This window comes from Balearica regulorum, chromosome 2 (assembly GCF_011004875.1).
Source record: "Balearica regulorum gibbericeps isolate bBalReg1 chromosome 2, bBalReg1.pri, whole genome shotgun sequence".
NCBI lineage: Eukaryota > Metazoa > Chordata > Aves > Gruiformes > Gruidae > Balearica > Balearica regulorum.
The window spans coordinates 90,550,185-90,684,475 of record NC_046185.1 but is presented as its reverse complement, the minus strand read 5'-3'; the positions used below and the strand labels follow the sequence as shown (position 1 = coordinate 90,684,475).

General features: G+C 41.1%; 1 protein-coding gene across 8 annotated transcripts; it reads right to left on the bottom strand.

Annotated features, from left to right (window-relative positions):
* Nucleotides 1-20,375: 20,375 nt before the first annotated feature.
* Nucleotides 20,376-131,968, bottom strand: LOC104641002 (cadherin-6). 8 transcript variants are annotated; one of them, XM_075744862.1, is made up of 14 exons: nt 131,371-131,968; nt 86,003-86,221; nt 84,020-84,123; nt 78,284-78,640; nt 53,119-53,413; nt 51,460-51,579; nt 49,245-49,412; nt 47,512-47,699; nt 45,797-46,050; nt 36,792-36,928; nt 32,078-32,199; nt 31,166-31,283; nt 30,827-31,078; nt 20,376-27,221 (listed from the first exon to the last, which is right to left on the bottom strand). In XM_075744862.1, the coding sequence occupies exons 4-14, from the start codon at nt 78,509-78,511 to the stop codon at nt 26,731-26,733; spliced, it is 2,373 nt and encodes a 790-aa protein (XP_075600977.1). In that variant the 5' UTR covers nt 78,512-78,640; nt 84,020-84,123; nt 86,003-86,221; nt 131,371-131,968; the 3' UTR covers nt 20,376-26,730. The 8 variants fall into 8 exon arrangements, with proteins under 8 accessions (XP_075600977.1, XP_075600980.1, XP_075600974.1 ...); XM_075744865.1 differs by having other exon boundaries at nt 84,020-84,084; XM_075744867.1 differs by lacking the exon at nt 86,003-86,221 and adding an exon at nt 28,871-28,984 and having other exon boundaries at nt 27,080-27,221; nt 131,371-131,633.
* Nucleotides 131,969-134,291: the final 2,323 nt, after the last annotated feature.

The window sequence follows — 134,291 nt, the reverse complement described above, 5'->3', positions numbered from 1 at the left end:
CTCCCCTGCCCTCAAGTCTTTTGTATTTCCAATTCTTTTGTAGAATTGCCCATCTGCTTCTAGCAGTAAGTTGAACTGGTGCATTGGTAGGGGGCTAAGGGTAATTGTGTACACTGTTATTTTATTTTTCCCTCTTAACTGTGACCAGAATCATGTGTTTAACAAGTAGAACATGCAGTGACTTCATTTTCAGGTGTATGGTTGCTTCGCAAATTTCTCTCATCGTATCTGATATCACTAGTATACCCCAGTGGAATTGTTCGCTCATGGTTTAACGTTACTTTCATTCTTCCTATACATCATTTCACTTTTCAGTTGTAAGAAGACTGTGAGCTTATTCATAAACACTTGCATAAAAATAGATTGAGTTTATCAGATATGTTGTTTGGGGGAAGGAAACCAGAACTGTTTTCTTTTCTTTGACCCAGAAATTGCTTGAAAACAAACGAAAATGATTTCTGCATTCCATTACTACAGTTAATGAATTTTAGGTCTTCCTCGATAAAAAGTAGATGATAACCATTTTTTCACAAGTGGGCTATTTTCCCTTTTTTCACTGTATAAGCATGGGCTAGGAAGATTGCCTGAAGAAATTTTGTTTTCCTTGTCTTGAGGGCAGAAAACAAAATAAAAGATAAAGAAATTCACGTTTCCTTTGTCTGTGTCAAAACTGCAGTGTCTTTCTGTGTATGTACTGTCTAAAAACAGGGGCTGTCAATGTTTCTGCTAATTCAAGGAGATGCATAGAATGTGTAATATGAGCACAGTCCTTTATAACACGCACTAAGTAGAGAAAGTTGTTTAAGTTGCATTAAATTTGGGGGAAAATTATTACTAAGTTGATGTTACTCAGTGGAACAGCTGTAGTATATAACTAGGCAACTTTGGCTGCTATTTTTGGAAATGTGAACATACCTCTGGCTTACTGATAATGTAAAGTCCTTTTTGGATCGCTCCAGGGCCTGATGTGTTCTGATCCAGAGGTTCTCATGCAAGATTTATTGATTTTATTTGGGTATAAGTCAATGAACGAAGAAAAGACTGAGATCTGTGTGGATCCAGCAGATCCTGTGAAAACACATTATTTTTTTATTTTTTATTTTCAAAAATGTGCATATGTACAGAGCATTGAATAGAATCGTAGCTCATTTGATTAGGAATTTTAAGTGAATTTACATAAAATTCATCAGCGTTATTTGCAGAGCCTAAGTTTGCTTTGTAAGATTTCAGTTTCTGTAAGATTATTTAACAGCGATACTAAGAGAACCTTGGTCTCTAAGACTGTTGTAAACACTATTGCTAATAAAAATTTCCAGAAAAGACTTCAGGCATAGTTGTTACTTGCTAAAACAATTTGGAAAGATCAAGAGGCAAATCCTGATCATCTGTCTCCCTACTTCAAAGACTCTGATTATACAGGCTACATGTTTAAATGAAGTAAGCGGTTCACTTGTATAAAGTTTGTTTGGTGCAAGTTTGTAAAGCCCTAAAAGAGCTGAGGGAGTTGATCATCTATATTGTGTCATTGTGCGTTGTCTTTGGTGGGGATGATGATGTGGTAGAGATTTGTGACTCACACATCCCACCCTGCTTCTCCCCTCTCCCTCCCTGCCCCTGGTTATATATTTGTCATTGAGCATTTGAAATAGTTTTGCCTAAATGGGGAATAATAACCAGAAAGTGGTTCCTGTTTTGTTCCTTGAAGTGTAGTGAAAACTTGCAGTTGGAAAGCGCTCTGCTGTCTTCTCTTGCCTGCAAGCCTTAATGTTTAGCTCTTGAAATGACTGACATCTTACTGCAAATAGGCTCAGAAAGGCAATGTGACATGTCCCATCATTGCTTGCTGCTAATTATTCTTGGCCAGTAAGCCATGGTGTCCGGCAACAGGCGTTCTGAATTCTGCTGTCTGTTCCTTCATTCATAGTTAAGCAAATACGGTGAATGACTTGGAAAGCAGCTGCAAAATAAACTGGTGGCTGCATAATGAACTTGCATTTACTTATTGCACTAGTGAAAAAAAATGCCATAGCACTATGGTAGGTGGAGCAGGGAATTGGATCTCTCGTCTGCCATGGATGCACCTAACAACTATCTTCTCGCCTGGATGTTTTGTTTCCATGCCTGTTTTCTCAGGTACCCTCAAATTTCACAGATTCTTTCTGGAGTCCTAAGATTAAACAGGTTACATGCTCCAGTCACTCAGCTTTCCCCATGCATCAGGAGCAGGTTTACCTCAGAGTCCCTTTTCTTCACCTGTTTGCTACAGATAACGAAGGAAGCATCAAATCACACTCAAACCCTCACTAACTAGGTATATTTCCCTTTGTCAAAATCCTCACTGCATTCCTTAAAAGGATTCCCAAATCTTTCATGAATAAGGGTCTAAATGATATACCTGTGACTTACAATGCAGTCATACCTGAGTGCCTCGAGCATGTGATTCTGTTGCTCTTCACAGCGCCTGTGACAGGAATAAGGGGTATTAATCTCCTACTGAGACCTGAAAACAAGGACAAAATTGTCACTTCGGCCACAGGAGACCTGTGGTAGGGCAGTGATGCCTCATCCAGTGGATGCCCTAGTCTGTGGATTAAGTATCGTTTCTTGGAAAGCCTGGCACATGTCTCTTCCCATGCCTGAGAGTGTCTTTGAGGGAGGAAAAAAGAGAACTTGGCCATGCAGACTGGGCACTGGCACCCTCATCCCTTTTTCCTGTGGAGTCTTGGGAAACAATGAGAAGGTCTCTGAAATTAGGGATGCTGCTACAAGAAGCCAGAGCCCAAGTGTGTTGCTTGTACATGTTTTTAGAAAAAGTAAGTAAATAAATAAAACCTTCCCCTTACAGCAGACATTTCAAAAGTAATCCATTAGCAAAGGACAGACTCTTGAGCTGACAAATAATGAACTTTTACCGGTGGCAGAAGCAGCTCATACATCAGTCATCCAGAACTGATGCAGCAGCGATGGGTAAGTGTTTGTCACCGGAGGTAGCTTGTTACTTTACTGAAAGATGGGGATGGTGGTCATGGCACCCCATGGGACCCCACTGATGCAAGCTGAGCCAACTTTTCTGGAAAAAAAAAAGAACTACTTCCCTGCAGATTTCCTCCTGTCATTACTTCAGCCATTTACTGTGTCAGAACAGTTCTGACATGGTGACCAGTTTTTTGCTGCCAACTAGAATTACAATTCAAACGTTGCAGCTCTGTTTCCAGAGGGATACTTGAACTGGCAAACAAAAAGCAGCCATCTCCCAATCCAGCAACGCTTGAAAATGCTAATGGTTTTCATTATCAAATTATAAATTTGTTTTTTTTTTTAAAAAAAAAAAAGAAAAATCCAATTAAAATTCTCTAAGACAACAATTTTTAATGACCTCATTGGACAAGTCATCTGAAATTGCTGCTCTTACCTTCTGTTCTTGTGATGATAAACTTTGTCAAATACATGAGAATCTTTTAGTTTTGTCATCATTACGAAAAAATAAGAATCATACCATCCAAAGGAAAAAATAAGAAAACACTTGGTATAATGTTTGATGTTTAAAATTTGTCATTCAATACTGTTGTCTCCTTCCTTCTTCCAAAACCCAAGGTAAATATTTAAAATAAGTTTTCCACCTGTCAGAATGTGTCACATTTTACAACCAAAAGGCTCCGTAGGTGTCTGTACACTAAGGATCAAAAGCAATCTATGCGTTACTGCTGACTGGTTTTTGAATCGGGGCTTGACCAGACGTCCAAAATGGTGGGACACTGCCAACCTTATAAGCCCTCAAAACTTTCAGAGAACTCAATAGCTATACCCAGCAATTGGTTTTCAAGACTTCACGTTCCTTTTGCTCCTGTTGCTATCAATTTATTTTTTTGCATTTTTCAATGTTTTCATTCTTTATTTGGTTTTTAATGTGATCCATAGCACAACTGTCTCCTATTTCAAACTTCCCTGATCCTTCCTTTTGGTTAGCAGATACAGCATTGATTCCTTGCCCACTGTGAGAAAAGAAAATAAATGACCTTGCAAGTCATACCTCAACATTGATATCAGAAATCAAGCGCCAACAGCAAGAACATAAGCCTCACTGCGCACCCATGCAAATAAAATACTGAATCTTTCCAGTATTTGGGGGTGGGTGGGGGGGATTCTGTCGAACATTTTAGGAGAGATTGTGAAGTTTTCAGCCATGTAGTGATGTATTTTTTGCAGCTTATGTTGTGAATTTATGCAATTGGATTAAGTTTGGCATCTATTTCAGCTGGCAGCTTATAAATGGACACTTATACATGGAAGTGAGGAGAGGTAAGAAAAAAGCAGAACTGTTACCTAAAACAGTAGAAAAAGGCCTATTTCAACACTGACTGCTGAGAAGCAGATTGATTTGGATAGAAAAATATGTTAACCACTTTCAAATATGTACTGAAAAAGACGGAATTTCATTGTAACGTAAATACAATTCTGTGCCATGTGTTTGAGCTAATGATGGCTTTAAAAAAATCCATTAAGAGCTGAGTTTTATGCAAAGCTGGAGTGTTAATCTTAAAGATAAGGTATAGCAAATCAATACTTTTTATTAGAAGTGAGGCAATAAAGGTTTAATATCTTAAGATACAGAGGTGGGAAATAATCCAGCAAAGCTGTAATGCGTATCTGGAGTTTAATTCAGAATATATTTGAATAAATGCATTTGGGGCAAATGCAGATATATATGCATATGTTTATTTATTTATGAAACATCTGAAGTTTTCACTCATTGCAACATGATACTTTTTTACCAAGGGAGAAAAAAAAAAAAGTCTCCTCTGTGTTCATTGTTTGTTTAACAGGTATTTAAATATTGTTTGTATTGTAGTAGTATCCAGAGATCTTCAGTAGCACTGGGGCTTTTCATGCCTGCCACTGTATGAACACAAAATGACAGGCAGTCCTTGACCCAGAAAGAAATAGAAAGAAAGCAACGACTTAGTCACCAAACAGGTCAAGGGTAGAAATAAGAACAAAACCTGAGTCTGTCAAGTCCCAGCTGAGATTCGTCCTCTCTTCATACTGCATAGCTACTTATTTATAGCATTTAGCTTTAGATATAGCAGCTGTTTTATTTCTGCATTAATGTGGGCATTTTAAATTTCATGCAGAGCAGCCTAGAATGCGGTTTTATGTAATCTCTTTCATACTGAAAGCTTATAAATGTAATTTAGAAAAGTGAAAGAAAATTCAAGTGGCTGGTGCTGCATGGTAGGAGTCTTTCTCCGCAGCCAGCGCGTTCACGTTTGCCCGCCTTTGCTGTCGAGCTCCTGCTGTGGCAGCTTGGGCTCGTAGCTCCGAGGTCCACCGCTCAGCACGTCGTGACGGTGCGTGTGACAAATGTCACTTGGGTAGTAACAAGCAGTGTCGTCGTGCTGCGGCAGAGCTGGCGTTGGCTCCGTTGTGCACACACAGGTCAAGGCAGGTCCCTGTTCTGCATTCACAGCCAGGCATTACGGCTGTTGTGGGGTTTTTTTATTGTATCCCCACCAAACCCATTAAAGGTTAGTATGGCTCTAAGCACATGTATTATACATCCAGCATGGTTACCAAACAAGACAAGCATATGAACAGCTGCGCTCTGGTTTGTGCAAAGTACTTGATTTTTGCAACGCCTAACCAATTTCATCATCTCCTTGAAAAGAAATTGTCTGAGAACTGTTTGCCTTCCAGTAATGGCCACAGACAGGTAGACAGGACCGTGGGTTAACATCTTTAGAAGAGAAGAGCATCACCTCTTTTTAGTCGTGTGCTGCCATGTGCACGTGCTCCCGCAGGAGGATTAACGGTCGCCAGCCCCCGTGGCAGGAACGGGAGGTGGAGGTGGGGGAGGACCCCTCGACGCACGCTCGAGCAGAGTCCCCGGGCTGGCAGCATCGGGCACCGGTGCTGGGGCAGGCTCGTGGGGGTGCACCCGCTGCGTCCTCAGCCGGTAAGAAGGCAGGCGGAGGAAGAAGCATGGGGTTCAGGCCAGCTTTGACTGGCCGAAATTGGTGAGACGGGAGTGAGAGCTGAAGGCAGAAGCAGGACCTCGATCTTCACAAGGTGTGGTTGATCTCTGACCGAAGTAGTGCTTCCCGCGAGGAGGAAGACTGGGGGTCCGGAGGACAGCACACATGCAGAAGAGCTCAGGTTGATCAGCTGTTGCTTCCGTACTGTCTGCTAATGGCTTATCCCTCAGCTTCCCTATTTTTGGGGGGATTTTTGTGCGGTCCCACGTGTGCACGCATTGTACAGACATACGTACGCATACATGCCTATGGAGTTAAACAGACAAGAACATGTGTGTGTGTGTCTATAAAGAAGTTTAGGAGTGTGCAAGGGTGGGAGCGAAGGAGGCCCAGAGAGACAGCTGCATGACTCCTTCGCCTCCTAGGCAGATCTGTCATTTCTGGCTACAGGATTGGTTTGTTTATTCCGTTTAATGATACTGACCTTTGTGTTGAATAGGTTGGCCTGTTGCAAAGCTAGGATTTGTGGCCTTTTGGGACTTTAGTTGTTTGGAAGACTGAGGATATTTTTTACTACATTGGGTCCAAGGAGAATGACTTTTGATGACCCAGCTGCCCTCATAACTCATTTGCCCTTTACCTTTTGACAGACAAAGTGACTTTAGATTTAGTCATATGTTAGAGACTTTAAGCCTGAAGAACATTCTGGTAATAAATGATGTTTTATGGCAATGAGAAATTGAAAGTGGTTTTGAAAATTCCTATTTTTATTATGTATTGCATGTACTTCCTTTGGGGAAATGAATTTGTACTGTGAGTTTTAGAAAGGACTTACCTTGAAAAGTAGAAAAAAATAATAATTTGGATACATCTGAGGGTGTACTGCCTTAAACTGTATTGTCTTCCGCAAAAGATCTTACACCAATGTCACTTTATGTGTCTCTGAAAGAGCAAATAGTTTCTCTCTTAAAATCTAAGAAATTGTCCCCAAATCTTATTTGATTTTTGGGACCCCCAATCTGATTCCACAATCTGTTTTAGGTCAGGATTGGCGCAGAAGGGTTCACACCTGAGATGTTTTGCAGCACATCAACAAATAGCCCTGTTTGGTTTTTAGTCCCTAGACTTGTAGTGGTGTCGATCCTGCAGTGCTTACGCCTAAGATTAATTTTAAGCACGTGACTGTTGAGTTGAGCATGTCAGCTAGGATTGGGAACTCGCGTTGTTTTGACTTGCACGTCATCAGTGGCAACAAGCTTTGCAAGCTCTGCTTGTACGTACAGCCCTCCGCTGGCCGCGGTGGGAGTGCAACGGTGGTCACCGGCCAGAGTGGCCCCGCGGTTCGGTTAACTGTCCCGTAAATACATGAGCCCAAAATCCCGTCCTGTTTGCTTTGCCTCAGCTCTATTGGTTCTGCTGGGTGGAAAGCAGGGAAGGGGGGGGGGGGGAAGTGGTACTTTTTATGGTAAGTTAAGCAGCACTCTTTCTGAGTTCACACAGGAAAGGAATCTGCTGAGTAAGAAAGTGCTAATTTCACATCGTTGTTTTTCGCAGTAGAGCTACACTGTAAGTACCAAGCCCGAGAGGAATGAGAGCATCGTCAAATTAATGAAAAATAGGTTATGATGATAAATTATTCAAGTGGATATAATTACTTTGGATTCAGAAGACACTGAAACTTAAGGGCCAGATCCTTTTCTAGTATAAAAAGATTCAGCTTCATCACTTTCAGGGAAACAGTGGGAACATATATCATTCAGTTGAGAATCTGACTGTGATTGGCAGCATAAGCAATCATTTAAAACTCGGTGGCATATATCTCATCTACTTTGGGTGACAGCCATAAGGTGAATGTTTTAAATTCTGACACGGCATAGCCTTTCTTTTGAGATCTGTGGTGTGATTTTAAAGGAGATGAGATAAAAGCCGTGCCTCTCCAAAGGCACCTTTTCTCTGATGTTAAAGGAAACAATGTAAAAATATGCCCACTAAATAAATCATCAGGGACTTTCAGAATAGATCACATCCTTCTGTCTTAAAACTTGTAATACAACTCAAGATGTTCACCTTAACTCAGTTTCTTTTGTTCAGCAATTTTTCCGTACAAGGAGGCGTATGTAGAGAAGCCAAGTCTGGAGGAGACATCCCATCAGAAGAGGTTCCAGTGAACAGAGATAAGAAGTTCCTCTTTTGGCTTCCAGCTCAGCACTTTCAGAAGTTTAATCCTCATTGATCCCTCTCACATTTCCAAGGAGGGGATAGTGGAGGAAAGACTGAGGGCTGTTGTTATGTGAACATAACTGGCTCTGCAGAATAGCCTCTGTTTTTTGGGGTACCTTAGCCAACATAGTGGAGGAAGTATGCTGATTTGGTTTCTGCTGCTCTAGGATCAATTTTCGCTAACATTTGTCTCCAGCTTGCACGCACGTAAGCACACAGAGCGGTGGAGGGAAGTGTAGAATGGTACAACAGGCTTTTAATGACCACGTCTGAAGTTAGAGCTTGCAGCAAGTTGCATCTATAGAAAAAGAAAATACCCCAAACTCAAGAACTCCTGGCAAGTTGATTTAGTGTACTAAAGCCTAAGGTTGAAACGCATCCTACCAAATAGCTACGGCCCCTAGGCCCCTGCTGTGATAAGCGGAAAGAAAAAGCAACAGCTCCAGAGACTAGTTCATGGCTTAGGCCAGATGCATCTCCTACGCTTGTCTGAGAACTGAAGGGTGACAGCTCTTTTATATTTCTGATTAATCCAATGCCCATGGTTAGATGAGTTGAATCTAGGCTTTAAATGTTTGTGGCATGTAGCTGTAATAAGACACAAGTGCTCGAATTGAGCCAGCATGGCATAGCCTCCGTAACACTTCACAGAGCCATTGCTGAGAGGAGGACGCTTCTTTATCCCCAGATGACTCCTTCAACTGTCCCCTTATGTGCAGATGTGAGGAGGAGTGATGGTTTCTCCAAAGTGAGAGTATTTCCAAATGTCAAGAAGCTTTATTTTTTAATGTGTTAAACCATATAATATCCCCAGATAATATACCTCATAAATGAAATGAGACTAATTAGTAGGAAAGTAATGAGAGAGCACTTACAGAGGTTACATCCCAAGGTCCGGTCACCGCTATGGAAAGCGTGGGAGAGGGGTAAAAACTGCAGTCTGCTTTGTTCCTCTAGCACTGGCATGCATAGTTGTTAATTAACCCCAGCAAGGGCAATTTTAGAATGGCAGAATGAGGAGAAAAATGTTAAGGGAGCATGAACTTTGTCTTTCCTATCTCTCCCCTTTGCCATCAGTGTCCCTGGGCTGGCATGAGCTCCTTACTGCTACACCGGCCTGCCCTTGCATCCATAGCAGTGCGGTGGCTCCATCCAGCTTTCCCTGCGTTACAGCCACACACGTTCAAGTCCTTTTTCCAGGAAAAGCTTGAGGGCTACTGGGACACCACACAGAAGTCCTTTTGGCATAGGTCATCAAGGTTATGTAGGTGCTCAACTCCTTTGTAACTGAGAGTCAATTGCCCATCTGCAAAAGCAGAAAATAGCACTTCTGGACCTTATTAAAAGCGTAAGTCTATTATGGGTTTTTGAGCACTTGCATACAAAGGTATGGAGAGTTGTGTGAGGGCTTAAAAGAGACCATTGGATTAGAATACCGTCTGTGATAGCAGAAGTGGAAGCTGTTGTACTGACTGCACAGTAGAGGATCCAAATGGCAAATTTACGTTCTGGGTTACTTAAGCTTGAATAGAAGTATAAGGTCTCATTCTAAACTCATCTGAGTTGATAGGGTCCTTCCCTTGACTTTAATAAGCATCTGTATTGAGCTGAAAGTTGAACCTTGAAATGAAACCTTGGCATGCGAATAACTGAGAATTTAAAAGCATGGATTTACAGTTTGTCATAATATCAAGGAGATACTGCTGATGAAACAACATCTATGCTGTGTACTAAATCATAATGTACATAGTGAAACACAGATGTCTCTTGAAAGAAAAGACCTATTGAAAACCAGCCCCATGTTGAACAAGGGTCATCCATTTGCACAGCTTTTAACAGTCGCCACTAACACCTGAACAGCTACGGGCTCTCTTGGAACATGCCAATCCAAAATGCTTGAGGCAAATGCAACTGAAGGAACGTACAGTCAAATCAGTGCTCACTGCAAAAGAAGCATCTGTGTCTGTATACTGATTGAAGGAGCTGGATGGAAAGGGAAAAAAATGATGAGCTGAGGATATGCGGTAACTGAAGTATAACTAATGAGAAGTCAAATAAGGAAAAAAAAAAAGAAAAGAATAGCACTGATGTCAGCTGTCACAAAAGAAAAAAAAATGAACAAGCAGGTATAATGAGAAAATAGGTATGTTGCAAGTAACAGAATTTGAACACTGTGCCAATCTGAAGATGATTAGACCATTGTGGAGAAAAATCATAGACAGGGTGCCAGGGAAGACTTTCTTCTTTGTTTCCTCTCAAAACTTCAATTTTAAAGATCTGCTCTCTTTATCATTTTATTCTTGGTCCAGTGTTCTTAAATATGTGCATTAATTGGACCTAGCTACCTTTGAATTTTTCACTAGCCTAATTACTCTTAGATTTTTGCTCATGTTTAGCCTAAACTTTTCCTTCCTTTGCTTATGGCCATTACTTCTTTTTCTGTTTTCTTCTGAGACTTGGTGTAATTTCCTTCCTTCATTTACATTGTTACCTTGAAGATATTTACAGGCTATGTTCATTTTCCTCCTGAGGTTTATCTTTTCCCCGGTGTTGCTCTTTACAGTTCCTTTCTTTTTTCTTCTCTTTCCCTAATTTGTATGCTCCCCATCTCTGTTTATCACCAGTCCAGCTAAGCATTTTAACTAATTTTACATGTGATCTTTTTCTCATGTTTAAGACTAATAGTTAAGTAGCAGAACTGACCTTAAAATGCTGAGAGGGACATTTCCACAACAATATTGCATAATATTCTCTCTTTTATCACACTGTTTCATGCTTTTAACGTCCATCAGCAGCAAACTTCTGTATTCCTAAGCCAGCTATGCCAGTTAAGGAAAAAAAAAAACAAAAACAAACCAAAGAAAAAAGAAGTGTTCATTTTTTTCAAGTAGGACTTTATATTCCCATTGCTCTAATTTCTCACTGGTGCATATCTTCTTTGCAAGCTGCCCAGACTTGCATAGGTTCTGCATAACTTGTGGTACGTATGTGACTCTGGGCCATGCATTTGAACAAGCAGGCAGAGTCTGTGCTCCGCAATTAAAAGGCAAGAGTGGCGTTCAGGGCGCATGTCCTGTTTTGGATGCTTTTCCATTTAAGAAAGACCAGGCCAAGTTTATAGTGACATTTAAGCACATTGACCTGCATTGTAGATATCTAACGGTATTTTCACAAGTGACTAGGCAGACTGAGATCCTAATCTTTAATTTCTTGATTTTACCGGTTTACACATGAATTCCTTTGGAGATCTGCCGCCTGTTCTTGGTAAGTTTGCTGGAGTGGGAACTGCTATTTTCTCCGCGCAGTGCTGAGAAGAGCAGAGCCCTGCCCTTACCAGTTCCTCAGCAGTAACAACCTGAAAATGCCTAATGGCAGCAAAACAGAACCCGAGTGATGCCAAGAGGCCATGCAGTGGGATTTAATATGAAGTAGAAGGAGCCAAGCAAAAAGACACCATGCAATCAGTTCATCTGATGATGAGAGAGTGAAGAACTGATGATCAGAAACATTGTGCTTAGTAATTCAAGATGAGGCATCGTCTGTCTGTTCTTTGCAAACAGGCTGATTAAAAATATCCCCAAATAAAGAAATAGGTTGGATGTATAAAAAGTGGAAGAACGTAGTTTTCCTTGCAATCTCTGGCCTCATATTTGTTCATAAAGACTATCTAACAGAGGCACAGCTGCAATCTGAGAATGTGCCTGCGCTGGCAATGTGGTGCTGCGGAATGGGAATCTCAAGTCTGTCAGAAGAATCGTAGAGTGGTTTGGGTGGGAAGGGACCTCAAAGATCATCTAGTTCCAACCCCCTGCCATGGGCAGGGACACCCTCCACTAGACCAGGTTGCCCAAAGCCCCATCCAGCCTGGCCTTGAACACTTCCAGGGATGGGGCATCCACAACCTCTCTGGGCAACCTGTTACAGTGCCTCACCACCCTCACAGGAAAGAATTTCTTCCTTATATCATCTAAATCTACCCTGCTTCAGCTTAAGGCCATTACCCCTTGTCCTATCACTCCATGCCCTTGTAACCAGTCCCTCTCCAGCTTTCCTGTAGGCCCCTTCAGGTACTGGAAGGCCGGTAAGGCCTCCCCGGAGCCTTCTCTTCTCCAGGCTGAACAACCCCAACTCTCTCAGCCTGTCTTCATAGGAGAGGTGCTTCTCTCCTCCTATGAAGAAATGGTATAGCAACCCACTAGCTCGAGAAGCTACAGCTCCTTTGTGAACCGGAGGGTTTGGTTTCAATGTTGTGAGAAACCTGAGGCAATCTCACACAATACAAGTGAGAAAACGACAGCCCTCTGATGATGCAGCCAGTTTTCCTGATCAGCGTGATTGTATGAGAGCACTGTACTTAGTTATATCGATCTGTCTCTGAGAGCTCTTTCTGCCACATAAATCTCATCGAAAATCTTTAAAGATCTTGCCCCAGAAGGCCACTATGTTTTCTTTCTCAGTAAAAAGAAGCAGAGCCAGGAATTCATTTCTCAAAGTTTTAACTAGAACGGTCCATTTATGAGGCAGGTCTGAATGCATCTCAGTTTTACATTTTGAAACATTTAAAAACAGTGCTGCACTTTAAGATTAACCTTCATATCTAAGCAGTACTACAAAGAGCTGTATCTATCTCCTTTCCCTTTCTTTCTTAGTTCAAGAGGCTTGAATAAAGAAAATCACCTTTCTTTTAGATGGGGGAATTTGAAGGAGCATTGTGCTTATTGTAGCTCAAGCCTTAAGTACAATAGGCACCACATTATAAAGATACTATTTGTGCAACTCTAGTTAAAAAGACTTGATAGTGGTTCCCCAATGAAATTTTTCTTTTAGAGTAACTAAAATAATTTAAAAAATAAATACATATTTTAAATTAAGAATCAAGTCTTTCAACGCAGCCAGAGCTAAGAAAGCTCAAAATACAAATTCATATTAATTCTCCATAGAATTATCAGCAAGTCTGAGTCACAAAGTGTGTCTTTATGCTGGCAGACTCATTTCTTTTAGCATATATAGAGGTAAATGCAAGAAAACACAAGAAGTTTGACCTTTTTTTTCCCCTGACAAAAATACTTTTTTGAATAAAGTGATTATTGAGTCTGAATTATCTGTAACACAGAAAGAACCTCTCTGTGTGTTTTAGGCTTTTCAGGTACAGAATAGCTTGTATGATGGGGCTATAAATGTTTCGGTAACACTAAATGTTTGGTAACATTATTATTTTTTCCTCTGTAATGGCCTGGTAAACTATTCCTTGGCTTGCTCTGTCACCCTGCACAGATGCAGTGGTCTGTCCACACACTATAATAGGAGACTGGGGACTTCATTTCCTTCTCCTCTTCTTTTTTTTTTTTTTTTTTTCTTCTCAACAAACTAACTGCAGGACCTTTCACAACGAATATATGCCAAAGTGTCATTTATTCATGTAAACTATGCAGCTCAGTGCAACTTAAATATGATTACTGTGCAGCAGAACAAAGCTAACTTCATAAAACCAGGACATGGCAAGCAACATCTGATTAGACTATCATCCTCCTACAGGTGCAGAAACCCTGGCAACAAAGGAGGGCATTGCATTAATCCAGGACCTAGTAGGAAATTAAACAGACCATCATTTTGTCGTTTACTGCAGAGGGATACACCAGTACATTTGTACGGAGCCAATTTCAAAGAAGTGAGTGCTGTAGCCATCCCTTCAAATGGAGCGAGTTTGTGAATATGGCATTAACTGTGCTAATGAACCCTGGCCTAGAGTACATTCACGTGTTTGTGAGTTCTCTCTGAAGCTTTGTCTAAGTATTCTTATTCTGACTTTATGGTAAATGACTTGAAGTTGCTACTGCAAATGGATGAGAAATCTAATGCAGAGTTTTTGAGGACTGGAACCGACAGTCCCTAACAGTACATGTAATAATTTTGTCACGAGTATAAACTCTCATACCTGCAGCGTATCAGCATGTCTTCACAAGTGTGGAAGTGTTTTTTCAAATAACAGTTCAGACTGATTAGAGTTTGAATCCTTGTCCCAGACATGAAGATAATAAGGTACCAATCTTGCCCAGATTTACGCATATTTTTCATTTTGTGCACCAGGACTAGTGCTTTTAGTATCAGTGAATTGGCAGACTGAATAATCATAAATACCAGAAAAGTCAAAGTCAGTTTCTGAGCCTCCATCAGGTTCTGGAAACCAACTTCATTTTTTTTGGAGCAGTCTTTGGATTCCCGAGTTCCCCTTGATTGGTTCTTCTGTGCCTGCAATATTAATGGTTCAGGCTTATGGGAGAGATGTAAATTACTCTTTATGACAGTCCAAGCTATATTTCTGTTAGGAACAACATTTCTCCAGCTGACCCTCAACACTCCTTTACACTTCCTGCAGCATCAAACCCTTCTGCCCTTGGGTGAGACAGACACAGACAGACTCTTGTCTGCCTTCTCCGCAGCTGGTACTAAGGGGATGGAGCGGTAGGAAGAGACTAGCTGGCCACTGTTTCCATAGGAAAAAGGGTTTCCCAAAGGTACTTTCTGGGCCTTCCTTTCAGTGTTGGTGGAATGATATTTGTGTTTCCCCTTCCTGTACTCAACACCCCTCACACCAAATAAAAAAATGTGCCTTATTTGCTAAGAAGCCTAGAAAGTGTTCTGGTGGCCTCTAACTCACTGCTGCCCCGAAGAGACTGGGCAGTGGTAAGGCAGTCCAAGTGGAAAGTGTTTCCCCATGAGTAATCAGAATGTCTTCTGGAATCTGCGTTTTCTCACTTTCTCACAATACTAGTCCCAGCGATGTGTGCTGGCAGTACTGCACATACAGAAAAGGTCTTTTGGACTTTACCAACGATTAAAGGTACCTAGTGAGTGCCCAGAGCTATGTGCATCAGTGACGTGCGAATGGTCCATTTACACTTGTAGGGACGAACCAGAGGGTGGGCAGGGTTTCAAAAGGCAAGATGGAGTGAGATGATAAGACTGAGTAATCATTAGCATAACAGCTTTATATGTGTATAGTTCATTAGCATAAAAGCTCTATATGTGTATAGTTAGTATATAGCATAAATGTTTATGAATGTATGGAGGCTATCCAGAGGATAGGAGAAAGGAGATGCAAGAACAAGGGCTGGATGAGATAAAAGTTTGCAGTTCAGCTTTGGTGCAGTTGGCCTAGGGGCTGGGTGTGCAGGGGGGGTGGCCAGAGCTGGCACAAAGCAAGCGCTGCCTGCAGCAGGGACGTGACCTTCCAGCCCAGACGGGTTGAGAGAGAGAAGGGAGACAGCTGACGGGATTTGATGGTGTCTCAGCTGACATTCAGTGAGGGGTGTTTTTTTTGGTTTTGCAAGGTAATTTTTAATGGGCAATAAAATGAAATGCCACAGTCTTGGCACAGTGTTTTATATATTAAGATCCTCTTGGCAGAGGTCTTTGTTCGCATGTGGTTCTTTTATTTCACAGTCCTCAGGAGCGACATCTATCATCTGAGTCCCTTTGTCCTCTGCTGCACTACATGCTGGTCATCAAACAGTTAACCTGTACTGTCTTTCAGGAGTCCCATTTCACTCCTGCCAGAATCAATGATAAAATTCTGACTGTGCAAGCGAGCAAGCCCATGGGCCAGATGGATATTTGGTATCAAAACCTTTGAATGGCTCTTTCTGCAATAAAGAGCTATATGAAGTATTTGCTCTGAAGACAAGTACCAATCTCTTGTCTCTAGGGCATTTGTAATCGATATTATATTACAGGTTGATTAAATACCAAGATATTAGAACGGTGAATCTCAAAGCATAGTTTTGACTTTGTTACTCAAAAACAACTGTAAAAATTGTTTAGAGAAATGTTGACAATAGCAGAAAACAACAAAATCAAAATAGCATCATAGGTACTATTTCTGAATGTTCAAATTTGGCAAGATGGAAACATTCATCACTGGACTGGTACCTGGCAGATGCTGAGGTAGGCAGAATATTATAACCTTGTGGGTTAAATATTTTGCCTGTTGTGCTGGTTTTGGCTGGGATAGAGTTAATTTTCTTCATAGCAGCTAGTATGAGACTATGTTTTGGATTTATGATGAAAACAGTGTTGATAATACAGAGATGTTTTAGTTACTGCTGAGCAGTGCTTACACAGAGCCAAGGCCTTCTCTGCTTCTCACCCCACCCCACCAGCGAGGAGGCTGGGGGTGCACAAGGAGTTGGGAGGGGACACAGCCAGGACAGCTGACCCCAACTGACCAACGGGATATTCGATACCACATGACGTCATGCTCAGCATATAAAGCTGGGGGAAGAAGAAGGAAGGGCAACATGTTCAGAGTGGTGGCGTTTGTCTTCCCAAGTGACCGCTACGCGTGATGGAGCCCTGCTGTCCTGGGGATGGCTGAACACCTGCCTGCCCATGGGAAGTGGTGAATGAATTCCTTGTCTTGCTTTGCTTGTGCGCGCGGCTTTTGCTTTACCTGTTGAACTGCCTTTATCTCAGCCCATGTGTTTTCTCACTTTTATTCTTCTGATTCTCTCCCCCATCCTGACGTGGGGGGGAGTGAGAGAGCGGCTGCGGGGGGCTCAGCTGCCGGCTGGGATTAAACCCACGACACCTGTTTATCCTGTGCTCTGTGTAAGTAGATAGTAGAACAACTAGTAGAATAACTACAACGCATAGCTTCCTAGAGTAGTATCGAGCATGTGCACAAAAGGTGGGTGCCTCTCAAAAAGCTGGTGGCACCCACAGGAAACCAAATGGAAAGGCTGGAATCTGTTGTCTTCACAGGTGTGTAATAGGGGGTGTGTGTAAGCAGACTTGTAGGAATGCCGTGTCAGAGGCTGAGCCAGGTGGACCCCCACTTTCTCCTTCTGTCCCTACACTGTGTACCTCACTCTTTCACTTACAGAGCTCTTTCGTTCAGTTCTCTTTTCAATGTCTTGTTACTAAAGTTTAGGTTTGATCTTTGGGGGCATTTTTGGTTTTATTTTATTTTATTAAAGGAGGTTTGAGAGTTTGTTTGTTCTAATAAGCTGGAACTGTAATTGAGAAATGGGTTCAGCTTGCTTCCAATTAAGATAATTGATGTGAAATACCCAATTGCATCCTGAGAGAGAGAGGGAAATAAGTTCCCCAGCTGAGTTGTAGAAGAGAGCAGCTTTGTCTAACAATATAAGTAGAAGCAGATGTTTAGAAAAACATGTAAAAGCAATCAGGAGGGGATTTATTCATTTGTTTATTAATTAAGATGCATCCATGAACAGACAGCCAGCAAAGTTCCAAGTTAATCAAAGCAAAGTTCCAGCAGGGGGTACAAGGAAAGCTGTATACGGGTGATTCTTGGTTTTTTGGTGTGGTGGTGGGGGTTTTTTTTGGTGTATATGTGTTTTTGGGTTTGGGGTTTTTTGTTGTTTGTTTGTTTGTTTTCTTTTTATTAAGGCAGAAACCACCCCAAACCTTTTGGAAGATTCAGGTCAGCATGTTCCCTAGCATACAGTCTTCCTGACTCTGTTTCTAGTAAGTTTTTTCTCTTTTGCTTAAATAAAGATAACACGGTCCTATCAGGCTATGAGTCTCTCCACAGCTAGTAAAAATATACATGGTTTTGTGCATTCTGTTGTTTGCTGAGGTTAAAAAATGCATAATGATTACCAGACTGATCCTGAAATAGTGAGTGGCTGAGGACTTCTGACACTGCTCATGTTTGCTTTCTAATTTGTGGGGAATAAGGAAAGTGGAATCAGCTTTTCTGATTGGAGGGACAGAGATGCTTGAGGATCTGATGTGGGGGCAGACAGCTACTGAGAACCTGTTAGTTGGGGCAGTCAGTTTGGAGAAAAGAAAATGTAGAGGGTGGGTATTTGCTAGATAGCCAGCTGTGCTAAAACCAGGGAAAGATGTACTAGTGCTGATAAGAAAGAGAAAAGGCTTCAAAGGCTTTGGATAAGAACAGGTACTTTTTTTTTTTTAATGTCTGTACATTATCCAACAAACTTGGATTTCATTTATAGCATTAAAAGTAACATTGAGATTAAAATTGGAAGGACCAACACTGAATTCACTTGGCTGGTCATGTAAGTGATTGTTCCTGCAATTTTTATGCAAGTATTAAAGCATCAGTGAAGTGTATTGCTCTTTTCTTTGGTTTCCTTGTTTGAACTGTCCTTGAAATTTAACAAGGACTGGTTAAACTTTTTTAAAGTAAGAGACTGTAGGTTTTAATTGCTTGTCTGGCTAACTTGTCTCTGTGATGACTTTGGTAGTTTAAATGAAAGATGAATATTGGGTGGTTTGTGTGTGGCTTGTTGGGGGAGAGTTATTTTTACATAGATAAACCTGGTAAATTAATGTCTTAGAATGGAATATGTTTTCTGGCTGAAATACTAGCCTGTAGTTGACTTTCTTTGTGACTGAGATGCTCTTTGATACAGTAAATCAAATAAGAAGATAAGAAATATGGCAGATTCCTCTTTCATGTAAATAAGAGGTAAGGTCCTTCTGTTCTGCTTCTGGCACCCAGATCCTCAGTACCTGTGGAGAGTTGCAGAGCCTGGCCCAGCTCTCAGCAGGCGGACAGCCAGGATTCCTGCTGCTGCTGTCTTCGTTTAGAAGATGAAAAGCTCAAGCTGATGTTTTGCGCAGTCTTGTAGGGCTGCTCTGACGCAAACAGTAACGGAGCTGAGAGATGGGGTAACTGCCGCCTCTCTCTGCTTGCACCTGCAAGTGTGTGTCCTCACCGGAGCGTGTGGAGGGGCAGTGGAGATGTCCTCCATGGGCCGTGCAGTGCTTAGGTTCTCTGATTTGGTGTTCAGATAATGAGATAGTAATTAAAAGTGTTCATTTTTAACTATGTAGATCTATGTAGTTATAGGCTTATGATCTACTAATGAGGTCTAAAAAAGCTGATTGCTTGGGCTATTCGTACAGAAGTTTTCCTCTGGAGATCCACCAAAGATTGCAGGTGGGTGTTTAGGCTAATTCTTCTCATCGGTTACAAAAGTTACTCCTTTCATAAACCTCATATGGCTTTCAGCGTTAAACTGGTTGCTTTTTGTGACTCATTCTAATGCCTTTGATGAAGCACTGGTTTGCTGTGACCTTTCCCACTTTTTTATTTGTCCTTGTATGTAGGAAGAAATTTAAACATGATGGAATTTCTGGAGATCTTTTATTAAGGGAGTGTTGTTCTCTTTATGTAAAAAGATATTGCAAACGACAAGTCCACAAGTAAACCTAGTGTCTAAGTCTTTTTTTTGGACCTCACTCAATGAAAGGCAAATATCTGAACAGTGCTATTATAAATTATATAATCTTTGTATGCTTCAAGGAAGGTATTCCACATGCTTTTTTTTTTTTTTTTGACAAAGCTCCTGCTGACTTCCTGGGAAACCTTAGCTAGCCAAAATTTGGCTTGTGTTCGTAGACTAATATCCTCCACATAGTAAGCATCACTAAATGATGTCTCTTGAAATTCTGTCCCTCTTTTGGGAGGCCGTACTGATCACAGAATAGCGATCCTACTGCTCTTACAGCATGTTGCAAACCAGACACTTACAAATGGCATTTGAAAAACAGTGTCAATTTACTCCTGTGTCTTAAAGTGATTGCAGAATCTTTTTGAAGGCTTATCTTTGTGATAGCGTTGTAAATACAAGCCATGAACTGAGAGAATTAGGAAGAAAAAAAACCAACCAAAGTTAGAAAAAACAATTTATTAAGTAGTATCATATAAATAACTTGTTACAAAAATCAATTTGCAAAAAGGCAAATTCACTCTGTGAAGAAATTGTTGTTCAAATTGGTTCTCATTAAATCCTTAAATTTAATTTCCCCCTGCCCCCCACCCCCAAAAGAGAAGCCAGTACAGTGAACAGGAAATATAAGGGAAAGAGTGCACACTTGCCATCTGACCATCACAAATTGCCCATCCACTCTGCAGAAGAGATAATCATTCCAGCATGGGTCCCTCTGCAAGACAGGGAAGCTTCTAGGTGTAAATCTCCTGGGTGACAAAAATCTTATGGCCCGCAAACGTCCCTCTGTGCTGAGCAGTGACCGGATCCATCTGATGCTGAGGGTCCCTTGGCACAACCAGGGGATGTCATCGTGACAGACTGCGTGGCTGGAGCATGCCAGCAAGTAAATCTTCCCAGGTGGTGGCATCAGTTTCAATTTATGCTTAGAAGTATTTTTAATTAAAAAAAAAAAAAATCAATACCGAAAAGCATTTATTTTAAGGGTTCAAAAATCACAAATCGCAGTAGGAGTTTGCCAGATTGATTTTGCTCAGTAACACAGTTAAGATGCACATAGCATTTATTATAAGGCCTTTCTTTTAAGTTTAATTTTTCAAAGCAATGAAAGTAATCACAGAATTAAAACAGTACAGTGATTCTGAAGAGTTTTATGTGTCAAAATCCAGAACAATTTTGTGTTTGTAGTGTTGTTTCTTTGTCGTGTTCACCTGAATGCTTAATAATTCTATACATTTGTCTCTCTAATAAACACTAAAGTAATAGATCATAGAAAACTAAAAGCTTATAGAAAGTGTCTCCAGGTATATTTACATAAATAGTGCAGTCTCATAGGAAAGGTCAAAAGCCCATGGGAGTGGAAAGGATTTCTCTATATGCTGGACTTATGCCTTGTTTGTCAAATCGACTTTGTGGAAAGAGAAATTCGAAGTTAGCAGCTCCTTTTTTTCTTTTTTTCTTTTTTCTTTTTTTTTCTTTTTTCTTTTTCTTTTTTTTTTTTTCTTTAAAGAAAGCAAAAGACACATGCAGGAAAAAATAGAAGAGCAGGTTCTGTAAAAACTCCTTTGAAATCCAGTAACTCTATGCATATAACATGACAGCGTTGTGGCTTTTAAGTGCCATGGGCCTGCCTTGCATATGACTGATTACCTCCCCCCCGTGCAATTCACTTTCTGTTGTTCTTCCTGAAACTCCCAGTTCTCTGACTCTTGTACTCCCTGTGACCCGAACCACGGCTTTTGGATACCTACTGCTCAATTTTATGATCTGTTCAGGAAAGTGTTTAGTGTGTGACAAATGTGGGTCTGGTCTGAAAAGTATAATATTGCAAAATGATGGGCAGGATCAAGACTGTTTTAGCTATGACAAAATAAAACTACTGAGGGGAGAGAGTGGCATTAAAACACTGCGCTGGCTGCTGTGGATTTTCCCCTCCTTCTGGAGCAATGCTGTAGATGTTAAATAGGCTGTAGATGTTAAATATGCTTTTGTTCCTCTTCTTTAAGTACAGAAACAATCTCTAAGAAAACAAGTCTTTCTGAAGACTAAATTGAAAATAGAAGACTTTGTGGCTTTAACAATTATTGGAGGAGGCCGCTGTTTCAGAGGTCTAGAGGGGTTGAAAGAAAACCCTGCCTGTCACAACTCACAACATAGTTCATACTCATTGGAAGTAGTGTAATGACTGTTAATTTGTCAGCTCTCATTTGACAAGGGAGCTTGGACTGCAGTGTTAATTGAAACACAAATAGGCAGGTGATGGCAGCATCCACTTGGGACGGTCTTCTGAAACGCTTCATGCTCCCTATAGCCAAAGGAAACGTGGAGAGGTTTAGAACAGATGGTGGCAGGAAGAGCTAACACGGTGGTGGTCGCAAAGAGCTACCTGCTCAGAATAACTGTCTGTGATTCACCCTGCAGAATGCCGTCAAGATAGATCTGCTGCAGAAGTATAACATGTTTCACTAATAATCACGACAAAGGGACTTTCTTTCCTAGAGATCTGTGTAGAAATGGCCTGAATTTAATTTGCTTGGTCTGAAAAAGAAGATATCTCTTCCTATCCATGCAAATCTCCCTCTGGCTACTGTAGGAAACCTGGAAGTGTTAAAAGAGCAGGGCCAACAGTGCACAGTCACAACATGGATAAATCTGCTTTTGGAACAAGGCCAGCTTCCAATGTTCATTATTTCCCTTCTTTTTATTCATACTGTACATGTGCAGACGTGCATTCCCAAAGCCATTTCTCCCTGCTCTACTTCTTTATGACTGTTCTGCTTTTTGTGGTGCTACAGATATTGAGTTAGTTGTTTTTTTGTGGGATTGTTTGTTTTGTGACAGAGAAATGGAAATGTTGTGCCTTGTAATGTAGCCTGACACTTCTAAAATTGGATCATTTGAAAGTTGCCTCTCCCATTCATATTTAACAGCTAGGAAATACGTGTCTATAGAATAAAGTAAGACCTGAAAACTAACAAAATAAAAAAGTGGGAAAAATATATCTTAGGACAAATTTAGAAAATATTGGTGTCGGTACAAGTGGAGTAGTGTTCTTTTACCCCATCTTTCCTAGCAATTTTTTTACCACCAATAACTGAAAAAAACAGACAACTTGTTTTTCTCATGGTCAGATGCATCTCCGTCTATGTCAGGATTGGGAATGCATCCCAGTCCTGTGGTACTGTCAGTAGAGCCCTGTGGAAATCCCAAATTCCCTTGTTCAGAGCTCGCTGCAAGTTTCTGCTTCAGCTCTCTTCCAAGCGCTTGTCTATGCAGAGAGGTGTCCTGGCACAGCTGCATTGCAGGCACGTGCTGTCGTGTCCCCCCGTACTGGTGCTGCTCTGGGATAGAATTGCTTTTAACCTGAAGTAATCATTCTTCTGGAGGGAAGTGGAAAAAAAAAATAAAAATCTGGAATAAAGTGACTGTTTTGGCATCTGGGATGATATAGCTATACAAGAAACCTTATTCCATTTCAAGTGTAGAGATGTTATTGTTCTGCAGCAGCAAGGCTGGAACAGTCTGCCATGTAAACATGCCCATTTCATGTTAACTCCACTGAATTCCTTGGTATCTTTTAATAGGTTCCCTGTTGTTAGATCAGATGCTTTTCCAAATTAAAAGTCAACTTCATTGCTCATGTCTCTACCTTCCTTAGCTAAACTTCCTAATAATATTTCTTCTCAAACAAGTGTGTAAGAAAACCAGGCTTAAAACAGCCTTGAAACCCACTTCATAGCCCATAGTCTAACACTTGTTTATCTATAAATGAGAATTCTAGCATTGTGTGAAAGCATTGTTAAATACTCGTTTCCATCATCTAGCATGCTGGCATGCAACAAAGTGCAAAGAAATACTACTGCAAAGTTTTGTATTCACTACAATATGGCACTTTCAATATTTAATATGCAGTACTGATTTTATAAATTGCACTTTGTGGTACTGCCAAGCAAGAAGAAAAGACAGAATTAAACACTTCTTGCTGTGTGAGAGATGCTAAATCTGTCTAATTTGCAGGAAAAAATACACCTTAAAACCTAGATGCATAAATAATAATTTGGATGCAAGTTTACCTTGAATTTTCTTAGAAGAATCCATTTGCTATTCAGGCACCATATTTGTGGTGACATAATATAATTTTATATATGATATATTTACACAACAGGCATGAGTAGCCACTCTCTATTATTTACTGTGTCACTCAATATACAAGATAAAACCAGCTTTCAATTAAAAGAAAAAAGAGCGGGGAAAAAAAACCCTCAAAACCAAACCTCAAATCTTGCGCTTGGACTGCTACTAACAATCACTAAATCGGACAAAATCTCTGTACAAACATAGGAAAGTAGTTACAAGGAGATGAGTGACCCTGTCTTGTTTCTCCACCCCAACGAGTGACTGAGGCAAGGTGACCTGCAGGGTGGCCCGGCCTTTTCAGGGTGCAAGGTCTGTCTTCAGTCCAGCGACGGCGACTCTCTCTTCCCTGTGAGCTGTGGTGGCTTGCAGGGCCAAACGCGTGTGCGGTTCCACAGCCGCCTCTGCCGTCCCCTCCACACACAAACGTGTTTTCTCAGGGTCTGAGGAGGGGAAGGGACAGTTCACTGGCTCCCTCTGGGCATCCAGCTGGACTCTGAGCTTGAGGAGATTTGCTGGAGGCAGCTCCATGCAGTGAAGGGTGAGACGCAGGTGGGTGTTAGGGAGCCATTTGGGGGAGCCCGCTGAGGGGTACGCTGCCTCCACTGACCATACGAGGAGAGCAGCCCCAAGTGAGGGACCTGTGGCAGGTGGTGCTGAGCATCTGCTGCTCCTCCACGGATCTGAAACCCAGATAGTCCCTCCTGTGTGCCAGAGCCAGGTTTTGGACAGGTTGCCTCCTGAATGCTCTGATTTCAAGGAAGCCATGAAGGGCTAGACTTTCAAAGGCTTTTGTCATCTTGAATTACTGAAGAGGCCCTCCGGAGAACATAATAAGGGTCTAGTCATGCCATTGCCGTTGTGATGGGCACGACAGGCTCAGCGATGGAGTCGGGTGCCTCGCTCTACTGGACTGAAGCACCGTGAGAAGCTTCCATCGGGGAGACCAGAGCTCAGCTCCCTTTGGAACTCTGGGTTCCTCTACTCTGACAAACCATCTGATCTACCATGCCAGGCATCTGAAAGCCATGAGCCACCTTGCCCTAAACCTGTAACTGTGCAAAGGTTTTCTTCCCAGTCCCAGCCAGGCACCGCAGTGTGGCCAGCTTGTCCTCTTCACTGTGAGGTGGTTCGCACCCGAAATTATGTCATCATGCTTGTAAAAGTCCAATACTCAGGAATCTTACTGCTCTCTTTATTTAGTCTCTAGGAGTGATGAATTCCAGGGATTAATTTTTAATCCCTTTTAATTTTCTGTTTATTAACTTTTTTTCCCTTCTCTCTCTATTTTTAGAGTAAATTGGAGCTGCTGTTTAGCTTTCAGACTGATTCACTTAGGATTCGGGGGAGGGGGAAAATAGATCCATGCCTGTAATTCTGGTATTAAATACTGTTTCAAAATGAAATAAATGAGATTAGTAATGTATGAGGTATATTTAAAAAAAAATAAATTCCATCTTTCCTTGGCACAGTGCCATGGGTTCTGTCCCTACTTTGGGATGCAGGGTGGCTTTTTGCTCCTGTAATGGGATGTGTCCCATGGCAGCCCCTTCAGGGTTTTTTCCAGATAGCCTCTCCTAGATGGCTTGATTTAAGGAGCAGGAACTGCATGTGTTTGACAAACCAACAGACATATTGAGTGGTGTGCAAGCTGTAAAGAAAATTGTTTTGGCCTGAGACTATGGCATCTTCCCCCACTTCTGGACAAAAATTACTTAGTTTGGCAAAGCAGATAAGCACACGCCTTGTCATTAAAATTTTACCTTTTGGTGAAGTCTTTAACAACCCTGGCTGAGTAGTTTATTTAAAAAAAAAAAAAAAAAAAAGAGTTATAGTTATAAACCCTACTTTTCAGGCCACTGGAATGACAATTGATTCTTGCTTACTTGTGCATTCAGGGCTTGAATTGGGGGAAAAAAACCAAACAACCGAACCATCCAAAAGCACGAGAAATTACTTCCTCTGGCAGAATGCCAGCATTTTCCATCTCTAAAGCATTTTCTAAATGACTTAAATAATACTTGCAACATCCTGATGAGGTAGGCGTTATTTCCGCACTTTACAGATAGCAAAACTGGCCAGTGAGTCAGTCAGGAAGCCACCCTGGGCATCCAGGCAGGGAAGGTCAGGGTAAAAAAACCACTCTTTCCTCCTTTGCAGTTGCTACTTTTGCTCTAATGGGCGGCAGTCACCTTGAGGCTACTACTCCCCTCCCGCCCATGAGAACAGGCAGAATTAGATGGACGTGAAAAGCCCGACTCCCACCTCCCCAGCGCAGCGGCCATCACTGAACTGATGAGCAGGTGGAGGCCGACCATAGCATGGTTATGATTTCCATGATCTAATGATCTAATCTGGAGTTGGGTTAGATGATTTTCCCCATATTACAAGGCAAGTCTGGGTTAGAACTGGGAAACCATCTAAGAATTAGATATTGGGGCTACTGACCACACACACATGCACGCACACACATCTCTCCAGCGATGCTAGGTCAGAAGAATATATACATAGCAGTCAATGAACTATATATATGTGTGTGTTAGTATGATTCAGTGCATTGGGGGCAATGGTGAGTTCTAGAAAAATACTTAGGTTTAAATGACATTAGGCCTTTCTACCCTCCTCATGAGTAAAATGCATGTTTGATGTTTTTTCTCAGCTTAGTCGTATAATAAACCTTCATTCCACCACCACTACTTTTGACTATAATACATAGGGTAAACTAGGGTACCTCATTACATTGGGATGTGCGATACACAATCAACAGAGCAATCGTCTGAGCTGAATAGTCTGAATACAAGTAAAAAGAGCAAGTGAGCTTAAACAGTAATATACTCCAATTTACAGTATAAGCAGAACAAGTAAAAATATTGCTCCCCATCTCATCCTTTTTTTTTTTCCCCTCCACTACTGCCGTGCCTGTAAGATTGGCTTGGTAAACTGGATGCACTAAAAAATAAGAATTTTGCCTCTTGGAAGCTCATAAAATGATACTAGAAAAAGTTTTCTGACAGCTGATCCACACAGACTGCAGTCATTAGACAATTAGAAGGGGTAAAACAGAGAACCCTTTCACACAGCTGTGGAGAAATAGAAAGAAATAGCCACTTCACATATCCCAATGCTGTTTCTGAAAATGAGGAAGGGAAACAAAAATGAACCAAAAAAAAGGCAACATATTAAGAGTCTTTGTCACTGTCCATAGTGCCATACATATCTGCCAGCTTTTTAAACCGAGGCCCCCAGTCACTGAGGTAATCGTAGTCCTGATCTCCGTCCGTAGTCACCGACTCCAAGGAGCTGAGGGACTCAGCCACGGAACCATTACCTTCGTACGCGTAGGTTGCTAACGAGTCATAGGGGGGTGCCGTTGGATCTGTATCGTTTTCCTTTAACCTTTGGTTAATGAAATCTCTGACATCCGTGTTATCTCGCGCTGTTGCAGTCCGCCGTGGCATAAAAAGTGTTTCCGGCACGATATCTCTGCGTAATTTATTATCGTCTATGGCTTCAGGATTCCTCAGTGTGCCGATATCAAACGCCTGGGTGTCTTCCTCTCCACCACCTTCATCATTATAACTGACAATGTTGTCTCTGATGTCTTCTTTGGAAATAATCAAAGGCTCTTTTTTCCGCTGCCGTCTCAGTGCTGCAAACAGCACCACTGTAACTAGAAACAAAAACAACAAGGAGAGAGACAGGGAAAGGTTAATCCCTAACTCCATTAAAACCCAGAAGAAATGCTGCGCCTCTGCTCAAATTCGGCGTTTTAAAAGATGTTTTGCAAAACTGCAAACCTGCACGTCGGGTTTTCAGACTGTGCTTGCTCTGCCTGTGAGTACCTTGGCAGATGAAATGGCGTGGATATGCACTAGAAGAAAGATGTCGAGCTTGTAAGAAGCCAAGTGGAGTGTCTTTTTGTCAGTAGGCACATTTTTACCCAGAGGCATATAGCAATTTTGTTGCCTTAAGAACAGAACTAGTTTCCTGAGAGTTGGGAAGGAAGAAACACTTGCTCTAAAATAAGTAACATCAGATGTTATCTACCTTGAACCCCTGGGACAAGATGCAACTTGTGCTATGGACAAGGCTAGGATCTACTGGGCTAAGGTAAAAGGCTAGCAGAGATGCATTTCAAGATAAGGAAATCTATCCTCTTCCAGAAAAAAGCTTGGAATATGGAGTGGATTTTCAGCCAGCACAAAGTCCAAGTTTATTAACTTCTCTGGCACGTTTTTACAATGCACATGACCTTAAAAAAGTCATGGCTTAAATCTTAGACTGATGAGATATGATAATGGTATTATTTAATCTGCCAAAGGCATGAAATTTCTCAAACAGATAATTTTATGCCTTTCATTCTAAAGTGTGTGTGTGTGTGTATATGTACATATATATTTAATTTTCTTACCAAGGCCCTGATCCAAATTTAAATATGTTTACTCAATAATCATTCCTGGTACTGTTGGAGAAGTGGGCACAGAGTGTGGGAGGAGATATGTTCAACAAGTTATTTCCTTTAGAAGCTAATTTCAGATTTCTAAGCAGGATTCTACCTTAAGGTGGTAAATGGCTGAATATTTACATATGAACAGCAGCAAGGAGCCAGGGTGTATTGCTACTATCACTGTTGCTTTCATAGTCTGAGGTCCACAGTGCCCAGTATTTCAGTGCTGCTGTGCAAACTCTGAGAAAAGACACATCTTGCTGTCTTTAGAGTTCTTTCATAGCAAAGCAAATCAGAAAATGCCTAAACTCATTGATATGAGAGGATAAGGTGGTTCAAAATTATCTTTCATTTCAGCTGTGTTTTCAAAATGGTGTGTGAGTTAAAGCACAGTAACTGTTAAAGACTTTTTTTTCGGCAGTCCCTTCCTCATTTGTCCGAGGACTAAGGGCATCCCCAAAACAAAATTGTAGAACATTGAAATGTCTTTCTTAGCTTCCTTTGACAGACAAAAAGCTGATTTTTTTATTTTTATTTTTAAATTTTGAATTTAAATTATGGGTTGCCCTACAGGATTGCTTAGGGCAAGATGTTATCTGTAGGTGTGCTCAAGCATTTTGTGGAAGAGTTTCCTACTCTTTCTCTCCATTGACTATAGAGGGATCCCGAGAAGACAGGATACAGTAGGAAACCGCTCTAATTCCTGCTGTGTCTTCCTAGATACCTTAGGAATAGTGTGAGTAAGGGAGAACATCTGTTAATATGAGTTGAAAGGAGATAAGTGAGGTGATGAAACTGAAGGAATTAGGAGAAGGGCTGGTTCAGATGATGAAAGCTTCAGGCTCTCACCCTAATGATGAGGATTTACTTACGGTGTCACGTAAAGGTCCTAATCTGAGTGCTGCTGTGCAAAAATGCAGTAAGAGTGAATCCTCTTCCTTTAGAGCATAAAGCTGTGACACTGCATGAGAGGGCTGGGGAAAGGTCTATGTGAGAGAACAGAGATAACTGGAGAAAATTTTGGAGAACTTGAAAAACACAGTGTTGATTTTGAATGGGCTTCTGGAATAGCGATCTGTAGAACGATCTGAGAAAGTGTAGGAATGATAGTTTTCACATGGAAGGGTTGCTGAAGTATCTCATTAACAAAAAAAGTTGTTACACAGAATATGCAAGGATGAGACTTCAATAATTATGTCACACCTCTTATACTTGGGTTTTCTTATTTTATGCTGAACTTGCAGCCAAAAAAACCCCATTAGAAGTTATACGCTAAAGTACATCACCTTTAGTTGCACGTCAGTGTTTAGCAGTATCTGAGGCCTCCTGATAAGCCACTAGACTTACTCAAACTGCAAATAAACCTAGCAATTTACAGGCACTTTTTGTTGCTGCTAAATTTTAAGTTGTGGTTCAGGTCTGCCCAGAGTATTGTTTTTCACTCAGTAGTGGTTGCACATACAAACCCTGCAACCAGCCTGAAAATAGAAAATTATATAGCTGAGTTAATTGAAAATCTGCTTATGGTGCATGGTGGCGTGAGCAGTAATTGACATAAAGTGCTGCTTAGCACACAGAATCAATTATTTTCGATTGACATAAAACAGGAAATCGTTTAATGTCAGATTGATATTAATGAGCACAGTTGTACTAACGAGTGCAAGACTATCTGCAGCATTTGATTTCTTTTTCTGGTAAGGAACTTGATACAAAGTAAGCGCAGTCCTTAGAGGCAAGGATACCATGTTTTGAAAAATGAATTTAATGGTGAATTAAGGGTAAGATTGTTATTGTAGGAATCATTTCTGAAAATGGGATAGTGCTTATTTGGGCAAGCCATGACTATATTGTTAAAGTCTGAGAATCGCAACACAGTCTTTGACTCATCACTGGAGAGGGAAATTTTGTTAATAGTAAAGATCAGGATGATTCTGCAGTGGTGATGAGCATGTCCGAGGAAGTACAACTATGGTAGAAAGAAGTGGAATCACTGAGGAAATATTTTCTCCCTGGCTTGACCCAACTGCTGCAAAATTGGTCTGACTCCCTTCTTTCCTGGCCAGATACTAAAAGTGACTAATAATATCTCCCTGAGAACTGCCTGTACAGTATTGTACAGTTCTCCCCAGACAAATACCCTACAGCTAGCAGCCGAGGGACCAATTGTCTCTGCTGTACAAGAGGGGTGGAACCTGAGTGAGAAGAATGTGAGAGATTTTACAAAATGTCCTTATTTTTATAAAAAAAATAAATGTTGACCACCTGTAAGTGCTGTGGCCAGAGGTCTGTACATTCTCCATACTCAGAATCCAACCTCTTCATATCACGGGTGCCTGAAAGGGGCGACTTTGCAGCTTTTGAGAAAGTGCTTTAGCAGCCACCCCATTTCAGTATCCTTTTCTGGCAGAACAGAAGCACTGAGACTTCTTACTCCTCAGTTTAGACATGGGAAGTTAATTGTTTAAAACTAAGTTATCTGGCCTCCTCCTGTGGTCAACAGAAAGAGACAGACACCTGCAGAGGGAGATCAGTATGGTCCACCTCAGATACTGATAAGGGGATGGGATGCATGTCTCTTCCATTTACAAGAGGGTGGAGCCCAGCTGTCTCCTCTTGCTTGAACATTGCTAACTTTTAGATAACTAAGATTAGATAGGATGTGTTCTATACGCCATATCTGTAGCAGCCCTCAGAGGAGGAAATACAATAATATAAATGCAGGATAAGACAAGGATGCCTTTGCTTTGCTCTTGTCCTAGCCTTGGTATAATCACTTGTGGCAATGCAAAATAACTATGAAAGGAACAAAATGCCTCTGAGCTACTTACCAAGTAATATAATGATACAGAGAAGAATGGCAATAAGAGCCCCAGTGCTAAGACCAGTGGGATGAATCAAGGCTTCTGCATTACAGGACAGCATCTTTCCTCGATGGTCACAAGCACACACTCGAATAGTCACCGTTTCAGTGCTGCTCTGGATAGGGTAGTCATTGTCTGATATTACCACTGGCAAGAAGTAGGTACTCATTTCATGCCGGTTATATCTGGTTTTTCGGGTGAAAATCCCTGCTGTGTTGTCTGGAAACACAAAGCACACATTAAATCTTCATCTGAAGACTGAAAGCAGGGATGAGATAATAAAGAAAAGTCTTGCTAGAAATTCACCTCTGTTGTCCTGTAGTGTAAAGTTTGAGCTGCTGGCTGCCTCGGGAGCTAAGGAGAATGAAAACTGATGTCCACTGTAAGAGTCATCTTTATCAACAGCACTTAATGTTTGTATCAGCTGAAACAATAAGAAAAAAATTATCTTCAAAGTCAGTGGACCTTATGCTTATTTATGTACTCTAGGATTGTAAAGCAATCTTATTGCATTAATTTTTTTCTTCTGCTTTAAGGCAGCTGATGCTGCTATGGTGAGCTTAAGAAAAGTGATCCATGTGCTGCTCTTTAGGATCACCATGCTATTGTATCCCATTCCATCAGCCAGTAACATAATGAATTTGAAAGCTGGCAGGAAAATCATGTTGAATTCAAGCGCAGACTTGGGTTGATGCCACTCCAGACACGTACAAAACCTTTGCATGTGACAAGTAATAGAGATGAAAGGTGAGACAGTCCAAGCTGACTGTGTATTTATCTACTGAAATCTCATGTCACAGGAATTGTTTGGCTGAATCTTCCAAATTATCTGCTACTTTGAACCATTTAGTAATAGGACTGGTAGAGTGAGAATTACCTGGCAGGAAATAGTTCTATAACAGACAGGACCTGTGACAGTTACGGACCTGAAACTGTTTTTAAAGGAGACAGTGGAGATGCCTGAATAAGGCAGAGAATCATAGAATGAAAATGAATCAGGGATAACTAGGTGCAGTACAGAAAACAACAGCGTAAAACATACCGTCACGTTAGCTGCAAGAATACTAAGTGTAATCAGATACTGTGCAGCCACTGTTTAGCTTAATTTTGCAAAACCGACAGTTTGATGCAATGCAAAGTGTACCTCTTGATGAGGTGTTGCAAGTAGCAAAACTCAATTAATTTGGAATGTTTTCTTAGTACAAGCAGACAACACACCTGTTCTGCCTTTGCATTTTCACAGACGAAAGTCTCGTAAAACATGGCAAACTCTGGAGCATTGTCATTTACATCCAAAACCTTAATGAACACTGGGACACGGCTGCTTTGTTTTGGGTTGTCTGAAATGATAAAATCAGAAAGGATAGAGATTTTATTTAGCCCAGTTACTGACTCAGTGCAGGGGAAGAAAAGGACAGGCTTAGGGGCTCATGGCCTTAATTCTTCTCACTCACAACGCTCCACTTACATTCTGTTGATTTCTGGGGAATGCATTATGGGGTGAATTCCACAAAATCATGCTGTGTTATCATTATTCTGATTCTGTGTAAGCTATACAGTTACGGTTGGATAGGAGTCCAGGATGTACAAATTCTTTGGGACACTCCAGGTATGATTATGAATGTAAGATACATATATAAATATAATACTGGAATTAAATTAAATCAAATCTATTTATTAACCTCACTGATACAGTATGGTAGCAACAAAGTTTCTAGAACATATTCCCTTCCCTAAGTCTGGAACTGGACGACGGGAGAGTCATGAAGACGTGATTGAGTGGGTTTTTTCCTCCCTTCCGTTATATTTGATATTCTGTCCCCTACAAATCTCATGACAAACTTCCTTAAGCTACCATGATTACCATTATGTTATATAAATAGTAACTGCGGCTGTGATCACAAATACATTCTAATCTCTCATGAATTGATTTGGCTGATATTCTAGAGTTAACACTAAAATGTATCAGCTGAAAAAAATAAGCAGTATATAGAATCTGCAGATCCCCATATGTAAACCTGTTTTTTTCCCTATAAGGACTGTATAGTGCCAAGAGAATGAATTTGACAAGGATATTCCTGAGCATAAAATACTGATGAAAATATCGTCATCTTTCTAGATAAAAATGAAAACATTTGGAAATGCACCACATTGTATAGAACATTCCTTTTCCTCTTGGGAGGAGACAGGCTTTAGTCATGAAGACATGCAAAATAAGGAAGAAAGGCAACAGGCAGCAACCTTGCCTAGGAGCCATGAGAGATGAAATAGGCAAGATTCTGAGGCAAAAAGTCACATCATAACAACCATCATCTCCTAAAAGGTACAAGACCTGCCCAGAAACCAACTTGTCATCACCGGTCAAAACAAAACCAAGAGAGATTGATCTGTGTCCTTTGTGCTCCATATCACACACAGCATGATCTAGGCCAGCTCACCCAGACATACCCACCTCAGTGCCTGGGACTATGTGGGTGTGGGAATGTGAGAGAGTGAAATCTATGAAGGAAGGAATGTGATTGAAATTAGTTTCTTTTAAAATAAACACCTTTCCCCTCCCTTTCATGAGGGCTCATACAGAGTTTTGCTATGTTAATTTCCTACGTGTGTTAATATAGTTTATTAATACATTTTAACCTATGATGCAAGTGAAAAAAATAGTGCAATAAAATATAGCAGATCTAAGACTCTGTATGCTTCTACAAGCATTCATTATGGTAGCTTGTTGAGTTAGGCTTTAATACAAGTCCTATTACGGTGTTTATCATACTTTTATAAATTCAAAAATGCCTTCTCCAACATTGGCACTGTATATTTTTATTACAGAGCTCAGTCACTTGGACAAAATATTGTGCTTTAAAGCTCCACAGTCCCATTGAAGTTAATATGATTCCATTAGGCATAAACCGCTTTCTAATATGAATCATTGGGCTAAATTCATTCAGTGTATAAAATAACAGTTTATGTATAATATAGACTAGGTTGAATTCTATGCTAAAATATATCAATACAAATGTTGAATTTTTATAATAGACAGAAATAAGAGGCACTCATTTGAAGTCGCAGGACTATTGGCAAGACTATTTTATAAGGGCATACTTTTCTAACCAATACATGCTAATATATTGGCAAATGTGTTTCTTTTCCTCTCAAGGATTATAATTGTTTTCTTTCCTGCTTTTTGAACCATGAACTACATATTTTCATTTTACTTCTAGGTGCTTAAGAGTCTCAGAATTTCAAATGAAACTGTAATAAATAGGAACTTTGCAAAAACTCTATGCTTTATGGACATGGGCCTTTTTTCTGATTTAATGGAAATGTAAGTTGAAATATACGTATACATCTTAAAGTCTTTTTTTATCATCTTTCAAATTATTTTTGCAGATTAATTGGTGCAGGTTAATTTGTTTGCATTACCCCTCAATTACTGCTGGGCTCCATCTCCAAAAAAAAGCTCCACAGACTCAATGAAGTGCTTAAATTTATTCATCTCTGTAGTGGTATGTTCTCTGTTGAGCCAGCAACCAAACTGTTAAAGTTTTGGGTTTTGGTTTTGGTTTGTTGGTTTTTTTCTGAATACAGTCTTAAAGTCCTGCCAATGCTTGATTTACCCTTAAGTGTTAAGTAAAGAACATTTTAAAATACTCTGGGAATTCTCTCCAGTAAATCATCTGTAATTCTGCAGCTGTGAATCAGTAGCCCTGTGTACTGAGTTTGATTGCCACTTTATCTTCTGACCATGGCATATGTACTGACCCAGTGTTTCACCAACTATTTGCTTGAAACATTCACAGCATGATTCTCTGGGCTGCTGAGCAACTGCAGCTCATACTGGTGAAAAAGAAGAACATTCAAAAATGGAGCTACCTAAACTTACTGACAATTTTAGATGAAGGCAAAACAAATTCCGTATTTTAATTTTTTTTTTCTACTGTAAAATGAAATCAAGAACAGTCATCACTGAAAGGTGTTTCTCTTTATGACTTTATCTTTTTTTGTATTTATTTACCTTTTTTTATATCAAAGGGAGCACCCATCAATCTGAATGCGCATCCTGCCTGTGACTTGATTCGATATTTCTTTTAGATTACTTCAGTGAAATATACCTGGAGTCCGATGTGATGCAATGCCACTGATAGCAATCAGTGATTAGCTGGAATTTAGTGGAATGGGACTTTAGCTAGCCTTGCTAGAAATTACCGGGTTTAACTAGGAGCATTAAGAGGTGCTTTCCAGTCTACTCACTTGAGACTAAAATTAGTGAGGTAGCCTGGATCAGACCAGGGCTTGTTTGAACAGTAGCTGCATTTCAGCCAAGAAAATTGCCTTTGGAAGGCATTGAGCCCAGTTATGCCAAATTTGGTCTAGGCTCAGTGAAGTACAGCCTGGGAAGTAGCTTGTTGCAGCCTGGAAGGACTCAGACTAAAGCAGAATGGTAATTAAGACAGAAGCCTTTGTCAGACACAAAAGGTTTAGTTGAGAGTGTTTGGGTCAGTAGAAGGTCTGTCCTTAGGGGAGGAGGCAAAGAATTAAATGAGTATTTCATATAGATGCTAAGTTGGTTTTCACTTATTGTACCGTTTTCTATACTGTATATTATTTCATCTCCTTTGGGATCAATACAAGTGTTCTTCCTAAATGCTATTGCTAGTCTTTTTACTTTTCAGGTGTTTATTTTTCCTCTGAGCTCCTCCTCTACCCAGGAGCTCAGTCTGTAGTGTACAACTCTTGACCCTAGATCACTCCTTCAAAACTTAACTGGATCACAAACACCTGACTAACAGGCAGCCAGAAGTCAGTGTTTGGTATGCTGAAACCACATAGCTAGCATTAAAAGGTGAAAGCTTTCAAGAGAGGGACAAAACTATTAAGAAACATCATTCCTGTAAGCTTTACCCCAGTACTCTTTTACATAACCCCATCTGCTTGCCTCAATAGCATTGTTTCACATCAGTTTTAAGTTTTAAAAAGACCTAGAGAATAAAGAAAGCTGGAGTCAAGTACTCCTTAGTTATACTCTCCTCACCATTCAGCAGCTGATTGAGCCATATACACATACACACAACATAAGAAAGTAGAACTTATATTGTCTCAGATTGTTTAAAAAATAAAATAGCCATTTAGCCTTTATGTTGCACAAAGACTTTGTGATGGTCATAGAAGTGGTGTTTATATTAGATCTATCTACCATCCTACCGTGCTTCACAATCGTAGGCACTGTGATGCTGCAAAAGTGAATAGAATTTAATTTGCTGCTACTTCACCATGTCACATGCTTATAGTTAATGTATTAAAATAAAGACGATTGTTTATTAAGGTCACCGCGGATACATGTCCTTATCTAGATCCCTGGCATTTCAGCTCCTAAAATGATTATGACTGGTATCACAAGATTACATCTTCTGAGCAATCCTAAACTAAGTGACAGACTGATTTGTAACTATGCCTCGTAATTTCAAAGGATGCTAAAGAAGTTAAAAATGGAAATCCTTAAACCAGATTAAGATCTGGGTACCTCACTCAGCTCGGCCACCTTAGTCTTACTCGAAAACATCCAGCCTGTGCTATATTCAGTCTGGATCAGACTGAATTAAGCCATGGAATGCAGTTTGGCTTTAAACCATCTTTCTTGCTGCATACCAACTTCAGAATTCAATAATCATGTTCAAAATTAAAAATGGCTATTACTGATTAGAAAACGCAGAGTTGTTACCTTTCCTCCCTGCTCAGCTAAGTTACCTCTTCATGAACTGTGTTCCTAAGTAAACATAAAACTGCAGACCACCTCTCGCAGAGTTTCCACTTCTTCATTAGTATTGAGTGGACTATCCATATAACCTGACATCTGCCCAGCCGCGCTTTCCACACGCTCAGCTAGAAGCTAAATTCATTACATCAGGGACAGCAGTGGTATTTAGCTTTGACTTACTGATCTCTGCTGCTATTACTGTAATATTGTGCCATAGCAGTGTTTCCCGGTCAAGGGTTTTTGAAGTAAATATCGAACCATTTCCTGAATTGATGTTGAATACTCTGTCCATATCAGTGTGTCGATCTACAGAATACCTGCAAATACAGAGACAGGGGTTAGGAGAATGCTTTCCTTGTAATTCCTATGTTCTTAAACCATTTTCTAAGAGTAGACATCAAACAGTGAGTAAATGGGGTTGACTTTTGTTTTCAGCACAGGCTTCAGAGTCTTTATACATTCACACAAAGAGCTAGTTCTGAGCTACTGGATAATGACGCATTGGAGGTTTGATTTAGAAGGTGGAGCATTGTCACTGAATAAATGAATTACTGCAGAATTTACATACCTCTGAGAATCATCAAAGCTTTGTTTTTAGTGAGAAATGTGAAGTCTGTGTCCTGAAAGATATGAAGTTTATTTTAAGGCTAAGTTGGCTTTCCCATTACAAACCCCTCTCTTTATGGTTTGATATCTCAACTGTTCCAAATAATTTCTGATGTAAAATTTGACAGCTGGGGTGTATGTCTCCGTTTCATTTCCCAGCATTTGAAAAGACTGTCCCCCAAAAACAAGTCATCACAGAACCGAGATTCATTATTCCACAGTACGTATCACATAAAGGTTTGCTGTAATTCATTATAGCTAACATGCTCAGCTCTGCTTGATGGTATCTAGATGTGAAAATGAACGCTAACAAGCTCTGGAGGAGCTCAGAGTCTAAATAAGGATTCAAATTTTCAGTCTGATCTTTCACTTCTGCTGCTGAACTAAATCCAACTTTAAAAGCAGAACTCTCCAGTTCACAGGAGAGGGTGCTACCACCCTGATACAAATGCTGTGACTTGGTTTTGTGTCTCATGAAGAGAAAATTCTCGCATAAATTATGGAGGTCTTGATGGAAATATGGGTCTGATATTGCTACAGCAAGAATACAGTTGCATTATTCTGCTCTTATTTCAAGCCTGAAAGCGTGCTGATGTACAGTGCAGGACCCAGCGTGCTCCCTTGGTCCCCTTGCAGGTCATGTCGATGGAGACAAGGCAGCTCCTGCCGTCCCTTGTGTCCAGGCAAGGACAAAGATACGGCTGAGCTGGTATGCAGTCAGATGAAAACTGGGCCAGGAGAATGACTGGCAGAGTTTACTGCTGCTACAGAACTGAGGGACATGCAGAGGGTGAAGAAAAATTTCCGTTCCTTGCTCTGCCCTAGGAGCAGCTGTGTGACAAGTCCCTTATTCTGCACAGATTTCCCAGTGCCTGTGCAGTGTCCCTTAACTTCTGAGAAACATCATGCGTGGAAGAAGGAGGGGATAGAAGAGTCCGGTTGAAACATGTGATTCTGACAAAGGTTTAAAATGAACTAACTTGCTAACTGCATTTTTGTTTCTTCTTTGCAAGTAAAAAGATGGGATATAATACCCACAGCAAATTAGGCTGCTTTTATTCTAAAATGGGAATTTTAGTGTAGCCTACCTTCCTAAACAAAACTATAGCAAGTACTAATTATTTTCAATATATTGTTTTTCTTTTTCCACATTAAATTCCTCTGGAAACAACCACATGAGATTCAAAGGTACTCGCACAGCTAACTTTTTTTGGTGGGATTTGCATAGCCACACTATGCTAGTTTTTCAGGAGTTGATTTAGTTTTTATTTGTTGCTGTCATTTGACTAATAGTACCGCAATTTCAGCTGCAGGCAGTCAGCTGTGGTGTCACTAACCTAGTTCCTTTATGCAGCAGCATAACGTTACCATCAGCTTGAAAAGAGTACGTGAAAAGGTATGTAATAGGCAGCGCTGACTGATGGGACAGCTCCAGCAAGCCGTGTTGTTTTGTCCAAATCTAAATAGTACATGTGAATTTGTTGACTTAGCTGAAATGTTTGATGGAAACAAGTTTATACAAACCGGTCTGACTCTCTTATATTTTGACAAAGTAAGTACTTGATATGGTAAACATTTCATTTTAACTTTCATTCATTCAGGCTTTTATATGATATTATGTTGGTATTTTGTGAATTCAATTATTTTTCAGATATTTTGTAGCTCATTTCCTTATCTTTCAGCTGAAATACTTTGGTATTTCCATTTCACAGTAAATCTAGATTCTGCATTCCTATTTGAAATGAAATATCAGGATTTGCCATAGATTAGCTGTTCCAGCCAACTGTAATACTGTGGTTCAGGCTCTTATTCAGCAAAATATTTAAGTAAGCAACTAGGTTTAGGCATGAGTTGTCCAATTGTTGGGCTCTTTTTCTTCAATTATGCTTTCACTCATGCTTCACATTATGAATGGACTTAAAATATCTTGCTGCCTTAGCACATTTTAATGCCTTGGCATTAAAATAATCGCTATCATTAATTTGTAAGATTTCCCAAATTCAATCTGTGGTACAGTATCTGGAAGAAAAAAAAAAAAAAATGTTCTGGACTTTTTCTAATGTTACCAGAGCTGTAACATTGAGGACTTTTTCAAGATATTAAGAATTTTAAAATATAAGTCCTTGTAAAACCATATGTATATTCAGTCATTTGTACAGTGGAACGTTAAACTCACAAAAAACCCCCCCCAAAAACCAAACCTGAGAACAGCTTCTCAATGAAATGTTAATTTTATTTCTTCATATTCAAAAGAAAATACATACAAGGTCAATACAGTTAAAGTATATTCGAATTATACCATTAACCCCGGTCTAGAAGGATGATTTTAATAAGCTAGACTGTCACTTCTGTTTCTCAGTTTGTATAATTCAGTCTCTTTTGATCAAGGACTGTTATTTATGTTGAGCTGGTGATGATTCTGACTTATGGATCATAACCTAGTAAGAATTAAGCAGACATCATCAAGCTCATTTTTGCATTTATTTAATGAAATTACTGGTGCGTATTTGTCAGATTTCAGGACTTCATCCCTTTCAAACCTTGAGGAATTGACAAGCCAGGAAGTTAAAAGGTATCTATGTAGATTCCAGTCTCTCCTTGCACGTAACAGGAAAAAGGGGAGGGTGAAAGAGAGAATCTAACACATGCAAATATGTTGCCAGTAAAATACACAAACAAAATTAAGCCTTACATTTGTTTGCAGATCATTTTCATCTGGGATACTTTAGTAAATCAAATCACAGCAGGGAGACAGTTCCAGTGACTGATGAACTTCATTATGCCTCTGAGGAGTTACTATAGCAAAAAAACTCAACTAGCAATTTAAAAAGATCTGATGTACAATACAGCAGTGCCAGTTGCAGCATTATTTTTTTCAGTATGCAGCGGTTCGTAATATTTCTGTTTAGATCAAGCACAAGCAGACCGCAAAACTTTTTTTTAAAGCACAGCTGGTCAATGGAGTGTTACTCAGGAGTTTATTAATGTTGCTACACATGGATGCATATTCAAATACAGCCAAACATATTTTTGTGTATTTTTGTATTTTCTTAATGTCATGTCACAGCAAAGCTTATTTATAAGGGCTGGACTGATGAAACGTAGCTCTACCTACACACAGGTCGTGCACGATTATGCACTCTTACAACCAGGGCAGATATCCACTTCAGAGTTTGCTATTGCTTCATTGTCTTCTGACGTTCAGCAGCTTGCTGTCTAATGTAACTGCAAGTCAGGAAGATTTGTGGGTCAGGAAGGGATGTGTGTGTGAATTTTTCATAATGCATTTTCATAATGATATTGTGAAGGTTTCCTTTAATGGAAGATCAAAGGGGCTTTCATCTAACAGAGTTAGGGCTCAGTTTGTTTAAAAAGAGAAATCTTTGCTCAAGTAGAGGAGAAAATGGAAGGTTTTCATTGTAATATCAAGTGTCTAAAGATTTTATTTTTAACCGTCAAGAAAAATTGACAAGCAAGTGACAAGTCATATATATACAGTCTAATTGCATCTTCCCTGAAGCTCAGAGTGAAAATTGGATTTAGCATCTCTATTGCACGATGGAAAAAAAATAAAAATCACCCTGTCAAAAAGATGCAGACTCAACCCATGCCCCTAAATTCTAGGAGATATTCAAGATATTAGCACCATAAAATTACATTTATTACAAGCTAACATCTCTCAGGCTACTGCTCTCTGCTGATTTCCTTCCCCTCTTGCTGATTTCATGTTTCTTCTTGCTGTGTTTATTTCTATTACTCTAACCTCTTCCTCATTTTTCTTTTTCTTCTCCTTTCACCTTGATTGTTTCATGCTATTAGAATCTAAAGGAGACAAGTTTTCTGCTGCACTGCATCCATTTTGACACGTCTGCTAAATTTTGCTCAATAATTATCTGATACTTCAATATGCAAAGTATACTGTATTAAAGAACTGCCCTTTGAAAGATAGGTAAGTTTTAGCACACACATTCGATTAATAGAAAAGAGTCAGTAGGCAGTACTCAACAATGAACAGCATAATCCCTATCCACTGTAAATCACTTATAATTAGGAGCTGGTGCTGGTGTGAAATGCAAATGGTTGTAGTTATCACCACAGGGAAGTAGAGGGAAGCAGGGAAGCGCTCCCCTCACTCTCCAGTGCCATTCGATACAAAAAAGTGGGTTCATATGAAGACTGGAAGGGGCCTGGGTATCACCCCAACCAATTGTGCATCTTCGTGCTAGCACACCCATGAAGACATGCTATAGAAAGGGTTTATTCTGTCCCTGTGCTTCACCAATATGTCAGCAAAACATTATGTTGCTTTTTACATTACTATGCTCTGCTAGTCCAGAATTCCATATAATTGTTGTATATCATGATAGAAATTAAAAAGAAGAGCTGGTGAAGAGGGCTTTAAACTAAAGTTGCTGGGGGAGGGGAATCTCAATCCATCCCACTCCTACCAGCTGGATGCCAGTGCCAGCAATAGATGCCCGGAGAAGGATCACAGGTCAGCAGGAGAGCACCCAAAGTGCTGCCCAAAGGAATTCCAGCCACTCCAGCCAGTCAGTCAGCGTCATCGGGGGCCCAACTGAAATGCCTCTATGCAAACGTATGTAGCATGGGGAATAAACAAGAGGAGCTGGAGATGTGTGCACGCCTGCAGGGCTGTGATCTTATTGGCATCATGGACTTGTGGTGGGATGGCTGCTATGACTGGAGTGTTGGAATGGAAGGATGCAGGCTCTTTAGGAAGGACAGGCAGGGGAGATGAGGAGGGGGTGTCACCCTCTTGGTCAATGACCAGCTGGTGTGCATGGAGCTCCACCTGGGGATGGGTGAGGAGTTGACCAAAAGCTTATGGGTCAGGATTAAAGGGAGGGCAGAAGCAAGGGACATGATAGTGGGGGTCTGCTGCAGGCCACCTGACCAGGAAGACTAAGCGGATGAGGCCCTCTCTATAGACAGATAGGAGCAGCCTCACGTTCACAGGCCCTGGTCCTCATGGGGGACTTCAATCACCCCAATATCTGTTGGAGGGAGAACACAGCAGGGCAGAAGCAATCCAGGAGGTTCCTGGAATGCGTTGATGATAACTTCCTTTTCCAAGTGATAGAGGAGCCAACGAGGAGAGGTGCCATGCTGGACCTTGTTCTCACCAACAAGGAGGGGCTGGTGGGGAATGTGAAGGTCAAGGGCAGCCTTGGCTGCAGTGACCATGAGATGATGGAGTTCAAGATCCTCAGGGCAGCGAGAAGGGTTCACAGCAAGCTCACTAGCCTGGACTTCAGGAGAGCAGACTTTGGCCTCTTCAGGGATCTGCTTGGTAGAGTACCATGGGACAGAGGCCTGGAGGGAAGGGGAGCCCAAGAATGCTGGTTAGTAGTCAAGGATGACCTCCTCCAGGCTCAGGAGCAATGCATTCCAGCAAAGAGGAAGTCAGGCAAAAATGCCAGGAGGCCTGCATAGATGAACAAGGAGCTCTTGGACAAAGCTCAAACACAAAAAGGAAGCCTACAGGGGCTGGAAGCAAGGGCAGGTAGCCTAGGAGGAATGCAGAGAACTGGGATCACATCAGGAAAGCTAAAGCCCTGATAGAATTAAATCTGGCCAGGGATGTCAAGGGCAACAAGAAAAGCTTCTATGGGTACGTCAGTGATAAAAGGAAGATTAGGGAAAATGTGGGCCCTCTTCGGGGGAAAACAGGAGACCTGGTTACCCAGGATACAGAGAAGGCTGAGGTACTCAACAACTTTTTTCCCTCATTCTTCACCAGCAAGTGCTCTAGCCAGACTGACCAAGTCGCAGAAGGCAAAGGCAGGGACTGGGAGGATGAAGAACCACCCACTGTAGCAGAAGATGAAGTTCGAGAATACCTAAAGAACGCAAAGGTGCAACTGAAGGGACCTGATGGGATGCATCTGTGGGTCCTGAGGCAACTGGCAGATGAAGTTGCTAAGCCACTATCCATCCTATTTGAGAAGTTGTGGCAGTCTGAAGTTCCCCTTAACTGGAAAAGGGGAAACATAACCCCCATTTTTAAAATGCAAAAAAAGGAAGACCCAGGGAACTGCAAGCTGGTCAGTCTTATCTCTGTGTCCAGCAAGGTCATGGAGCAGATCCTCCTGGAGACTATGCTCAGGCACATGGAAAATAAGGAGGTGATCGGTGACAGCCAACATGGCTTCACTCAGGGCAAATCATGCTCGACAAATTTGGTGGCCTTCTGTGATGGGGTTACAGCATTGGCGGATAAGGGAAGAACAACTGACATCATCTACCTGGACTCGTGTAAGGCATTTGACACTGTCCTGCATGACATCCTTGTCTCTAAATTGGAGAGACATGGATTTGATGGATGGACCACTTGGTGGATAAGGAATTGGCTGGATGGTTGCACTCAAAGAGTTATGTTCAACGGCTCAATGTGCAAGTGGAGAACAGTGACAAGTGATGTTCCTCAGGGGTCGGTACTGGGACCGGCCCTGTTCAACATCTTTGTTGGCAACATGGACAGTGGGATCGAGTGCACCCTCAGCAAGTTTGCCGATGACACCAAGCCGTGTGGTGTGGTTGACATGCTGGAGGGAAGGGATGCCATCCAGAGGGACCTTGGCAGACTTGAGAGATGGGCCCATGTGAACTGCATGAAGTTCAGCAAGGTCAAGTGCAAGGTCCAGCACATGGGTCAGGGCAATCCCAAGCACGGCTATAGGCTGGGCAGAAAATGGATTGAGAGCAGCCCTGAGGAGAAGGACTTAGGGGTATTGGTTGATGAGAAGCTCAATATGATGCAGCAAAGTGTGCTCGCAGCCCAGAAAGCCAGCCGTGTCCTGGGCTGCATCAAAAGAGGTGTGACCAGCAGGTCCAGGGAGGTGACTCTCCCCCTCTATTCTGCTCTTGTGAGACCACACCTGGAGTGCTGTGTTCAGCTCTGGGGCCTCCAACATAAGAAGGACATGGAGCTGTTAGAGTGAGTCCAGAGGAGGGCCACAAAGTTGATCAGAGGGCTGGAGCATCTCTCCTATGAGGACAGGCTGAGAGAGTTGGGGTTGTTCAGCCTGGAGAAGAGAAGGCTCGGAGGAGACCTTATAGCAACCTTCCAGTACCTGAAGGGGCCTACAGAAAAGATGGAGGGGGACTTCTTAGACTGGTTACAAGGGCATGTAGTGATAGGACAAGGGGTAATGGTTTTAAACTGTGAGAGAGTAGATTTACACTAGATATAAGGAAGAAATTCTTTGCTGTTAGTGTGGTGAGGCACTGGAACAGGTTGCCCAGAGAAGTTGCGAAGACCCCCTCCCTGGAAGTGTTCAAGGCCAGGTTGGATGGGGCTTTGGGCAACCTGGTCTAGTGGAAGGTGTTCCTGCCCATGGCAGGGAGGTTGGAACTAGATGATCTTTGAGGTCCTTTCCAACCCAAACCATTCTATGATTCTATGGAAGCAAACTTTAATTAAAATTAGTCTTGAATAAGAATTCATGTGCAGGACATTGCATGTAAACTGAAGGCAGAGAGGGTTTCTGCCAGAAAAGGTTTTAGATTTAGTTTCTTCATCTAGGAAATTAAGATTATAATATTTACTCCTCTCACAAGATGAGCCGAGAGCTTAAAACCTACTCATGCCTCATAAACATTGTAAGATATCTTGATGAAAGATAGTTGTTTACAGAAGTCCAAAGTATTGATGGATTGGTTCTTTTATTAAACCTGCATTGTTCTATTTTGATCTTAAGACTGCTATTGCATTTCCAAGGTGCCCAACCCAGAGACATGCTGAAAATTGACCTCGATTTAATATTGCTGTATTTTTCATTTCCTCCTCTTACTGCCTTGTCAGTAGCAATGAACTTTAATTAAAGTACACAACTATTTAGAAGTTCTTTTATACTCTATTCAGTATGAGTTAAGTACTCCAGTATGTTTTCAAATGTATTGAAACAATATACCTGTTAATTTACAAAAAAATGAAAGCTTAGGTTTAGCTACTCCATTAACAACCTTAACATCTCCTCCACTTCTTCTAAGACTAGTTTATTGATTCACAGCAAGTGTAATTTATGAAGTCCATGAGACCATTTCTTATTTTACACTGATACAAGTGAGATCAGAGTCTGTGTGTGCACATGAGCTGCTTTTAAGGCATTTCTGCTTGCAGTGTAGAGAAGGTAAATGTGACCTCTGTTAAGCAGGTCTGGATGGATGGGAGAAGAAAGGGCTGCTGAATTATGCCCCTGTCATATAGCCTAGAGGATGCACCACACTGCACTGGAAAATGTTAAAGGTGGAAGGAGAACACTAAGAACTTCTTAGTGTTCTTTTTCCAGTAAATTCTTCCATGGTAGATATAACCACAAACATTAGTTACTGAATAGGATAGCATGTAATTCAAGATGCGAGGGCCATGCAAACACAATCACACATACATAGATATGCTCAACTGTGAGTGATCATTTACCATCTACAATACTCCATATTTAAGCATACGTGAACAATTTCATTGTTAGAAGTGATTTGTTTTGTGTACTGACATGAAAAAAGCAAAATTAAAGCTGTAAAAAATTTACACACAAGCTGAAATAGTCTATGCTTACTTGACAGGGTTCTTGGCAGCATCTGGATCCTGAGCAGTTACTGTTCCTATTACACTGTTTATTGGAACATCTTCTTTCACTTCCATTATGTATGCTGGTCTGCTGAACACAGGGGGTTCATCTACATCCTCCACCTGAATTCTGACTGTAGCTGAGTCCTTGAATGGCCCCAGGTAGAGGAATCGAGGGTCCACGTGAGTATTGCTGGCTTCCACTTTCAGAATATACAGGTTTTTATTTTCAAAATCCAGTGCCTGGGAAGAGAAAAAAAAAATTTTGAGACGTCTGTGGGGATTGCTGTGGCTTGCAGCCAGATGAGCCAAATGAATGGGAGATGTCATGAAGAGGCTTGTGCTAACTAACAGGAGACTGAACTGGAATTAAAATGCCAGCAGAAAGGGGAAAGACAGGGCTCTATGTCACTGATGATACAGTGTAGGAAAAACCCCCACTTTTTTGGGGAATTCTATGCCTGGAATTCTAAAACATCAAGTAATCTTTCCTTCTCAACTAGTCTTAACTCTTCATGCCTTTTATTCTGTCATTTTTTGCATTTTGATGTTTTCTTGCCTATTCCTTGCCCCTAAGCACCACACACTAAATGGGGGAAGATTTTCTATGAGCTGCTTGTTTAAAGATTGGTATTCCATCACTGAAATGAAACACTGTGACATCTAGTGTCTGGACATCCAGGACCACCCATCAAGGAAGACATGATTTTATGATAGGCTATGAATATATCACACTCTATTAAAAGCAAGAAGAAGCAGCATTTAGTGACTCTTTGTTACGGTACTTAGAGAAATGTGGGGAAAGAGTAGTCACCCCTTTTTTCCATTATGTTGTAGAAGATTCACAGCTCTGTCAGCAATGGACAGAAATGCAAACAGAGTTAGACTGATATCATAATCAGCCCCTGGAAGGCATATCCTAAAAAACAAGTAATGACAGGTGTCATACTGATATCAATAAGCAAGTGCATATTTGGAAAATCTACACAATGTCTATCTAGTGGTGACTGAACTTGAACTGATGGAGGATGATATCTGTAACCTTATCAAGCTTGCCTGATAACCCACTGTAAACAATATTTCTCAAACCTTTTCTGACAGCCAATGTGCAACCTAGTAGATGATGTCTATTGTGATCCAGCAAGGCGCTGTGATTTTTTTTCTAGAGCAAAAGCATGCTGATGGATTCATTAATTATATTTTTACAAAATGTGAGTCAAAAGAAATTTGTCTATTTACTTTGATACATTATAGGTAAACAATTGAACACCTTCTGATAGTGCAGTATAGGCAAAGTGATACTGATTATTTCTGCGGTCTTAATATAGCACCTTCTAGTAAGTGAGCAAATCCTGTAAGCATCCAGGGATAAAATCACAGTTGGAGGGTGGTGCCTCCTTGAGTTATTCTGTGGATATGTTCAGACTGTAGAATTTTTATTCTCAGTCCTGTCCCATTCCCTAGATTATTTACTCTCTCAGGTTCTTCAAAGTATGTGCACTGGTTTAGTAAAGGAGGATATGAGGAAGGACCCCAATTGCTTGTATAAAAGAAACTTTATATAGGTAATGTAGAGATTCCTAATAGATAGCATTCAAATTAATAAACTACACATTGCACTAAAAATGGAAAACAAGTATGTGCTAGATAAAGTTTTGATTGATATTTCAGAGGCTGGGTTAAGATGTGTGTTAAGATGTGTACCTTTTTGACAGTTATAATTCCTTCCTGTGTGTCCTTGTCTGTGGTAATTCCAAACATGTCATATCCATCCCCCTCAGTGATGCTGTATTCAATCTCTGCATTTTCATCCACGTCAGCATCATTCGCTTTTATCCTGCCAACTGGTGAGTCAGGTGGTGTAGACTCAGGAGCTTTAAATTGGTATGTGCCTACAGCAGACAGAGAAGGAAATTTTGTCAGTCAGTCTCATGGTACTTTGGACACCATCTCTCAGCCCACTGTCCATGCTGGGCACGCCCAGATGAATTAGCGAGTTGCTGTATCTTCAGGACTTCAAGGGGCAACAGCCTTCAGCTTCTGCCTTACTTTCATGTGGATAAAAGTAACTTATTTTTCTGTTTTCTAGTATGAAGGATAGGCATTTTGTTTTCCTACACACATATATCTTTAGGAACATACGTCCCTTTCTAGACATTATCAGGATCTCTGTTGGCCATATCAAAATTGTATACGAAAAATGTCTTGAGGCCAAAAGACAAATATTAAGAACCACCAGAGGCCAACGCAGCTTAGTAAGAATAAAACCAAATCCAGTCCAAATGCCTATTAATAATGTGCTACATTGAATTCTCCTCTGAAAAAAACTCTATTCGCGGAATGTTGGCATTATGAAGCTGTATCTTTGGCTTTTATATTGAAGACACTTATGTCCAGAGATGTATAATTAACTCATTGGAGGCAGAGTGCTATATTTTCTCTTAAGTTGCTCTAATTTAAATGGAAATGCTTTGCCCACAGCTAAGAACAGACTTTGAACTTAAATGACAAGTTGCTTCCAATAACTTTCCCAGTGACTTAACCGCCAAAGCTTGCTGATTTGTCTGATAGTATCTGCAATTATTTTCTCTAACAGCTGCTCTTGACTTTGACACACACTGACACTGTGATACACACACATCACAGACAGAGCAGTTGTTAGACAAAGCAAAAAAGAAGAAAAAGAGAGAGAGAAGGAAGGAAGAAAAGAAAGAAAGAGAGAAGGAAGTAAAGAGAGGGAAAGAGAAGTGGATGAAAGCTGAATTGCTTTGAATCACTTATAGCCATGAATGGTCATTAATAGAAATTACTTTCTAAGAGATCTGGCTCACGTGATTCCCTTAAATATCACACAGATATCTATCAAATGATCTGAGACAGGGGAAGGAGAATAGGCAGAAATATCTGGTATATTTATGTACATGCTTTTGTTTCTGTATGAAAAGAATATAGGAAAAATCCATTGAGGCAAATGCTTTCTGGGTGTCAGTATTCATTTTGATAGAATTGCTCTTGGGATCATTTTATGTACTTAAATAAACATGTTTCAGAACTTAAATATGTTAGATTAGAACAGATATCTTAAAATGCAGTCAATCACAAAGTCTAATAGAAAAAATATTGATCAAGCTATATAGATTATATCAAAGCTATTTAACGGGTAGGAAAAATAATGTTTCTCTACATTAACTCACCTCTCAGACTATCTACTGCAACTAGAGTAAAAATATTAAAGATATGTTTCCCAGTTATTGCAATTAACTGTAGAATGATCCTATTGCTTGCTTGTGTGTTGTCTTTTTCTTTCTTAAAGGAATCTGATACTCAGTAAGTACACAACAGAATAAACAATATCTCAGGTGAAAAAAAAACCAAAATAAACCCTATCAATTTCCGTCCATTTTACTGTAAAGACATAGAACATAAATATTCCATACTCTGGGGGAAGCGAGGTGGATTGTCATTTACGTCAGTCAATGTGATGTTCACGGTGGTGGTTCCTGATAATCCGCCCATTTGGCCTCCCATGTCCTTAGCCTGGATGACCACTTGGTATTGCTCCCTGTTTTCACGGTCCATGTTTAGCAAAGCAGTTTTAATAATGCCTGAAAACATGAAAATTGAAGAGGGGGAATTCACAAGTAAGGTACTGACTTTGATGGAAATTCTTATTAAAAAACCCCCACAGCCTAAAGAACAAAACAATCTCTGTGTAATAAGTAAACTTTGCCCAGTACAAATATTTACTGTTATGAGATGGCACATTAAATTACAGACTTGTCATATCGTATCTCAGGCTGCTGCCTATGTGACAGACACAATATTAGTGGCATCCCCAGAAAGATGTTCTACCTATTTGTGAGCAGTGTTATTTTACATAACTATTTACCCCTTTTCAGTTCCATGCTAAAGTCTCTCACTGAACTGGAAAAAGGCTCTTTGTTCATTATAAAGTGCTCCATCTTTTTTCTCCTGTTCAGTCAATATTTTTATTTTGACAGATGTGGTTAAAGAAAAAAAAAAGAAAAAAAGCTAACTTCAGCAAGACATCATTGAAGAGGCAGTACAACAACATTAAATGGGAGAAGAGAAATTAATTAAGAAAATTGTGAGCATCCAAGCATGCCCAAGTATATATATTTCTGTTTATACATTGATTGAAATGATTTTGCCAGTCGCTTCCTTCTTCAAAGGCACAAACATCAGTTATGAGGCCAGCTCCTATTGAAATTCAATCATTCATATTTACCATGAAGCAAAATGTTTGCATTCTCACTGGGTCTCTTAAGGCTAAGAACTGACTCTTTTGTAGGCAAAAGGGGTGAAATTCAAGTACTGAAATCCATGGCAAAATTCACAGCAGCTTTGACAGAGACTTACTTCACTCTAGGAGTTTTGCAATTGATTTCCATGGCAGGAAGATCAAGCCTGTGGTTTACCTTGCTTCCCCTCTGTGCCCCATACAACCCTCTTGCTAAAAGATTATTGCTGGTGAATTCCCAGCTACACTATCCTTATTATAACTCTAGATAGAAGAGCACATAGTGTACTCTCCCAGTCAGAATGAGTGCATCAGTGCAAAAATCCTTGCTTGTATTATCTAATACCTTATGCTTGAAGGGAAGCTCCCTTTGATTTTGGCTTTTTTCAGAATTCTATACATTTTTTCACTTTAGGATTTTCTTTGAGACATCAAATGTCTCCCTCCTTTTCCTTTCCTGAGTCTCTAAGATTTATTTAAGAAACAATCCTAAAACCTGATTAATTCTCTGGGATAATCTATTCCTTTCCTGTGAGGGTGCTGAGGAGAAATGATTTCTTTAGCTTCCAGCAACCTATCACAGGGGATGTTCCCATTTAAGGAGTTTCTTGAGATCCTTTCTTTCTTGTTGGAGAAGTTTGTTATAAATCTTGAGAAGAGACGATCTATGTAGTCAGATAGTCAATGGTACAGCAGATTCAGCCAGCCAGAATTCATATGTTTTACATGCACAGGTTCTAAAGCTGTCTGTTACTTAGTCCATAAAAAATTCCAGTCACTGTGTATAATTTAAACATCTTCCAAAAACAGAACTCAGAAGTTTGGAATTCTATTTGTGATCTTCTAGTGTAGCGCCGCAGACAATTTTACCTCTTCTATCATTAGTCTTAATTAAGATTTCTTTCATAAAATTATCATTAAAGTGATATGTTGCAGATGTACAGAAATTATAATTACTTTAAACAAGTTTTGAAGAAGCAGAAGGAGAAAAAACCTCCACCTGAACAAACTCTCAGTCTTAATTTAGCCATTATGAAGATCTATGAGGATTAAGCACGTTTTTCCACACCCACCTGTTTCCTGTTTTCTTCTAAAACCCAACCTATTTGGTTTAATTTAAGCATCCACAGCAGTCTCTACCCACTTCTTGTTAAAAATGATTGAAAACTGGTTCACATCCAGTACTAATTGTATTTATTAGACTTTGCTGATAAGATTAAAGTAATGTAGGTGTCATGTTTACAGATGTATTGCCCTATTAAGTCTGTCAGATTTTGCACTGAGTAAGATGTAATCTCTTTGATGTTTTTGTCTAATATGTCCTAGCTTGGCATAGCATGTCATTTTGAATTACAGACATTGTCATAGAATGACAGATAAGGTCCCCTGACCTGTCTCAGATTCAACGGAGAAATATGGTTGTCCCTGCAGAATGCTGTAGACAACTTTAGCACTGTTCCCATACGTAGGATCATCGGCATCAGTTGCGGTGACTTGCACAACAAAGGTACCTGCAATGATTAATTAAAGAAAATAAAAATCCACAGGTTTTTTTCATGGCCAAGACAGTTTAGGATGTAGAAAAAGCATAGTTCAGGTTCAGGTCAAACTTGTGGCAAAAATTTAGAGATATTCTTATTTCGTGGAAGTTTCTCTCTTCATAAAGGACATAGATACAAACCCAAAATTATAGTTGGCTTATTCCCAGTTCATTAAAATACACAGTTATTGATTGGATATGTAGATCCTTCATCATATTTCTTATGAAGAAACCAGAAACGCACCCTTCCCCAGATATTGAAGGCATTCAGAATTTGAATCTAGTCCAAGAATATACTTTTGCAAATTTACTCCGTCTTGTAAGGTGTTTGACATAGGAATGTAAATCTGGTTTTTCATGTGTCTTCTAGAGAAAGAAATGATGTTGAATCCTAGGCAAAGTGTTACAAAACATAAAAAATGATCTTAGGTTTTGGCATTTAAAACAGATTTGTGAATAAAGTATTCACCTCACATATTAAAATGTGAATATTAGGTTCTCTCTTCACCAGATGAGGTTTCATCCATATGACAAGTCCCATGAATGATAGGAGAGAGTATGCCCCAAAGTCTTTATTTTTGTATTATTTAAGCTTTATTTTAATCTCATTCTTGATTATGATTAATTAATGCTTCTCTCCCTGGATATTAGTTCAGATTAGAAGTGTGCTTCTTGCAGTTCAACTATCCATCGATCTCTGAGAAAGAAATCAAAATGACTTCCCTAAGAATGAGACAAAGAATCAAAACCTGTCAACTTCTCTGGAAAAGATCCAATCTTAAAATCATATTTCAAGGAAGTTCTTTTCTTTTATTGATTGATTCTTACAGCTTGATACATCTCAAATCAATAGAAAGATTTCAGTGGACTTCAATGGACTTTGGACCTCTTTTCTTTTGCATGAAATGAATAACAAAGGTCACAGGAAGTTAATGGCATATCTCCAAATCAGTGATGAGTTGACTCAGGTGGCAGTGTTTGTTCCTGAAATGTGTACAACTACTTCTGAACCTGCCCTTTTTTTTTTTTTTCTTTTTTTCTTCTTTTTTTCTTCTTTTTTTTTTACCTTCCTGGACTAAACAGGGGTTGCTGAACAAATCTAAGGGTGATATGGACATGCTTAGGTGACAATGGATTATCATATTACACTGCTAATAACTGCATGTTAACAACGCATATTAAACTCTTTACAGATGTCATGTAACACAGCTTAGCTCAGCTCACTTTCACTGTGAACTAAACTAGATTAGATTGTATTAACTTGTATGTTTTTTGTGGTACAACAGCGGGAGTGGGTTTCTCTCAGCTGACACCTCTGATTCCAGCAAAATGTTGTCGCTATTGTCATGGAATTAAATTTTTTTTTTTTTTTTTTTTAAAACAGCTGAGATGCTTTTACTCCAGACTCAGTGGATGTCTGTATTCAGTGCCTGTAAACTTTGGGCCCTTCATTAACTCCATGGAAAGAAGTCAGACCAGACACTGAAATAGATTATTAGTTATCACCTACCAACATCTGACATTTCGGGAATGCTGGCATTGTAAACATCCTTTGTAAACATTGGCTCATTGTCATTGATATCATGGATCTTAATGATGAACTCAGATTCTGGTTCCACTGGTCTTCCAGTCCTTCTGTTTATAGCCTGGGCACGGAGTATGTATACAGGCTTTTCTTCCCTGTCTAGTCTCTTTGTGGCCTGGATGTCACCAGTGTTTTCATTGATAATGAAGAGATCTCCTGCTCCATCTCCAGAAAGGATGTACTTAAGTGATCCGTCTCCTTTATCCTGGTCTGAATGCAGCTGGTGGTGAAATGGGAATAAAAAAAAGAAAGCAAAATAAATAAATTGGGACACAATTCTAGATACTTTAACTGATATCATGATACATGCTTTACTATTAATAATACCCAGCCCAAAGGCTGTACACTGCTGTTGGGAAATGAGATGATAGCACAGTAGAAGCAGTGAATTGATAGAGTTGTGCCTTGATGTCGGAATTGAAATGGTCTGCAATACTGTAAGAAATTGCCTGAGGAAAACCATGAATTGAAGCTGCAGATCACCTTCCCAAGTGATCAATCAGATCTAAATGCTAGTGGCTTAGGTGGAATCCTAGGAATATGTAGGACAGTGAGATCCTACAGTGGAAAAACAGTAGATTCAGAAATTGCAGAAAGCAAAAAAATTAAAAAGTGGCCAGGCCAGCCACTTCTTGAGTTTAAATTCTGGGTGCTCAGTTCTTAAGCCCCTGGACACTATGTAATATACCACACAGTGCACAACATAATAACATACTAAATACATACACAGATAGCAGATAAATACATGCATTCACAGATGTGGCAAACTAAGAGCAGAGGCAGGCAGGCATATTAGACCATTACAACACCGGCAATGAAGAGATCAGTTGCCTTATCCAAAGGGACATGGACCAAGCTCAAACATGATGGAGGCAGAGGAAAGAAAAAAATGAGGGTAATTAGCATACAAAGCATGAGCTGCCCAAATCATCATCTTTTTTGCCCCAGAGATTTCCACATCTCTTGAAATGCTGCTTAGCACACACACAAGTATGACTGATTAAACCATACTCTCATGGCTGTTCCTTTGATAAAGGCTTTTTTTAACCCCCTGGCCTTAAAATCAAGGCTACTCAACTACAATTTATTTTGTTGTTACATTAGAGAAAATAAAAATAAAAAAAAAAAGGAACATTGAAATGGCTTCTAAAGTCAGGGCATAGGTGATGAAATTCATGGGGAAAAAAAGAATCTATTAGGTAGCTGATTCCTGGAAAATGTTGATTTCATAAAAAAAAAAAAAAAAAAACATGTCTATGAGTCAGGAGAGCTGAACTTGCTCAACCAGCTCTTTGCTTTTCTATTCCTGCATACAAGTTAGGAAAAAATTACATAGTATTTTTTTATTTATTAGTATATTTACCTACATTATTAGGTATAATAATAATAATAATATATTATTAGATATTGGTATATTACCTATATTATTAGTATATTTACCTAGTGGCAAAGTATTTAGCATCGCTGGATGGCATGCTTTGCAGAAGAGAAAGATTTGTAGATTGAAAGAATATAGAAAATCTTTGCATAGACTTTACCAATGCCTCGCTATGGCCCTAGCATGCTGGAAGGGCATCCTCCAGCATGAACATATGGTCAATATTTTGGGCTTCCTTCAACTTTCTGCCCAGATCAGTGCTACGCTGGCAGCCTACTGACAACCCACTTGGTGGCACAGTGCTCCACCTATGTATGCGCTCATGCCTATGGTCCCTATAGACAGCATGCTCCATGCAACAAGTCTACCTTTAAGGGCAAAACTCTTTGTCACCATGCATTCCAAAAGTGTCCAATAATACAAAATATCAGAACTGTAGCATGGTTAATCATTAGCAGATGTGCTGAGGCACTCGTTAATTTTTCTTCTTCAGGGAGAAAATGGGCATTCCATGTAATTTTGCATACAGCCCTTTCTCTTGATAATAAGAATACCAATAAGTAGCTTGTATGCAGCATTTTTCGTAAGCAGATTTCAAAACCCTTCACAAAAGCAGTCAATACCATTTGCTCTGAATTTTTGGATAACAAAGCACAGCAACTTGAAGTTTCCTAGAAGGCTAGTCTTGGAGCCCAGAACAGAGTTCAGGTCTCCTGAGTTCCATTCAGCTGACTGATACACTTGGCCATAGGGCCGAGAGGAATTATATAATTTACTAGATATAACTTCAGCCTCTGATGAATATCTGTTAGACCTGCTTGTTAAGAAATCAGACTAGGCGTCAGCTGCAGGAAGTAATTTCAATAGGTTATTTGAGTATAATTTTCCTCTAAGGCAGCCTGCAACAGAAAAGGCATGAAAATAATTTTGTCTTTAAAACTGTGTATTTTTTTAGGATTGTTTCACATCAAAAATTCAACTTTTGTTCGCCTTGAAAGCCTGTTCAACTTTGTCTGTAACATATTGGGACAAAAACAGCCTTCAGTAACAGACTATCATTAATTCATATGAATCGTGGAATAGTGTTGTGAGATTTGTTACAGGCTGAACTCCCAAATGAATTTTTATCATCATTTTAATTAAACCTGGTTTCAATGAACAAAGTAGCAAAAAAGGTCAAGCTAGAAAAGGTGTTGGAACCACTGGGAATCGTCTTCTATAATATTCTTTAACTAGCCCAGACGACCTAAAGAGCTAAAAAAGGAAACTTGTGTGATTTTTTTCAAGTCAATTATTTATGAAATTTCCACTCCTCTTCCACAATTAATGGAATCTGTATGAGATTGACAGTGACTTTGCATATTGAGACAAAGTATATCTCAGTGTAATGACTCATCAATATTGAGAATATCTTCATCAAAAGTTCAATCTCTAGCCCTTCAGCAAAAGCTCTAACTTTTGAAAATAAACATTCCCTTTGACAAGATCCTTTCCAACTTTAATACCTTCAGTTTTAAAACTGTCCTAAGACATGCTAGAACAAACTAAGTGCTCAGCTGGCCAGGCATTAAGTGGATTATTTCCTGTAAGAGCAAGACCTGGGGGAGGTCGTGTCCCATGTGCCAGTGTATATTACTTAGAGCTAAGGCTGGCTGAATGCTTGCTCTTCAAACCAACAGCGACCTTACAACATGTCACCATGTGTGGCCTCAAGACTGTGGTTCACAAAGACTCTCAAAAGGTATGATTACAATCTGTTCGATTTCAGTAAATTAAGACAGTTCTCCACCTGCTTGTCATCAGGGTTTCTGTGGGATAAGCCTATATCACAACACCAGCATGAACTGCTTAATAGCTGCGCCAAAAGAGTTTGCATTTTGTTCCCTTCTTTTCAGAAAAAAATTTGGTTTTATATATTAGAAAATATGAGCAGATCTCTAGAAAAGCTTCTCATAGATGACAAATTTGTAGCATTCACTTGTGATGAAAATATCTGAAAAAACAATTTATTATTTTAGATTATGTTATCTGTCCTTGACTGTTTGCTTGGTAGAAAAGTTTTATCCAGACAAAGACAATCATCTGTTTTATTTTTTCTTTAAGTGTCAGTTTATCTTAGAAGCAATATTTTGTCTGTGTGACCGATACCAAGGGGGAAATTGCTACTGTAACCAGGTTAAAAAAATAAATTGGGAATAAAATTAAAGGAGAAATAAATGGTGCAAGTTGAGGCCAAAAGAAGGGCCGGGAGGCGAGATGGATTTAAAAATACGGTTGATGGTGTTGTATATAAAACTTACCACCATTGTTAGACTATGAGGATGAAATTAATAGTAATAACCACCCTCCCTTTCCTTCTCACTTGAAGTTATTTTTCACTACCCAGATACCTTTTGGCAAAGGACGTTTGCTGTGATGAGATATGTGTATAAATTATACTGAAGATTCATTTAGCAGGACCAGTCCCAGCCAATACAAGATATTATAGTTTCACTCTGTGTGCTAACCCATGCTGCAAAAGACTGTCCTTTATCCTCTGCATAACGTTGGTGATGGGACAGATAAATGGGCCATGGCAGATAGCCGTGGCATAGAATAAAATGTCGTGGGACATCATAGTGCTCACGTCAGCTGGGCTGTATCGTATCACCACTCCTCAATACAAAGTTACTTCAGCCACTGGTTTTTATGGCTCCACTTAAAGGTAGATTTTTTTTATTATTATTTCCTGAGGAACTCAGCATTACTCAATGGCACTAATTTCAGTTGGTGACTGAACTGAGCAATCCCCCAAAGGTAAGCAAAATTATGAAGAAGTAAATCTATGCAATAAAAAGTAAATGCATCAGCAATTGCACTATATTAATATTATAGTAAATTGATTCATTCAGAATCTAATCTAGACACTTTTGTGAAATCGTCCATCAATCACTGGCTAAGGCTGAGGACAAATGACAGATTAAAGATTTTGCTATGCCCTAGGCATACTTTTACTCATTTTACTTTAATACCACTGTTAAGTGAACCATCTGGTTTGCTTTTAATGACTTACAGTCAGATAAAAACTATCCGGCCTTTGTCTTTTTTCTCCCCGAATGTCCTGGCCTGGAAACAGGGAAGGCTTCATGCCTCTGGGAAGAGGCATTTAAAATGCATGTAGGACTGCAGCATTAGCTACCAGTGTTTGACATTCTGCTTGTTGTCACATACATAATTAGTTTAAAAGGAGAGTTTTGTGGGTTTTGTGGTTTTTTTTTTTTTTTTTTTTTTTTTTAAATTGCCACAATCTGGAGTAGCCTCATTCTCCACAGCGTTGCTGGCAGAGCCCTCCGAAGGCACCAAGGGCTGTGGCAATGGGATGTCTTCAGCATGAAGAAAAGGAAAAGGCAAGTGAAAACTCTGCTCAAAGTATTTGTACCATGAGCTTTTTCTGCCCCGCCCCCCCCGCCCCAAGTGAATATATTTCCAGCATTTGTGTTCATCTCCAATATAGATAGTATTGCTTCACTTTAAAACAACACTCCAGGAGAATTTTACCAGGACTTTAAAAATTGAATTGGACCCATGCTACACACAGAGGAATTATTTCAGCAAAGGACATGGGAGGAATTTAAGGGCATCTTTCATGTGCTTTTGCAATAAGACTATAAACTGATATGGCATGAAAACTGCAGTTCCAATTGGCATTAAGTTGTACAATTCATTATTGGCTATTGCTGATATTATAAAGTCATGAACTATACTCCAAAATGCTGGCAGCACTTAAAAAAGAAGTAGTGTTAGTGTGTTTGAACCGAGCTGAGGGACTGTGGCTCCCCGGGTGCATGATGGCAGGGCCCAGCAGCCATGGCCTGTCCCACCCCGCCAGCCAGGAGCAGGGCAGCTGAGGGCACCGGGGCAGCCCCAGTCCCGGGCATTGGGCACCTCCCTGGGGACGAGGCCAGGCCGAGGCCAGGCCTGGACATAGGTCTGCTGGTGGGCCCAGCTTGGGGGCCCATGGCTGTGCAGGGAAAGGCTGTGGGGAACCGAAGACTGGCTCTGCTGTGGTGTTGTTGGGGCAGGGGCTGATGGGCCTGGGGGCTGATGTGGAGTCCCTGGCCATGGGCAGGTGAGGGAAGCCCTGGGGGCTGACATGGGGTCCTGGGCAGGTTTGGGAGCCTCAGGGGGCTGACATGGGAGTCCTGGGCCGTGAGCATGTGGGGGCAGCCATGGGGTGTCTGACAGAGACAGTCAGGGCTGGTGGTGCCTCAGGGCCTTTTTCTAACTAACCATGCTAAATTCTCCTTGATACAAAACTGTATGAAACAGCAGTACCAAAACTGTATTAATGAAAGTGAGATCCCATATATATTAATAGGTTAAGGCTAAACTCTAACTTTTTTGTGTGTTTAAAAGGAATACAGTAGAGAGAAGTGGTTTTCTAGCATGCATATTTGTAGCAAGGTTGTACTGAAATGTGCTTTTATAGCTGTGGTAATTAAATTAAAAAAAAATTGAAATTGCAGGCTGTGGATATTCTCTAGAATAACATCCCTCCTCTACCTCACTCTGTAACACTGATTTAAACAGCATAGTTAATCTAATTTATGAAGTGGCTTTAGGTTATGCAAGACAGCTGTAAATTGCAGTTTAACTCCCACTAATGTCATTTTGCTGGTTATGATACCTGGCAATTTGGTGGGTAAGATGGTTTTCCATCCACCCTGCATACCAAGTTCTGTTTCCTGTTGTGAATACAACACCCTACCTGCTGACTTTCAGAGCGGTTCCTGTACCTCAGCAAAGATCAAAGTCAATTGACCTTGGGATGTACACACTGAACCATCAACCTACAATTATCCAGAAATAAGCTGCCTGTTGCATCTTATTATTTGTTTGTATTTAGAAGAGGAACTTGCTATTCTGGGATTGTTGTAGTCACATTTTAGTCTCCCAACACATTTTTGTCTCCTAACACAATAATGAAACAGACACTAATTATTAAACTAGTAAGTAGACAGTTGGTAGGTAGCTAACAAAGAGAATCATGAGTTTACTCTTGGCACTATTCATAGCACATGATTTCTCTCCCAATTGAATAGATCCAAACAACAGAGTCCTCTCTAGTAATGAACAAAGTCAACCACATGTATTGCTTGAGGTTACACAGTGCAATGCTACAGCATTCAGAAAAACTAAAGCACTCAAAATGAAACTGCTAATACTATAACATTACACACAGTTTCTATTTCAGAATAATAACAACCTTGCACTCTTCTGTGTCTCTTCTGGTGCTCTGTACCCCTATGACATCAACCGACCTCCTCAATTAATATCATATCAACACCATTAATATCATCAAATAATAAGCACCAAAGTTTTTGCTCCATGTGGTGACTCTGTGTTAAAATGCAAATGGCATTGTTTTTGCACATTAGGTAATAAATATTTATGTATATTTTGCTGAAGTTTAAGTATAGTCTTCTTCCTAATGCACAAAAAATACCCCCAAAACACCATATATGTGTTCCATATACCTACATATACACATACTATATCATGTATCATCAGGGAAAATACCTACACAAATAATTTATTTCAAGCCATGAAAGATCCTTTTTTTCTAAAAAGCTATGCCACAAGATCCACAGTGAGATCCAGCATCACCAGAAATGACAGATTTCCTATGGATGTGTGTGCCATGTTCTTATGGTTGCAATTACGCTAACCTCTGGTTCCTTTCATGGTCCACATAACCTCTCTATCTGACTCACCCCTAAGGCAAAGCATCCTGCTGTCTCTCATATCACTTAGCCTACTGCATGGTATTTTATACTTCCTGCTCCAGCCTGTGTCCTCAAAAGCTCTTGACTGCAAAATGCTGCTACTTCTTCTGGTCCCTAAATACTGGGTGGAGAAGAGACAGCATGGGTTGTGGTTGGTGGCGGCTCATATGTGTATCTATGAAACAGCCGGCTGACCAAACAGGCAGGGCATAATGTAGGTTTATTTGCCTTATGCAGCTACGGTTCTTCCAAACTGTATATGAAATTAATGGTTTTGACACCGTTATTCCTCTATATAATTTAATTGAAAGCAGTTAATGGATTTAAAAATTATTTAGAGGTGGCCAATGGAGAGAGAGAGAAGGTAAAGTGCTGAAGCTAGTTATCTGCTTAGGTCAGATATCTGGAAAGTTATATGTCAAGACTTAGATACTTACCCTTAGGGACCACTATTTCAAAACTGAAGCTTAAATTTCTGTTAAGAATGGGAGGATAGATGCTAAAAAATAATTTGGAAGACAATGGGAGAAAGATGCTACAGTGCTTCCAACTTTTCTTGGTGTTTAGAGAAACTAGAAGAGGTGATTCCTTTCTATTCTAATATAAAGAATTTTGAAGATTATATGAACATTTATACTCTACATCCTCAAAAGGGCTGGAGAGATGGAATTTGAAGTAAGAGTCAAGCACCATCACTTTCAAATATAAAACAACAACAAAAACATTTTACAAGATTAAAAAAGAAATGCAAACAGACCCAGCCTTACCAAACCACAGCACCATAGAATCATAGAATCTTAAGGTTGGAGAAGACCTCTAAGATCATCAAGTCCAACCGTCAACCCACCACCACCATGTCTACTAAACCATGTCCTGAAGTGCCATGTCGACACGTTTTTTGAACACCTCCAGGGATGGTGACTCCACCGCTTCCCAGGGCAGCCTGTTTCAATGCCTGATCACTCTTTCGGTGAAGAATTTTTTCCTAATATCCAATCTAAACCTCCTCTGACACAACTTGAGACCATTTCCTCTTGTCCTTTCGCTAGTTACTTGGGAGAAGAGACCAACACCCACCTCACTACAACCTCCTTTTGGGTAGTTGTAGTGATAAGGTCTCCCCTCAGCCTCCTCTTCTCCAGGCTAAACAACCCCAGTTCCCCCAGGTGCTCCTCAGAAGAACTGTGCTCCAGTCCCTTTACCAACTTCGTTGCCCTTTTCTGGACATGCTCAAATCACCATGATTCCAGATGTACAGTTGTCAAACCCAGCACTTCCACACAAGGGCTGTTAGACTGCTACAACAGGTACTTGAAGTAGATTCTCACTTTTTTGTATCTATCTCCTCACTAACCCAAGATCTGCTGTCCTAAACAGCAGCCTTCATTGTTCATCACTTTCTTGAACTTACAAATGTCACAGTTTATAGAATACTTAAATTAGTTAACTATAGAAAGTGATTAGTTTACTATAGTAAGTATATTTACTATGCCATAGTTAATACAGTAAACCTGAATATGGGTCAGTTTGCCTGATTCCTGAGTGTTTCAGTTTGTTAATGCAGTTTCAACTGGCTTGCTTCCCACTATACCTAGTGAAGAAAAAGGTGCAACAGGTACACAGTTCCTATTTGAAGAAATCACCACTCTGGTAATTAGAAAGAAACTTGTTTTCCACATTAGATGTGCTGTTCTTGTGCCAGCATTGTTTTTCTGTTTTAAGAACCTCTTCCCACATACATACATTCTTCCTCATCCAACATTTATAGATAATAATCCCATATGCTCTCATTATTTTCCTTTGCTAGGCTACCAGCCTATATACAGTCTTTGCTTGCAAAATAGGCACTTCTGAGTCCTCAGCTGGAATGCTGTTTACAACCCAATCTCTCATTTTCAAGTCAAGTGGATTCCAAAAAGAGCCAGTGAAGAAAAGGCCAGATATGAAGGGCTGATGATCCTAGTCATTTTTCTGTAATGGCTGCCTCTCAATTGGCCTTCCTTCTCTGTGAATGGGCACAGGTCTTTGAACAATGATGTTAATATTTTCCTATCATCTCTATTAGAAATGAGTACAAACATTTGCCATTTTCATTGCCATATCAAACTAGCTTCTTCCTGCTGTCCCATGACTAAAACAGTTAAAAGTTTTCCTCCTTTTGCTGTTTCTAATTTATGGCCATTCATTGTGTATTGGATTTATTTTTAATAACTCCTATTTCAAGAACATTGTGTTTTTATCCTTTTTCTACTCCTTCCATTTTGAAGAGCATCATTTTCTTCCTCTGTGGTATTCTGGTCAGCAATTAAGGATAAAATTCAGTACTAAAATCAGGCATGCAAATATTAAATATGTAGCAAATTAATGAAATAGAGCACTGAAGAATTACTGAGGTTATATGAGAATTCCACATTTTGGGGTGTTGGTTTCTTTGGAGTTATTGGAAAATATACTGTGACCTATTTGCATTGTGCTTACTTTTTTTGGTTTTGTTTATAAGAGGTTGTATAGTAGAACCAGAAATACTTTAAATCCTGGCTTATTCAGCTGTGGAATCCTATTAATATAATAATACATAACAGACTATGTTTTATATAAAGTTCATATCAGCAAGCTACAGATGCAGACCTGATTGCATGGTATCAGGTATATTAGAAGAAAACCTCAGTAAAAAATAAAACCCGCATTTGTAAATGATACAGGGATCCAACACTTGGACTATTAAAATGCAAATTAAATATTTTGTTAGGATAACCACCTCAGAGTACATCAGGGAAAGGGTAAAAGAATAATGCCCCCTAAGGGCCTCTTTTAACCTAAGAACTGGTCCTTAGCTCTAACCCTGAGATTTTTGTTAAAAAAAAAAACCAACAAAAAAACAAACTATGAGCTTCAAAACAATGAAAAAAATGCTAAAATTGCACCCACTGCAAATGGGAAAAAAACCTACATGTCAGACAGAAGTGTTCAGTAACAGCAGTATCATCTGCAAAAAAGATTGTCCTGATATCAAGAACTATAGGAGGAATAAAAAAAAAACCACCAAGGAAAAATACCCACCAGGGTGATGCTTATCTTTCTGTTTCTTGAGAATATCAAAATGTCAGTGATTATTCTCATTCACTCTTAAAAGTAGGAGTGCCAGTCTATTCCCCGTAAATGAATGACACTAAGGGAAGCTAAAAAAAGAGTTTTGTGCTGCTGAACAACTTCAGGAAATGAATGGACCAAAAAGCACTAAGAACATTTCAAGATTTAGAAGCAACCAGGTACTCAAAAGGCAAACTGAGAATAAAAGATGGTGGTATCTGATTTCAAAACAAGCAAACAAGACATAGAAAAGGCACTGTAATAAGAGTAAAGGGTACTGGAAAGGAAAAATAAAATAGGGAGTAAGAAATAGAGTATGAAGAACCCTGGAATAAGAATTTGCTGTTTGACCAAGGACAAGAGGCAAAGCACACTCAATTTGGACCTTCCAGGCAGGCTGGAAGGCTCCTGTCATTCTCTTTTTGTGCGGGCTATATGTGAGGCTGCATGGCCCAAGATAGACAGGGACAACAGTTTGGCAGATGTTGTGATCCTTGGTTTATGGAATAGGCTGCCCAAACAGTAGTTGGGAACCTATTGTTCTATTTTAAAAGTATGAAGATAAGAATAAACATCCATCCTCTGGTGACTCACACCTTTATTACACACCCTTCAAAATCACAAATGGGTTTTCTAACCTGAAGTGCAAACATGCAGCCACAGCTAATCAGCTTTGCAAAAAATCAATTGGAAAGTGTCAATCCTTTCAACATTGCCTAGGGCCTATCAACTCTTTTCCCTCTTGGGTTCCCCAACTGCTGCTGCTCTTCATTGTGATTAAATGGGGACAATGCCACAAGAACTTTTGTCCTGCACTGCAATACCTCAGACTAGAAAGGTCCCTTATTCTGTTGGCCCTTCTCTCTAGGGGCAAGTCATTATCAGATTTTAATGAATATTTAGCAAAGCCACAAACTAGGTAAAGGTGTCTCCATGTTCTCCTGAGCTGTGTGCTGCTCAGCTCTTCTGTGCTAATGCAGTTTATTTGTTCCTCTTCCTATTATCTCTAAGCACAATTATAGCAGGAATTTACAAAGTTTGCCTTTACAAAGACAAACAGGTCTTTAATTTATAAGGCATAAGAGACTGTGGTGCCAAGTCTGATCTCTATACATATGGGCCCTTGAATTTCATGTTCTTTTATCAAAGTTCTTGCTTTTCTTTGAACTGCTGTATAACAGTAAGAAAGATAGCCAATCTTCCTTTTAGGCTCTAAGAAACTCAAACCAATTCTGCCTCTGAGTAATAACCCACCTCTCACTTAAAAAAAATAAAAATCCTTGTTTGTAAACTAAATTTTCCCCGGTTTTACTTAGAGCAGTTGCATTTCATTTTGTGTGAAAGATTAGAGCGCCCTGTCCAGCTAAACAGTAGTGATGGTAACCAAAGACCATTATACACACTTCTGCAATTACCCTCACAAAAAGCATGGAGATCTGGTTGCTCTCTTAAAGAAGGCCAAGGCAGTTTAAAAAAATACTGTTTTCTTTGTCATACTGACCATCATCCCTTTTTGCCAGTCTTTTTAAACTGTGTGGTAGCAACAGTACCTGGTAGACATGAGGAATGGTTTTAGTTGAGGCATCATCATTCACTTACTTACTTACTTAAAAGCATAAAGGATTTAACCACCCCCAGACTTGTCATACCCTCGCTCAGGTACTAGTAAAACTCCCTTACATGAATATCTAAGCAGAAGATTAGGAGAGAATAAAAAATATTTTCTTACCTAGTGTATACAGTTCAGTGGTCAGGAATGAGAATTCAAGCCTTTGAATCCTTGAAAGCCATAAATAGCTGTACAAGTCAGTTTGTTTTGGGAGACAGACTTTCTCATCACTGCAAATTTACCACCATAACTGAATAGTCAGTTATTGGATTCAAGTGTGAGTCTTAAATAATAAATGGGAAAATTAGTTTGAGGCATCACTGATGATTTCCTTGGTATAAAAAAAAATACAACCAAGGATTGAAGCAAATTTAAGTGCGCCTCTGACAAAACACATGATATGCAAGGGAAAGATAGGCTTGTAGCCACAAATACAGGACTGGCAGGTTTTAATATTGTCTCTGTCACAGTCTTCCTGTCTGATCTTAGACAGATCACTATTTGATGCTTCTACATTCTCCCTGCAGTAAAATGTGGGTTGTTAACAATGTCCAGTTCTGTATGTAATGATTGTAACATGATTTGAGAGTCTTGGGTGTAATTTGCTCTGTGTTAGTTTGTGGAAAGAGTGAGGATTGTTTAACTGGCGTAAAGATTAGCAAGACTGTACCTTTGCCACAGCCTGCCGCATTTAGAGGATGGGGGGGATGTCCTATTCCTAATCCGGCTGCAATGCTAGAAAATCTAATTCCTCTAAGGTGTTTTGTTATTATCCACCAGCTGAAGGTTACTGTTACCACAGTTTAGCTAACGGATGGGGTAGATGTCAGAGTTTCTACACTCTGGGGCTGGCTCTATTAGCTCAAAAAATATTTGAAGGTATCTTAAGACTGAAGACTTTGTGGTAAAGTGAAAAGAAATACATGTGCTTTCACTTCTACCGGGTGAGCTGTGGGGTTAAGGAAAATTAGGTGCCTAACTTGTAATGACTTTCAATGGGAATACAATGAGTCCCCAAAGGGATGCATACCTCCCTGGGAAATCTCTCCCCTAAACCCCCATTTTTCAATGAGAATTGTGCATACAATTCAAAAGCACCTACTTTTGTTATAGCTTTTTTTCCAATCAGAGCAAAATAGTTCCAGTATCCTGCTACCTCTGTGTATCTAAAAGATGGTTATGTGCACAGGAAAAGGTATCTACTGCATAGTTAATGTAGCTCCACTGTTTAAGCTTACTAATTAACATATAAAGTACATCCCATTTTCCTTTTTGCAAGAAAAGATACTCAGTGAGCCAAAAGTCCCAGATATATATCTCATCTTTTAAAAATTACACAGGAAAAAAAAAATCGTATGAGTTTTCTTGAGTACCCAGCCATTTTATGGCAGAATGCTTCTGTGGGTTTGTTCTAAATATTTTTCAGTTAATTTGAAGATCTCCAGCTGACTGTAATGGGACTTCTGTCCTGTAGTGCATTACTCAATCAAAAAGGGAACTCACATAGTAGTAGATGACAGCAGGTATTCTACTGAAATTACGAGAAAATATTTTTTTCAGAAACAAGTACATTCAACAAACATGCACTTCTATAATTAATAATTTGTTTTACTATATGTCCCTTAATCTCTAAATTATGTAATGTGTGTAGTTAGTGAAATCATTCTGTATTATATGCCCAGCTTTGATTGCCTTTGATTTCTCAGAGAATTTACCCAGGGACAGTTGCTTACTCTTTATCAGTGGTCAGAACTATCCATGTCATCACTGAGAAACTGCTTTCTTTGGATTCATGAACTTTCAAAAATGCTTCAAAATTATATGGTGGGCAAATATAGCACCTTAATTAAGGTATATGAACAACTATATTTCTAATTCAGTGAAAACCTCTATTCTCCTGTGGATATAGGGGAGAATACATTTTAAAGATGAACTCAGAAAAAAACAAACCAAAACAAAAAAACCCTTGACCTAATATCCAGAAATGTTTTTACTGGCATATAGTTGAATAAAACATCAGGCTTCTTCAGCAAGTAACAGCTTCTGACTACTCCCTGATGGATGCGCTTGAAAGCAAATGCTCATCCTTTGCTTACTGACAAAGGTGACCCTTTGATATTCTGAGCACTTGATGCTGACAATCAAATCCTGAAATATGTGTATGAATTTTATATGCTATATAAAAGTGTGTGTGGCAGGGAGGAAAGTGGGAGAATGGAGAAGGGAGGATATAGACAAACACTAAGCCAAATGAGAACCTACATTCAAATTTAAATGAAGACTTAACAAGAAGGAAATTAATTCATATCCACAGGTTTAGTTGAGTCTTTAATCTATTTGCATGCCTGGATCATCTAGTTCTACAGTTCAGAAGCTGGGGAAAGGAAAAAATATCTCCATGCTCTCATGTTCCCCAACTTTGTTTCTTAACAAAAGTTTGTGTCCTGTAAACAGATAATTAAGGATTTGTGTGAGGCAGCAGGTACAGTCTAAAAGGCTGCACATTTAAATCTCAACAGGACCATCTTGAGGAAGGCTGCCCAACTAGGAATGTGTTTATGGGAAACCTTAGTCAAGGCTGCCATTGAGTAGATTATTCTTTCAAGTGAGTATTCCTCAATGTACATTACTCAGGACGTGAACCACATGGCTTGAAAGCTGCAAGAGAAGGACGTAGGCCCTTTAGAAAGGCCAGGCCAGGAAGGCAATGAGGTGGATTAGCAAAAGACCAACTTAGATAGATGGAGTTTTGCTTCGGAACAGGTGACAAATCAGTCAAGAGCTTGCGGATAAGAGGACAGACCAACACAAGACATCACAGTAGGCATCTGCTACAGAATTAAAGAAGATGAAGCCTTCTTTAGACAGATGGAGGAAACCTGATGATTGCAGGCCATAGTACTCATGGGGAACTTTAATCATTCTGGTGTCTGCTGGAGGGGCAATATGTCTGTGTGCAAGCAACTCAGGTTTCTGCAAAATGCCGTAAGACAATTTCTTGACACAGATGATTGATGAGTTGACCAGAGGATGCATTATGTTGGACCCATTACTCATGAATAAAGAACTGCTCAGGGATGTGAAAGTGCAATTTTCCCATAGGCCCCAAAGATCCTTGAGGTTAGCAGAAAATCGTGGTCGAGTATAGTATTATCCACAGAAGACAAAACCAATAAATTAGGAACCTTTTAAGTAAATTGGACAAGCTCAGTTCTGAAGGACAACATTGGATGCATCCAGGGATGGTGACAGAATGTTTTCTTTCTATAATGTCTGAAAAGTCATAGTCATTGGGGAAGGTTCTTAAATTCTGAAAATAAGGAAAGTCACACCTGTTCTAAAGAAGGGCAAGAAGAAAGATCTGGGAACTAGACACTGGCCAGCTATACTTCAGTTCCAGGGAAGGTTATGAAGCAAAGCTGCTTGGAAGCTAAATCCAGGCACATGAAGAAGCTGCTTTGGAACAACCAACATGGATTTAGTAGTGGAAAATCATGCTTAACTAACCTGATTGATTGCCTTCCATGATGGCATGGATGGCACTATGGACAAGTAGAGAACAGTGGATATTGCATGACTTTAGTAAGGCCTTTGACACAGTCTCCCATAGTATTCTGACAGTGAGATATGGCCTGGATAAATGTCCAATAAGGTGGGAGGAAAATTGGCTGGATAGCCAAGCTCAAAGGTTGCGATCTGTGGTATGAAGTCTGATTACTAATGATGTTCCTCAGGGGCTGATACTGAGGGTCAATGCTGCTTCATGTCTTTACTAATGACTCAAATGATGGAATGCATCCTCAGCAGTTCTGCAAATCATAAAAAAAAAATGGAGGTTGGGTAGGTGAAATGCTCTCAATATTGAGAAAGTAGAGCTTCTATCTGGAGAGACCTCCACAGCCTGGAGAAATGGATTGATGGAAACCTGATGAAGTTCAGCACAGGCAAATGCAAAGTCCTGCATCTATGCTGGAATGATCCCTTGCAGCAGTATAGGCTGCATAGATAGCAGTTTTGCAGCGAAGGATCTGGGCATTCTGGTAGACAAAAAGTTGAACATGAATCAGCAGTGTATCCTTGCCAAAAAGAAAGCCAACCAGCTTCCTTTAGCAAAAGCATAGCCCATTGATTGAAGGCTCCTCCATTCAGAGCTTGTGAGAATACAACTGGAGTACTGCATCTAGTTTTGACCCACTTCTATTAAAGAAAGATATTAACATATTGCAGTGAGTTTACACAAGGGTCACCAAGAGGGTTAGGGGGGCTGGAGCATATGATTAATGAGGAGAGGAGAGAGAAATGGTTTTGTTTAGCTTTGAGAAGGCTTATTGTTGTTTACAACTACCTAACGTGAGGGTGTAGAGAAGGCAGAGCTAGTGAAGACAGTGATAGGATGGGAGGCAATAGACACAAGTTGCAATGAGCGAAATTCTGATTAGATATTAGGAGAAAAAGAAGCAAAAGGAGACCTGATTAAGCACTGAGAGAAGTGCCCAGAGAAGTTGTGGAATCTCCATCCTTGATGATACACAAAACTTGACTGGACACAGCCCTGAGCAACCTGCTCTAATTGGACTGGCTTTGAGCAGATAGCCTCTAGAGATTTCTTCCAACCTTAATTATTCTCTGATTCTATCTGGCAGGAGTGATATTCAGTCCCAGGCTTCAGGTAATAGTTCAAGATCCAACATTTCCTATCTAGAAATGTCTAGGGCTCATTTTGACTGGAAAGCCTGGAATTCTTTTGGTGAGAATATTTGTGCTTATGCTATCCAAATTATTTAATACCTAGCATTTGTGGAATAAAAGAATTCTTTCTGAAGCACATATAATTGGTGTGATCCAATCAGTCTAAATAATCTAAAAGGAATCTTTCATAAAATATTTTCTGTAGGTAAAATAATAGGTATTTGAATAAGGTGGGTTTATCAAGGTGAATGATGTAGATTCTGACAGGCTTTGTTACTTGGAAGTAGCGTGAGGCTAAAGCTAACACCAGTTTACCATTACCATGAATATACATGCAAGAGTGTTCATGCACAGGGCATTAACTCTTGGCCTGCAACTCCCTTGGCAGTTGTTTTTCCCTGTGTACAGGATATTCTGTGAGGAATTTTAGCAGTGAGGAAGTTTAGCAGCATTAACTCTGCTTTAAGCAACTGACCTGAAATGTGTAAAACCACAGAAAGAGCATGGAGCGGAAAGAAACTATGAATGCTCTGACACCTCTGTTTGCATGCCCTTTAAATCCTCTGCCAGTGCCCTGATCAGCCTGATTGCAAGAACTGCTAGGTAGGAGGAAGCATGTCATAGAGCCAAAGGTACAGTTATAGCGTTTGGTTCTGTCTTGTAGTGAAATCTTCTATTAATGCTAGCATGATGCTAAACACAGAAATTATACAAATGACTTGACTTAACTTGATGTTGCCTTCCAACATGAACATATAGTATGGGCAAAGCTGACAAACATGATAAAGGCAACTACACGATCATTATTTGAACCTGTGCGGGACAGTAGAACCTTCTTTGTTCCAACAGACAGCTAATGGTGAAATATCACTTGATGTTTCACAAAGAGACAAAGTAAGAAATAATGCCAGATAGTCAATATCCCTATACAGAGAGGCCATTCCAGATAAGCTCTTCTGGAGTCCTGCTCTGTATACCACGACATATGCAAGTTGGGGATAGAAGGGCTGCAGTCGTCTTTGGATGATATGACTCCAAAATAAACAACTGTGAAAAGAAAACAGTGGAAAAGATAGTTCCAGCATAAACATTTGCTGATCTGTTTTTCCTCTTCTCCTTTAATGTACATTTTTAACTCCCAGCTCACTGTTTTATTTCTTTACAACCTTTGTTGTCCTGAGTTCTTTTGTGGAATTAGAAGAAAGAAAGGATTGATATTTTTCATTTCTCCTTTCCTTCCAGAGGGCGATTCTTCCCTTTCCTTCATCCTTTCCTTCATCCGCCACCTCAGACTTTCATGATAACTACAAGCTTCACTGAATCCTGAAGTACTTGCAAGTGCACGCTGAGGCTTGTTTCACCCCGTTAATGGGGAAAGCAAGCCACAGTCTGCATTAGCGCATACGGATCAACAGTAGCTATTCACATCACAACACATTTTGAGTTTGTGTTTTGAAATGTTACACTGACTGGCCACAGCTCCCAATCTGCTGCTGCCCCACTGTGAACCTGTGTTCACCAGTGAGGGAAATGGCGGCAAAAGGGAGTCACAGACAATATGAGTTTAATTTAATAAAGAGATTTCTCTAAGCTTTATGGTTTAATATTTTGGTGAGCCAACTGTAAACAACAAATGGTGGGATAACAATGGTTCTTTGCCCTGAGCCTGAAAGAGGGATTTTTTTTTTTTTTTTTCTGTTGCTAGCCTGCAAGTTCTATATTCATGCCATTGCAGCTTTATAGTGAGGACTTTACTGTGCTATACAAACAGATAAGAAAATAGTAATCACAGCTCCAAAGACCAGTGATCTAAGTAACACAAAATAAAGCATGAACTTCACCTGCAGTCTCTCCTTGGGGAGGAAGATTAATGTGTTCAGCTATTTTAATATAGCCAGAAGTCTAAGGGCACACGATTTTAAAAGACATGCAGATTGCCGACAAAGGTAGGACAGGATGATCTGTGAAAAGATGTGGCCCAAAATGTAAGCACTGCTCTGAGCAGGTCATTAGCATACGGAAAACAAAATTGTTTAGTTCAGGGCACAAAAAATGAAGAAATAAGAATTAATACAAATATTGGCTTGAGGATCCCAGGATTTGCTTGCTTCTCTGGGTAGAATGGGAAGAAGGGGAGGAGGTTATGTACCGTTACACTGTAAGTACTATCATGTGCCATAATGTAGGAAATGTGCTATGTTTGAAACAGATGGTTGTAAGGCTCTTATATTGTGTAATATATTTGGGTACAAGGATGATGCCAAGTAGATTCACAATTATGATGATCGTCAACATTAACTATGCTATATTTCCTGCCTTTTCATTTTCTGAATAACATTCTTGCCCATCCCACCCATTTCTCATTATCTCCTTTCTTAGCCCCATATGACGGTTTAAAATCTGCAAGCTGTTTCTGGATTGTCGTCCTGGGCCTCTAACCTCTCAACTGTCCCTCATTTCAGAGCTATCATCTGTATTCCACAGAGACCGACAGTACAGAGAACTTCTATCAGTGCCAGTAAATCTTTCAAAGAGGAGTATAAGACAAGTGTGTGTATGTGTATGCAATTCAATATAGGAATGAAGGGCAGTTGGGAAAGTCAAGTGGTGGAACATAAAATATGAATGATAGATGAGGAATAAAGGAAGTGCAGATGCGCCATGGCATTTGTTCTACCTTTTAAGAGAATGACAAGTATTCAGCGTATTGAAGCGGGAGGCAGGTGACCTAATCATTTAAATGGGGGGGAGCGAGGGTCTAAGAACTCTGGGTTTTATTTTTTTTTAAAATCTCGGTTTAGAAATTTCTGACTTTTAGCTGTGCATAACGTCATTTAACCTTCCTGTATATCAGTTTCCTCGTGTGTAAAAGGCTGGTCTTAATGCTTCTTTCACCACAGAATTAAACATATCATTGCAATTAACTAATATTGGTACGCATAAAGGACCTTGCAACTTTCTTGTCAGGAGCAAGGGCAGGAGTGCCATAAATGGCCCACAAAAGCCCTATGCCCTGCTAAGAGAGAAGTTCCTCTGCAGAGAGTGGTGCAGACAGCTGGTAGTGCTCCCCGAGGACTACAACACCCTCACACAGACGACATGTTGGAGGGAGTGTAAATCTGGAAAGGTGCAAAACTTTAGTCCTCCTCCTTCTGCATGGTAAAGGGTGTGGAGGTCCTCTGAAAGGCACAGCGGGAAGTCAAATTTCACGTGCACATTTAGCTGTGAAAGAAGACCATTGAGGGACAGGGGTCCAGCCCAGAGCCTTGTGCACATAACCCTCAGAGCACTTCAGACTGATGGATGCAACCTAGGGACGACTGATAGCTGTCTTCAGTTTTGCTGTGAGGAACTTCAAGCCCAGGAATTGTTCAGGACTGAGAGGTCATTCAGACACTTAAAGGCTGGCTCTTGGGCTGTCAGTTCTCTGGGAAGCAGAGTGCAGAATCTAGACCTGGAGGAAGGATATTCTGAGCATCAAAATAAATTGAAAACTGTTTTGAGTAGACTCCCTGAATAAATAGAAGTCACAAGTGGAACTGTTAATTTTAGACCTCATAAAGATAACAAATAATCACTGTATTTGGAAAAGGAAGCTGAAGGGCATCAGGTGTATATCATAGTTCAAGCTACAAGGTAAGGAAAACAAATACTGAACAAGTGTTTGTCAGTAGAACTGCATAAAGGATGTTAAAAGTGCAGTACAGACGGGAAGAGTCATTTTAGTATGACTTTTCACATCTTGCTTTTTTGAGGGAATTAAAGTTTTGATGATAAGTACAGAATGCTAGTGTACTAAAGATCTAAGACAAAGCAAAGTTTTCCCTTGCTAGTTATTATGTCATCCAACTAAGATATAATACCTTTTAACCATTGGAGTAACATGGTTAAAACATGGTTACCATGGAGTAACATGGTTACCATTACTGCCTCAAATACTGAAAATGCACAGACTGTATTACATGACAATAACTTCCATGTTTAAATAGCCCCTTTCACGTGCTCACAGCCAGATATTTTTGTCTCAGTTTGTGACGTAGTCCCACTACTTGCAATGGTTTGGAGAGATTCTACCTTTTGTTTGATTTGCTCCTGGTGAAATGCACTGCAAGGACAGTTCTGCTTGTCTTCAGAATAGTTGTAGCCAGAAGTAAAATCAGGCAAAAGAAAGGAAAATAGTACTGAGTCTATACTGTGATATCATTAGTTCATCCACTCCTCCTCCAAAGTAGGATCAATGGTACATTTAACCATTCCTGACAGAGGGGAACTTATCTTTCCCAGTGGTTCTTTCAACACCAAACAAAAGGATTCTGGTTTTGCCTAGAGTAATGCAGTATCATTTCTGCTTTGCCTAGCCACACAGCAGCAGGACTTTGACTTTATCTTCCTTGAAAAATGGAGTTGTCAGCAGAGGATGATTGTTCATGATGGGTTGTACAGGTAGTAACATCAGATAGCTTCCAGGCAAGTATACTGCTTGAACTATATGAACATCAATAAGACTCAGCAAAAATGAAAAGTATGTCTGGAAGTTTTCTTTTAGTGCCAGACAGAGAGAGTGTGACAAAACTGTTGTGCCTGTTGTTATCAGGAAAGCAAGTTTCTCCTTTCCACTGCAAGCTGCCAGAAGCTGTTTATGGGTTAATGAGCAAGATTTAAGACTTGTTCAGATCTTTCTTTAGTCTAAAATAAAGAGGCATCCTATCCTTTTATGTAACAATGATTTGTAGGTTTGTGCTCTGACAAGACCACTCAGTGATGGATGCCAGTACTCAGATTTTATGTAGCCAATGGGAGAGCTGTGCAAAGACACCAAGTGCATACAAATGGTAACTGTACCTTTGAGTATAATCTTGGAACAGGGCAGGTTTTTTTTTCACTCATTTGCCCAGGAATACCTGAAGACCTCTAGGGAATGTAGCATATATTTCTATATACAGCTGTACTACCACTTCATCGTTTACCTGTGATTTAGAGATGCATTCACCTCAGCCCTTTAACATTGTAATAAGCAGACACATGCACAACTCAATCTCTTAAAATCCAACTCAAATGTTGCAGATTTTGTCTAGGTAGTAGTGCTGGGCACTTCTCTACTTTGATGCTCATGTAATCCCTTTATTTTATTTTGGGATTGAGTCCCTGCCAAGTGCCATAATTTCTGAACCAGAAGAAAAGATATCTTCAGGTTAAAATGTCACTGTGCCCATCAATCACACTTCAATGAATAGCTGTAGTTCACAAGTCATTCACCAGTGCAATGAATAATTCCAGTCTAGAACTTTTCTGCAAGTTCCTTATATTATTATGTCTGAGACTAACCAAGACTGGAGGTGTGAATTCTAGTCTTTTTAAAAGGCTTTATTTCATGAATATACAAGAATGGAATTCAAGAATACAGGAACTGGATAATAAAATGGTGGATCTGTTGTCAGAGCCACAGCATACAATCAACTTGTACTGATAATACTGGGAGCTTCTTGTTGGCAGCCGCATATTCTTGTTCAGTGTGATACAGCAGCATATTTAGGCTGACAGTAAAAAAAAACAACCAAACAACAAACTGGGAAGCACTTTTTAATAGCTGACAGTACCCATGGGTACCAAAAAAGGGCTGCTTTGTTTTGTGTATGATTATGTAATTATCTCCTAAAAGATGGAAAACATTTGGGGTCATTGGATATAGAGTATACAGGGTATGGAGCACAGTAGTGCTCTGGTCCAAGACTTGGATGATGTTTCAACATTGTCTTCAGTGCTGCCTTGAGCTCTATCTTCAGAGAGATTATCTTTCTTTTTTATTATCTCAAACCTGAATGCGTTCCCCTTCACTTTTCTTCCCCTTCTCTCTAAAAAGCTATTATGACATAAATGTGGGTTTTGTAGTATAAACAGTTACAGGATTTTATGACTGTAATTTGGGCAGCTTATAGAAATAATGCTTTTTGTTAGAATCTTTCACAACAGATTTCTTATATCTCAAATTTTGATGTAGATGTTTGAATTAAACAGATGTTAACAAATGAAAAGACAAAACTAAAAACAGCTCGAGTAATTTTTTTTTTTCTTGTAGCTTACATGGAATATTTTTTTAATAATTATGATGCTAGTGCCCACTAGTTTTAACCACTAAACAGAAAAAAAACCCAAAAAACCAGAAGATCCAGGTCTGACTGCTTGTACAGTAAGACATAAACAGAATTCCCTGTTACATATATTGCTATTGTTTTAAAAGATTTTCCTGTTCACATTTGTTTATGATATAAGAGAATAAAAAGACTATAACCAAATATTATTACTATTTTTGGTTTAAGGTTAACGTTTAGTCCTCTGAGAAAAGATATGCTTCATAAACATGTTCATTATCCTCATTTGCCCACAGAATCGAGTTTAATTGCTCAGTTAAATTGCCTGGTTACCTCAATTTGGAGACATTCAGCTGTTTCTATCATTTATCCTCACACTAATACTCAACTTTCTCTAATAATAAATGGTTGCACTTCCATGCCCCTTGGCTAATTGTTCAATTACAAGGGTGTGAGCAGTTCTGGCATTTGAAAGACGTGTGAAAGGCCACTTGTGAACAGCCCAGGGACACAGAATCAATGACATTTATACATTATGTGTTGTTTCTATGCTTTGTAATAGTGAGTGTATTAAAATACCAATAGGCAGAAGAACAACTTTTTAAAATAACATCCACATTTTTTTTCTTTCTCAATGACTCCAGTTCAAACTTTCTTCATTTTCTGGTCCAACTAGATAATTTTTTAACTGTCTCTCAGCAAACTTGTCCTGCAGGAATATTCACTCCCCCATCAGTCCCTCTGAAACCAAGAGCTTCTACTCAAATTCTGCAGTGGAGAGAATGGGGGGCTTGCGGCCGAGCAGGTTTAATGTCAAAATTCACAGTGAAAATGACAGGCTGTAGGACCCATCTCAGCATCACACGATTTATCTTTGGAGAAGGAGATCCCCATCACCCTGACCACCCCGAGTAGACTGTGAAACAAGACAGTTTGTGGAGGACTGCTGTATTTTGTTTTCTTTTTTTTTTTTTCCCCCTTGACTCCACATTTCTTACCTGCTGGGTTTTTTTTTTTCTTTCACTGTCTCATCTTCTGTTTTTATTTGTGCTCTCTTTAGGTAACCTTTTTCTCCCAACTCCTATCCTCTACCCCCATTTGATGTCCCTTTCCTCTCCTCTATCTTCATTTCTCTTTGTAAAGTTTCCTCTCCATCCACCTCTGTCTTTCTAGTTCTTGCCTCTTACTCTCTTCTGGCTTTTTTTCTTACCCTCTTATCTTCCCTCTCTACTTCTCCTCTCTGAGGACTCTCTGCCTTTGGCTTTTTCCTGTAGATTGGGCTCAATGGTACCCTTCATGAATGCTGATTATCCTGGTCAGAGCTCTATGAGTATTACACCAGCTGAGTAGCTCTTCATTTGAATCATGCCTTGCAGCCATTTAGCAGGAAAGGAGTGTCACATCCAACTTTGATTGACAGCTGATTGGCAGGCAAGAAAAGCAGCCACCATCTCTCATGGGAATGCTCAGAAGCTTGCAGGGGGAGATAAAATGTCAAACCACTGTGATCTGCAGCCTTGAGAGATCAGACTAGATCAGACACAATCCCATTTCAGTTTGGAAAACTAAGCTGTATTGTTTCTACTTTGAATGTCATCATCAATAGCATAATTTCTGCAAGAGAGACTCCTACAGACTATGGCACCTTGGGCAGTGTAGGCTCGCTCTAGACTTACCACAGGTGCATTAGCTCTATAATTCACATAAAGGTTGTTACCTACATGGAGGTATGCTGCTCAGGGTGGTGGAAATTCTCACGGTTAAACTGTGATTTTTTTTTTTAAATTATTATTTTTTACAGACCCTTTTCTAACTGTCAGCGTGCTTTGAGCTTAGAAAATTTCAGCTGCCTGTTGCTTCTTATTGTATAAGCACAGTATGCTTCAGCTCTTTGTAATAGCATGGCTTGTGGTATTATGGTCATGCCACAGAGGCCTCAAGTGCCATCACAAAACCTCATCAGAAAATGGCTGCAACGTTATTGTGTGCAGTGGGGAATAAAAAGGGAAATGGTTACCTTTTGCTGGGTAGAGAGAATCCTTACCAAAATAGGGGTACTGTGAATCCTAAATATCTTGGACCAAAACCTCTTCTGGTTTATATAGTTTGACTCTAGCAAAATTAATGAGCATGAGTGAAAATGCAGATTACATTTTAAAGCTAAAAAACTGGCCTAGACACCCTATAATTAAGCTGCATTATTTCCAGACAAAAATTAAAAGGAAAATCTTTAACATAATTTTGCATGATTGGCCATGGCACTTACTGGTTATACGAGGAACTTCCTGTTGTTGATTACAATTTGAAGCTGACGTGTACTAACCTTTCTGCTGAATTACTCCTCAGCGGAAGCTGGGCAGACAGGAAGGTGAACTACAAGTTGTAGCAGGTATTGTTCTTACCTACTTGCTTTTGCAGGCTCTCTAGTGCTTCTAAAATCAAACCAGAGATGCGTATGAAAGGATCTTACCTTGCCAACGTATTGGTAGTCAGTTCCTGTGTATTCCTCCAATAAAAAGAACTGATTCCACATCCAGCTCCTTTTGGAACGATGGAGGTCTCGCCTGCTGTTTCCAGACAATACCAAAACCTTTTCCTTTTCTGGAAAGCCACTAGTCCTTTTGGATAACGGAGTTAAGAAACTTTGGTGGGGCTGACCAGCCCAAAACAGCAGCCAGAAGCAATGGTAAGTTCTCATCACGGCAATGCAAGAAGATCTAATTAATGACTTTTTTTTCTTGTCCTCAAACTAACCTACTTTACTGCACTGAATCCAATCTCATGCCGTCTTCCTTCTTTAAATAGTCTTTGCAGTCTCAAAGGATGTCTGAAAAGAAAAATAACAACATTTTAAGCATTTTCAGAGGTAATTAACATTCATCACTACAGCAATAAGTCCAAAAAAGTAGGAGAGTAATAGTGATTGTTGAAAAGCTGGGCAGTTTCTGGTTAAAAATGCTACAAGTGGTCCTTCAAATAACCTGAATGAATCTATATTGAGTAGGAGGAAGGAGTTGTGATGTTTGGGGTTGTGGGGGATTTTTTTCCCCTTTAACTCCTTTTACTTTCATTCATTGACTAAGGCAAACCAGGCTTTTCTCTTTTTACTGCCTGGACTTTGGGATGTAACTCATTAGTTTCTGACTGCGGATCCTGATGAGGTTACCTTATTACATTGAAGAAGGGCTAGCAAGAGTGCACGCTGTCTTCCCAGGAGGCGTTCTGTTGCTATAGTTATGGGCTGAAGAGCCTGAACTTAGATAACTCCAGGATTTTTCCCTCACATTTAAGGAGTGTTGCCTTTGACTTCATTTAGGAAGGGTCAGATAAACAGATTAGTAAAATAAATGTGCATATTTGTCAATATCTCCCACATACTAGACCTGTTTGATACTGTGTAGGAAGTTAAGTGGACATTTTAATTTCCTCAGTTACCTCCTGCCAGAGTTTTGTACTGAGTTTTGGATCTTTAAATACATAATTATATACGTAAATGCTTTCATTAATGATTTCTAAAAATAAAAAAAAAAAATCAGCTAGTTCATTTCTACCTGTGCATTTGTACTAGCTACTTCCTACTAATACTAAATATCAATGCACCTACAAAATAATTATGAAAATGATCCCTATCTCTGAAGATTACATAAAATGGCTATAGATACAGAACCACAGTTCAGTGTGGACAGTTCTTCTGTTTTTAAAAAAAGTTGAAAGCTTCTATTCAGGAAGAAGAAATGATACAATGTGTCTCAGGTAACCAATCATGCAAAATGCCTAATGAATAGCTTTGGAACATTTTAGAATCAGAATTAGTTGTTAGAAACATTCCACAACATATATTTTTCATAAACACTTTGTTAAATTTTTAGTCCAAATAGATCTATACTCTTAGAAAAGGATCATTTGATTAATTTTCATTTGATTTCACACAGATGCTCTTTGGAAGTTGTTTTTTTCAATATCCTGATCAAAACCCCATAACTTATTCTGAACCAGCTCAAAATTCAACATCGCAGCTCTCAATATTTGTAAATAAAGATTGTGGAATGACAGTCTGACTATACCAAATTGAAAAGAGAATTTTTTGTTTGTTTTATTTTGTAAGCATTTCACACAACACTGCTTGGATCATATTTTATATCAAAGGCCAATTTTTTCCCTAAATTATTTGTGTTCATTTTTTTTAAAAGGTGTAAATCAGGCAGAATGTAGCCTTTGAGCTACACTGGAGTTAAAGCATTCAGAACGCCTCGGGTTAGCCACTCTTCTGGTTGCCATTGCTCTTAGTAATGAATTGTATAAAATAACCTCAAGTCTCTTACAGTTCCTCTTAGAAAATCATTTTCTATAAAGAAATACCACTTAGCTTTTAGATGGATAGTCGGTAATGGAACAGGGCTGTTCACACAATATTGTTTTACTGCTCCACAAGGTAAAATACCGTAAAAAGGTAACTTCTGGGTGAGGAGGAGTCAGTTTTTTAGCATTTAGGGGAAGAATGGAAAAGGTACAATTAATTCTGAAGCACTGTAGTTTCCTCCAGAAAAGAGAGAAGGTTTCTAGTTAGCTCTCATTAATGCCAGTGAATTTTCTGTAAGTAAAACCAACTCCATCCTGCAGGTCATGGGAGCTGTGTCCACGTACGGCTTTGAGTGTTGTGAGACAGACACGCAGGCGTATACGTACTCACATGCACGTAAACACGCACAGTCACACACAGGTGTAACAGCAAGAACAGACCCGCTGCCCACCACAAGGACCTTCACGGAGGAGGAACAGAACAGAGCAAGGCAGTGTGACTAAACTTATGGATGTGCTCTGCAATGGCCTGCAGCGCAGGTCACTACAGGGGGACACGGGCAGATTCAGGCACCAGGCTAGGGAGAGCTGAGGTGGCTTCGACTCTCTCCCAGTTTTTATAGTCTCTCTTCTCCTCTGCCTGTACCCTCCCGACCTGCGTAGGGTCTTGTCCCATGCGGCTCTGCCAACATCCACTCCTCTAACCCCCGTCTGCGTGGAGTCCGTTCTGGCGGGCATCTTCCCTGATGTGATGTGAAAGAGGAGATTATGTCTCTCTCAGTATTTTTTTACTTCCATTTTCTTGCCAGGTTGCTTCCTGGGGAGGCTGGGGCCTGCCCAGGTGAGTTAATTAGTGCCCCGGGGCAGCGGCAGCGCTGGCGAGCTGCCATGTAACAGCACGCCCGTCGTGAGTGCAGATGGGAAGAGATGGATGAGACGGCAGCTCTGGCTGCGCGCGCATGGCTCTCCTTATTGCGGAGGCAGGGTCTGAGGTAGGGAGCGCAGCATATAAGCAAAACTATTATTCTGCTATTAGTGAAGTCTGCATGGATTGCTGAGGTGTGAGGGAGTGAAAATCATCACTGGACAGCCCCCCCCCCCCCCCCCGCCAGTGCTCGTCTCATCACCCTCACGGCCAAATCCCACAGTGGGGCCCAATACCTCTGCTCCTGCACATAATGTTTCCTGAGCAATGCTGCCTGAAGCGGCATTACCTGGACAGGATTTGTGCCAGCCTTTTAAAGGATCAGTCCTTCAAATGCCAATTGCCAGGAAACAATTACTCCTGTGGGGGAATTTTCTGCACTCAAAATCAGCTATATTTCACAGCTCTGATGTCATGGGAGAGGTTTTATAGGGGCTCATGCTGAAATATAGCTCACGAGAATGATATCATAGCTGTGAAATACAGCCTTTTACTCTTCTCTGCAGAGATGTGTCCAAAATGCTGAAATAAGGGCATGATCCCGTAATGTCCTTCTTGACAGGGTAGCCTTCATGAAGCAGCAGAGCAGCTAAGCCCCGGGAGCTTCCCTGTGAGAGGCAAGAGAGGAGAGACGCCTTTACAGACCTCAGCTTAAGCATGCAATCGGGGTAAGTACCAACTCAAGTCCAGGGTGTCTTTGCCCTATAGGTCCTGATAGCTGTTTTATGGGTCATAGTGATAAATTCAGTTGAGTGAATACAAAGGACAGGAGCACTATACTCTGAGCCGAGCCTTTAGTAAAGAGTGAGCTCCTGTGGCTCTTAAATGCCATTTTGTGCTCCAGTCCCAATGTCTCATGCTCCAGAGAGGTCTCTGCAATGTAATTTCTCGTGCAATCTCCTTTCTTTATTTTGAAAACAAGTCATTCACCAGGGATATTTTATTTTCTTTAAATGGAGATGTGCAAATATAACTGCTGGGACCTTGGGATGGGGGCTGACTTTTCTTTGTTTCCTTTATATCGCACAAAGACAGGCAGTAAGATGAAAGGGGCACTTTGAAATGGGCACTTTAAACATGGCATTTCTCTGAACCATCAGATGGTCAGCTGGTTGGGGAACTTGCTGTGTTAATCAACTGTCAAGAGCGAAAAATGATTTTACTGTACAACAGCCTCAGACAACTGGCTTAGCTCTGTCAGCTCAAATATATAGCAAATCTGGGCTTTTTATGGGAGAAGGAATCTGCATACCCAGGCTTAAAAAAAATCCCTGTCTAACTTTAGGTATGATGATTGTTAACATAAAAGCAATGTCACTTGCAGTCACAGAACTGTCTTTGGTGTGACAAGTTGCAGATTTAAAGTTTATGTTCATGCCTCTTTGAAGGATCAAAACCTCAGACAATTGCTTAATCACTATAAATATCAACTTACTTCAAAATTATTTCCCCTAGGTGATGATATTCATAGTCAACCTTTCTATTCGCCCTCTCCCCCAGTATCTCATTAATGTAGGTAATGTCTTAATGCCACCAATGTGAGAATTCAGTACAAATTTACACCTTTCCAGAGAAATACTTAATTATTTCAACTATAAATCAAAGAGGAAATAGATCCGTTGGAGTCACTCCTATGACTCAGGGAGCTCTGCCCTGGAGAAGCCTTTCTGGCACAATGACAGGCATCAGGTGCAGGTACTTGACATGAGGAACCCCAAAGAGGTGCCACCTCCACTCCCATTTAGCACTGTGGGTTGTGCTGCTCTTCCCAGCTGGTGGTTAAATAAACCAGACCAGCAAAGAGCCTTCCTATAAGAGGCATCAGAAAGGAGAGGGAAAACATTCTTTCTTCATTCCTTTCTGTTCAACCCCGTATTACTTCCCCCCCCCCCCCCCCCCCCCCCAATAGACTCTCAAAGGAATATGCTTTATAAAGTGCTCTAGACTCTGGACTTGAGCATAATTTCTTTTCAGGTCCTATGCATTCAATTACATTTCTGTATGTATTTATACAACTTGGACATTATGGGCTGCTGATTATTAGATTTTAAATAGCCTCTAAATATGCCAACAACCATCAGTGTCTCTAAAATTTCTGACATAACCTTTATTCAAACAGAAGTGCCAGTATAATAGATCTTTTATTCCCTAGTCATCTAGGTACAGTTTCATTGTTTGAGGGTTGGATACAAAGCTTCATACGTTAGGATTAAGGTCCATTAGTACACTGGAATGAACATTAATTGTATTTTCAAGAATTGATAATGTACTGTTATTCTCACACTGAGACTGAATGAGGTGAAAGTTAATGGATGATGTGGCATAGTAATTTAGGAAACTGATATACCCCAGGTGAGTGTAATATGGATCTGAAAATTCAGCTAACAGGAATAGTTAGGTTTAGGTTTGGGGTTTTTTTTGTGTTTTGTTTACTTTTTTTTTTCATTTATGTGTCACAATAAACTGTATCCATCCTCATGGAGATTGCTTAGGTTCTTGGGGAAAAATACACAAAGGCAGAGAATAGACCCTGCTCTTTCATCCTGGCAGATTACACTACAAATGCACCAGTGTATGTGCCTTTACTGCCCTCAAATCAGGTCTGATTTATGGTTGTTGTTGGAAAGATGTAGACTAGTCCCTGGCTTCATCAACAGCTGTATTATATGAAGCATCTACCACTGCCTTTGGAAGAAAAGGAGGATTCTGCCCTAGAAGCTTTAATTTATATTTAATTTTGTAGAAGATGTGGGGATGCACTAAAAATATTCTGATGTCATATCTTCTAGATGCTTACCTAGCCAGTGCCAATTGAGTTTTTCAGACACACTGGCCCTGCTTAAATCCCAAACAATTCTATCGAGTAAACTGCCACCCACGGTAACTGGACTGCAGGCTTCAGCTTCACAGTTTCCCTGTGCAAGCGAGTCAGTTGCTAGTCCCCTGCAAGACCATCCGTTGAGAGATACTCTCCATACTCACATGGTCCTGCTGGAAGGACCTTCCCCTGGCTCAAACATCAGGTGCAAGTGTTTAACTCATCCAGCCTGAGAGAGAGGAAGACATCAACACTTCATTGTCAAAGCCTGAGGGACCAAAGGTGGGGAAAGCATTATGGGGGAGGAGGATGATGGCAAAATAATGAGTCCTGTGTTTGCTGTGTAGGGTATGATAGTCTGTGGTATGGAATGAGGCATGCTAGGTAAGGATCTGGTGATTATTTGCTTGGGTATTACCTTGTTGCAAAGCCATGCCAAAGAAGCAATGTCCAAGTCCCTAAGAGAACTTGAATGACCCAGAGGAGCCAGGACCCTAGGATGCCATTGGGGCTCTCCTTACAAATGTGAAGTATGTGGTTCTGCTACCCCGCAGGCAGGGCTGCAAGGAAAGGATTAAGACTGTAAGGAAAATCTGCAGAAAAATTACTTTCTCATCAGGGGGAAAGGTTAAAACAGCAATAGCTGCACAAAGAAAAGAAAGTATTCCAGTTAACTTCAAAAAATAGAGGCTTCCAAATGTATCATATTCACTTCTTTTCAGTGTCGTATTCATATATTTTAATATATCATACTGATAAATTTTCATATATAGCAAAGAATTCATTGCTAGATATTTTCAGTAATAGCTAAGTTTCATGTGCTCAGAAGCTGTAACACTGCAGACTTGTCCATAATTGACTTGGACTTAAAAAGCAGTTGAGTTTGAGCTTACTTTACAATTATGTCTCTCTTATGGCCAGTCAGATCTGAAAGTCTCCATCTAATAATTTTCTCAAGTGTGAATTAGCTTTTACAGCTCTAAAATCCAAATGCCCTTTTCCCTTCATTGTCCATGAGGCACTCATTTGTAAATATCAGTCACAAACAGAAAAAAACTGTCAAATTTTCAGTGTAAAGATAGCTGGTGAAAATCTAATCTTCTGATGTTCACTTTTTTTGATATCTTTGTTATATAAACCCATATGCTCTAGTGATCATTCTTGTAAATACACCTCTGAAATAACAAAACAGAACAGAGCCAAGAATTCAAACTGAAAGATTTGTGGTTTTAAACTAGAGGTACTTTCTGAAGACATCAAGTACACAATGTAATCACAGCCAGCAGTGGTTGATTATAGTGTCTTTCAAAGTCATTTTTTTATTCAGTGCTCTCAGCAGGAAAAAAGGTCCAGAACTATAAAAATAACTAAATGCAGCAGAAATGTTAAGATAACTACTACCTCCATCCAGCATTGGGATCTATTAACATGGCCCTTTTGAGCAATTCCAACTGCTTTAACCCTCGAGGACCTGAATGCACACGAACACCAGCCTTCACAAAAGCACACACTGACAAAAGAGGGAAAGTGAGAGGTATATCTTCTTCTTTAGTTCATGAATGGTGGTGGCAAAAGATGACTGTATGACTTTATTCAGTAGCTGGCGAGCGAATTGATGTTGTTTGTCTGCTCTCAGATATTTTGATTTTTTTTTTCACCTGGCATTTGAAAAGAGCCTTAGTGTGATCTTGTTTCAGAGATGCCCACTCTAAATCTCTGTATTTAGCCACACTGGGAGCGTATCTTTTATCCACTGTGCATAAACAGTCTCAACACACAAGGTAGCGAAATGGCACAGAAAAGGAAATCTTGTTTCCATTGTAAGGTTGCATTAAGTGACTTTTCTGTGGTTGTTCAAGAATATCTGTGGTGGGGCTGCAACCTGGACTTAGATTTCCTGAGGCATACAGCAGCTTTTTAATCACAAGGTTGTTATTCTTCCTTTCTGACAGTGTGCCAGTCCAAGGCATAATATCTGTGCGTTAAGCACCACGTGCACATTTGTTGCACACACCAGCTGGATGTTGGTGTGTGCTGGAGGGTGTGTGGATGCTGTAGCACCTGGAAAAGGACCTGACGGGTGTGCAGGCAAGAGCAGTAACTGCTGCAAGAGCAGCAACCCAATGTAGGCGTCACGGGCCAGTCACCTCTACAAGCAGCTATTTGGAGGAGGAAGGATGGACCCAGCTCTGGCGATCCTGTCCTCCTTGAAAGCTACCTCTGCGTGGCATTAACAGGAGCAGGAGCTGGTCTTGCGAAAGGCTTCCTAGCTTCTTCTGCCTTTTGCAGGTGATGTGGGACAGGCCTCCATGGTATTTCATTGTCCCCCTGCAGTGGGAAGCATTTTGCTAATGCTGTGTTGTCATCTAAAATGGAGGACAGGTATGTGACTAGCAGGTAATACAGACTAATGCTGTAAAATATATGAAGTTTTTCCTCGATGGAGAGAAGACTAAAACAGTTAAGCAATCAACTACATTTAGTAAGAGAACAAATCGGTAGCACTCCTACTGCTGTGCATATCCGGTACACGGGTCTTTTATTCCTGATCAATACCTTAATGGCAGAGAGTAGCAGATGTGCATGGAATCATAGCCAAAGGGTTTTCAGCAGTACCAAAAGTACCCTTGAAGCCACGAAAATGCTGTGGGAAAACCTTGTTCCTTGTTGCAGTATCTGATGGAAGTCTGCAGTGTTGTCATCCTGTTGTTTTCAGACATGCAATAAGCTACAATCAAACTTGTAGTTGCTTTTACAAAGTTGGGTTTTTCCCTAACCCTTTTTATTTATTTATTTGTTTTATAAATAGGGAACCAGGAGGTTCTTCAAAGCAGGAGTGTAATCAAAAAGGAATTCAGTCTACCTCATGCATTGAAATTTGATGTCTGAAAAGGAGCCTAGCCTCCCTACCCAGTTAACAAAGTGAAAGGCTCTTGGGTGACTTGAAGTGCCTGTTAAAGCATTTTGTCTGTCCACTGAAAAAGCTATATGGTTTGAATACCTCTTCTTCTGTTTCTTTTTAGACTCTGGTACTTGAAAGTCTCCTAGACAGGCTCTTAGAAGTGATCAGTGACATTTTAGGCTTTTCATTGTAAAGCAAAAATAGAGCCATTTTAAATAAAACTCCATTCTGAAAAAGGTATGAGATGCCACCACCCAAAAACCTCTAGTGAGGGAACTATTCCAAATCTTTAGGCACATTAAAAAAAAAAAAAAACCAAACCCAAAAACAACTGGTCAGCTTCTCCCTGAAAATTGTTTTTCTTAATGTAGGTGAGATATACCCTGTTTTGCTTTTTCCATGCATGCTCAGCCTACCATTTATTAGGCACCTACCTCCATGCCATCAGAGGAAAATTACCCACAAGCTCCTATAAATGAGACAGAACCATAGACAACACATCCTTTCTGTGCTGATCAGCAATTACTCAAAGCCAAGGTGTCAGCGATACTCTCCAAACACAAGAGAAAAATCTGGGCTTGCAGCTGTTTTAGTGGCATTGCAGTTCTCCCTCAAGTATTATAGCGTGATAATGAACGAAGAGGCTATACTGCCACACGCATAGCCAGGAATAAAAGAAAGGAGGAGGTAAGGGGTTTTTTCCAACAGGCACCAGCGTATCTTCCTATCAAAGACTGAATATTTTTGACAGTAGTAATTAGGCAGTTCAATAACAGACACAAGTAAAAGAAAATTCTTTGACAGGAATGTTTTGGTTGTGCTTTGGGCAGTGCATGTTGTTGTCAAACATGATATTAATTGCTAAAATTGTGATTTATTTCCTACAGAAGAAACCCAGAGACTGAGATAACAGAATTATTATAGCAAGTGGTACAACTGAGGGCTAACAGATAAGCAGAGTTCACCTGATTCTAATTTAGGCATATTAGAACTTAGGCACTTTTCATATGTACAAAAGAGATTGTTCTTTTCTATTTTTTATTTACAAGTGTCTGTAACTTCACATTTCTAGGAAAGCCACAACCCTACATGTGATTGCTACTGATTGGTGGGGTTTTTTTGTTTTGTTTTTGGGGTGAGGTGGGTGTTGGGTTTTTTTAACGACCCTACTCTCTTCTGCATGCCTTTTGCAGTTCCCCCTGACAGGGACTCTCCTCGCTACCCTCATTCCCAGCGTGCCCCGTTTCATCTGTGGTAGAGCAAAGCAGTTGTCTCTCTTACGCAGTTTTCCATTCACCAGCTGCTGTTTGCTTCTTTCTCTCTTTGCTAGAGGCTCAGTGCTCACTATATTTTTCTTCACCTCTTGACAGAAACATATGCTAATTTTCCACTCTGAAGTTAGGCAAAAACAATTGCTAGGTGGGACATAAGGTACTGGATCTGGGGAGGATAGAAATAGCTAAACTCTGGCTTTGTATTTGATTGTTAAGGGCTTTCTTGTTTCTCATAGACTTTCATGGTCGTTTACCACTGTGAAATGGATGCACAGTGCTACCAAATCAGAAACGCCTGCAATGCTTGGCTTATTGTGGGCAAGTGAACTCCATTTGTGCAAATACGCTCCAACAGGAGCAATCAACTGGAAAATAGAGAGATGCCCATTAAGACTCATTTCATTACGAATGTGCTATTAAAAGAACTGTAGATTAGTAGGTCATGTCTCTTTTTTTGATGAAAGAGTCTATTATTTCTTTGATCGTGATAGTAACAGGCTATACTAAAATGCTATAGCTTCTTTAAAAGGCTCTTAATGCTACCCCTATTAACTGCACAGCTTAAGAAGCTGTAGCAAAAGCTACAGGAGAGCTAATGCAGATCTGCTGCCTCCCTTCTCAGATCTCTTGATCTGATTTGGGATCCTATTAATATCTAGAAGATCTTCTCAAGCAGGGCTAGACTGGATGGTAGAGAGTGGAAATACCCGTGGCAAGTCCTCCTGGGCTATCTTCATGGCTAGCATTAAAAAAAGCTGCAGCAGCAAGAGGGACTGAGCCATTTCTGAGTGACTTCAGAGTTACTAGGACTGGATAATGACTATTAAAATAGAATAAGGCATGCTTGTGGTTCATCCAGGGTGAATAAATACCACACCATGATGGCAGGGAGGTTCTAGCAGTCTGACGTTCTTGTCCAGGCAGGATGTTATTTATTCATTGAACAACTGCACGCCCAAAGCATCTACACTCTGCCTGTGACTTCAGGTGAGGCAATAAACTTTACCACTTCAGTGTGTATTTCCAGCCACGATGACTCATTACTTAACTGAGGTTTTGTGAACAGTGAGTGATGTTTCTGAAACTCTTGAAGTTTCTTGAATAGGAAACATGCATACTTTCCTTTCAAATCACTAATCTGAGAGGTGGCTTTCTTCTTTGAAAAGGGCCTTTTAATATGTTTTTTGCTAGTAATTTTATGTTTCTCAGAATATGGAAATGTATAAAAGAATAATGTTACTTGTGACTGAATAGCTTCTGAAGTATTTAATAATGCCACTTATGTCACTAGTTCTTTGAAAAACCTTAATGAGTTGTTTAATTAGGAATATTGAGAAAATTTGAATCACACAATTTTTTTTTTTTTTTTCCCTCTCTTGGTTCACACAACTCTGCATACATACACTGCAAACATCAAATACTACACAGATGACTAACCCCTTTTCTCGTATTATTAAAGCATACTCCTCTGGCCGTTGAAACCAGTAAGAAAGTTCCTTTCAGTGGTATGTGATCAGATCCCTCTAAACATGTTGTTTCTTAGGAGTAAAAAAAAATCCGGGAAGGGTTCTGAGCTGACTTAAATCAATCAGTGTTCATAGTATTCTTAAATTCTTTGCAATTTCATGTGGAATCTCTTTGGGATATAAACAGAGTTTCTATTTTTTGGAAGTGAGATCTCTAATGGAATTACTGAAATCTTCCCCTTGTGTAATGCAGACTTGAATGTGGTGCTTTATTTTTAGTATCTGTTCCAGGCAAACTCTTTGCTCTTGCTTTCCATGGAAGGGAATGGAAATCATGCTGCAACTCTTAACTATGTTGTTAATACTAAATAACTATGTGATAATCATATGCAGCAAATTGGGGATTAGAGACTTCTAGGACAGGTCTGCCCTTATGTTTTAGACAACTGAAGGAGCTAATCCTAAAAATACAAAACATGTGGTGCAAGTGGTTGTTCCTGGTCCAGGGTTCAGTGGAACATCACTCTGTGCAAACCACTGAAGACAGCAAAATTGGCCTTCTTCGCTCAGTGGAGTTCTGGTTTTGATTCTGAATTAATTCCGTGGAGTTGCCAGGATTGATAGCCAAGATCAAAAACACTGCATAAGTGGTTTGGGAGGAGCAGAATTAAAAGAAACTATTTCTGCATAATTTGTGCTTTCATGCCTGTAAACAGATGTCTCTGATTAAAAAAAACAAAGAGATACTAATCTGGACAAGAGAGACTTCCTTCTTATTTCAGAAAATCCTTTTCATCTAAAAGGTATTCCCCTGATCAGTTAATGCTCAAGAACAGTATTTTTGGTAAGAAATGAAACTTGATCAACTGAGGTGTTGTTAGTACGATCTCTGACACTGCTCTTTACATCGGAGAAGGGTAAATCTGCTATTCTTCCATTACTAGAAAGACTACTCTATATGTCTTAAGTGTTTCCTTGATCCAGACCTAAACTTCTCTGATGCTTTTATAGAAAACAGTAAACAGAAACAACCAGTCTTGGTCCTGTTGAAAGTGATGAGAATTTCATGTCATTAGAGCCAGTGTGTCACTCCGAATTTTTTTTTTTTTTTTAATATTTCTTAGTTCTACTATTGCTTCTTTCAATTGTTGTTATTCTTTTTATTGGCAAAATTTCCGTTAGCCTGATTTTAATGACTACAACTGAAGACATTGGGGTTTAAATACCACATGAAGTGATCAAATGTTTACTGACTGCACCTAGAGAAATCCATGCTTTTGCAACAAAGGATGCATTTAATTACATCTCAAACATTCCTAAAAATTGCATTTATTTGCACTCATATGTTCCACCCCAGTATCTTAAATATTGCATGCACTTCCAGTGCATTGTGACTGTCGTCAGCTTAGGCTGCTTCCTTCTGGAGAGATAAAAGCCTCCTTCCTGTCAAGGTCACTTAGCTTTGATCCTGAAGTCCTCCCACTTTCCGCTTTCCTGTTTCTTTCTCACCTCTAATTATGGGCCAACTGATGTAAGCTGAAAATTGACAAATTGCCCTGAAGGCAAACATGAGTGTTTATTCACCTGTCTAAGGTACCTGCATAGTCTCCATTACAAAGGAGTTCGATCGCTTAATAATCTTTATTGTATTTATCCTCAGAGTCCTTTTGTGAGAATTGCAAAGCTACCATTCCTGCATGTGGAAAAAGAGTGAATGTAAAGACCAGACCTTCAAAGGCATTTAGAAACCTAACTCTTACTTCAATCAGGTCAACAGCATTTAAGCCTCTTTTCCTATGATGTTTTAGCACTAATTCAAAACCAGAAGACAATATGGACACTGAAAAATCTGAGGAATCATTAAAAACTGAACATGGGTAAATTCATAAATACGTACACGTGTATCCTTCTCATTACCCTGTAAGATTTCATGTATTTCTACTCAAGGCTTGACAACTTTGTTTTTAATGATCTTAATAAGCTGTAAGACGTTTACAGTTATATGATATTTCTCACCTGCTGGATGAAGACAGTTTCAAAACAAAATCAAAATTACACCAGTGATTTATTAGCTCCATCTACACATTATCCATTGAATTGATTGTCTTTTAATGAAATGTCGTTTTTTTTCAGTTACATAACCAATCCATAATTTATCTGTTTTAAACCAGAAACTAGATTCTCTCTCCTATTTAAAGCCCTTGCAACCTAGCAACAATGCAGGTGTTGGGTACATGCAGGTAATATGAGGGGAAGTCTGCCCTGGAGTTATCTGCCTCTGCTCCTTCCCCATAATCTCTAACTAATACCCCTTTCTTCTGATTTACTGCAGGTTATTTTACACTGTAGGTTGTAAGAAGACTTATTTTCAAGTACGGGCACTTATAAAGCAGTAGGGATTATCCAAGATTCAGGCTGTCTATGAAAAAATATGGTATTTCATTAAATGGGCAATCTAAGATTTATGATTTTAGATTTTAATTCCTTTCTGTTTATAAATGCCTGAAGTTTGTCAAAAGTGTGATATACGGTCACTTAGTACCATATTCCAAGTGTTGAGCTTACATGTATATATATAAATATATATATATGTATATATTTATATATATATATTTATGCCTATATCTGTGTGCTATACACTACTACCTATACTAGTAATGGCTATAGTAATACTACTATTGCCGGTGGGAACTGAACTTTGATTTCAGTGCTGAAGGGCTAAAGCATTTCCTTGACGTTAGTATCCAGAATAGGATGGAGGCTTAAAACCACAAGCCGCTGTTCCTTGAAATGAAAGTGTGACTCTATATCAGATGTGAATGGAGCTGAGTGACTTCAGCTTGAAAGAAAACCTCAGGTGTTTGAGAGAATAACATCTAACACTTTGACTGCAGTCCATTTGACTGTAACTGGAAAAACATCAGGTAAGCAGAGTTTTACTGACAAAAGTGTTGACGTAATTGGTGCGTACGCTTGTTTGGAGGAGCGTGCGTATGCATCAGCAGCACTAGAGTGAACACAGCTTTTGTAGTTCTGCATCTTAGGAAATAAGATGTTGCCATTGCTACCAACAGATTGCAGATTTTTTCACAGGCAACTTCAGGCCTTGTCTGGTCCTGAGCTTAAGTTAGCTTGTTTTAGCTGAACCAGCAGTTGCCAAGCAGGTAACTAATGTCCAACTTATTTTTTGTCTTAGCTTAAGTCTGTGAAATTGCATTATACTGTGTATGTTGTTTCAGCAACTCCTAAGTGAATATTCTGTAACTGAAGTTGGGCACCAATTAAAAAAGCAATAGCAGCAGACTGTTCAAAGCCCAAGCAGACCCAGGACCAAGGAGGAAGAAACTCTGACCGTCCGCAGCGTATTCCTCCCAGCGAGGAACTTAGGATGCTAATGACTCGCTGTTGCTACTCTAAGAAAAGTGAGCATAACATGACAAAAAGAGGTAGATACCAGGAAGTTGGTGACTAACAAATTGGATTCTACTATTAATGGGAATTAGCAATAATTAGATAATATGGACTATAAATGTTAGCATCGTCATGGCTGGACTTAGAATAACTGTTTGATTCATTTTGATTTTACTGTTGAAATATTAATTAGACTAACAATAAACTCTAATTGTTGGCTGTGTATATAAGGTGTGTTCCCCTGTGCCCATAATGAGATTTTGACTGTAACATTCTTTGTCAGATGGGTAATTTTTATGCAGCAGAAGTGTGGAAAAAGGGAAAATAATGAGAAGTAGCAGCAAGGAGAAAGAGAAGGAGTGGCAGCAGAGAGGCTCCTAGCTTGGCAGCGCTTCAGAGCTGGGATGCAGCTGGTTATCCAGCTGTGAGCCTGGGATGGAGCCAGACAAGGAAGACTCAGGGCACACCCCCCAGATGTACCTTTTCACTGCATTTATATTAAGCTTATGCCAGCGGCACTCTGACATATCGACTGGCATCGTGGGGGGTCAGGTGTTTTCTTAGGCTTCAGCCCCGCAAGGAATTTGAATGGCTGTCCCTGCCCTGTGCTGTCCACTGGGAGCAGCATCAAAGGCAGGGGACTGCACGCAGAACCAAGGGCTGCGATCGCCCTCTCGGGCACAGCATCAGTTTTGCTCTTGAAGCAGTCCCCTATTCTCACCAGTTTCACACTGCGGGGATGAGCTCCATGCCAAAACAGACAGCATCAATTCATTAGTCAAGGCTGACTGAAATTCGGAGCTGCATCTCAGAGGTGCAGCCTATAATTTGGAGGCCCGAGAGAAAGGTGGATGAAGGTGACTTTAAGCAGCCTCGCTTTCTGGCACGCTCAGGGGCCAGAAGTGGCCCCTGACAAAGCCTGGGCAGTCCTGGGGAGCTCTGTAGTCACGACAGCAGCCTGTGCTTTGCCGTTTAGTCTCTACCTCCCCTAATCTCTGCATCTAGAAGCTGTAGTCCAAGACCATCCTGGACATGGTCCCTGTGCTGATATATACGTGAGCAGAGTCACTAGAGTTCAGTTTCTGTGCAAATGATGAAGTCTGGGGGAACGTGTCCTTCCTGGTGGTGTCTGGGGCTTTTAAAGCTCCTTTAACGGCTCCTTAAACAGACCCTGTAGTAAACACAGGGAATCTGGGAGAGTGATGGATGGCTCCCTGTTCGTGTCCAATGCGTGATGTGACACATGAGTTGGTTTTCTCAATCATAAAAAAAGAAAAAACCCAACATGCCTCACTGTTCTTGAAAGCTAAACAGGGAAAGGGAGCATTTCACTTCAATGGATTGCATACTGGTTGAAATGACATGGTGGGGAAAGAGCCGGGACACGGTTCCTGTGGGGGCTCCCAGTTTAAAGGCACCCGAGCCACGTGTCCTGAATAAGCACATGAAGGCAAATGAGTTGTCTTCAAGGAAAAATGACAATGTCTGGCCTGCCTTGCCATTCCTTCTCAAACAGGGGAGTACAATATATCATCCCTGCCTAAACTCTGCATATGGAGTTAAGCCTAACATTTGGATTTATTAATAGTACAGCTTCCCTCCTCCATTCCCCCAGGATAAGAATTCAATCTTTTTTCCCAGGAGCTGCATTTTTATGCATACTTATGGGGAGGCAAGGTTCGCAGAATGTGACTCCCTACAGAAAAATGTGTGGCTTCTTAATGTCAATTTGTTTCTGCATTTGCTGGGGGACCCTGTAGTAATCTGGATGAATACTTGCTGTAAATTGATAACAAAATATGATGTCCTAGAAAGCATACGCTAGCATGAAACATGAGGGAAAAAGAATCCCCATTCCATTTAAAATTAGCAAAGTTGTTAGAAAATGGAGATTTCCCTTTGTGTTTCGAAGTAATTTATAAGGTTTTGGGGTTTTTATTACAGCTGTTTGGTGAGTGGGATGGGAAAGAGACAGATAATTGATGAATGTGCTTTTGCTGACGTGGGGGGGATGTAAGCACAGCTTGTGGCTGGGGGGGAGAAAGGAAGATTAATTGTCAGTTGGTCTATTGTGCAAAACTTTGACAAACTTCTACAGTGTGGAATCTACACTTATTAAATGTCTGTCTTTTCCTTTCTCTGGATATATATGAACATAATACTCGTAGTTCTAAGTGTGGCAGGAAGGATGTTAAAATGCAAAACTGCAGGAAGAAAATCAGAAGTAGGATGGGTCACCATTTTACTTCTGAACATTTCAGAGCCTGGGAGGGATGGGAAAGGAGCAGCAGACAACGTTGGCTTGGTCAAACAGAATTTCCCCTTGGGTTTAAAAGGGAGCACGTACTGCCGTCGCATCTCTTTCAGCCACTGTGAGGGGATAGTACCCCACGAGCACTCTAACACTATTCCTTATACTTTTGGCTGGGTAGGTAACATCAACCTTGAGCTGTGGGTCCTCTTCTGCCTGCAGCTGCGCTTGTTTTAGTCATGATTAGGGTTTTTTTCCCTGAATTGCTTCTAATTGCACTTTAAGGCTGTTATATCCTACTTTATTTTCATCCTTATAGCAGAAGGGTAAAATCTATAAATTCTTTTTTAGACAAGGAAAAAAGATCTGAAAATTTTTTAAGCTGTTTTTCTTACTTGCTGTTATTTATAGGCTTGATCTCCAACCCCATGCCCCAGCTCACCTATGTACCAAACCACATTAAGTCTTAATGAGAAAATCTTTAGGGTGAGATCATAACAAATAAATAGCTGTTTACCCAGGACTCCTTTCTATTGTTTCTCTTTTTGTGTGTGTGTTGTAGTATTTCTGTGGTTTGATAGGTTCAAAGTAGTCTGGCTTTTGTATTCCCATAGCTGGTCACAAGCTGTATGAACATTTTTCAAATTCAACCTTTCACCCAGGACATGTACTAGCTCTCAAGGAGGCATAAAGGAAACATCCCAATCCAATGACTGCTGCAGATGTGTTCAATAAGAGAAGAGCTGTAACTACACAAATTACCTTTGCTAAGCTGCAGGGTGCTGCAGAACTCCTGGAATGAGTTTCTCCCTGCCACACTTTTCATTCTCTCTGCTGGTTGTGAATGAATACAAATTAAGAAAAAATCCCTGAAAGAGGTTATAGGTCTATACAAATATCTTAGAAGAGAATTGGGCTGCTCACGCAGCTTATTTTTTACATTGCAGAAAGTTTTAGGAAGAAAGAGATGCTACCTCTTTAGAAGCATGCATGAGTAGGGCAGGAATGTGAGACGTTCAGCACAGCCAAGTGGCAATTTCATTACAAGTCTTGCAATAATTGATATTTTAATTAAAGCCCCAGCTCCTGGAGACGGGTGATTGTCAGAGAATCTCCATTTTCATTTAGGAAAGCATGTTTCTAGTCTGATGTTTGCCAAATAATATTTGGAAATAAAACCTGTGTCCTAGCCACCCCAGAGCTGGAATGCAATGAAAGCCAATCTGTACTTACAACGCGTTTTCATTGTTCGAGACAAAACACCTCCTGAGTGGAAAGCCAAACAAATACATGTTGGGGCCGGGCCCCAGACTTTCAAATGTGGCATGGTTAATTCTAGACATTTAAATTCAAGATCTGAAATGTGCTGAGACTGAGAACAGCAGATGGAAAGGGCCACAGCAGCCTGTCGTGGGGAGGAGAGTGGAGCGGGGTGCGAAGTACCTGATGGGACCAGGAGGAACAGAATAGTCGTAGCAAACTCTATCTGCTAACTGTATCCCCAGGAGAAGCAAAAGCATGCTCTCTGCCAGGGAATGAAAAGCTAACAGTGAAAAATTGCTGTGTTACATTCTACTGAGGAAAACAGTTTCCTACAGAGATTGATTTACTTCATCTTTTGGCTCCAAAATGCCATTAAACAGAGTATTCAAAACTGTGTGATAAAACCTGGGCTCTGGTTTCAGTCCATCGACAACCCAGCCTCTCTCCAGACCTCTATAGCTGGCTAAGGCTCAGCCCAGTTCTTCCACCAGTGGCATCCTCAGCTCTGTAGTGTTTTAAGAAAACTGCCCGCTCCTCCTTCTCTGGCAGAGGTCCAGAGAGGAACTGACTGTATTTTGGCTTTGTAGGTGTAAAAGCAGGATTTTAACTGTTCTTCCATACTTACAGGTCTGTTTTATTTCTCCTAGCAACTACTTTGTTGAGTCCCTTCCTCACTGGGAATTGAGACCAGGAGTTTACCTACACGAGAGATATGTGCTGCCATAGTTTTTTTGCCGTTTGTGAATTTGTTATGCACAATCAATTTCAAAATGCTATAAAAAGAGCCAACATGAAAGAAATTCAAAACCCTTAGTGGAGTGTTGCCTTTAAAAATAACAACATTTTGGCTTCAGGCCAACCATGCTGAGAACAAATGGAAGAAAAATTCTCTTAAAATATTTAACATTACACAGTGGATTATACTGGATTACAAATAATCAAACATGTCTGTTTATTGTAAAAAAGACATTCATGTCAAGTGCAGTTCTGTAGCTTTCATGTTTGTTTGTTCCTACTCAATAATATTTCAGTAAAAGCCTCTTACTGGCCAGACAATAATATTTTATTCTTTATTGGTTTCTGCCTTTTTCGTCTATCTACTTAAATTCAGAGGATTTCTTGCATGGACTTTGAGAAGAGTAGGGTGGAATCCATTTCCAATTAAAAAAATGGTACTTTCTTCCTTCCCTGTCTCATGAAACCTGTCACGTTACACATACAAGGATGGCCATGGAGTGACCTATTTTGTTTCACTGAATCATTGGTGTGAATATAACCAGTTTTACATGTAATCTGCTCTGGCATTAGCTGCCAGCATAGGTAATTTGATGCCTCTTTTCTCCCAAACACGGCTGATAAGTCTCCACTTAGATAACTGGCAGAGTTTGGGGAACAAGCTTTATTAATTTGTCCTCTTTTAAAAACATGAGCACATCAAGAAGGAAAAAAAATGGAAGAAAGGAATGGAGTAAGAGTGGTTATTATGTGGTATTTTTAATGGATTAGTGACATTTGAGGGAAAAAAAACTGGGTTGAGAACTGTGAAAGCAACTTTCAAATTATGAAAAGGATATTTCTCCAGCCATTGAAATAAAATAGTGAATAGGGTCAATTCAGAAACAGTCAATAGGATCAATTCCCCTGTCCTGTCTCCTGGACCGAGAACTTGGGCCCTGAACTCAGATTTTAGAGCCTTTGAACCTTTCCTCAGCTGCCAGCTGACCCTGGCGGTGCCAGAATTCCCCAGGCACTTGTGCTTCTGCCATCAAAGCCCTCCAGGTGCGTGCACTTCTGCTATTGAGGAAGGGCAAAATTATGCAAATGTGATGCAGGCAGGCAGGCAATGTGGCAGCTAACACTTGGCACGGTTCACAAGCTAGACCCTCCTTTTCCTATTTCCCCTCAGGAGCCTCAGCTGGGACATCAAAATGTGTCCACCAAATTGGAACAGCATTCAAGCCCGTTTCCCACCTCCAGCCTCTGTGCTCTGGTGGGGCTGTCTGAGCTGGATCCTTTTCAATTTGCTGTGATAAGGCTGTGTAACATACTCTAATATTTATAGCACCCAGGCCATCCATCTGACTGCCCTGATCACCATATCTAAGCCTGCTCTCCAGCCTTTCTTTGGCCCAGTAGCAAAGGGAAAGTTTTGGCTCAAGTGTTTTCTCCTGATTGTTTTCCTTGCCCTGCTCCTGCCTAAATGGCTAGAGCATAAACTGCACCGCAGCTCTACCTTACACAACCAAATGGGCTCACATGGGGAAGCGAAGTCTTGTCCACATGTTCTCTCTCAGCTGCAGCTGTCTTGGCTTAAGAGCCTTTTTGTCAGCAGACACTCATCTGTACACCCTGCCAGGAGAGGAGATTGTTAGCTGTACTACGCCTTAACCCATTTCAGTCAAGATAAGCTCACTGTAGCTTGCAGATCGCTAGTGAAACTATACAGTCTTGACACAAAGAAAGTGGTGAGAGCTCCCAGGAGAAGGTCTAGGTGAACAGCTCCGGGAAGGTGGCCTGCAGGTGGAGGAGTGGTGTCTCCTTCACCAGCACAGCGCAGCCAGAAGAGGATGTAGGAACAAGACTTCAGCCACATCATAAAATGGGGGCTGCTGCAGCTTCTGTGCAGAATAGATGAAGGGACTGAATTGTGGCTGAAGCCCTGTGCTTGCTTGTTATTTCCTGGCCCGGTCTGCAAGATGCCAGTTTAGCTATTAAGGCCTAATAACAAAATGGAAAGCTCAACTATAAGAGATTAAATGTTGCATTCGAGGTTAATAGAATGGTCTGATAAACAAATCAGTTGCTGTATTTCATCTCCCTGTTACCAAATTACTGGTTTGTCAGTTGTATGCTTCCACCCTTCCCTACTATCTTTCTATGTGTTTTTTTGTTTGTAATGCAGTTGCTTTATATATTATGTGTCTTCTCTTTGAAGATAACAAAGTATAACTAAGACTTAGCTACGTTGCTTTAGCTAAAATATCTCCTGTTCTTTTATCCCTCAAACCACATCTTTTGCTTCAGTCATGCAGAAATAGATGAAATGGGAATCAGATTTGGGGGATTTAATTGCAGTGCCAAAAGGCACAAAGAGCCCTGGGGATTCGGCACCTTCTTTTAGCTGTATGATGTTGACACCAGGGAAATTTGAGATGAATGTATCTGATAGAACAGAGCTTGCACATCATCTCCATAAAAATCCCCACTGTTTCCAGTTTCACTGAATACTGTACACTTAGGCACTTCTGCCAGCGTTGAAAAGCACTTTATAGGCACTGAGTAGAGCCTTGCAACACATCTTTATGCTAAGTGCTATCTTTATTTAAAAGATTGAAGGGGGGAAGGAGGAGAGGGAAGGGAAGCCAAGAGGGATTAGTGCCAAGAGGGACTTAGAAAAATACTTGCGTGAGTTAACTTAATGGGAATTAGGCACCCGGCTGACTTCTGTGCATCCCGTGAAGGCATCTAACTCCCATGGACGAACTCCCTCAGGGACTTTTGCAAGTCTCTTGAAGTAACATTAAACCTTTGTAAATCTCATGCAGAAGAGTGTGTCAAGCCTGAGCCAACTGTGGTTAGGGCTGAACGTTTCTACCTCTTATTGAAGTAAATGGGACTTGGGGCTATTCAGGAAGTCAGCCTATTCAACTCTAAGGGGATGACAGTGAGCCTGAATAATCCAGAAGCCCGCCAAACTAGTGCACTAGTCGGCCAAGCGTGCTCAGACACGAGAAGCTCCACGTGCTCTGTCTGTGCGTCCAGGATCAGTATTTACCTGGTACTGAGAGTGGCCCTGGGTAGCCCCCAAAAGGCTAACACCTCCATGGAGACTTGCATGTGCTGCTCTGTAATGGAGCAGGAAAGAGAATCTAGCTCATCTCACACCAGCCATGGAGATTGCGCTGCTTCTTCGTGTAGGCAGTGGCAGGGTAGGGAAGGAGCTGAGGCAGTAAAGACTACAGGGAGGCAACCTGCTTCCCCTGAAATAGTGAGATATCTGGTGGCTCTTTTGTGGCAGAGAGTTCAGAAATGCTTCATATTTATACTGTTATGTTTTTTTCTACTTCTGATCCTCTGATCTCTATGATCACACACAGCCTCTACAAGCCTTTTGAATTAGAGGATATGTTTTAAAATCTCGTTGTCTTTTTCAAAAAATAAACAATAGCTCCCTCCCCCCAAAATCTCAGCAAGACAACTGACAAATCCATGCTTACAGGCAAAAGGTAGAGAAACTGAAAAAGTACATGGACAACACCAAATAAGGTAGGAATTCAATGATATGTAGCATACTGCACTCCCTGAACACAACTATAACGTTAGTTCAGTATAGATGAGACACTGTCAGAGCTTTTGAAACCTCTTCATACATTTTACAGTGTGCTGCAAAACTAGCAGGCTTGGCCCCAGCGCTTCTCTGATCACGAAGCAAAGAGAAAAGCAATAGCAGAAATGAGAGCTACGTCTGCTGATACAGTGAATGCTATATAACCTGCTGGAGCATTGCTGATATAGGGCTGCGTGTAAAAGCGCATGTGTTTGCTCAGGTGTGAATATATGTATTGCCTCGCTTTGTTTACATGGATGCTTTTGTTTCCCGTGTTTATACAAGCTTGTTTTAAAGGCTGGCACATCTCATCTTTGAAGCTGCGAATCCCTGAAATTCCATCCAAGCACACTGCCAGCAATCCACAGCTGTACGCAGCAAGAGCAAGTGAATAAAACAAGTGTGACTGGAAGGAAAGCAATGCTGCTTTGCTCTTGTGTGAGCTTTCCCTTTAGTCCTGTGAAGGACCCAATTTAGCAGAGCACTTTCAAACTGTATGCTTTTACTGAAGGCTGCTAGCGGACCTAACGATAAAGATGTACCTGAATGCTTTGCTGAATCGAGGCCTAAGAAGCAGAGCATAACAGAGAAAATGTTGATCATTATCTAAGAAATGATGGGCTGGCATCATGCTGATAGAAGTACTTTTTCAGTGCACATAAAAACAGTAGGGATTACAGGTGAGGAATGAATTTCTGCATCTTATCTCTCACTCATTGAGATAAATGGTTTTATGTTTCCAGCATGTTTATTTAACTTATTCCTTCCAAACAGGCATTTTGTGTTTGAGTTGGGTAGGGAAGAAGGTGAATGAACTCTTCTGATATTGTTCTGAAAGTTCAGGGCACTTTAGTTTTTCTCCAGTGGCGCACCTGTAAGCGTGGTGGAGGGCTCCATGTGGGAAGAAGCTTTGTACTGAGACTTTTCCTTTGCCAAACAGCAAAGAACATTCTGTCTTACAACGGGTTGGCAGACTAGGAGCAAAGCGACTCTGTTTATCATCTATACTGGAGACCACCAGGCCTTGTCATTCCCAAAGTACAATAGCATTTCTGAAACTGTGAAAAGCAAACAATGGTCTGGTAACATAACTGTCTTCCCTGAGTTAACAATTTCCCTTGCAGGGAAAGAGAAGGCAGAGGAGAATTTGAATTTGAATGTGCCCCCCTCCACACACACGCATATATACCTCCTGCCAAAAGATGCATCTGGTTCTATAAAAATCCCAGATCCTCTTGCGTGGATGCAATCTGAAGTCATAGGTTTGCATAAGAACCAAATCCTCAGCCAGAGGGCTGTGAAGTATCTGTCAGCTCGTCAGCTGGATACATACAGAGCGAGCTATTTAGAGCTGATGTTGCTACTTGGAAGACAGGGACTTGGTTATCTTTTTACTTCTGTGCACCTGTGGCCTATCTTGCTTATTTCATAATGCCTCTGCTTCTTTTACCTTGCCTTGTTTGAGCTGAGGGCAACTTCAAAGTAAGCGGCTGACACCCTTGTGCGTGGCAAACCTTTACCCAGGGAGAGCGAGGCAGCGCAGTGCCGAGGTGCTGTCTTGTGAGCGGGGAGGGACAGCCCCGCGAGGAAGGAGAGCCCCACGAGGAAGGAGAGCCCCATGAGGAAGGAGAGCCCCACGAGGAAGGAGAGCCCCACGAGGAAGGAGAGCCCGATGAGCGTCAGGGAGAGAGGTAGTCAGCAAAGCCAAGGGGAGTGCGTCTGACCCATCAGATCTGCAGGGAGGTAGCTTGGGAAAGGTCTGCTTTTATGAAAGAAGCAACTGCAGCACAAGAGCCATATGAAATAATACTAGGTGAGATTCACCAGAAACTCCCACCCCCATCTCAGGTGATGTATGCTCTGCTTTAATTTCTGATTCAAGCGAACTACGGGGTTTGAACAAAAATTCAGCCAAAACAATGCAGGTTAAGCAAATAGACTTTCAGAAAATCATAGTGCATCGTTGCCCATGTCATTCAGCAAATAACCGCCTTCGTAACAGAGGGCAATGACACCACTGATTCTCTACTCTTTAAAAAAATAAAAGGAAGAAAATAAACTACGCTTTCAGTCCTATTGTCTCTAGATCAGCTATAGGTTGTCTACAAGCTGTCAGGAAGTTACTCAGAGGAGATGCTGCAATGCCTGTAATGCCAGTGCCGGCAGACTCTTTTCCTAGATGCAGGTGCTGACCAGCAAACTCAAAATTAAATCCCACTGTGATGTTCTTTTTCCTATTCCACTGAAACAAATGGGGTAGTGGTTCACTGCTGACTTCTTCTTAAAGTGTGGTCAGTGGCAGCAGTCTTGGAAATGGGTCTGCGAGGCGAGCTCTCCCATTCCTGCTCTGAAGTGCTCTAGCAGATTAAAAACAGTGGGATGGAGAAGGAGAGGTTGCTGAGCAGTTAATGGCACTAGAATGGGGAGATTGCATGTTGTGATGAACATTGCCATAGTTTGTGACCTTGCCTGGTGCATGCGGTGCTGATTATACCGAAGGATCAAGCAGATGTGAAGGAAAATTGAGTTTCATCTCCTCCCAGCGATCACAGGCCTTCTTTGGTTAGTGGAGGATTATGATGCTTTACGAAAATAATGTATATATCTGTGAGTGGCTGCAATAATGATGGATTTTTTCCCCAACCAAAGTAACTGTGATTGATGCAGCCGGCTGCAACCTATAACGAACACTAAGGTTAATTGGAGCCAAGGGCACAGCAGTCCTTAAGTAGCATTATTCTGTGGTGCACTCATGTGCTGTCATTAATTTTCCTATTTGTTTGACTTTACAAAAACACATAGAAAAAAGATCTGAAAAGAACAGAAAAAAGAGCTCAATTATACCTCTTACAAGGTAGTACTGAGGATGGGGAGGAGCTGAATCACCCAAGTGCTTGATGACATTATGCTTTTGTACAGCATAACGCCTCCAGGTACCTGGCGAGCATACTGTGCAGTGGCATTTGCTGCATCTGTGCTCTTCTGTCTCCTCTAGCCGGGGCATTAAAAGATTGGGCATCACAACCCTTCCAGGCCACAGCTATTTGATTACAGCAGAGTTCAACCTGAGTCAGAATTTGAACTCCTGAAGCACTGAAAAAATATATGGAACATCGAACTAGAGCCATTGTGCTGTGTGAGAACGAACACATGGCAGATCTAGTCTGGTATCTCTTCTTGGAAGGTGGCCAGCGTCTAGTGGATGGTCAGCATCTAGAGGAATGGTCAAAGATCCCAGCAATAGGCCGATACGGGGATAATCTGCTTTCCATGTGGGGATCCCCATCTGGTAGAGTTAGAGGCTGCTTTGAACTCTGAAAATCAGAGGTATTACGGACATTACAAAAGCAGTCAAGGGGACCCTGGGGCATTCTCATGCAGAGTCTGCTGTTTGTGTCCGCACACGTGTCCCGTTCCCTTTTGGACATTAGTGAAGTTGGGTTTAGCAGGATTATGTGTTGCAGTGGTTCCTGCAGTATGTATTCCTGTTACACAAAAGAACCAAAACATTTCCTATTCTCTGTATTTCCACATTTAGGGATGCGGCCACAAAGCTTAGAGTTGTGGGGTGTACTGCAAAGCAGCTGTAAGAGTGGAAGGTAGCAGGAATTACAACAGTGATGTGAATGAGAACCGATAAAACACAGGTATCTGACAAATGATGTTTGTCTCTGCTGATCCCACAGTGTTGCACAAATATGCAAGACGAGTCAAGCCCATAAAAGATGTGAAACATTATATACTTGTCAGAATACTCCAAACAAAACCCTACCAGCCTACTCCCTCCCCTCCCAACAAACAATGCGGTACAAGATCTTTTGCTTTGTTATAGAAGTCAACAAGTCAGAAATGATTCATATTCTTACATAAAATAGATTTTTACAAGTTTTCGTTTGAATGAATGGTGACTGTCAGTATATGGCTATATTAGGATGTGTATAAGGAGAGCTTTCCATGTAATGTAGGATCAAGGACATAAACTAAATTCAGATTACCAGGAAAATTATGTCCCTATGGTCAACATGAAGTGATACCCTAACATCTAATACCTTTGCAGGGTTTCAGGGCAAACAATAACATGCCAGGTGCAAAACCTACTGCCCAATTCATTCCATGATAATGGCCAAATTATGATGTTTGGCCATCAAAAACAAATACACACACCAAGAAAAATGGCAAGTGCCTCTGTACTGCCTACGAGTAACTGTGTAATTTTTCACACTTGCACCCTTACAACATATTGCAAGCGCGTGAGGGAGAGGAGGAAATGGGAGCGGGGGCAGGATTCCTGTATGTTACAGATACTGCTAACAGCTTTTTTTTTAGTCTTTCCCTAAGACCTTCCGGTTGCTGTATTTCATGCATGAGAAAATTTCAAGATCCTTCCCTTGTTATCACTTATTCTAACAGCTATGTGTGCCCTGATGAGACTATTTTCTCGGACATATTCTTATTAGTGCACTTAAAAATATATTTAGATACGCCTCTTTTGACTCGACTGCAGCACAAAACTGTAGACATAGTGGCAAGTAAGGGCATAAACTTTCCCAGGCTTTTGCAAACAGCTAGACTTCTGAAGAAGAGGAATTATTATTGCTTTTGGACTACTCCTTTCTTGGGAAACATGAAGCTCTGCCACTGTGTCCAGTATTGCATAGAAGTTTATTGGATGAGCAATAATGTGTCATTGTCAATCTAACTAATAAGCAATGGAAAAGCTGGCAAGTAAAATTCAAGCTCCTGAAAATAATTTCTGAATATATTTCACATTCATAATTTTAATTATTCATTAAAAGAAATCAGAATGACTGACAGGATCACAATCCTTTTCAGTGGGCCCTAAAAAGTAATCAAGATATTAACTCTGCCCGCGGTAGGTTTTTTTAGTGGAAATGTAGCAAGAAAGTAGGAAAAGCATAGGTACAATTTGAGGCAATGCATTCCTTAGTCATTACTGTCATGTATTACAAAGAGAGTTGAACAGTGTTCACGTGTCATGCGAGCCTGTAATTCATACGGGGATATATTGACAGGGACGTAAGACTTGGAGCAGTCCATTACCACAGTGAGCAAGATCTTGCTTTTGGCCAGTAACAAAACTATTTTATTATGCATTTTTCAGCTCATCAGTATGACGTTATATGATCCAGCAGAAACCATATGGTACAAACTCCTACACAGTTGCAAAGCACTCGGGCTTTAAAATGAGTGCCACAAATCTTTTTGCCAATGCTTTGTACTTGTAGAAAGGATTACAAAGTTAGTATTGCACAAAAGCAGCACAGGGGAGCCTGACTCACTCCAGGCTGTGGCTTAAGAGCAGCTTGGGGAGCAAAGGTAAGGTTAAAGGTGGCTTTAAGCCATCCTTATATACTACTAGTCCTCCGTCAGTTTCTGCCAGATCATACCCTTGATCTCTTCCTTTCCTTTACTGCAATGTTTTGCCATTTTTAAGCTGCTTCTGCATTTTGTACTTCAGGTTTCAGATGGGTTACAGGATGTACTGAAGGGTGAAGTGGGCAGTGCACTCCTGCAAACTAGATGTCTATTATGTGGAGACTTGTGATTATGGGAGAGCTGGACTCAATGTCCCAAATGATTCCTTCTAGCGCTATGTTCCCGGGAAATTCAGCAATATTTAGAGTAGCCTGAAGGCTATTTTAAGTTGCACCAGCTGCTAAACACAGCAGGGATTCAACAGGGTGATAAAGGACATTTTAGATCAAGTCCTGACTTATACTCTCTGCAGGGCATGTAATACAAAAACCGCTAGAAAAGCTCTGCTCGGTCTGAGAATTCACCTATTTTGGGATAAGCCTTCCAGGGCTGAGTGAGGGCAGATTTATACTAGAGGAATGGTGCCAATCTGCAGTAATGCAAACAGGGTCTGACTGTGGAAAGGGAATAACAATAGCAGAATTATCTAAGGCCAAAGATTGATATTTGAGACCTAGCTGGCTGGGGGCCGGGCTTTTTGGTTTTTGATTTTTTTCATTCATTAAACTGGTAACTTAACCCATTTTCAGTCCCTGTTAATGCAACTCAATTGCATGAGTGCTTTACCAAGCCATTAAAGGATCCACCTTGTAGAAACAGATGGACAAAATTGTGCCCGTATTACTGCACTATGGCTCTGATCACAGGCATAATGTACTGAGCACGATATAGTGCTCCTTCAGTACTCTCACTGGGGCTAGTAAAAAGTAAAGAAAGGATGGGATGTTCAAGGGAAAATCTCTAAGCTCTGTGCTTTCACATGTGATTCAAAAGCCGGGATTTTGAAATGGCACTAGCTGGGTATAAATTGAAGCGTCACGAAAGCAGCAATGTGTCCAGATAAAACCATGCTGCCTTGTTATATGTATGGAAAAAAGGATACTGACAAACTTGGGGAAACAGTTGATGCCATCAGCCCTTGTGATTTCTTGTTCTTGCTGCCTTGGTGAATGCTTTCCAGAAAAAAATATTCATGTTCCGTGGCCTGCGTGTTGCTAATGTAAGTGGTGGAGAGGGGCCAAAGACACCCTCTCGCTCCTCACGGAGGGCACAGGCTGACCAGGTACATTGGCTCTGGAGCTCACTGAGGCAAGGGCTGTATCAGGTGACGCAGGCAGGTATCTCTGCAGGGCTTAGACCAAAAGGTCGGCCACAGCACCGCAGTGGGAAGTCGTTGCCTCCACACCTAAACACAGAGAGGTCTACATGGGCACAGGCCTCAGCCACTCTGGTACAAAGCATGCACACTTAATTTATACATCAGAGTAGACCGATTTGAGTAAGTCCAGGTGATTTTACACTGAATTTAATATTACACTTTATCAATACTATCTGCTAGTAGCGGAATGGCAACATATGGCCGGTGGCAAAAACCTTTTAAACCATTTCCACAATGCCAGTCTGTCCCATGGCCAAATGCCTCCACTTTAGATGCTCAGTGGAAAGGGATGGTATTTTTAGCCCCCCACTCCCTGCCTGTGCTTACAGCCTTCGCTGTGTTTACCCCGTCTGCCTGGCAGGACAACACTGCCCTCCCCCACGCAGCCCCTCTTCTTCTGTGAAGGGCCATGACCTGCCCTTACAATTGCCACAGCATCCACGGCCCCACCGGGTCACCCCAAAGGTCTGTGGCACCCGGGCTGGAAATGAGCCACAACCCAAGGGGACAACTCTGGCCACCAAAGTCTTAGCCACTCCCTGGAGGAATTTGTTCCCCCTTCTTCATTGCTCTAGGAGAAAACTTTGCAGCAAAACTCAGTGAAAAAAAGGTTGGATTTTTTAAAAAATAATTAAAAGCAGTGCCGCAGTGTCAATTTTAATGATGCATGTTTGTATCTGATGGCCGCAATGACTTCTTGTGCAAAAATTCCTAGGTGGGAGGTGCAGTGAAGCCCGCCCCGGCGGTGGGCGCAGTCCCCGGCCGCACTCCCTGCCCGGCCCGGCTCCCTGCCCGGCCCCGCTCCCTTGCCCGGCCCCGCTCCCTTACCCGGCCCGGCCCCGCTCCCTGCCCGGCCCCGCTCCCTGCCCGGCCCGGCTCCCTGCCCGGCCCCGCTCCCTTGCCCGGCCCCGCTCCCTTACCCGGCCCGGCCCCGCTCCCTGCCCGGCCCGGCTCCCTGCCCGGCCCGGCTCCCTGCCCGGCCCCGCTCCCTTGCCCGGCCCCGCTCCCTTACCCGGCCCGGCCCCGCTCCCTGCCCGGCCCGGCTCCCTTGCCCGGCCCCGCTCCCTGCCCGGCCCGGCTCCCTGCCCGGCCCGGCCCCGCTCCCGGCTCCGGCGCCGTCCGCCACACGGGGGAGCTCCAGGCCTTGCGCACGGCCGCCGGCCCGGGACTAAACTTCACCTCAGACTCGGTCCGCTGATACTTTAAAAAAAAAAAAAAAAATTAAATCGGTGCTTTGATGGGCTATGTAGCTGGGCAAATAATTTAAGGGTAGAAGGGAAAGGACTACTAGCCTTTTTTTTTTTTTTAAAAAAAAAAAAAGGTATCATCTCCTTCACTGATGCACATTTTAAAACAGAACTGGCTAATCCTTTCACTGTTTCCTAGTAAAGTATTTAACTGACCAAAAAAAAAAGGGGTTTTTTTGAGCACTTTAAACAGCTCAGCTGGAAGCACAGAAATTAGCATGAAGTGAAATATTTATGGGAGCTTAAGACAGTTTAAGATGAGTATTTTCTCTGCTGTAAGACACCAGGGCCAATTAACTATTTCCAATTAAGTAGCCTAAAACAAAATGGAGCAAGAAATAGTGGCCAAGTAGTTATGATCAGACTGTGGAATGAAGAGAGATTGACTCTGAATGCCAGGTAAATAATTTTCTGATACCAAAACATAAAACTGTTATAGCGTGAAAAGGCACCAATTGGATCAATAAGAAGGGAAAATCATGTTCAGCATTGACGTTATTAAATGCCGTTCTCTTCAAATCCTATCTGTTAAACGTGAAGCCTTTTGTTTCTCTAGATGTACATCATATTGCATTGCAAAAGTCTGCTACACAAACATGTAGTGGAATGCATTCCTCTCTACTCATCTGCCAGATTTCAATGTTCGGTCAATTTTTTGTGGGATTTCTACGTAGGACAAAATTAAACATATATGGGGAGAGAAATGTATTTAGTTTTGTCTTTGAATGACTCAGAAATCATTTCATCAGCATGTCATGAGGCTGCAGTTATGTATGTTTTATTACTCCAGATTTTTTAAAAATATTTTTTATCATGTTTAATGTTTTTAGCATATAAACAGTTGACATTGGAGTTGGCAGTTTGTATCTCATTGTATGAATGGGGAAGAGAGTTAAAATTTCTCTGAAACCATTTCTCTGGATGAGGTAATGTTTACAGATTCATAACCAGACTGTTGCTTGTGCTGTTGTTTGCTCTTCAAGGTTGGATTAACAGTCTAACTGCCATGGTGACTCTCTGGAAACCTAGAAATGCAGAACGGCACTTTAGCAACTGAAAAAGACAGAAAACTAGTGTTAGATTACAGGATACTTCATAGCAAGGCACAAATTTTTGGAAGAAATCCTGCAATCCCAGAGGTTGTGTTTATTTTCACATTGATGATTTATGATGACAATTTTCTCACACTTTGTAATGACACCTCAGGTAAACTGTCTTGCTCACAACACAGAGCTTGGCCACAATGGGGAGAAAAAGTACACTGCAGCCTCACAGGTAAAGCCTGACAAAAAATCTTAAGATGCTCTGATACTTTGGGTGCTAAAAAAGCAAGTTCAGAGTGGCTTTCCAAATGACAAATGTTTTCCTCTGAGCCCAGGATGAATATATACATCAGCAGTTATTTTTCAGCTGTCATTTTTCACAGTTCAGACAACTTTGAGTTATTTGCTTTGGAACAGAATCTTAAAGAGACCTGAAAAGATGTGGGTTTAAGCTACATTGTAATAATGATCTTCTTAAGATCATTGCATGTAATGATTAGATCTTCCTTAAACCTCTGAATGATAAGCAAGTGGCTACACATGTAAGTGCTTGAGACTATTAGTGTATCTAAAAATATATATCTGTGCATAAGTATTTGCAAGATTGGGCTCATCTGGTCTAACCTGCAACCACCAGAGCTAATTTTCATTTTAGCTTAGACTAATTTATTTTCTTTTGCACTCATAACTGTCCTTTGTCCATTACCCTGATAGCTTTGTCTCGCCATTACAAAAAGAAGCAGCATCAGAAGCAGCGACTTTAATTGCAATTCAGTGTGAAAAATTTTCCAAACTCCAGAGATGAAAGAGTTTTGCGTTGACCTTGCATCCACCTTTCGCAGCGCTGGGGAGCTCTCTCTCACATGCTCCCGTTCTGGCCCAAACCTGGAATAAAGTGCTGCGCCGCGCTTGCTGCCTGCCATCCCGCGGAGTCAGGCTCTTTGCAGCCCTTGTAAGGGCATGCCTACGGGGCTGTGCAGCAAACGGAGTGCGATGGATGCGGAGAGCCCCCAGCCCCCCGAGCAGCCCCGCCGTACCAGCACCGCGCTGCACCTTGCCTCATCCGTCCTGCTGACGGGCAGTTAGCCAGGGCTGGTACGGCTCGGCTGCTCTTTGTGGGATCTCTGCCTGGTGCTGGACTCGACCCTCGCGCGGGTACCGGCGAGCTCAGGGACCTGCAGCACAGCGCCGAACCCCTCCATAAAGATGGTCTTATCACCTCGGTATCGACATCAACAGTATCGCTATCAAACGCAGCCCGGGAGAGACATCTGCTATTTAAATGTGTTACAGCGGATGAAAGGAATTGAAACACAAAACTCAAACACGTCCCTTTTTCCTAATATAATCAGTATTTTTAAGCAGTTTATCTGCTTAATAGGAAGGTTTTAAAACATTTTGCTTGAGCTGACATTCTTTAATTATAATATTCACACTGCTGAATATGCAGTCACACCAGCAGAAGTTCCATTGTGAAAGAAAGCACAGATTCAATCTGTTTCTTTCTCTGAATTTTTCTGACTTGGTTGTATTTTTCCATTCATCATTATATTTTTGTTTGCTACTCACATTTCTTCTTAAATGTGTGGGTTTTTTCCTCTTACTCTGTTGTTCCACTTGAAAACACCAGGATTAGCATGCAGATGTTTTTTTGATCAGAGATTTTTTTTTAATCATTCCCATTTTCCACAGTCTATTTGGGTAGCTGGGGATTTTTTTTTGTTTGTTTGTTTTCAACTCCATCTTGTCTGTTTTTTTTTCTGTTAAATACATTACCCTAGTCTTCTGAGTGTAAACACCTTCTGTTTGCTATTGTTTCCTTAGAACGGCATTTGAGAAAATTAACTATTTTTTCTAGTCAAATAAATCACAGGCTATGCTAACTACGCCAGTACTCTAATATCTTCTATGTTTTTAGTGCTTTGCTAACCATGAAAGCTTAAGTCCAAGAGATACTGATTTAGGAAGTTTTTGGGGAAAAAAAAAGAAAAAGGACAAGTTTTCAGCATGTCTGTTATCTATTGTAAAATTGTGCTGTAGCACCTTTAAAAATTGGTTTTAGACTTCACCTAGGTTATAGAATTTACTGAACACAGAGTAGGTGGAGGAGAAAAGTAATCATACTTCTTGCCAATAAGAAAAGACCAACTTTTTCCTTTTTTCTTTTAGTTATTTGAAAAGAATAATGACCTCTCTAAATGAGCACCAAATGGAATTTTAGGCTAACGTTCACAGGAGTTGAATTACACTTAATTTTTAGAAAGCTCAGAGGAGAAAAAGACGTTCAGCAGCTTAGCCCAGGGAAGCTGCCATCAACTGTCACTTACGTGATGACCAGCAGAAAGAACACAACCCGAGTTGTTACCATCCACAAAACTGGCAACATTCACTTTCATTAAATCTATATTATAAACACTGAAGAGGTTCAGAAATGCCTTCTCTCTTGCATTAGGACAAGTAGTCAATGGACTTTACAGGACTGGTATTTCAATATAAATGTTTAACGTCACGAAACTAAAGTTGAGTGGGGGGGATGCTCTTCCAGAACCCTGAGCACTGCCAGTAACTAGGGTACCCACCACTGCCATTTAGTGGCAGTATATTTTTTTAAGAAATTCTATGCCCAGAGCACCCATGGAGAGGGAAGTTCAACTACACACCATCCCTTACAAGGAAAAGCAACGTTGTCTTCAATGATGTGTGCTGGGCAAGCTCAGAAATGCCATATACTTCAGTTGTTTGGGAGCTTGGCCAAGTCAACAGAACATCCAGCTCGTTTCCAAAGTTCATTTAATGCCTAAAACTTGGTTGGTTAATAGTTCCCCCTCATCCAGAGTGACCTTGCCGTTCCCTGGTGGGCAACGGCAATTCCGTCACCACGTCCTGGCACCCCTGAGGAGCAGCTCAGGGCAGCCCCATGGAGTCTGGAGAGAGGTCAGCTCAGCAGGGAGAAAGCGCAACCCACACAATTTAGTTGCCTCTTAGGAAGCATCTGCCACAACCTCTTCCATGCGGCGGACTTAATTCCTGAAAAGGGTTATCAGCTGAAGTTAAAAAACAAGACAACATTGCAATGTGAATTAGCCCTTCAAAGTTTTTCTACAAATAAGTAAATGCAAAAATCCATGGATGATGCTTTTTCCTTTTCTTTGTTGCTAGACACCTCATAAAAAAAGGGAAAATATTTTTTAGCAAATTTTTAAAACAAGCTCTCTTTTCTCCCACAAGAGAAAGCAGGAGATTATCTATTTTACCTGTAGCTATAATCAGGTTAATATTACAAATCTGTTTTTTCCCTGCAATCCTATTTCTTTTTGCTCAAGTAATTAATTTTTTGTGACAACACATACTTCAAGGAGAAAACACAAGATGACTCTGCTACAGCGGTACGAGCAGAGAGCAAAGAGGTTTGGGGTTTTTTTTTTCTCTCTTGCTCTGCAGCATGTAACTGAAAATGCTTTGGAGGTTAGTCAGCTTTCTTTAAACCTGTGGCAGTTAAAAAGTGTTTTCCCAACCCTTCTTCTGTGTCCTATCAGGAACAGACACAGGCAGAAGCTCCTGTACCCCTGCAGCCCCTTGGCACCGATACAGCTGAAGCAAAGGCAACGTAAGCGAGGTATAAACCCCTCCCGAAAAAGAGAGTAGGTGTTTGTGTGGAAGTCTAGATGTGTTCCATCGGCAGTGAGGGACCTGGCTGCATGAGGTTACAGAGGGATTATCCTAAAGCTGCCTCCTTCAGTCTTGTAATCTAGTGATTTCCTACCCCAGCACAGCAGTTTATTACAGTAAGGACACAATTTAGCATCTCTCTGAACGTACCATTATTACTGAACGTATCATAATTAGTTCCTGCTTGCAAAGCACTTGGACACGGAGGAACATGTAAGTGTTAAGTGTTACAGTCATTATCATTCACCTTTACTTGATACATTTCCATTCTGTTTAGCCACTTGTGACCAAGGCATCTGCCTGTCTTTGGCCAGACTGTACACAGGTGAGCCAGCGAGACCGCAGGAACAGAGAGCTGGAGTCCTCAAATCTGCCTGGCTCCAGAAAGCTGAGAGACAACTTTGCTGGTAAATAAGCCTCTAGTTAGTAAGGAAGTAATAAATTATTGCAATTAAATTAACTGTATTGCCAACCCCGAGTCTCCAAATAAACTGTTAGTTGGACCGACTTAAAAATAACTTAAGATTGTTCTTGTATATTTTTTCCCCTTGGTAGACTTCATGTTTTCAAGGCTTTCTTTATGTGGAAGAGCTAGAAATTTTACTTTTTTAGTGATAAATGAAACCCTGTATAACATCATCTTTACCTTAACAAGTCAGAGCTTTAAGGAAAATGAATGATAAGAGTGCACAACAAGGAAGGACATATGCAATGGATTTTGAGATGAAATAGATACCACCAGAAACCTAAAAATCTAAGGGCCTGATTCATTGCTACTAGTCACATAAACTGAGAATAATTTCACTAAAATCTATGAGTAAAATCTCAACCTCCCAAACTCATAGATGTCCCTTGAAAATGCTGTCAGAATTTCCAGTGGAGAGGGAAGACCAACAATCCGATGTAAACGAGAGCGAACGTAGGTCCAGACAGTCTAAATGACAGAAAATAGGATCACGTCTTCAGCTGTTAGAAATTTCATTTGGTTTTGCTTTGCTTTTCTCTTGGGAGAATACTGATTTGCCTGTCTGATGAACTGAAATTAAGGCTAAGCTTTAGGTCTGACTTAAATCTAAGTGGAAGAAAAAGGTGTCTGCATGGGATGAACAGCTTTATGCATTTTAGATGCATATACATCTATTTGTGTGAGGGCAAAATCCATTCTATTTACGAATGCATGCCATATGGTCTCTTTTTGCATGCCTGTGCTTCTGTTAAGGTGCATGTCTACAGATCATGAATACTCAGAGGATCTTCAAACCCCAGTGTCCGGGTCTGCAAACTCCTATTGAAGTGAGTCACCACTGGCTTCATGAAATAATTTTTCCATTGTAAATTTGCAAATGATCTGCTCTAGGGTATAAAGACCTTAAAAGGTAGTGATAAAACGCACTTTATAAAAAAATTTGAACTCAGCATGACTAAGGATTACTCATGAAAGGAAGGGCACTAACACTTAAACCTTGAGTTATTGAATTCCTTTTTAAAAACTGGTGTCTAATGGGTGGTTGCAAAACTGTTAGTGTCTTTTTTCCCTCCTCCATCGCAGGAGATATTACAAGTCAAAGTTTGAAGATTTAAAAGTGTAGCCTAAATGCATTAGATATATTCACTGCAGGTCTTTCACTGCATGACTAGAGTGTGAGAAAAGTGAATTCCACCCTGAGATAAGAGAGTTCCCTGTCTGTAGTTCTCTGCAGATAGGAGAAAACACAGGCTACAGGCTCTTCGAGTAACTCAGGGGCTCAAAAGTTCAGGAATCCTTCCCGTGCCTGTCTCTGCGGCAAGTCAGCTACTTTGGAATGAGCTTGGGTTTTGGTGGTTTTTTGTTTGTTTTATTTTTTTTCTTTTAAATGTCTCTACTGATGCAATGCTTCTGCAGTGTAGACGCTGGCAGCTGCAGAGGCTGAAGGCTTTTATTTGTCCACAGAACAGATAACAGATAAACAGTTTCTTCAGCCCACCTCGCCAAAGAGCCTAGAGCTCATTTTGCAGTGCCGTCCTCCACGCCACTTCTGCTACTGGTTCATGGGCCAGTGCCACTGAAGTTCTCAACAGATGATGCTATTAATACAATCCCCTACCTTTTTTTTCCCTTTTTTTCTTTTTTTTTCTTTTTCTTTTTTTTCTTTTTCTTTTTTTTTTCTTCTGTATGAAAGGGAATGGAAATACTTGGTTTTGCTTACACAGTCCTCTGAAGAGCCATTAGGTGGTACTAATGGTGCTTTCGACGGCTGGCATCTGTTCTAGCTGGGGTTTGAGTAGGGGCCTTGAAGGTAGAGGGCTTTTTGCTTGCCAGTCCCCTGAGGGATACCAGCTATGTTGGTATGAACATACTGAGAGATGTGTGATACCAGCCAGCAAGCCAGGTGCTCTCAATGGCAGAGCAATAATTTATTGAAAGAGACAGGCATGTGAGGGTGAGCCGTGAAACAAAGATGCAAAGTTTCTCTTGTGAGGCCTTTTAAACACTCTTCTGAACTACCTTGTCCAAGTAGCGTTAGTTAAGAGCTCTTGGAGAGCGTTCTGTTCCCAGCTATCACTCCCCCAGAGGCATTTACTAGTCAGCATATTGTGAGGAAAAGATAAATGCTAAGAGTCTTTCTTTTTCTTTTTGAAAATAGAGAATTTTAGAATAAAATGTAATCATATTCTTTATAAATTCTCACCATTCTATTTTCTTTCCTTGACAGTCCTGTATTTTTTTCCCAGTGCCAGTGGCCTGAATAGTAATGGTGTAGCACGAGCCAGGCTTTCACACGCTACTTGTCCTGAGCAGGACTCAGGCTAAAATACCCACTCCTGTGTCCAAAAGAACTGGGGCTGTTGTTTTAATCTGTTAAGTTTTGTTGTTTTTTTTTTTTCTTCCTAATAGAGGAAAAATCCCACAGACAACCAAAATATCCTTTCTGGTGTGAGATGGTCCCAAATCCTTTTCCCTCTTTGCTAATGGCTTTTAAAGAGACCATTTCTGGAGTAGCTAGTGTCCACACTTCTGACTTTGCATGGGAAGGGTAAGAGCTGAGAAAGCAAAGCTGAGTATTCATATCACAAGGTATGCGAGTTGTGCCTAGAGCCAAGCAGCCAGAGGTGCAGAAGGCTTGCTGTGGGTAGGTGTACACCCCATTCTGCGCAGCGGACAACAACCAGAAGGCTGCCTCCATGAAAACGTTATCTCTCCCTTTGGCATCCTTTCAGTCAGGCAGAAACAATGTATAGCCCAAATGCTCTGAAACATCCTCTGCTTTGCAGTCGCAGAGGCCCGTTCATCAGCTGGTAAAGGCAATTCTTTAAAGTTACTAGAGTTACACATGGATTTACTCCAATTAAGGACTTGGCCCAGATTCTTTTTTTTTTTTTTTCTCCTTTTTTTCAGTGCATTAGCAGATGGCAAATATGCACTGAGCACAGACAAACTACTGGTTTTTGAGGGCAATGGCTGCTTGCAATGCTAATTTGGGGCTTTATGTTTATGCAAGCTAACCTGGAGGGACACATTTCAGAGCTGGGTTGAAGCAGCAGAAAGACTTCAGCCGCAAAGTGCAGAGCTGGGTACCAGTAACCCATTTAAAGCTGGGGTGTGTGGATGCTGAGCTGGGTGTCTGCTCGTTCTGAAGAGATTCAGAAAATAAGGCAGGAGCAGATGTTAAGAGATCACAACTTCATGCATTTCCCTCATTCAGTCATGTCAACATGAGGCCACCTGTACAACGTGGACCTGAGTTCAGTCTCCAAACACGTTCATCATGTGAGGGTATTTGGCTTTATGGTTTGGATTCAGGCCAGCTGACACACCACTGCAAGCTGATATCCACATGTTCTCCTGAAAATGACGTCCACATGAGGAAATTTTAGTGCATTGGTGCGTGGTGGAACTCAATTAGTAAAAAGCATCCAAAAGTAGACATTGAGAGATGTGTACAAACCAGGTGTTGACAGATTTTTTTCATCTAGCAGTTCATTTGACGCATACACCACGTCCGTTTCTGCAAACTGTGGCGTGCTGTTGCAGACTCGTGTGGAACAAAGCCAACGTTTCCCACAAAACTCTGTTATCCTTGCTGCAGAAATCAACCTGGGATAACCAGAAAATACCTATCGACCGAGGCTGATCCGCTTATGTATAACTAGGTGCTAGTAAGTGCCTACTTCAGACTGTGCAGTCACAGAATAGGAATACAACAAACAAACAAAAAAAAAAATAAAAGCAGAGGCCATTTTCCTGGCAACAATCCTACCCACAGATACAGTGGAAAGATGTGTGACACTGAGGGCAGAATTTATCCTGAAGAATACTGAAGGCACATATTATGGACTCCACTGACCTCCAGGAGCTCCCAGTGAATTCTTTGTACCTCACTTTTTATTTCCTAGTTCTTTCTCTTACTTTCTTCAAAGAATTGCGATATCCTTATGCTAGGCCTGATACCATGTTGTTCCTCCACATAAGATATTCTTGTGCATTGTCGTCAGACCTACTTTTTTTCCTTTCTTTCTGATTCATTTAAGGGAACGAAGAAGCCATTGTTGTGAGTGAAAATCACATTGACCTTACCTGAAGATTCTGTACACAGAAGACTTTAAAATCATTCCAGTGGTTACAGAATGAATCATAATATAGTAGGCATTCAGTTATTTTTTTTTTTTTTAATATGTGTGCTTTAATTGGACAAAAGCATAGCTGACGTGCTTAAGTCACACATCCATTACAGGGTAGAACTCACTTAACCACTCTGTTATAATATGATTTCCTGTGAAGTTAGCCACATTTTGGTCAAATAATCTTGCAGCCAAGACTGATTTCTCTGAACATATTTGCCAGCTGGGACTCTATTAGGTTAGAGCACTGCTTCACGCAATTAGGACCTGTGGGCACTAATGTCGTACAAATAAATAATAATATGTTGCTGTAGAATAGTTTGGATAAATAATTCATCACACAGATTAAGTATGAACTATTTGCTCGTGCTGTTGTTTGCTGTGTCACTGGCCACAGAAGTCCCGTGACATCACTCCTGCTCTCTGGCTACCCAGCTGAGGATTTTTTAACGGGAGAGTGAGGAGAGAGTGGTGGGGAGCTGACTGCTCTCAGTTCCTGGGCATGTCCACTGTTGATAATTTATTCATGCGTTTTCTTATGCTTGCCTGGTCCGGTTTTTCAGCTCGTGTTTATCATTACAGCTCCCTGGAAGTCAATGGAATACTATTCATTTGTCCTCTTTTGACTGAGAATGTGACTAGATAAAATTTCAGTCAAAACTGAAGAATAAGAAGGAAACCTCGAGTGTTGCTAATCCTGAGTCTAAAAGGGCCTTATTCCTCACAGGTACTACTCAGTCCCTGATTCAGCACAATCTTTTTGAGCGTTTGCTTAAATCCCACTGACAGTAATGGCCCACAAGCACGTGCCGAACACAAGAACCACAAGAAAATATTCTGATTGCGGTTCTCAGAGTCCTTCTAACAGCAAATCTTTTAAATGTGAACACAGCCCTAAAACTAAAATTCAGTTTATCACATCCTGAAAAGCCAGGAAAATGAGAAATCTTCCTCTGAATGTGTTAATGCTTGTTTTTGCTTTGAAGAACCAGCAGTTTTCAGATTATGACTCTAGTATTTTAAAACTTAAAGCCCTCGAGTCCAAGACAAAAACTAAGCTATTGATTAAAAGAAAAGCCATGGAGATGCTGAGAGTTCAAATAAAGCAATGAAGATGCTTAAATATCAGCATTTTTTTTGAGTCTTTCAGTGTCGTACTGACTAGAGAAGCTCAAGAAGACAAAAATAACGTCTCCCTTGCTGTGAGCCAGTGGAGTTCATAGCCCCTAGCTGACAAATCTTTTCCCTTCGCTCTACAGGCTACGACCACCACATCCAGCCCTCGGTGAAATGAGTGTTAAATCCACTGAAGAGTATCAGAAATGGATATACACAGGGGAAAAAAAAGAAAATATCCCATATAATTTTCTGAAGCAGCTGAACTTGGAGAAGACAAAGTCAAGAGGGAAGCATTAGGTCAATCTGAAAATAGATAACAGACTAGACCACTGTTATTATTTTCTATTTGAATATTAAAAGTTTTTAATAAATCAAAAATAGGTTTTCCAGAGGTGGAATAAATTCCACTCTGTTCCACTAAGCTGCACGTCTTTGGCCTGATTTTATACTCAGGAGAGTGAGCAAAGTTTGGCTAGCAGATTTACTGGTATCTGCTCCCCACCACCTTCCCACCTGGTAGCATGCTCCTTCCTGGGCTGCCAATAATAATTTTTAATAGCAAAAGCAACAGCTCCTGCTCCGTTGCTTCCCAGAACATAGCAGCAGGATCACCCCCTGCCTCCTCTCCTAGCAGGGGCTGCCCAGCAGTACCTCAATAAGCACGGCTGGGAGGCTTATAGAAAAACATCACTGAGACAGAGATGTGACCAGTCGCACAAAGTACATGTCAAAAAGGAAAAATCCTCTCTGGGAAGGTACGTTAGGCAAGCCTGGGTCACGTACATCTGGTTTGGATTCTCTAAAGTAACGTTAGCTGGACAACGTTCAGCTCCTGGGCTTGCAGATCTCACTCGGCCTGACTCTGCCATGGGCCCATCACCCTCCATCCCAATGGACTTCAGGGACAGTGAAAAGCAACTGAGCTCAGCAAGGGACAAATGCCGTCATTTTGCAGGATCAAGCCCGTCGCATGATGCAAGAGGCCAGTTTTCCCTCTGACACAGTTTTCCCTCTGACACGCGTGAAGGGATGAGGTACTTAAAGATCAGTACAACAAACAGGTGCCTGCAATGTTCACATAAGCAATGTTTCGGAGGCAGAAATAGTAATAATAAAAAATAACAAAAATATAAACCTGGGTATGGTTTCTCTTAAATGCAAATTAAGATTTAAATATAAAAATGATAGGCTTCTGCTAATCCTTCTTAGGAAATCATAAATTGTTAATCAGACCTTAGGCGGTGTTGTTTAATACCAACTTTAATAAAATAGCTGCCTGAAGCAGAAAGACAGTTGGGATCCTGACTCTAAAACTTTGGTAGCCTCATCCACATTTTTGTAGCCTGAGGCTCTTACTCTACCATTGATACCAACTCCTTTGAAATATGCTCATTTTTTAGGCTGCTAAATTATTAAACAGCTTATTAGTAGAAAGATTAGATGGAAGAAAAGTCATCTCTGTATGACGGGAAATGGATTGGAAGAGGAAGGAAAAGTTGAGGGAATATTTACATAAAAGATACAGCTCTGTTGTTGATATACAGAGGTAATCCATAATCCATAATTCATTTAAGAAATGAACCCATCAAATTACATCACAATGCATGACAAATTGCTACTGTTGAGCTATCCTACAATAAATTACATAGAATCATTCCTGTCAAGAGTAAAACTCGTTTGAGACTAAAAAAGCAATGTCGCTACAAGGTTGTTTTCCCTGTTGTTTCATAGGATTTGTCTATCATCACACACATCACATACTTTGACGGGCACAGCAAAAGTTCCCTTGTACAGGGTAACCACAAAGTCAAAACTGCTTTGAAAGTTGCAAGAAAAGGGGGAAGGAAGAAAAGGGAGAAATGTTTCCTCCTTATTATGCCTTAATAATATTTGTCAGTCAGGTGAGCAGATCTTTAGACTAAAAAAATAAGAAGAGTCATTTCCTTAAGTGCAATGTCTTTTCACTGTATGTCCAGACCAGCTTGTTAGCATGCTAACTGTTTAGTTTAATATGCAATACAGAGCACACTTACTACTGTGAAGTCCTTATTCATGATGTCATGGATATTAGTGTATATTTCTTAATTACACAACAGGACAATCTTTCCACCCTTCAACCTACACTTTCTGTTGCTCTGATTGGTTTCTCTAACTAGCCAGAATAATCATTTTGCCACACAGAAACAGATAAGAAAAAAAAAAAGTAAATAATTTTAAAAGCCATTTTAATTTAATAACAAATTGGGAGCTGTACTTTGTGTTAAATTAGCACTGCAAGCCTCATACCAATTCAAGGCAAGGTTCCTTGTTAGTTACTGCTTAATTAATCAGTCCTGTTTCCATCTAAATGAAAAGTTTTCTCTCTCTTCCCTATCATCTCTAATATCTCATTTCAGGCAGCACATCAAGTTAATCTTGCTTACATTAGCAACTTATTTCTAATGGCTCAGCTCAGTTATTTACAATAATATCCCAGCTAGCAGCTGAATCCTGCTTGGTCTCTTTGCTCTGTTGGGACGCTCGGAGTCAATGGTAAAACAGCAAGTGCAGAGCGAGCTCATCCAGCCCCGTGACACACCGTGAGGTCATAGACCTACTTCGAACACATTGATGTCTACTGAACTTTTGGCTTCCTGGTGTGTCTTGTCTTCCCAGAGGCGTTTAGGGACATGGTTTAGTGGCGGACTTGGCAGTGTTAGGGTAACAGTTGGACTCGATGATCTTAAAGGTCTTCTCCAACCTAAACAATTCTATGATTCTAACATGCACAGAGCTGGGCAAAGGATTCTTATCTTAAAAAAACAACAAATGAGCATGAAACAGTCCAATGGAAGAAGAGAAATATGTAAGGAAAGGAGAACACAGACAGTTGGGTGGTGCCTGAAAACCTGTCCTCATTACCCTTTATATAGCACATGCCGTAAACAAAGCTGGGATAACCATGAATCCTGCACTACCATCAGTAGTGTATATAAAAAACATCAAGCCTTTCACCACGTCACCTTTGAAGGGAGTGAGGAATGGGACTTGAAGCACCGGCTGACCGAGTATCTCCTCCTTGTGCTCCACCGTTCCCAGAGCAGGAAACTGCTGTCACTGCCATAATCTGGTACTTTCTATCACTGCGGTAGCCAAACACACTAAATTTGGGACTTGACAAAAGACGTCTGGAATTTTGGATTGCACCAACCTGGCCCCTGTCAAACACTTACTGAAGCTGTGGTTGCTGGTACCCATCTATTCTATGTGCTCACCGTTGCTAGGTTCAGCCTCCAGAAGGAAGTTTTTCAGCTGCCTCCGGGGACTGGGGTGCCTGCCCATGTCAGGATGCCTGTTGCTAATCCCCCCACACCCAACACCCCCCCCCCCCCCCGGCGGCACCGCTGCTCCAGCAGCTCCGTCCGGCGGGGACCCACAGCCTCTGAGATGTAACAGATACTTGCTCGGGTCAAGGCTCGAAACTAAATCTGCACCTGAGGTGCCTGCATCACATGAAGGCTGGTTTTAATGCCAGTTTGACCAAACATAAATACCTCTGTTATAAACACAAAATTCACTTAATATTAAATGAGCCATTCCAAAAGGGCAAAACCTCTTTGTTCCTGAGTAACCCCAGTATTTAATTTCACTCATCCAAGATTCAGGATGGTATTGCAACAGGAAACAAGGATGTGCAGCGAATTTTAACCTCCTAGATTTGCGGCAGCCAGCTTCTGACCTCACATTTACCAGCCTGGTTGAAATTACAACCTGTTGCTAAGGAAAACTCTGTCATACCTTAAAGTAACTGTGATATCAAGTAGCTTTGAGATATCTGACAAATGAATTACCATAGATTAATGAGGAGCCGCTTCAGAAATCCTGCAAAAGACACCCTAACATGTTACAATATGATAATACATTTCATTTAGTAACAATATAAATTCCATGCTGAGAAAAGTGGGAGCCTGTTTTTGTGTTGCTTTGTGGGGGTTTTTTCCAAGAGGAAGAGAAATCCTTTCTACAAATCGGAATGCACATTTCTGTTTCTGATGGGAAACGCTGCTCTGAAAAGCACTGAATTTCAAAGCTGCTTGAGATTAGATTGTCTGCAGAATTGTGCTGATGGCTGTAAATATTAATAAATAAGATACACTAGGCCAGCTTTTTTCCTCAGATGCTTATGCACTCCTTCCTCTTAAGTGCAGATGACCTGAAGACACAGGCACCAGAAGGAAGAATCTGAGCTAAGAATCGGCTTTAGTGATGTAATGCACAGAGACACTTGCACAAAGGAAAGATGCTCCTGCTATGTTCCAGCAGGCCCAGCCAGCAAGTGACAATCTCAGTCCAGTCTTCTGCATCCCCGCTGCAACTGCCCCCAGCTGCTGATGCAAGCAGAAGGACAGCAGCGAATCCATCGCCATGCTGTACAAATGAGCCAGGGCTATATTGCTGAAGGGGCTTCAATGGGAAATGATGATCATTCCTTACACAGGGTTTTGGTTTTTTTTCCATCCCCACTTTTCCTAGTCTACTAGGGAGACCAAGTATACAGATTTTTGGAGGTCACAGTTTGGTCACCATGGAAATAATTGCAAAGTTGTAAACACTACATTACAAGACCCTGACATCTTGATCCAGGAAGGCACTTAAGTATTCAAACAGTCTTGTGGACTTCAGTGCAGTTTATTGGTATGTTTAAAAGTAAACTGCTCCGGGACCAGGTATGATAAGGCAGAGAGAGAACACTGCTTTGTTTATAGCAGAAATAACTTGGTAATTATCAGCAGTGAGAAAGGAAATACCATAGCAGGGCATTCATATTATTTAGACTTAAATGGAGTTTAGATGAAATACAGAGTTTTATAAAAGTGGTTGGCACAGCATGAATTGCTTAAAGGGATGTGACTGGTGGACTTAAAAGTTGCTTCGGCATCTTTTTCCCTTTCAGTAGTGACAGCTAAATTGAGCACCAATTTCACAAAAGGAATTTGCTCCCTGAAAGGGATTCTAACTCTATATATTGCTGCTCTGTGATCTGCCAGAGCGCTCTTCGCACTGTGAAAACGAGGAAATAGGCTCTCTTGAATTCTTGTAGTGGTTGATCAGTTTGCGAGGCCAGCTCCAAAAGCATTAGGGCATAGTAGGTGGTATGCAGCTTGGAACCTGGTATTATTTGCACCTAACCCTGCCAATTAACTTGTAAATTTAATGTGTCTTTTCTATGTGTCTTTTTCTACTCTCCCTCTACTTATTTATACTAGGATCAATACCCATGCCACGAGTATTGGTATACGCCATGTCCTTATTCAACTAACTTCCCTTTGACCCACCTTTGTGTCTATGCACTAGGAATACTACTCCTGAGGTGTTTACAAAGCAAGGGTGCTTTGAAATGAATTCATACAGGCGTGGACGTGAACAAGAGAGAGCGTGGTGCGACCTCTGGCTGCCCCAAACCACAGGCAGCAGCGTGCAGAAAAGGCAGCCTTTTATGAGACTTTTTTATCCCCTTCTCTCCCACAGGCATAAGTAGGTGGGAATGGACGAGGCAGAGAATGGTAAAGAAACTCTGCGGCCAGTCCAACTGGGCCAATGCAGAGAGGAAGGTCATCGCCACCTTGCTTGGGGACAGCTCAGACTACTTTCTCCTGGGAATAAGATATTCAGTCTTGTCCCAGACGGCTCTGGAGCTACCCAGCCTCCCCCTTCCCCTCCACGCAGAACACGGCTGAACAAACAAGCAAAAAACATCCAGAAAATCCTTTGGGGAGAAAGTGTCAAAGTGGCTGCAAGGAGTCCTTGAGAAAAATAATTGGCTTTCTTTTGGATGAAAAAAAGAGACCCAAATCTGATACTTCCCCCCCATTCATTCTTTGATCAGCTCCAACAACTCAAGCGAGCAGCAGAGAGGCAGGAGGGCTGACTGCAAGCTGTACTTGCTCTAAGATCCTGGTTCAGCATCCCTGCTGTGCTACGGTCTCCTCGTGCGACCTTGGGCAAGTCACTCGCCTCCGTTGTGATTCGCTTCTCCCTGCTGTAAAATAAGGCCAGTTATACAGGCCAGTCTCAAGGGGGGGGGGGGGGGTGTGGTGAAGACACATTTTGTAGACATTGTGGAATACTTGAACAGCTTTTGAGTGAAGGTCTGACGTTGATCAACTATGCCTTGTCCCTTACTTAAAGCAAGGCTCCCAGAGGTCCACAGAGCATCTCACAATGATAGTGGTTTGTGGGTTGAGGGGGTTTTTTTGGCAGGATACTACAAGCTATTTTGTTTTCTTTTTGTCCATGAAGATGCTTTTGTCACATAATGATTGCCAGACTAATGACACCCTAAAGTTACAAACCACCAGGCACTCAAAGAGAATCAATTCAGCGATGAAACAGATTTCACCTGAATGCTTAGGGCAAAACTAAGAGTAACCGTGCTTTTAATTATTTTTGTTAATCTATTGGAACTGAGGGGGACGAGAGAGGAGGACACATGGATATCTTTCTGCACAAGAGGGCTTTCCCTCAGGTGAGAGTGTCAGTACGGAGGTTGGCCCCCACACTGCTTGGCGTCAGCACCCAGGTTGGGACCCACAGGCACACGTGGTTGTCCCACCACCCCGCACGCAGGACAGGTCTGGATCCCCGTGATCTTCGAGAACGCAAAGCAGAGTTACCGTCAGAGGCAAGTATTTTCTTTGAATTTGGTCTTACCCTTCACACCAAAGCAGAGCTACATGCTAATGATCGTGTTGATTAAGCAGCCTTTGTGCTTATAGAAGCTATTAACTGACAATTGAAATGCAGCAGTTAGGGAGTAGGTGGCTCTGCCTTACACCCAGACGAGCACGCACCTGCAGTACCTGGGGAAACTCGACTAGCGTTTAATTTCTTTGCTAATTTTCAATTCCTGCTGACCCTTCTCCTAGGTTCTCCTGCTCTGGCACTGCGATTAGATGCAGAAGTGGGAATGCTGGAAAGATACACTACCTATTATCTCGCAGGCAGCTGTAAACATTACGGCAAGATAATGGAATTAGTTTAGCTGAGAGGAATTAAGGTACCCAGATAGTACCGGACTGATCTCATTCATAAAGTGCTCTCTTCTGTGCATTGCGGTGTGTCGCTAGGGAAGAGCTGAGGGGTTACGATGGGTATTTATGTTACAAATCAAATCTAATAGTCACACTCTGGCTAGAACGAAGCACTTTCTGACTATATATAAATACTTATGTATATCCTGACCAGACAAGCTATTTAATCCATAAAATATTTGCCCACAATGCCAGAATAAAGCCATTATTGAACAGGTTACTTAAAACATAGCAAGGTTGGCACTGTTCCTGAGTGCGACCAGATGGAAATGTATATGCTCTTTTGTCTGTGCGCTTGGCGAAGAGGAGAGTATGGAGAGGGTGTCTTGTGGCTGGGTGTGAAGAAAGATAATGCAGTATCAGTGTAATCTTGGATGTTTCAGCACAGTGCTATCAAGTGCTTTGGCACCGTCACAGTTAAGCAATCATTTCCTCGCTTAAAGCTTCTTTTTGGAGGTCCAACACCATAACTCACGAAGGACACCATGCCAGACGTGCTTTTTCCATCCTGGCAGGGCTCGCAGTTTCCCCTCACCAGAAAGATGCAGTTTGCCTTCGCCATCAGCATTGCTCCTTGCTGCTGCTAAGGGGGTTGTAGCTGCAGGAAAAAATGTCTTTTCTGGCTTGTTTTGAAAGAGGAAAATACTCGAGGAGTGGGTAGCTCCACGAGACTGGACGTACCAACCAGTAACATTAATTCACACCACTCTAAACAGTCCTGAACTACAGTTATCCTAATTTCTTCTGGGAATGCTCCTGTTAACAAACAGACAAAAGCATAAATACAAATATTCACAGTATTTGTTTGGGCCTTTCAGTGCCAAGTGCACAACCGGGAAAACAAAGTGGAAGACCATGTTGGCAACCAGCCACACCTGGAGTAAGTACAGGAGATGGTCACAGGCGCAAGAAGGGATAACACTGCCTGAAATAGGGAGGGGAAGCCGCTGACGGGTGCTCAGGATTAGGACACGCAGCAGTGCCCTGGAGAAGCTTAGGAACCTGAGGCTGGATGGACTCCCAACAGATATCGGCCAGTCATTGGGGAAGAATGAGAGCGAAGCTCTTAGGCTGAGATTTACAGCGAGAAAAAAAACAAATGGATGTGAAGTTCTCAAACTCAAACTTTAAAAATGCTTTTATCCAGCACTTTCTCCACCTAGTTCCACTGCAGTGTCACTCACAACACAACCCGGAGAGGATGACTTTTTCTGTTGATGTTTTGCATTATTTATGCATTCTTCAAGGGTATTTCTAAAACTCAGACAGGGACTAATAATCTGCCCCGAACCTTTTGTTAAGCAATAAAGACAGATAACAGCCCAGTTTAATTGCACTAAACATTCCCTCTATATCTCATCTCTCCCCATCCCAAACGAAGAACGGCAAGATGTCTTAACACTTCTCTCCTCACAGAGCCCAGTTTCTCCAGACCCCTCAGAAAGGACTTCCATGAGTAAACAAGCAGCATGAGCAAACCAGCTGCTACTGGATTTTCATCTCAGCCAGCGCACATTTAAACTTGAGAACTGAGTTTATACTGCAAGTTGAATCCTGCATAGAGTCAGAAGAGATCAGGTTTGGTGGCACACAGAGCTCTTCACTTCCTGCACAGAACGGGGGACTCACTTTAAAGGTTTATGTTGAAAAGGTCCTGAATTTGGCCCCACATGGCAGTCAGGATAATCACAACTAAGTTTGTCAGCCCTGTTTCTGAGAGTTGTGAACCCAAGCAATTATTCAGAAAAAAAGAAAAGGATAAAGAAGCAAATCCCAAATGACAGAAAGCCTTTGAAGAAATCGGAACGGTTACTGCAGCTAACTAGGTCTTTCAGGGGTTAATGAAGAAGTCTCCCTAACACCCAGCATCCAAGGCACAGCCCCTCCATGGTATTTCCCGCACGCTTACGATAATCAAAAGATACTGAAAACCAATTCTACTATATTCTGGTATAATTGCAGCAGAGCCACTAGAGGAATTGCAACCATTATGCAAGATGAGGCACCATCACAGTGGGGCCTGCTGTTTCCAACGAATTCTACCCCTCGTTTTTATAGATTTCAGCTACCTTTCATTTTAGTAATTAGCCACCATTTCCAAGGAGATCCATAAGCAATTTCCTGCCAATCTTGAGCCATAATGCTACAAGATTGCACTAGAAAGGGAACATAGTTTAAAAGTAGTCAACAAAGGGCAGGCAGCACACTTCAAAGTTCAGTTAAGCAAGAGATGGAGACCACCATTTTGCCTAACAACGCCCTCTAGATCTGCCTGACCTGCACTACACAGTGCACAGGCATCCACTGGAAAACCCAACAGCGATTCCTTCCACACCCCAAAATACTGCAGGAGTCTATTGAAAAGCAGCAGATCGGTGTGCTGAAATCTTCAGTCAAAGCAAAAAATGATGTGGCAGACCTGAGGGGAGAGCGGACTGGAGGGAGGATCCTGCCCCGAGGAACCCAGTGTGCCCTTGAGCAGAGGGTTGCTCGCAGAGAGAAGGTGCTCCGGCAGGATCTCAGCTGGGGAGAGCACAAGCGCATTCATAACTTCCATGAAGTTTGCATTAGTTTTGAGATCTTCAGCAGAAAGGAGGGGGGGGGGGGGGGAAAACCCACAACATTTTTTTTAACGTGTGTGTTTTGCTTTCAAGGAAGTCTCTCAACTAAATATTATTGAAACAGCAGATGGCAAAATGCAAACTTTATGAAAGGAAAGGCTGCCTTGAGCAGCAGGTTACTGTTTGCATGGGAGAGCTGTGCAAGGAAGGGAGGGAGGGAGGGAAGAGTCAGAAGTTAAGATGCATATTTCTAGCTGATCAGCTTGGTTAGAAAATGATGACCATGTCTATAAATGTAATCTTTGGAGTGCTGGCATGGAGATATGCAAGAGCTGTGAACTGGTGTGAAAACTAAAATACCTAGAGGGACTAATAAGTCCCTACGGGGACCCCAGTTTCTTAAATGGCTGCAAAGGATAATTGCAGAGAACAGGACTGAATCAATGCCATTTTCCCTGGGAAGAAAAAAAAAAAAAAAAAGTATTGCTGCCTCTGATTACGTTATTCTGAAAAGACTGGCTGCTTTCCCCCTCCCTCCCTCAGCTCAAAAGTCAACTGCAAACCACTAGAAATATGTCCAGAAAGATTATGGTGCAGCTGAAAGCCAGAAGCATATGAGATTATATATTTACCGGTGCTGTGTCAGATAACATCTGAGAGGAGAGGAAAAAGGGATTCAGCCCTGCAGTCTTTATTAGCATGTTTGGGCTGTTTAAAGGAGCTATCCAATTGTGTCATTGCTGCCAGGCCTTTAAAACTGTATATATCCATGATAAAGGAATCTACTTGATCTTGATCACAAGCCTCCAAGCCCTACCCGACTCTCCTGTGACACACAAACTTACTGCCTTTAAACAGGAATTAGAAAAAAGAAATGAACAGGGATGCACCATTACCCATAGCATTATATTGCTCAGGAACAGATGTTAATCAATTTTATGGAATGCTTTAAGTAATATGCAAGCACTTTTGCACAGAACTGACTGCATAATAGAGATTTCAACCCAGCAAATACATGAGATAAGCCTTTATCTTGACTGGGAGAGTTACATCTATTTTGATTAAAACCAAAGAGGTCTGCGCATTCAAGCAATTTTAGTCCCTTGGAATTATGTTATTTCCCGGATGCTATTACATATGGTCCTATGACAAAAGGGAATGGAAATAACCTTGCTCTTGATTGTAGTGTTCTCCTTGCACATATGTTCATGCCCATAGCTCATGAAGTACACATGTAGGATGTATGTACCGTCCTCACAGGTTTCTGAATAGACAGGAACAACTGTACTCTCTCTATTCCAGCTGTGCTAGAAGAACAGTAAATTTGGAGAAAGGACTGACGTTACACTCTAAGTAATTTTTGCTACAGAATCTCCCATGCGGTGCTACCAGAACTTTAAAATCCCACATCGTACACAAGTACAAGGAAAAAGGTGCCCCATCTTCTCGATTTGTATAAAAGTAGCAGCTGTGCCATCATGCTGGGAGTAATTTCAGTCATTAAACTTCTTGATCCTTGAATGTCATCAGGAGTTACTTAGGTGACCATCCACTTGCACTTACAAAGTACTGCATTTAACTCTCCATAAAATATGGATTTTATTGCAGCAGTGACAAGACTTCTTTCCACAGCCACTGACCTCTACTGCTATTGCTTATCTCTTGACTCAACCTTTTCCATAAGAATACGCATATATAGTACGCATACTGTGTATCGATTTCCCTCTGTGTGCATGTAAGTGCTATATACATGTGAATATATAAATAGTTCAATCTATCTGACATACAAAGTATGTTACCAGCTCCTTAGAAACATTTACAACATAACCAAATTCAGCGCTTTCTTTCTGCAATTATCCAACTTCTCTCCTGTAAAATGCCTGTACGCCTACCCCCTTTCTTCCACCACCTCCATCACTCCCCAACCTGTTCTTTTATCAAATAAAAAAGATTCCACATTTGTCAATTCCTGTAACGTCCCCAGATCTGCCCCCTCTGCCCCCTTCTTTTCACTGGGGGAGCGCCTCACTTCAGCTGTGCTCTACATTCAGCTCTGCACTTTGCCTCGGATTTTGCTCACGATCCGAAAGGTTTTGCCCTGTATCCATTTCACAGCAACTAGGCAGTGTCAAGAAACCGAGACCGATTTATTTTTTTTTAATGATTATTATTACGTTCTAGCTATTCATCACGCTTCTCCTTTTGTCGTTGTTGTTATTATTATTATTATTCCCTTCCAAACACACACGACCCTCCTCCCGCTCTCACCACCTCCCCTCGACCGAAGCGTCTCGCTGGCCATAACAATTCCCAGGAAAACGCCGCATCCCTTCGCCTGACTTAAACCGACAGCAAACGTGGTCCCCACACGCCCCTGAGCCGCCGGGCACGCCGCGGAGCCCCGAGGGGGGGACACCCCGGCGCGGCGGTGGGGTGCAGAGCCCTCCGTAAGACAGCTGCCAACTTTGCAAAACAAGTGCTTGCCCCCCCCCCCGCCCCCCGCCCAGCCCCCCCCCCCTTAATTAGCATTCCCCATAAGCACAGCAAAAAGAAAAAAAAGAAAAGAAAAAAAAAGAAAAAAAAGAAAAGGGAAGAAGGCAGCTGCCTGCTGACAGTTGAAACTTGCTCCTCAGGAAGTGCCAAGCCGCATCTCCTTACCGGCAAGCAGGGACGACGGGGCCGAGCCTCGCCCGGGTCGGCGGCGCGGCGGCAGCGCGGCTCCCCTGCCCCTTCTCCCCGCCGCTCAGCCTGCCCGCCTCTCACTGGGGCTCCCGCTCGGCCAGCAGCACTTTTTAACTCCAGCATGCAGGCAGCCCAAGCCGAGGGGGCTCTCTATCTGATTGGTTTCCATTCAGTGCTCCTGATTAATAAAAAAAAAAAAAAAAAAAAAAAAAAAAAAAAAAAAAAGAGAGGAGGGGGAGGGAAAGGGAAAAAAAAAAAAGCCAAACTCCTCCCTCCCTGCTTGCCTCCCTGGCAGGCGCACACACACACTCAGACACACGCGAGCACGCACACACACACACACACACGCACACACACACGCACACGCACACACACACGCACACGCACACACACACGCACACACGCACTCGCACACACACGCACTCCTGCCGCCGGCGCTGCGGATGCCGGAGCCGGCGGAGCTGCCGCACTGGGGACGGGGAGGCGCGGAGCGGGCGCGGAGCGGGCGCGGGCGCGGAGAGGGCTCCGCCGGGCGGGCAGAGATTTGCAAGTGAATGCGGTGGGAGGGCAGAGGGGGAGGGCTGTGCTAGGGAGCCCCCCTTCCCCCCGAGAGCCGCTCCGTGCTTGAGGTGGAGAGCAGCCAGCTTCTTCCTAATCGTTTGGTAGTGATAGTAAAAGCAGAATAAAATCGGGGGGGGGGGGGGGGGGGGGGGGATAAAGAGGAGGGAGAGGCGTGCTCCTCTGTTGTGAACTGTGTTTGTGCTGTGCGGCTTCTCATCCTCGGAGCCGATTTTAAGTCCTTCTCTTGACACCAGAGATGCCCGAGTTGTCTTTTCCCACACTTCCCGGGAACTTCCAGGACTTGATGAGTCAAGAATTTCGGTGAATTATTAATGGAGATGACACTATGTGGGGGTGATCACATGTGGCGGTTTATATGTGAATGGGAAGCAGCGGAGGAGGATTTTCCAGGTGCCTGCCTTTGCTCCGGCCCCCTGTTCCCAGAGGGCTCCCCACTCGCGAGGTTATGACTAATCCTAAGGCAGAAGGAACTGAAATCTCGGCTTTGGCCGTGGGACTCGTGCAGCCCCTCTGCACACATACGTATTGTACAGCCTCCTCCCCTCCAAGTCTAGCCTGAAATAAAGCTTTAGGTGTTTTAATCTAAATACTAAATGACAAGAAATTACCTGGCAGTATATTATTTACCTGACAAGAGTCCAGTCCAATTCAGCTGCATGGTGTCCCCTTAAGATTCATGGCAAATGTTGCAAGAAGTGAAGCTTTCTGTCATTTGCCTCGCACATCTCCACAGTCTTAGGTTTGACCTTTATGATGTATTTTTTTTTCCCCTGGTAGTCAATCTTAAGTAGTCTTTTCTTTTCTTTTTTCTTTCTTTCTTTTTTCCTTTTTCTTCCCTTCCTCCTACCCACCTCTCACAATTTCTGCTTGCTGTGTGTCTTAAGGATGGGTCTGTGCTGGCTCTAAGCCACCTTTGTGTCCTGTTTCTGGACCATTTCAAGGCTTTTAGTATAATTTAAATACTCTCAGCACCAGAAGTTCAGCTAACAATCTTGCTGCTCGTGCTGTAATTTCCACGGTGCTGCAGCACCATCTCCACAGCATGGCTGTTATCCCTGATGCTGGCACCGGGCTCCTTAAGGAATCCTTCCAGCTATTCCCTACAGTCTCTGTGTTGGCGGAGTCCTTCTTCAGCACAACATTGGGCTTATGAGGACTCTGTACGATACCTGCAAAAGCCAGAGGAGTGTAATGAGGCTGGATTCTGCTTTCCATATGTTAGTGAACTCTACTTAAGCAAATCACCCTGAAAAGCCACTTAGATAGCACTGCCATTACCTAGACATTTTAGTCTTTCCACACAGCTGAGTTTTTCCAGCCTGTAGATCGTTCTGGTTGCTCTTCTTTGAACTCCCTCTAGTTCCCTCATTATTTTGGCTGGTTGTTTTTTTTTTTTTTTTGGCAATGACAGGTCAGGAGCTCAGTGAGTATTTGCAGAGTATTCCCACGAGAGCCTTCTGGACACAGTCTATCTCTCCTTTATGACAGACCACATTTGCAGGCTTTCTTTTTCCCTGCCATATTGCATTGTCAATGTCTGATTCACTGCCCACTCTGACCCTGAGGTCTCCTTGGGCATTATTCATTCCTGGATGTGTCTCATTCTGGTTAGCTTTAATAAGGCTGCACTTTTTTTTTTTTTTTTTTTGCCTTTTTTTTTTCTTTTCCTTTTGCATTATTTCTTCAGACAGGACAGAGTTATTTATGTCCAAGCTAGACTTCTGTATTTTTGTCTGTTGTGTTCTCCAGAGCATGTGCATGAGATTTTTATCTTCTCATTAATTATATGAATTTGTGGTTGACAATTTTAAGTCCATAGCTGTGTGAAGAAGAATTTTTTTTTATTTTTCAGGCATGTTGTCAAGATGGTGCTCTTCCTCCTCAACCCTCTTCTGTTGACAGCTATAATGATATTAGAATTCCCAGACTAGATCAGGTCGTTAGCCCATGAAGTGTCCTGTACCTGACACATTAGCTGAGTGAAAGGCTCATCTAGGATTGTGAAAATTAATTAAGATCAGCATTGGTTGAAATCAACTTGCCTGTCATGAGGTGGAGAATGTAAGAAGACTCAAAGAAGGACTGAATGTTTATGAGTCTAGCAAAGACTGGAAAGGAGATAAAACTCCTTTTTCAGCTCTTGAACCAATCTAATATTTGGAAATCAGGATGAGTACTCCATGTAAAAACATACTGTCTCACACCTATCTTGTCTGTGGTTCTTCTCTGAAGCAAGTATTCCTGCCCATGGACAGACACAGCACTGAAGTAGCCAGAACAAAGATCCAAAGGGGCAACTTCTGCCTCTGAGATCT

Coding starts and splice junctions, on each gene's coding strand:
- LOC104641002 (XM_075744862.1), bottom strand. CDS start 78,511: ATGAGAACTTACCATTGCTTCTGGCTGCTGTTTTGGGCTGGTCAGCCC. Junction 47,700..49,244: donor TCCACCTCGCTTCCCCCAGA/GTATGGAATATT, acceptor TGTCTGCTGTAG/GCACATACCAATTTAAAGCT. Junction 27,222..30,826: donor CTGTATCATTATATTACTTG/GTAAGTAGCTCA, acceptor TTTTGTTTCTAG/TTACAGTGGTGCTGTTTGCA.